The sequence below is a fragment of the Sprattus sprattus genome, assembly GCF_963457725.1.
Source record: "Sprattus sprattus genome assembly, chromosome: 13".
NCBI lineage: Eukaryota > Metazoa > Chordata > Actinopteri > Clupeiformes > Clupeidae > Sprattus > Sprattus sprattus.
Window position 1 is genome coordinate 2,982,518 of NC_137911.1, and position 144,179 is coordinate 3,126,696.

At 42.5% G+C, this 144,179-nt stretch overlaps 1 protein-coding gene across 1 annotated transcript; it reads left to right on the plus strand.

Moving 5' to 3' along the window:
• The first annotated feature begins 16,086 nt into the window (after nt 1-16,086).
• On the plus strand, nt 16,087-89,281 carry ift43 (intraflagellar transport 43 homolog (Chlamydomonas)). The gene is made up of 9 exons (XM_080849741.1): nt 16,087-16,213; nt 20,907-20,996; nt 33,772-33,842; nt 53,990-54,025; nt 56,585-56,631; nt 74,495-74,567; nt 75,022-75,097; nt 86,310-86,372; nt 89,044-89,281. Exons 1-9 carry the CDS (start codon nt 16,172-16,174, stop codon nt 89,152-89,154), a joined length of 609 nt encoding a protein of 202 aa, XP_080705867.1. The 5' UTR covers nt 16,087-16,171; the 3' UTR covers nt 89,155-89,281.
• The last annotated feature ends 54,898 nt before the right edge of the window (nt 89,282-144,179 follow it).

A 144,179-nucleotide genomic window follows, 5' to 3' on the forward strand; every position in this document is an offset into this window, starting at 1 on the left:
TTCACAAAAATATAGTTCTACTCGCTCCACAGACAACTTGTCAACTTAATAAGACACATGTGACTGTCTCTGACTGCAGAGTTTGTTAATGCGAGGAGGGATTGTGAATAGTGCAACACAGAGGTCAGCACCATCAGTGGACTCGTCTATTTGAAAACTAGCCTTTTGTGCCTTCTCAGACACATGCACGGTAGAAAGCATACGTTCGCTCTATGTGTTATTCTGAGTTTTTTGCAATATTCAATGTCTGTTCTGGTGTGCCGGGTGCTTGGTCTCCAGGTGCTTTGGCAACCTGGGCACCATGGCTGCATTAGCCAACGTCTCGCTGCAGACCAGGCAAGCATACTGGTGTGGGGGCAAGTTACCTCGCCACACCAAGTGATTAAGTGAACCCATACTGGAAGTACGAGTCGTTATAATCGTTTCTCTTTGCTGAATTCAAATCCGATGTCTGTTTCTGTGGAGGTGGATGCACTCTCTTTAGAAACGTATCCATTGCGCCTACCTGCACTCCTCCACCTGCTGTCAATACGGAATAACGAACAAAGTCAACGAAAGAACTGTTGACGTTACGCACTGAATCAACTGTAAACTGTAGCCTAATGTTTTTTGTGCTTCAAATACAATTTTAATTGATATAATAACAATACAATTTATTTTGAAATTGATATTATGTTTTATTTTTATGTCATTAAATGATCAAGCCTTGGGCCATTCCGCGGCACCCCTGAGCATGCGTCACGGCACCCCAGGGTGCCGCGGCATCCACTTTGAAAACCCCTGCTTTAGACAATGCACGTCTTCATTTAGAAATACTCTTTGAATTTTGACTTTGGCTTAAGTGACAGAGCGGCCAAGACATTTGTAAACAACATCCTCTGTACAAGGAGTCTGACAGCTATTCAGAAAGATTAAAAAACATGTCCTTGGATGTACTACAATGTATTTCAGAAAATTATAGTTTATGAGACAAGTAAATCACAGTGTGTTAGAAAACTGCTGAATAAAAACAGTAAATGTTACCATTCAGTTATTGCTCTTGCCTTTGAACCTCAAATATCAGAAAACCATGCAGATACAGAATGCTCCATAAGAATGCTGCCCTCTTAAAAGTAGAGTGTATATCTATGTACAGCCATGCTACCGGTAAGTTGATATGCTGAGCTGGCTTTTGTTTCAGCTCTTGCTGCATACATTAGAATTAGTGCAAAAGTCTTAGCCTCAAGGCCCTCACTGCTACATTATCTGAACAAACCCCACAGGCATGTCTGATTACATCAGCTGTTGTGTCACATCAGTAGTAGATTTCCCAAGGAGCTATCAGGGTCAGATATCTGTCATATGGAGAAATTAGTATGTTTATATCAAACAACATATTTCAGTAAATCAAACTAATAAGTAAAACCCTTTATGTGGATATGGGGTGCCCACACTTATCATGGGATACAAATTGCATTTTAAGCATATTGTTATGTCTGAAAGGATCAAAAATGATCTCTCCAGATACATGCATAGTACACTGAATGTAATAGTGGAGAACCCTGGTACTGCAGCTACTGCATGCAACAAAGGATAATTTAAGATCACTGTTACCCTCAAGTCTGTGAACATAAGGGTTTGTGCCAGTACTTTGAGCTTCACAGCTTCTCCCCTTGACATTTATGTGGTGCTAGTTTTGGGAATGCTATACCTGTAGATGCTTTTGAGTCAACAGCTCGTCAAGGCTTCCCTAAGTGAATGATGTATTGACAGTGTCACAGCCACCTCTCAGCACTTTCCCTTAGAATGTATTACTGGCAACAGACTCTTGCCAAAACATTAGTTATTATTAATTAATTCAAAACTGTATTAAAAATAGGGTGGTAAGATGCAAACAGACAAAATGAGGGACGAGTAATAGGTTTGTGAGGGACAATGATGCACATGTTACCAACGCTGAAAGGTAGCCTAAAACTTGGATATACTGTAATGCCAATCTAACTGAAGTCGATTCCACACCTGTGTGAAGTTGGCCCCCAGTCTCATTCAAAATATTAAAATAAAACTGCTGTTCGTTTGTGCTAGGTTTGTGCTGGTTTGTGCCGTAAAAATTATCGTTTGTGCTGGTAAGGATTTTGAGTTATTCAAAATTGCATTTTCTGGCATGTGACGTCACCCAGCCCCCCGTTCACGCCCAAATCTCATCAAAATAGTCCCAATCGTTAGTGCTACGTTTGTGCTGGTTTGTGCTGTCAAAAGAAATAGTTTTGCTATTATGGTTTCATAGATAATCCCGTTTGATTTTTCACACATGACGTCACACAGCCCCCCGTCCACCTTCAAATCGCGTCAAAATGGTCTCTATCGTTAGTGCTACGTTTGTGCTGGTTTGTGCAGTCAAAAGAAATATTTGTGCCACTATAGTTTAAAAGTTATTCCAGTTAGATTTTTCTCAAGTGACGTCACTCAGCCCCCGTCCATCGTCAAATCGCGTCAAAATGGTCTCTATGTTTAGTGCTACGTTAGTGCTGTTAAAAGAAATGTTTTTGATACTTTACTTTTTAAGTAATTAATAAAACTTTATTTTCCCTTCTTGTTATGACAAACAGACCACTTGTTATGCAACCAGCACCCCTAGAACGTTCAAATCGCGTCAAAATGGTCTCTATCGTTAGTGCTACGTTTGTGCTGGTTTGTGCAGTCAAAAGAAATGTTTGTGCAGTTTAAAATATTGTAGCGTAGCTGGGATGCCGCTACACGGCCAAGTGTTATTGTTATGCCGCGGTGTATGATGGGAGTCAAACATCGCAGCTGTTAGCCTAGCCGCAATGCTAGGTCTTGGTTATATGTTGTTGTTATATGCGTATCTATGTAAATACCCGATTGTAATGGTTCCTGTTGTGATTTGTGATGTATGTGAAGTGCCACCATGTTTGTGTAATAGATGTAATGTCGTTATGAATCCCTGAAGTTATTGTAATCTTTGTCTAAAGTTTGAAGTTCGAGACAGTAAAGAGTTTGGAACCTCATCTGTGACTCAGAGCATTCTTTACTTCGCCACATTGGTGTCAGAAGTTCGGATCGGACGAAGCCTGAAGGATGTACACGCCATGGGGAGCACCTGGAGGTGTCATCGAACCGAACTACTCGAGGACCACTCTACCAGCCTTCGGGATGGAGGAGTCACCGCTGGACGCACCACCGCGACGTCTCTTCGATGGAGCCAGCGGACTGCGGCAAAGGAGCGACGCCAAGGGAGACGACATCACCCTGCCCGCCTTGGATCGACTGCCCGCCCTGGAGCCGATCTACCCGGGACCACTGCAGGATAGGCAGCTCCCGATGCCGACGCTGGACGCCCAACCCGTCTACAACCCGGCGAGGCGAGCGACGACGAAGCTGCCCAAGTACCATGGAGAGGGACCGCTGGAGACCTAGAGGCTAGCCAACCGCTGCAGACGGGACGGAGAGAGCCTCGGGGCATTCGCCGCTGATCTGCGGTTCTACACCGGGAGCACATTCGTATGAACTTTCCCCGCTCCCTGGCTACAGCACTGGACGAAGCCGAGCGCGTCGAGCATGTCCTGTGCGTAACCAGACATCAGGTACGACAGGCAGACGCGGCGGTGGAGCTCGGCGAGGACGAAGTGGTGGAGGCGAGGCAAGCAGCGACGACTAACCCACGGCGATACCCCGGACGGAGCCCCGGTCAACAACAGCGGCGGCGAGACGACGGCTGCTATCGGTGTGGTGAGCCTGGTCATCTGGCCCGCCATTGCTTGGCACCAGCACCACGGCAGCCGTCTTTAAACTGCTGAAGGGTGGCCTAACGGGAGGATCGCCACCCTTGCCTATCATCATAGCCCCCTCCCCCGGTCAACAGAGACTAGGCCGTATTGGCCAAACACATGGGTTGTTTGTGGACATTGACATTGATGGCGTGCCCGTGCGGGCGTTGGTGGACACCGGGTCCACCATTTCAATCATCAGACCCGGTGTCCTACCCAACACCGACCAGCCCACACCACCGGGCTGGATGGCTACAACAACACGCATCACGACAGTGACTGGAGAACAAGCGTCGATGAAAGGGAGGAAGTTACTGACGGTCTCCATCGCTGGCCGCACAGTGCAACACTCATTCTGGCTGGCCAATATTCAGGACAACAGCATCATTGGCCTGGACTTATTGACTGTGTGGGGGGCTAATGTGAACTTGAAAGACTCTTTGCTTCACATAGGCAAGGTGACCGTGAGTCTGCGCGCTGTTGGGGAAGTAACAAAGACACGAAGCGCTGCAGCAGTTGGGGCTGTGCCGGCAGCAGGAATGTCATCAGCTGCCCGGCAAACGAAACACGGCAGTCCTCTCATAGGTCCGCTTCACAGGCAGCGCACTCCTTCCAGTCCGGGCTGGTCCCCGCCCCCTCCCACCGCCACAGCTGAGCTAGGCTCCAGAAGTACATCACGCCGGAAGCAAAACAAAGCGGTTCGCAGCTTCAGCGCTGCAACACCACAGCCGTCTCAAGAAACACAACAAGCCGTCAAAGACCTGTGTGCTCGTAGTGAGGGAGGGCTGCTGCCTGCCCAAAAGCTTTGCCTACAGCAACTTCTGCTGGGATTTATGGACATTTTCGCTGCACGGGACGAATAGTGTGTTGTCACAAGGTTGGTGCAGCACGACATTGACACAGGTAATGCTCGCCCGATTCGCCTTCGTCCCCGGTGATTGCCCCTAGCCAAACGGGAGGCAGCAGAGCAACAGATCGCAGAGATGGCAGCAGCTGGAGTCATCGAGCAGAGCAACAGATCGCAGAGATGGCAGCAGCTGGAGTCATCGAGCAGAGCAACAGTCCGTGGACGGCGCCGGCGGTCCTGGTGAGAAAGAAAGATCAGACATGGCGGTTCTGTGTCAATTACAGACGCCTCAATGATGTCACACGAAAAGACTCATACCCCTTGCCACGGATCGACGACGCGCTCGACGACATTGCCAGGTCGAAGTTCTTCAGCTCGCTGGACCTCCGAAGCGGCTATTGGAAGGTACACCTCACACCAGCGGCCCGCGCCAAGACGGCGTTTTCCATCGGGCAAGGACTATGGCAATTCCGAGTGTTACCCTTCGGATTGTGCAACGGGCCCGCCACCTTCGAGCGCTTAATGGAGAGAGCGCTCGAGGGTGTGCCACGGTAGCCTGGTGACACCAGCCTACGTATTTCCGCCTGATTTGATTTCAAGCCCATACGTAGTCTGGCCCAGGCCCGTCTAACATCGTTTCAGGGCTTCACCCTACAACCGCACCAATCAGCCAACAGTTCAGAGCTGTGACGCAAAACTCGCCTTGCCGAGGTGCATGTAGTACAGCGGAGTTTGTAGTTTACCAGCATTGTCTCAACTCTCAAGAACATCAGAAAATTTAAAGGAGAACAAGAGGATTGTCTTGTAAGTTTTATGATGGGAAAGGACGTCGTAGCTCTTCTCCCAACTGGCTTTGGGAAGAGTTTAATCTACCAGATGGCCCCGCTAGTAATGGAGAGACGGGAGACCGAATGCTTACCAAACGTTGCTGATTGGTTAAGGGAACTCCAATGATTTTAAACCTCAAGCTAAGCACCCGCCCATCTCGGAAACGAAAATGCATGGGGTTTTGCCAGACTGACTGATGGAAAGAAATGGCGTCACAGGCTGGTAATGGCCAGGCTAGTGCCACGGAGTCGCTGTGGGGTGTTTCTGGACGATTTACTATGCCATGCAGCGGACTTTGAGGGGGCTATGGCTAATCTGCAGGAAGTGTTCGCGGCCATCCGAACAGTGGGGCTGCGACAACACCCGCGGAAGTGCCATCTGTTCCGGAGGAAAACGGCTTTTCTCTGACACATCGTGAGTGAGGCCGGTGTGTCCACCTATCCGGGCAAAGTCGCTGCGGTGAGAGACTGGCCGACACCCCGCGACGTCGCTGAGCTGCGGAGCTTCCTGGGGCTGGCGTCCTACTACAGGCGCTTCGTCAAGGGCTTCGCAGAGATAGCTAGCCCACTACATCGGCTGACGCAGAAGGCTCAGCCCTTCGATTGGAGTGAGGGCTGCGCCACTTCTTTTGACAGGCCGGCGGGCTGCACTGGTCGAGGCACCGGTGTTAGCATTCCCTGACCCCACTCGCTCTTTCATCCTTGACACCAACGCCAGCGGCGTGGGTGTTGGGGCAGTGCTATCACAACACGGCGAGCACGGAGAGCAGGGGATCGGGGAACTACTTCGTCACGAGACGAGAGCTACTGGCGTTGGTGCTAGGAATTAAGCAGTTCCGGACTTACCTCTATGGTCAAAAGTTTCTCCTGCGCACTGACCATGCCGCCCTCACCTGGCTGTTGAACTTCCGCAAGCCAGAGGGGCAGCTAGCTCGTTGGCTAGAGACACTGCAAGACTATGACTTTGGCATCCAACATCGGGCTGCCAAACTGCACAGCAATGCGGACGCGCTGTCTCGGCGACCGTGTGCGGCAATGCAGTGCCGGCAGTGTGAGCGTCACGAGATAAAGAGCTCGGCGGCCGAGACAACACACCACCAGCATCCGGTAGAGGCGGAGGCGGAGGTCCGGGCAGCCAACGCCGCGGACAAAGCGCAGATCGCAGACGACGAGGGTGAGGTCTTCGACCATCAACAGCTGCAGCAGATGCAGGAGCAAGACCCTGTCCTCACCAGGCTCCGTTCTTGGGTGGGAGAGGGGCAGCGTCCACCATGGTCTGCTGTTTCCGCTCTGGATCTGGAGACCAAGACGCTGTACTGGCAGTGGCCCAACTTCACCATCAGAGAAGGGCTGCTGTATCCACCATCAGGTCAGCGCGAGACAGTACAGCTGCTGGTGCCTCCCTGTGTGCGTGGCCAGGTGCTACAGATGAACCACGGCGCGGTGGGGGTAGGACACTTCGGAATCTCAAAGACGCTACACCGACTCCGGTCACTTTTCTACTGGTCGGGTTGCGCCTCGACGCCGAGCAATACGTGCATTGCTGTGACGCCTGCAAAGCCAGGAAAGGGCCCGGGCGGCGGTCCCATGCCCCACTACAACGTTACCAGGGGCACCCATGGAACGTGTCGGCGTGGATTTCCTCGTACCGTTTCCAGTGACTGAGTGTAATAACCGCTACATCCTGGTGGCTATGGACTACTTCACCAAGTGGCCCGCGGCGGACGCAACTTCCGACCAGAGTGCAGCAACAATGGCGAAGTTCCTGGTTGACAAGATGTTCTCTCGTTTCGGCGCCCCGGAGGAACTGCACAGCGATCAGGGGAGGAACTTCGAGGCAGAGGTGTTCCAGGACATCTGCCGATTGCTGGGGGTGAAAAAGACACAAACAACCCCACTACACCCTCAGAGCGATGGACTGGTGGAAAGCTTTAACAAGACGCTGGCGGAGCAGTTGACCTTCACCGCCAATCGGCAGGCAGATAGGGACCTTCACATTCCCATGGTCCTGTGGGCGTACAGGAGCGCAGTCCAGGAGAGCACCGGATGCACACCCGCTTCCCTGATGAAACTACTACTACCGGCTGCGTGACCAGCTCGGCAAAGCGCATTAGCTCAACCGGGAGGCGCTGCACACGGCGGGTACACGTCAGAAGCGGGCCTACGACAACCGCTAGACTGGACAGAACTTTGCTGCGGGCGACAAAGTGTGGGTTTATTCCCTGCAGCGGAAAAGAGGTATTTGTCCAAAGTTGTCCAGCAAGTGGATAGGGCCACGTGTTGTGCTAGATAAACTTTCAGATGTTGTGTACTGTGTGCAGCTAACAGGGCGCAAAAGAACTGTGGTCCTCCACCGTGACCGCCTAGCACCCTACCGGCCCTTAGCTCGCATCAGTGGGGAAAAAGAGACTGTGGGGGAATCGTCCACTGGGACTGTAACATCTCCGCCTGCAACGAGGGCGCTAGTGAACCACTCAGGGCGTACCCTCAGGGCCCCTGCCCATCTTCAGGACTTTGTCATGCAGGCTGGGGTTTATGGGGACATGTAACCCGCCTGGAGGGGGCTATGTAGCGTAGCTGGGATGCCACTACGCGGCCTAGTGTTATTGTTATGCCGCGGTGTATAATGGGAGTCATACGTTGCATCTGTTAGCCTAGCCATAATGCTAGGTGTTGGTTATATCTTGTTGTTATATGTGTATATACAGCCGCGGAAAAAATTAAGAGACCACTTCAAAATTATCAGTTTCTCTGGTTTTACTATTTATTGGTATGTGTTAAAGTAAAATGTACATTTTTGTTTTATTCTATAACCTACTGGCAACATTCCTACCAAATTTCAAATAAAAATATTGTCATTTAGATCATTTATTTGCAGAAAAATGACAATTGGTCAAAATAGCAAAAAAGATGCAGTGTCTTCAGATCTCGAATAATGCAAAGAAAACAAGCTCATATTCATTTTTAAACTACACAATACTAATGCTTTAACTTAGGAAGAGTTCAGAAATCAATATTTGGTGGAATAACCTTGATTTAAAATCACAACTTTCATGTGTCTTGGCATGCTCTCCACCAGTCTTTCACATTGCCGTTGGGTGACTTTATGCTACTCCTGGCGCAAGAATTCAAGCAGCTCGGCTTCTTTTCATGGCTTGTGACCATCCATCTTCCTCTTGATCACATTTCACAGTTTTTTTTATGGGATTCAGGTCTCGAAATTGGGCTGGCCATGACAGGGTCCTGATCTGGTGATACTCCATCCACACCTTTACTGGCCTGGCTGTGTGGCATGGAGCATTGCCTTGCTGGAAAAAACACTTCTCAGAGTTGGGGAACATTGTCAGAGCAAAAGGAAGCAAGTTTTTCTTCCGGGACAACGTTGTACTTTGCCTGGCTGAGGTTTGTAAAAGACCATAAGGATTGAACCAAAGCGGACTGGAGGGTCTCCTAGTTCGTCTTCTCTGATGAGTCCAATTTTCAGCTTTGCCCAACACATGGTCGTCTGATGGTTAGACGGAGACCTGGAGAGGCCTACAAGCCACAGAGTCTTGCACCTACTGTGAAATTGGACTCATCAGAGAAGACGAACTAGGAGACCCTCCAGTCGGCTTTGGTTCAATCCTTATGGTCTTTTACAAACCTCAGCCAGGCAAAGTACAACGTTGTCCCGGAAGAAAAACTTGCTTCCTTTTGCTCTGACAATGTTCCCCAACTCTGAGAAGTGTTTTTTCCAGCAGGGCAATGCTCCATGCCACACAGCCAGGCCAGTAAAGGTGTGGATGGAGTATCACCAGATCAGGACCCTGTCATGGCCAGCCCAATTTCGAGACCTGAATCCCATAAAAAAAACTGTGAAATGTGATCAAGAGGAAGATGGATGGTCACAAGCCATGAAAAGAAGCCGAGCTGCTTGAATTCTTGCGCCAGGAGTAGCATAAAGTCACCCAACGGCAATGTGAAAGACTGGTGGAGAGCATGCCAAGACACATGAAAGTTGTGATTTTAAATCAAGGTTATTCCACCAAATATTGATTTCTGAACTCTTCCTAAGTTAAAGCATTAGTATTGTGTAGTTTAAAAATGAATATGAGCTTGTTTTCTTTGCATTATTCGAGATCTGAAGACACTGCATCTTTTTTGCTATTTTGACCAATTGTCATTTTTCTGCAAATAAATGATCTAAATGACAATATTTGTATTTGAAATTTGGTAGGAATGTTGCCAGTAGGTTATAGAATAAAACTAAAATGTACATTTTACTTTAACACATACCAATAAATAGTAAAACCAGAGAAACTGATAATTTTGAAGTGGTCTCTTAATTTTTTCCGCGGCTGTATGTAAATACCTGATTGTAATGGTTCCTGCTGTGATTTGTCATGTATGTGAAATGTCACCGTGTTTGTGTAAGAGATGTAATGTCGTTATAATTCCCTGAATTTATTGTAATCTTTGTCTGAGTTCAGTGTTCGAGAACAGTAAAGAGTTTGGAACATCATCTGTTGACTCAAAGCATTCTTTACTTCGCCACAATATGTTTATGGCAAGAACGGTGGAGCTGCGTTTTTTCTGGATAAAAAGCATTATAGCGTTTACATTTCTCAACCGATTTCACTGAGTCATCTTTATATTCAAGGGTTTATGATCGACGTCAAGTTCCCCTCAAAAAAATTGTCTCCATGTTATATCCTTAGCTCCAGCCTTGACGGTTCATTTTCTCGGTCTCCAAGCAGCTCTCATAATTTCCAAACAGCTTGAGGACTCTGTCGAATTCCGCAGAAACTTCCAATTAGCGGCAGGTTTTGACTGTGTGGGATCACAGTATACTACTGAGCTACTGGGTTGTTGTACCCCAGGAATAACCTGGTTGGCGCGCTTAGATCAGTTTAAAGGTGCTTTACCGTCAGCGAGATAAAGTCCATACAGTTCTTGCTTTTTGTTAAACAGTTCTCCATTTATTGTATCTTGTCCATAAAAATGCAAAGTAACGTCATGTTACTTTTTCCTACCTTTCGCGGTTTAGCGGTCAAAACCATTTGCAAAACACCTAACCACAACACTTGGCTTCCTACCTACCAAAAAGTACCTGTGTAATGCACAACAACACCCAGTGTACAAACAGGGGCATTACACGTTAAGCAACAATACATTTGGCTGTAGCAACCCATTTGGGTGCTACAATTATTATTAGGTAAAGAAGCAATATTTTGCAATTCCTATAGTGCATTGCAAAGCTGTATGGAAATTACCGGTAGCTCCGCTATTTTTCACAATCGACGTCGCCGATTTTGTCGACTTATCGTTGCAGCTCTATGCCGCACAGAGCCTGCGTGGCTGCTCTAACCTGTTCATGTAAATAATAATAATTTGCTGGCTGTTCATGCATGGTGATAGTGTGTCATATCCATATGGCAAAGGGAAAACCTCAGCAATCAATTTGATCTTGATTTGAGGATTTTTACAGATGTAGAAGCTGATGAGCATGAGTGGATGAAGGCAGGAATGGATTTCCTTGCTTGTCTCTACTATGGAAAGACTGTTGAAAGCCTCAGTTACTTGAGAGTCTTCCTCCAACAAGAGAATGTGCAGCGGAACACATCAGGCGTGCACGGCTGCAAGTCCTTCTGTGGAGAGCTGCTGACAAAAAAATACCTCCCGTGTGTACTGACGATGTATCCCTGTTTGGTTGGAAAACAGAGGATGGAATTCATGTGCCTGTTCATGGCAACACTGACATTGCCCCCAAAACAGTTCTACAGCTTGTTGCTTGTGGATGCAAGTCAGTGCCAGCATGCTCCAGGGCCTCTTGCAGCTGTCAGTCAGATGGACTACCATGCACCCCCCCATTGCAAAGGTGGTGAACAGTGTGCAAATCAAAATTTGAAGATGGCTATACTTTCAGTGGAGGATACTGATGACAGCGAGGGAGAAATGTCTGATTGAATTAATGTTTTTTGGAGGAGACATTTGATGACTGTGATGTGTACAAGGCCAGCCCGGCAAAATGTTCTGTAAGTTGCTTTCAGAAACTGTGAGAAAGTACTACTTTGATCCTTATAACTTTGTGTATATCATTAATTGTTGAGGGTTGAGACAATTTGTTAACATGAATTGTCTAAAAACAAAGATGCTCAGCCTTCCATTTCAGTGGTGTGACCTAACTGGACTTTACAGATATTCTGTTCTCTGGAGGGACTTCAAATCATTTTTAACATGTATTATTGACATATTTGATTTCTGTTTGAGAAGAGCTTTCATTTGATATCACACATGATGGGTTTATACAATAATGTACATGTAGTTATTTTTTTATGGTCAAAAAAGGGGGCGTGGTCTATTATGTCATTTTAAAGAAAATGCTCAAGGGTGCCGGAGCGGTACCCGTCAGATTCTGAGTCTACAACCCCTAAACTATCAATTTATGCAAAAAAATTGCATTAGTACCTTTTGTCACACCTATCCTGGGGTTCTACCTGACTATAAAAAAGTTCAAGTGAGGTAATTGGTTTGTACGGAAACGTATTGCTGCCACACAAAAAAGAAAAAAAGTCTCAGTATCAAGTAATTACGTGAAAGTTTCTTGTTTCAACAATATCTTTTTCACGTTTTAACATGATAAATATCATATTTATCACGTTATTTCATGATAAGGATATTTTCAAGTTATAACATGATAATGATATTTTCACGTTTTTACAAGATATTCATCATGTTATTACCTGAAATTACCACGTTATTTCACGATAATGAAACGAAACGAGAGGCAAGAATAGGCTGGTAGCTACTATGGGTGCTTTACACGAGTCAATCAAATTCTATTTTAAGCTGGGTTTAAGACATTGTGAGATTCTCCAGTTATTGAACACGGTGGATGATGACATCGTTATAAGTATGCGCACACTCAGGAGGATTTTAAAATGCCGGGGATTGTACTGATGGAGGAACGAATCCGACCCTCTTGAGGTAGCCTCATTCCTCGGGTACTCCACGGGTACTCCACGAACTTGCAGAAATTTGGAAAGTGGAGAATCCACATTCCGCGCCATGTCCACTGCCACTCTCTCCAAGTTCAACACTAGCTGCCCGCCCGTTGATTGCCTCGTGCAAAGGACCTAAAGTAGCTTCCAGCCTATTGCCTCTCGTTTCGTTTAGTGTCATTATCATGAAATAACGTGATCATTTCATGTAATAACATAATAAATATCTTGTAAAAACCTGAATATATCATTATCATGAAATAACATGATATTTTCATGTTATAACGTGAAAATATCATTATCATGAAATAACGTGATCATTTCATGTAATAACATGATATTTATCATGTTAAAACGTGAAAAAGATATTGTTAAAACAAGAAACTTACACGTAATTACTTGATACTGAGACCTTTTTTTTTTTTTAGTGTGGCAGCAATATGCTTCCTTAGGTTTGGGCGCAGGCCTCAGATCTTTTCATGATGTTTGATCAGTCACATTACGACAGGTTCATATCTGTTCATATCTGTGCAATTTGTTAAATTGCCTTGCAAATAAATGCTTTGCTACCTGATAAAGGCCAAATCCTTTCATGTGATGATTTTACCTGTCATTTATATTAGTTCACACAAACACTCCATCCATCTGTTCCTGTCCCGGCCCCTCTGTCAAATTTTAGAACCCATTGGCCCGCGAGTCAAAACGTTTGCCCACCCCTGGTTTAGTACCTAGATTCCTATGATCTTTGCAATATCGGCCTAACTGAAATAATCAAACCCAACTATTTGTTTTTCAATACTTACCTGCTGGTCACACGTGCGGCGCGTTAGAATGCGTTGATGCGTCAGGGTTAATTGATTCCCATTCACTTTGAATGGGGTGACGTCATCCTTTGCCGAACTAAAAGTTTGACTTTTTTTTTGTTAGATTTTTTTTTATTTACCGAGAAAAAGACACTGTACAATGTAAATGGATAAAAAAATAACCAAACCTGCAACCATAATTAGACAACTGCATTACTTACACTGTAACTTATTTTTATGTCAAACACCTTGTCTTTACAATTTGTTTTCTTAAACTGCACTGTTTTGCTTATCTTTAAAAAAAAATATATATATATATATTATTATAATTCTTATTTTTTTATATTATTACTTTTAATTATATAATTTTGTATTATTATTTCTTTCTTTTATTTCCATATCTCTCTGTCATGCCATGCCAAGGGACATCGGATGAAAAGTAGCCAACCAAGCTAATTCCGGTGCATTTACATTTTCTGGGAAATGTTTATCAATGTACACTGTCCCTTTTCAAATAAACGCATAAATAAAAAATAAATACAATAAAAACCCCTTTATTGTAACTGAAAAATATGTGTGATAGGATCTGCGAGTTGTATGAGCACCCTATCTAATAGTGATGCGCGGGTTACCCAATTACCCGCGGGCACCCGCGGGCCGGGTGGGTTGGGTAGCAGTTTTCTCTAAGTATCGCGGGTTCGGGTGGGGCGGGTCAAAATAGTCAAAACCCGCAACCCGGAACTTTTGGAATACATAAGTGAAATCGCAATTTTGCGTTAGCCTACAGAACTTATCAATTGCATACATTCCACTGTCACAAAGTTATTGCACTCAAAGCTCCCACTCCTGCTAGTCGTCTGAGTTCGGCTACATAACCTGGGTGTCCACCTCACATTTTATTCTATACTTTATATTTTGTAAAATTATGTTACCTTTTAGAATTGTATAGTTTAAGATACAGCTCCGGTTAGTTTATCCCAACACGCCATCCGTAGTTTTTGTTTGCATCGCCAAAACTTCTAGGAGGACTCCAATAATGGCTGACTTAATAAGAGAGAAGATTAAAAAAGGCGATGCAAAGGTTGTACGGAAAGCCGACCAAAAGAGCAAGGTGTGGGAAACATTTGGACAAGTCGTGCTGTCCGATGACACCATTGCAGACTACGTCATGTGTCTTCAATGTGAGGCGCTGTAAAAATATGATGGGCATAAAACAGGTAAAAAAACGCGCTAAGAGTCTAGTTAATCAGATTGTCATGTATCTGGGCTACATTGCCTTTGATAGTTTTGCCAGTTAGTGCGTGTGCATTGCCTGCGCTATGTGTCTGTTTGTGGGAACATCATAGATAGACATAGGCTATGTCTTCCATGCATTTGTTAACAGTTCTTCAATAAACAATTGCGTAAAGCTGTCGTTGTTGTTTGATGTAGACCTGCCGTTGAAGTTTCACAATAATGCGAATTTAGCGCAAATCCTTCTCATTTAGTTACGTGTTAAATTAGGCATAACCCTCAGCCCCAGGCTTTTTATTTTATTTGTTGTTATTATTATTTTTATTTTTTTGCGGGTCAAATTGGGCGGGTCGGGCGGGCCGCTTCAGAATTCCCCACGGGTCGGGCGGGGCGGTTTGGAAAATTTCTTGGGTCGGGTTGGGGCGGGTGTTAAAATAACGCCCTCTCGCGCATCACTACTATCTAATGTTAGCATGCTACTACTCACAGGGTAAACAGCTTGCTAGTGGCGTGTCAATCTCACTATAACATTTCTGGTATCAGCAGAACCCCACGCGCCAGACTCCTCCTCCGCCATCCGTTGGATCAACGCATTCGAACAAGTAGGTGTGAATGGTGTGTTACTTAAAAATATATTTTTGACAATACCAGTTAAACTAAAATACTAGGCTAATATGATGTAAGGACATGTGTCCCTATGTTGTGGTTTCAGCTCAACACAAAATATTTAATTTCACATAGGCTAACTAAAGGTTGTTGGTGCAAAGTAATTTTGAAAAACTGTAATTCCAATGGTTCTGAAACAAGTGATGATATACTGTATAAATACCAATGTGTAGTTTTAATGATAGCTGCACTAATACAGTCATGAACATACATTTTATAAACTACATGCAGCTTTGTTATGTGGGAATAATGCATTTATTCATAACTTATGTGAGAGCGATATAAATAATCATTCTTTTGAAAGATGACCATTTACTGCACACAAGGGCTCCCCCTCCTCACAAAAGCCAATTTAACCACAACTACCTAGTGCTGTCCGTTGCAGTGAAAGCTTTGGTATATTTTAAAAGTGCTTTTAACACTTTTGAGAAAATGTCACCCTTTTAATCATGATCAAATCATAATTAGTTAATTTACCTAAGGCCAACTCAATAGTCATAATTTTGGTATTGTTATTATTATTTTATTCATTAGTACCTTATATTGTTTCTTGATTTTCTTTTCATTGGGCTTATCTCTATTGCTGCCTTTTTAAATGTGTTTCTTAATCTGTTCCGTAATGGGGTTTGTTGTATGTTTTGTGAGACATTTTGGACAAAAGTGTCATTCATATAATAACACATTTAGCCTAGTTTATGGATATAAATGGAGACCTCTGCGATTGCTATGTTATAATAGACAAAGAAAATAAAAATGATGAGTAGTGATGCGTGAATGGGCATTCGCAGCTCATTTCTGATGTGTATTTGTCCTTGATTCCTCCATCCTCCTTGCATTCCTTCCTTGTTTCCTTCATTTTCATTAGAGGGAGGGACTAGGACGTAAGAAAGGAAGCATGGAAATAAGGACGTGATGATTGACACATGAGGGAAATGCGGATCACCCTCAGTTGTAGAGACGGTTGCTATGCTTGCTTAGGTCTGGGCGAAGAAAGCGGAGCTGTTTTTTGTTTTTTTTACGTTGTCCCGAGGTGGTTATCATCTTAAACATGGACGATAGACAACTTCGCGACGGCGAACATGCAAAGAATGTGAGTTCTATGATCAAGACAACTGCAGAACACATAGCTGAACTGCTAAAATTGTGTTGCCGTTTAGTTATAGTCCAAGCTGAACAGATAACTTCATGATTGCCCTGTTATCCTAGCTACCCCATACATATCGCTAGCTTGCTAACGTCAGTGAATTTAGCTAATTTAGCTGGCTAGTTAAGGTTTCATGATAAATGCATTCCTTAAATACATCCTCTACAAAACTATCTATACATAGCAGTCTAAATATGTTTGAAATGTTAAACTCATCTGCTAGCATAGATGGCTTATTTGAGGAATCGACACCTCTTGTTATGTGAACGTAATATTTAAGTAACGTTGCACTTAACTGATTTGAAAGGCTTGATTAGCGTTATGTCGGTAGTTTAAACTGTTAACGTTTGCAATTTTAGATAATGACTGTATCACACATTAACTTAGTCGAGGCAAGCTGACCGGTAGGTCTTCATTTAAGCAGCTGCGTTTTTGAACTAGCTGATAGGCTAAACGTTAATGTTAATAGATGGGCTTTCTACTGAGCTACTTGTTGATGATAACTACAGAAAAGCCATGCTTACTTGGGCCCGTTGGTAAATTGAATCTGATACTCTGAAAATGGCTTGTTATTGAGGCTCTGTAGCAAAATAACAAACAATGTAGCGCAACACAGCGTTACAACACAGCGTGACACAAATGAGACAACACTTCAAAGGTAGGGTCTGTGATTCTAATCCCATACATTCAGATTTACAAAAGGCCAGTGGACCACAGTGTGAATACAATAATAAAGAAAAAGATAATCTATATACGTATTAACTGAATAATTTTAAATATTCAAGCATGTATACCAACTTAAGTGGATGAAGTTGATAAAGGGTAGGCTAAATAAAACCACCGTATAAGATACCATACTGTAAAACTGTGACAAAAATGACATGCCGTCGAAGATACATAACACAAGGCTATTTATTGTGTTTAATAAAAGAACAAGCTATAGACATGTTCTATAGACCCTTTTATGACCTACGTCATAAACGTTAAGCGCAAACATTCTGGAGGCAAAAAAGCGGAAATTTTAGCCATAGTTAGTGACAGTGCAAGAGGATTTTGGAGAGATAAAGCTAAGGATTTCTTCGTCTCGGTTTTCTTCGTTAAAAAAAATGCCATCTTGTTGTGTTGTGGGATGCCAAAACAGGTCAACTAAAAAAAAAAGGTCTCAATTTCTACCGCATTCCTTCGGGGAAAAGACTGTTTAACGCAAACAGGCGTAGATTCTGGCTTCAAGCTATAAAACGAGTGGACTGGACTGAAGACATCATTAAAAATGCACGCATATGTGGGTCACATTTTATATCCGGTAAGTGAATTTGGTTTATGTTAGCTGATTTGAAATTGTGTAAGTTAAATCTGAGATAACTTAGTTGGCCAAAACAGCTCCCTAGATAGCTAATGTTATCCATATCTAACTTTAGCCTTGCAATTTTAGGTTAACTTAACGTTAACGATATCTAACCATTAACGTTAGCTAACCGTTAATGTTAGCTAGTTCATAGTACATTCATTTATTCATTTCATACAATTATACAATGCATACAATGATCGTGGGTTGAGTCTGTGCTTAATTTACTCGTAGGAGAAGCCTCAATTAACTACGAAAGCCCCGACATTGTCCCTTCGCCAGAGACCTGAAGCTAAATTGGAGAGGTAAGGCGTGTTTGCTCTTGATAAGTTAGCAGCCAACAGTGCCTGCAACCTAGAGCAGGTGATGTTAACTTATGGCATCAAAGCTAGCTATCCAAGGTAACATCGCCTGCTCTGTATTGCAAGCTTTGAGAGAAATGGCAGTCAGTAGTTACCTCTATTATGTGCAATCTAATCTTACAGATTTTCAAAGGAATAAACTGCTATCTGAGAGATCTGTTAAATCACCTTCCCTATTGACTACTGATCTTTGCCCTGGTGAGAACACACTTTTCAATTCAATCAAACATGTAAAATGTACTTGTGCTACTCATTATTTGTGTTTTACATGTGTTGTCAGTCAAACTTATAATTCCTGTCTTCACATTAATGTCTTACAGTTGAAGATGAGCCCCATTGGAAGAGGATGCCATGTGCCCAAAGAAAGATTATGAAAATCTGAGGCACATGTATGAACAGATTCAGGTTGAATATGTGAGCCTGCACCAAGAGTTTGGTGAAATCCAAAATGAAAACAAGAAGCTAATAGAAGAGCTTACCACTCAATCAGAAATAACAGTGTACAGTTTCTTTTTCTCACAGGAATAACTACTATAATCTTTGACTGGTTATTGAAAAAACTAAAAGGCAATGTAGAAAAGTTTACTGAAATACGTACCCTGGGAGATCACCTACTGATTGTGCTTATGAAACTTAGATTGGGTCTCACTAACACTGACATAGCATTTAGGTTTAAAGTATCGAACAGCACAATATCATGCATTTTGAGAACCTGGTTACCTTCTATGGCTAAAGTGTTGAAACCACTTATAAAATGGCCAAGTCAGACTGCTGTTTTAAAGAACATGCCCAAAAGTGCACAGAGATTTTTATAGACAGACCTAGTAACTTGACTGCCCAGGCCCAGACATGGTCTACATATAAACACCACAATACAGTAAAGTATTTAGTTGGCATTACACCCGCCGGGGCCATATCCTTTCTATCCCCAGGTTCGGGTGGCCGGGTGTCAGACAAGCAGATTACCAATCAATGGGATTTTTAGATCTTTTGGAGCCTACAGATGACATTTTAGCTGATAGGGGCTTTTTAATTAGAGAAGAGCTTGCCGCGTATGGTGCCACCCTGCTTATTCCAAATTTCACCGAAGGAAAAGGACAACTACCAGCTAATGAGGTTGACACATCAAGACAACTTTCACTTGTAAGAATTCACATAGAAAGAGTTATTGGCCGGTGGAAGAATTTTAAAATCTTACAATCGGTCATTCCAGTGTCACAAGTTGACCTCCTAGATGATATAGTGAATGTGTGTGGTGCCCTCACAAATCTCTGCAAGTCTGTTGTTTCCAAATGATATAAAATGAACTGTGTTTGCTGATAAATGTAATCCACAAATGATATTCAGACAAATAAATGACTATGTACTATACTTTCTTTATTAAATTAAAACTATTTGAACCTTGTCTTAAGCTCATGCTTTTTTTACCTCTTTCACTGCTTTCTTTAAATTTGCACACAGCCGTAGTGGAAGTGGCTGTCACATTGGACACAGTGAATCATTTTACCATAGTCTGGCTTTTCACACTGTATGCAGGCTTGTGTTGTTTTACATGCTCCTGATGTACAAGATGCCCTCCCTGTCCTCGCCATCCTAACATAGAGCTCAATCTTTAACAGCACTGCTGCAACAAGACCCTATAGCCTGCAATGTCAGATAAAAAAAAATGGTATAAGACAAAAACGAGTATACTAAATGTGGCTATCATAACAAATATAAGTTGTATTGTAGCATAAATAAGAGTTACAACGCTTTTTTTTTGTAAGATGCCAAATAGCCTGGAAAATGTTTGAAACCTCAAGAATAGGTTTGGGCTTGGACGTACAGGAGACTTAAAAGAGTGTAAATATTAGCTCATTCGCTAACATTACAGTTAACCGTGGTTGCAATGGTTATGTAGTTCCTACACGTAAACCTTGACGATGAAACGTTTATGATAAGGTCGACTTACTCTGCCATGCATGTGCAATTTAACGTGAAGCGGTAGCGTTGGTGGGTTTGTTGGTAAAAACACATGGTTTATACATTATTGTCTTTGTTCCTTGTCATTGGCTTGGTAGCACCTCAGATTTTAGGACGCAGAAATCATCATTGAGGTCGCAGTACTTAATATCCTGGAGTGGACATGCCCGCAGACAACGTAGTTATAGGCATCGAGTGACTTGAATGATCGTAATGTATCTTTTGTGTAAACACTGGGTTTTTCTATTAAGTATGTATAAATATCTGTCCATTTTGATGGGTCAACTATCCAATCCGTGATCGAATATGGATCGGGAAGTTGGATTCCATAACTTAATGTCAATTTATTAACGTAACTTCCGAGATCATTAGGATAAAGCGAACGCAGGTATGAACTTAAGCCATTTCTTTTGCCCCCAGAATGCGTGCGCAACCTAGAACGCTGAGCATTGTTTACCAACGGCGAAAGGGTCTATAGGAAAGGTATCCTTAAATGACTTCCTTTGTGATCTGGCGCTTTATAGAAAATAAAATGTAGCAATGTTAACTTGACCTTCCAGGGGGGGCGGGGGGGCGCCCCCCTTATACTATGGTAGGGGAAACACTGCTCGTTATACATAAAGAATAAAGAAAAAATATTTAAGATGTATTTGACTGTTATTTCTTGATGCTTGAAACTGCCTTTTTGTCTTTGAACCAACTGCTGCTTGCTATTTAAATGTAGTGGGAACCCTTTTTGACTTGTCTTCATGAGCCATGCTCTGTTTGTTTCTGAGACAATTAGGCAACCAAAACTCTGTTGCATTCTCAGCTGTGAGTTTGAGTATGGCCCATATTGTATTTAAGTGTGGCCCATTCCATTTTTTTATTAATTTGGTGAAGCTTTGATGTTTTGTCAGAAACTCCATGCTGGTCACAGAACATGAAACCTCAATTGTTTGGTCATGTCTGCTATCTCTTCTGTCTTTAGGCTGCTAAATCTGGTCGAAGAGCACGTCTTGCAGTCGACTCCTCAGACGAACAGCGACCTAGGAAGACGTCTTTTACTTCACCTGGAGAGGTGTGTTTACAGATGTTTCATGTATTGTTAGCAGTGTTGGGCACGTTACTTTGAAAAAGTAATTAGTTATAGTTACTAGTACTTATCCCAAAAAGTAACTCAGTTAACTAAGTTAACTAACTGAGTTACTCCACTATAAAAGTAACTAGTTACCAGTAAAAGTAACTATTGCGTTACTTTTGCGTTTCTCGCCCCCGTAACCCTCACCACCCGTCCCCCATCTTCTCGGTGTGTGTTTCAAAAGCCAGATGAATAGAGTGCACAACAACAAAGACAAGTACCTGCACAGAGTTTTGCATTTATTGCAACTCAACGTAAATTACATCGGATGAACATGCACTTTTCAAAATATTTTTTAAAAGAGAAATACACAATCTAAACAGAGGCTTTAAACTGAAGTGAAAATGTATATGGATTTCTTAAATCCAACTTAAAGTGCATGAATGCATCTGTTCAATTTGCATTTACGTGTGCAATCATTTATCCACCCAGCCAACCCAGTTGTCTCACCAACAGCAAAGACAGTCAACTGCACAAATTTTCACTTCATGCAACTCTAACTCAACAGAACTAGTACACAACGGATGGACAAAAAATGCTCCGATTTGTTTCTTAAAGAAAGTAAATTGCTTACAGGAGTGCAAATTGAACTGGAATTGTTCATGGGTTTGTTAAATCCAACTCTAAACATGCATTCCTCTCTCCATCCATCAACCCAGCCCAGTCATGTCAACATTTTAGCCCTTAAACCAGTGGTTGTATCGCAAGAGAAGCAGCTACTCAAACTTGAGGTCAGAGAGCCTGTTCCTTTTTGGTGTGAAGACCAGCTTCCCCAGGCTAAACAGTCTCTCTACCGGAGCACTGGATGGAGTGGCAGCATTATACTTCAGAGAAATTATCTTTATAAGAGGAAATCCATGAAGTGAGTCAATCCCTTGGGCTCCTGATTTCAAATAATCTGCCACTTGACTTTCCGCAGTAGCAGAAGTGTCGTCCTCATCATCAAAGGAGAAGAATGCATCCTCAACAGTTGAGCTGGTGCATGTGGGTGTGGTGGTGCTTGTACCTTTATGCTGGTCTTCACTTCCTTACACTTGCACGACACTTGCACGACGCTGTCCAGCACCTCTGCAAATCTTGTTTTTATTGCCTGAAATGACATAAAGCAAAGAACACATTACTGACAGTCTACAAATGCAAACTCTCTCTCTCTCTCTCTCTCTCTCTGTCTCTCTCTCTCTCACTCACACACTCTCACACACACACACACACACACACACACACACACACACACACACACACACACACACACACTGTGTACATGAGTACAATATATAATACATTATACACAAGTATACACATTTATTATAATTATACACATCTATACAATTATACACATTATACACAATTTTCACAATTAGACAGAAATGTAATTCTTACCTCCACAATTGCCTCTGGAAGGTCCACAAGTATTTGAAGCCCACTCTTCAGCTCAAGGGTTTTCATCATCAAGGTCCCCAGGGTAGGTAGCAGTGTGCCGAGGTAGCAGTTGTCCTCTCCTTGGAGGATATCTAGGGCGACTGTCAGTGGCTTCATTGCAATGCAATAGTCCTTAAGGAGTTGATGCTCTTTTTCTGTGGTTGCTTTCGAGCCAAACTTGGATGAGATGGTATTAAGGTCCACTATGGGAATCTCGCATCATAGAAAGAATTCCATCTGGTACTGCAAGGCACTATCAGCTTCTTTGCAACCACATCCTCTACTGTCTCTGCGGCCACTGTGGAACGGCTGTCCTTATTCCAGAAGGCTGTGCATTTTGCAGTTGCACTTCTGTAAACTGCCTTCTCTGGTCTGGAGAGAATCCACTTTTCTATGTCAGAACGGGACACAAGGTTCAGTGTATGTGATGCACACCTGTAGTGTGGTGGTAAATTAATCACATCATCTTCAACACGGGCTGGCAAAGGCAAAGGCAAATTTATTTATATAGCACATTTCGTACATTAAATGCAATTCAATGTGCTTTACAGAAATAAACATAGAATTTAAATTGAAACACAGTCAAAGAAACTTAAATAAAAATAAAAAACACAATGAAAATTGAAAGAAAATAAATAAATAAATAAAATATTAATATCAATAAATTGCAGGCTTTTGTTGACATAAATGGCAAGACATCATTTATGTCAACAAAAGTAACCTCGTCATCTTCCTCATCCACATCATCCTCCTCAACTGACTGATATCTCTTAAATGCCTTAACGAAATTTGAGCCATTGTCAGTGACAGTTGCCGTTATTTTGTGCGAAATGCCATAAGACGAGTGGATGTTGTCAAGTTCTGTGGCAATGCTCTCGTGTGTATGACGGCCCTTGAACCGTCGGCATGCCAGGGCAGCTTTTCTTTGCATGTTTGCTGGATGCATCCAGTGTGCAGTTACGCCTAGGTAGCTTTTGGTATGTGCTGTCCATATATCTGCAGTAGTAGCCAAGTATTCCAGTTGCTCGAATTCATTTTTTAGCTCAGCATTCATGTTAGCATATTCGATATCAATGTATTTCGAAAACGTCTTTCTACAGGGCGGACCGACGCCTACTTCATCTTGGGATTTTGCCTATCAACGCCCTGAAGGAGTCAGACTCCACTGTTGATATCGGAAGCATGTTTTCCACAACGTATCTCCCTATCAAGCCATAGAGCTCTGTCTGAGATATTTTCTGGGGAGCAGAGGCACTGAAGTCCAGCTTTTGTTGTTTGCTCGGGGAGGGTCCTTCCTTGTTAGCGGGTCCTTTGTCAACACTCGCCCCCCCTACTAGAACCACCTGTTTCTTGGGCCACTAATTTGGTTGAAGCGTGAGCCGTCGACAGGTGCTTAATTAAATTGGAGTTGCTAATACAAGACGTGGACAAATGTTTCGTTCCGCAACATAATGTGCACTCGACGTGCACATTTTTACCCTTGACTTCGATGAGTTTGAAATAATGCCGGTATTTCCATCTGGAAAAGGCTATTTTGCGGCTGGAGTCCTCCTCACTCTCCATCTCTCTCTGTGTGCCGTACGTAAACACCCGTCACTATGCATGCAGAAACACCCACCTACCCAACTTCTCTGATTGGCTGATGTATAGTGAGATTACCAATCTCATCCTCCCCTCTCTCATGACAAGGCGCGCACGAGTCCTATCATGAACTCAAAAAAGGTAAAATTAAAGTACAATTTTGCGACCTGAGTAACGTGCAGTAACGGGGTGTCGGCAATGGTCACTGCGTTATAGTTACAGTCAAAGTAATTAGTTAGATTACTCGTTACTGAAAAAAGAAACAGCGTTAGTTACGTTGGTCAACGCCGTTACTCCCATCACTGATTCAGGGTAGGAAATTTACGTATTTTTTAGGGGGCAATTTTTGCCCCCACTGACTGAAATCCGGGGGCATTTTTTTAAAATTGGGGGCACTTTTTGAGAAGTTGTGAAATAACATTTAACCTTTGTTCAAAATAATAAAATATTCATTAAGGCTTACAGTATATGAGTATTTGCCATCAACTGGCAATAAAAAGACTATTAGGCATCAGTCTACAGATTCAAAGTGTCAAAACAAAATCTAAAAGAAAAAAAAGATCTTCAAGCCATTGTTTTCCTTTGTTGATTGATAGTAAGAAGCTGAAAAATTGCATCCAGAAAGACTTTAGGCAGCTCTGTTGGTCGCAATGTAGAGTAGGGAAGGAGCAACGACAAAGCCACATTTCATTAAAATGACATGAACCACCATAGTCACATATCCATAGCTGAAATGATCGCTAACATTTAAGCAAATATCTCTATCTCTTTTTTGAACAAAAAACTAACAGAAAACATAAATCAGACAATCATTTTCAATTTTATTCTTATTTCTTTGTGGTTATTTATTGGTATTATAATTTGTTTTAAACAACTCTTAACAATTAGAACTTTTTCCTTTCTCATAACTTATTATATTTATTGATTTCTTTGTTGCCCTATAATCATGTTGTACCTACTTAGAACAGGAAATACGGAACGACATACAAAAACAAAACACATTAAAAAGGCTATATACATACATTAATTAAATTAAATTTACAAACAAAAAGCTCAGCAGAGCTGAGGGGAAAATGTAATTTCAGAAAATAAAAAGTACATATTAAGTTATATGTACAGTATAGAAAACAAACGTGTATACAAACATGAGTGGCTTAATTGTCAAATTGCACCAGTTAATTGTCGTCATCCTCGTCTGTGTTACTGTCAGCCATTGAAGAAGTTCCTGGTCTGACCTGCTGCCTTTTCCCGTAGGGTTTTATGTTTGGCCGCCTTGCTCTCTCCCCACTGCGGAACCATTTGTTGACAGCAGATTCTGCACATGCTGCAGCATTTGCATCATCTTCTTCTGGTCCCTCCAGTGAGATCAGCATAAGGTCTTCCACTGTGGCTGTGTTTAGATTTATCCGCCAGTCAGTTTTTACCCTATTCAGAAGTGAAAACGCCCTCTCTACCTTAGAGGTGGACATCGGCATTACTTGTATGACTTCAACTATGTGGAGTATGTTGGGGAACTCCTCAGACCACACCCTTAGGATATGTGCCCATAGTTCCTCCCACTTGAGACCTCTGTAATGCCTGTTTAAGACCTTCTTCAGACGGGTCCACTCTGCCATAACGCTATCTACGTCACAGCCGTTTTTCACCAGTATCTCTTTAAAATACTCTAGGAGCAGCAAGACCTCCTCGTTACCATACTCGGTAAGATCTTCAGGCCAGTGTTTAGGATCCAATTTACACATGGCCATGAGGATTGGCTCTGTTGGAAACCTCTCGTCAAGGCAGGCCACAATGGCATGGATCAGTGGCTCTCTGGAACGCTTAATTCTTTCCTCAGCATCTGCACAAGTGTCAAAGTTCTACACCTCTGTAGCTACCACACCTACACTCCACCTTCACTGCTCTCAGCTTTGGGCCATCACCTTTCGCCATGTCTTTCAGCACCTCTTTCGAAGTTTCAATAGCCTGCACAGCTGTGGGAAGAGAGATGCTGTCCTTTTGGAATTGGAGAGATAGATGGGATAACTCACCCAAAACATCAATGTAAAGACCAGTATGGAGGAGGAATTCACTGGACCTAACCTTCTTGAGCCATCCTCTCACTCTTGCAGCGTCTGCTTTCTTAATATCAGGTCGCTGATCACTTCCCACCTCACTTAGATGAGTGATGACCGCAGGGATGTTTGTCTCGAGAGCTTTAAGGGCTCTCCTGCGGTGATCAACCCATCTGGTCCCATCTACTCTAGTGGGTGTCAGGACAGACTCGTCTAGCAGTTCAGCCAGCTGGTCCAGCTCCCGTCGTCTTTTCCCTGACCCTCGATAGAATGAAGTATAGAAAGACAGGAACCCATCAATCTGAAAAATGAAAAGTCCCACAATGTTAATACTGTTTGCTTTAGGGTCCAGCAATGTTAATACATTTTATAATAGGTTTTTTATAGCAAATGTAAAAATATCACACAAACCTCTTGATTGAAGTAAGTTCCCTGGAAGGCATTCTTGCAGGCTAGCTCTAATCGATGAGCTAAACAATGAATGCCCATTAGCCATGGCATGTCATTCTTTAGCTTTGTGTAGATGCCCTGCCTGCATCCAAAGTTAACGCTGGCTCCATCTGCTCCGAATCCAACAAGATGATCGGTCCAGTTAGGGATACCCTTGGAGATTAGCAGTGACCGGATGCAATGCAGGATGCCGTCAGCTGTGCTGCTCTCAGTGTCCTCAATTCTATTAGGATGATAAAAACACACAGTGAAAAAAAATGTAACAAAACACAAGTGAGCCACTTCAGAGAAATCCTTGTACTGTATGTAGTAACTACCATTTAGATTAATTGATAAACAATAAACTTAAGCAATAGATAATTGATAATTGATGAGAGATAAGAGATCATAGATAATTACCCTAGAAATGCCATGCGAGGGACACCTTTATGCAGGAATTTCACATAAAGGACCTCCTTCTCCGCTGTTGACCTGTCTGTGCTCCCATCAACAAGGACACTGATGTATCTGGAAGCCAATACTTGATTGCTAACCTCAAGCTGTATTTGTTCAGCGAGGTACTGGGTAAAAACCCTTGCTTGTTTGGGGTTATTGTAGGCATCTCCCAAATCAACTCCATGCCTCTTCTCCAGATTGACAAGCGATGGATAATAAGCAAATGGCTTCTCATGTTTGGCAATATGGTACGCAATTTCAAAGAGCTTGACCATTTTGCAGAATGCTGTCTTCTGCATCTGATTGACAGCCTCCACAATTGGCTCTCTGTTGGTGAGCTGATTACGCCATGCTTCTGTAAAAACCAAAAATAGTATGTTACATGTGATAAGGGACTTAATCTAAACATTTAAACCTTGAAACCCCCCAGTCAACTGCAGTCTCAACTAATTGTATTTATGCAAATAGAGGATTGGGGAAAAAAAATCACTCACTGACTGCACTCTGTCAGACGTTAGCTAGCTTATTGGGGTAGCCCATTCAATTCAACAGAACTTTTTGGAACACTCTGAAGAGCTTATAACGCTAGCTAAATAACGTTAACTAGCTAAAGCTATTAAATAATTTCAAAATAAGTAATACGAGTTATCACTTACCATAGGCGATGACGTGTTGCTTGGTCGCCTGATGACGGAAGGCCACGTATTTCTTTGTATTCTCACACCCCTTTATAAAGTCAGCAGAAGCCTGTGCTGGATTAACTTTGACAGGTCGTTGTCCAAAAGTTCGACAAGCCTTGCAAAACATTTTAACCTTTTTGTCATCGTTGTCTTTCTCCACCCAAAGCCAATCAAGTTTCCATTTTTCAATGGTTGATGGGTGTGCACATTTATTCATCTTTTGAACTTGAGATATTGACGGAGACTGTTTTTGTTGGTCCTCATCATTTATCCTCACACTCGCGGCAGGTCTTATCAAGAAACGCTCCATTTTGTAATTGTAACAAATCACGGAAGTGTGGAATATTTGTTATGGTTTATTCACTTAACACTAGACACAACACAATACAAAATGGCACAGGCTTTATGCTCTGGCACACATAATCAGGAACAGGTTGCATCCCCGCGACACCCCTGGTCGAACTCAGTCCCCATAAAACGATGACATGCCATCTAGAACAGTTAAGGAACATTTGGATGAAACACAGTTGGGCGCTAGCGCACCACAAACAGAACATTATGCGCCCGCCGCACGGCATTATCGGAGCGACTATGCTGGCAAGCTACATAATGCAGTTTGTTAAGAACGTTCGGTTCTTCACGCAACAATCAGTTAAGGCGAAAATCTAAAACATTCTATGGCAACTGGACCGGGTCATATAAGCTACGATGTTTTTGTGACAATTTCATTAAATCATAATTTTTATTAGAGAAAATTATGGGGGCATTTTTTGCCCCTCTCCTTGTGATTTCAGGGGCAAAATGGTATTTCTTAGGGGCAGTTTTGCCCTTTGCCCTCGCTAATTTCCGACACTGCACTGATTGTAAGAGGTGTCTATTTACTCCAAATAAGTACATTTTTATGTTAATAAGGTATAGCATGGTATACATATATATCATTTAGCTTCTCTTCATCTCATCAATATCAGATGTTATTTTGAACCCATGATTTTCAGATCTCTGTAGGTCTTTATTGGTGCATCTATTGCCAGCCCTGTGATGGCGCTTGCCACTCCAGTCCCCAATCACCCATACACCTAAAGAATCATGCTAAATATCATTGGGAACAGTGGAGACTTAATGCAACCAACATCAAAACCGATTTGACAAATGGAAATGTTCAGAGATTCGTGTTGAGTCGATACGAGCACCAATTAATCTTAAGCGTGTAGCGCAGCGGGCATTATACAGAATACAATTCTTAGAACTTTCTCCCACTTTTTGTGTTGGCGTTGCAAGCTATTTTTAACCATGACAGTCGCGGTAGTCGGGAGCTATACTCCGCAATGTCACTCACAAGTGTCGGGGCATCAGACACAATTTAGTCGCCAGTCCAAAAATATACACGCCATTGGCGCTTGGCGGGTGCTAATTTCGAGCCCTGTGTGCAACCTACATTTGAACATCTATGCAAGTTTTGCATTGCTTACATCCTTTAGTTGCTGCTTTTGCAGAGCAAGTTGAGTGATATAGATTAAAAGTGTACTGGATTTGTGTTTGCATCAAGTTGAACCTATAAAAGTCGGTCAAATGGAGTGGATTCAATACCATGATGTGAAACTGGTGAGGACGCATAAAAACATAAGTGCCATAACTATTTCAGCCTATTGAATAGCCAGTTAATCAGAAACAGTGGCGGCAGGGGGGGGGGGGCGCAGTTGGGCGGCGCGGTTTAAATAGCACTCCACAATGAGAAGAAACAGGTTTTGAGTAGAACATTCTGTAAAGGACTGTATATATCTGCTTTCACTACATGACACTGCATGAGATGGTACATATGGGTGTGGTCTGCAATGGGAATAGGGACCAATCAGCACTGCACTGGATAACATCAACATGAATGATTGTTACACTATAACAATTACACATAACCAATACACATATCATAGTGGACATTACACTAAGTAGCATAGATCTCATTCGTATTATATTTATGTCTGTATGAACAGTATGAACTCGTCCTTATTATTACATAAGTCAATAGAAGAGAACTTATAAGAGAACATGCTAATGGATACTATTATGCTATAATTATGCTATTCGAAAATCGCTGCTAATAGCAATGTAAAGCCCACTTCAAACATTATAACTTCATGAAACACACTTTCTTTTATCAGGTACGCACACAATGCCTCACATACGTATTGAAACAATGATGATAGGAAAACTAGGCTACTAAAAGTATGTTTAACAACTTAACTATTACTGCCACTGAATTGGCTACGAATGAAATGTATCGATATTAGGGATGGGCATTCGATTAAATTGTCTTAATCGATCGTCGGGAGAATTAACGATCGATTTTCGATTAATCATTAAAAAAAATATATCAAAAATGCACTATTTAAAGGCTATATTAAAATGCAGTGAAAAAAGATAAAACACAGCGTGTTCCTCAATGAGATCTTTATTACAAGATTGACAACTCTTGTGGCAGTTAAACCGGATCCGTTTAATGGTTACACTTGAAAAAATATGCGCTGCTGTTCTCTTAAGCAGCGGCGCCGACAGCAAGAAGCCGGTGCTCATAAACACAACTTACTCGGTTAGCCTACCTAACAAAGAATTAGGCTAATTAACAAAGCTCCATTAAAACAACCAGTAACAGTATTATCGACCATTATCTAAGCCATTCAATTCACCGGTAAAGAGAATATTAATAGTTAAGCCCTAAACCTACAAGTCCAGGTGCTTAGAATAACAGCTGATAGTAAACGTCAACTTTAAAGATGATTCTTGAGCAGTGCCAATTTCAAGCTATGTCATTCCCCGAGTTTCTAACCAGAAACAATAATCCTGGAAGGTATTGAAAACTAGTAACTAACTGTTAAAGCACACATTTTTAAAACAACCAGTTAGCTAGCTTGGCTACCTTTTGGAATCCTTCAAGCCAAGTTCGCCAGCAATCCTAGGTTAGGTAGGGATGCTAACTTAGCCACGGTAAGCTAAGTGATGGAGGCTGGATGGCAAGCTACTTCCAACAGTGCTGATTAATATGGTAGGTTCCAAATGTTTAAAACTTTACTTAGTTGTGTACTGTTACTAACCATGGTCGGATGTGCGTTGTTCAAGTGGTACATCATTTGAGTTGTGGCCGAGTTGTACTTATACACAGCTTCGCAGTGTTGTCAATGAACTAAGTCATTTTTTTTTATCAAAATGGTCCCACGCTACACGCCGTGACCTCTTCATGTTTACTTTTGAAAGACACGGAAACTTGCAGGTAACTGAGTAGGCCTGTGGCTATTTTTCAAACATTGCCCTTGTTTGGTTACATTTTAATTGCTGCCACATAGCGAAATCCATTGCATTCCTTCAAGACTCACACTACGCAACAGAACGTGCATTAGTTTTATCGATGAAAAAATAATGTCATCGACGAAATTCTTAATGATCAATTAATCGATCGTCGATTAATTATGCCCATCCCTAATCGATATATAATCTTGACTGAGGGAGCTACACACGTTACGCCATTATTAACGGAGTCTTTCTTACAATATAACAAAACAAACGAAGCTTTATTTCAAGAACACACAGTGCTCAACACTATCCAATAACAACTATCAACTGTAACTTGACTGTGTAACTTGAAAACGCATTACTCACTGAACAGCTCCGGTTAGCATACAGGCTGGAGGAGTAACTCTCAGCTGACTGAGATTCTCCATATGTGATATTTATATGGGATGAGGGAATGACAAAAGGTCTCTGATTCGAGCAGTCCCGTCGCGTTTATATAAGAAACCCTGTCATTGCCTTGGGCAATGTCTCCACCCTCAGTTTGTAAGTCACTGATTAGTCAGTTATCAAATGCACCATAGGTACCAGTTTTGTTATCAGTAAAGGTTCAGAAAATGAAAAGAAGGATACAGAGATTTGTGCGTGTGTGTGTGTGTGTGAATGTGCGTGTGAATGAGACTGCGACTGAACATAATTTTTATGAGAAAAATGCTAAATTTGAAGAAAGAAAAAATGAGACACTGATTTAACAGATATCATATGCAATTGTAATTTTTTTTGGAGGAGTAACTCTCTGCTGACTGAGATTCTCCAGTAGATATGTGATATTTATATGGGATGAGGGAATGACAAAAGGTCTCTGATTCGAGCAGTCCCGTCGCGTTTATATAAGAAAAAATGAGACACTGATTTAACAGATATCATATGCAATTGTAATTTTTTTTTGGTTCCTGAAAAAAAAAAATGGTACGGTCTCCCGCACACATTTAACGCGTTAAAACAGTACATTTCTTATTTTAATTATTTATTTTATAATGTTTTTTTTTTCATCTCAAAATTGTAGGAGGGGCGGTGCCCTAGCGCCCTGTATTGACCGCGGCACCGCCACTGATCAGAAATCATGAATCTTGGCTGATTAGTAGCATGACAAGGTATAAAATCAGCAAGCAGTTGGGTTAAAAGTGTAGATTGTGCAGGTCATTTAATGTAACAGCATTGCAACGAGGAAAAACAATGGCATTTTGAGTTTCAGTTAGATCCAATTCATGATTATTTTTTATAAATATTGTGGTGACTAGCTTTGATAGTGGCCAGTGCTGTGCTGTTGATTACCCAACAGATAGGCTAGGTGGATAGCCTTGTTGACACCTTTACTGCTCACTTTAGCACTTGAGCAACAGACTGAAAAAGACCTCAAAATAGGGGCCTTAGTCTTTATTTTTCCTTGTATAAAAGAACATTTTATTGCCTGTGTATGAAATGAGCTATTGAAATAACTTTGCTGTTGTGTGTATGTTAAAGTAACACTATGGAGTTGCTGGAGCCGCCAGGAAGGGGGCTACTTTCTGCTGGAGTATTCAGTAACTTATCTGCTGTCTTGCTTTGTCTTATGTTGCACTTGCTTGATGTTTGACTGTGTTAAGAAAGTTGTTGACTCGCTAGTTTGTCATAAACAAAGTAAGCAAATGTCAAACAGTTTCGCTAAGTTTAACCCTTAGCAAGACATCTCGTTAGTGATGTTAGCAATAGGGCTGAACGATTAATTGCATTTGCGGTTTAATCGCGATATGATGAGACGCGATTTTCAAACCGCAACTTAAATAAAAAACACGATTTTTTTTTTTAGATGGAACATTTTGCACACAGTGATTAAAGCAGCATAACGGATCACTTGCTAATCACTAACGATATGCTAGTGGCTCAAACTAGCGAAATCTCTTTAAATGTGCTTACTTTGACACTTTGACCAACTTCTTAGTCAACAACTGTCCTAACACAGTCAAACATCAAGCAAGTGCAACACAAGACGGCAAATAAGCTACTTGCTAGTTCGGCAGACAGTAAAAACCAGACGGGCTTCAGGCACACCTACATAACGCAGTCATTTGCCTACGGACCCTGGTATGGCAATGGCACAGAGGCGATTCTCCATATTAAAAGTCATTGTAGCGCCCCAATTTTCAAAGCTGTTATTTTAAGGTAAAACTGCTTATCCTAACCCTAACCCTGAAGTACAATTACTGCATAAAGCCAATTTAAAAAGTGCATGCCTTGTGTTTGTACTTGACTTTGTTTAAATAACTTAAATGCACAGTGGCAAAGCCACCGATTTGTTTCTGTAATGAGCAGTTAAATACAAATAAATAATAAAATGTGGGAAAGAATATTTCACACTAAATATATCTAATATTGTGTCATATTTAAATCATTCAGTACGTTTTGTTGGAGAAAAAAAGAGAACATTTAAAAAAATCGCATATCGAATCGCAATCGCAATATTTTGGGGAAAAATCGCAATTAGATTATTTTCCCAAATCGTTCAGCCCTAGTTAGCAAGCTTGTTATAACACGCTTGGACATTGATGCTAGTAATAAGTGCTCCTGCGTTGGCTCCTTTGTAATGTTATTGTGATAGCTACATTGGCTAGTTTGCCAACAACTTTCCTAACACAGTCAAACATCAAGCAAATGCAAGACAGCAAACAGTTACTGAAAAGTCCAGCAGAAAGTAGCGCCCAACCTGGCGGCTCCAGAAACTCCATAGTGTTATTTTAACACAGTTGTTTATTTGTTTTGTGATTCACCTCTCCTCAGGGACCTCCTCCTAAACCCCTAAGACGTCAAGGAGGGTGGGCAGAAGAGACCAGTGCAACAATCCCATCTAAGTAAGCATATTTGTACTTGTTTACATTACAGCAAATTAACCTATTGCATACTGAGCTTACATTTAGGGCAAAATTCAACATATACATTTATGTTGTTATCGCAAAAATAATTTCCGGTCTGAACTAAGAGAAGTCCTAGTCCTGATGGGGCCAAACTGATGACTGGTTGGAAGCTTCCTAAAGAGCTGTGTTAGGGGTAGCCCCAAAGAGATAGGGGTGTTAGAATGAATATTGGACTGTGTCCTGGTTTGCCGAAGAGAGTGGGGAAAAATACTGGATGACAGAGATTCATTAAACATATTCAGCAGTATAAGTGAAACTTTGTCGAAAAACAACATGTTGAACTCGATAGGAAAGTCATCAGACCCTGAGCCTTGAGGCTATTTGTTGAAGTTCCAGCTCTCTGTTGTATTTTTTCTATTCTTATTGACAGAATTTATAGAACTCATCTAGTTTGGTGGGATGGCACTTTTGGACTATGGTTTTCAAACAGTGCCACAGATTCCCAGTAGGATATGGATCAGGGCTTTCATCCAGCCATTCTCGAACATCGTGGGATGTGTGTGCTCTCTCCATTCTCTTAACCATTCAAGAATATTCACTTTAGTGATTATGAGCAACTCCAGTGTGCTCAGGGAAATTGCCCGGCTGCAAGGTGAGACCTCCCTGAAGCAACCGGTTCTTTTGCAGTAGTATTTATATTCATCCGTTCTCTATTTCAGGGGTTCTCAAACATTTGCAAAGCCCCCCCAAACAATTTTACAGTACTTGAACACCAGAACTCATAGCCAGCAACCTAGCCAATATAACAACTGCCCAACCATAGATCTGGCGTCTTCTGGTGTCACAGAGCCACCCCCCGCCATACTCATGATGATACATGCCACTAGAGACAACAACAGACACACCTTAAGATACACCTCGACAAGATTTCACAAATCTCAGTTTTGCATGCATCTTCACTCCTTTCTTACCCACATAAACATGATAATGGTCATTTACCAGTATAGTCATGGTAATGGTCATATGTATTTACCAACATAGTCATGGTCAGGGCTCGAAATTAACTTTTTGCCTTACCAGCCAACATGGCTGGTAGATGAAAACATTTACCAGCCAATTATATTTTTTTACCAGCCAAAATTAAACTTGCCATTTCAGACCTACTCTGACATTGTTTGATACAAACAATCTTTACCTATGATTTTAATATCATCGCTAATCACTCTCAGAATGGATTTAAAGAAATCAACCAATATTGCCCAATTGGCTGGTGACAGCCGCAACACGTGCTGTATCATGCTGTACCTGGGAATCCATAAAGGCCCTCCTTCACGATACGTTAATTATTTAATTAACTTTTGCATGACCTTTTTTTTTAAAGCACATTCAAGAGTTGGCTATTAAAATGTACTTCAGATGAATTAATTTAACCTCATAAGAAGCGCTGCATAAGGTCTACCAGGCATGTGCACAGACATTTTGGGGTTCAGGTGCTAAAAAAAAAAAAAAGGGCACCCATCGCCAAAATTATTTTTGAAATTAAAAAAATATATAATACATAAAAAAAACTTTTATATTAGTAGGGTACCTGATTCTCCCTCATTTGATTGGCTTGTTGATGGCCTGATCCAAGTTAAAAGAGAGCGGCTACTCTGAGCTGCTTGTTGCTGCAGTTCCCTGTCCTTCTGCTTCTTGAGTCTGTCTTTTTTTTGCATTATGCTGCAAATTTTGTGAATGAGATAAATCAAAGTTGTGGATAATAATTTGACTGTTTTCTGAAGGTTAAAGCATAAGCAGCATTACACTAATTATGCTGTTCTCAACCTGTGTTTCCTCTTGGCAGGATTAGACAACTAGCTTACATTTCCCTTATTTTACTCTTTTTCACCCTCTGCAATAACTCATACAAGTTTGATGGTTGTAAAACAGGCAAAACGAAGAGATACATAAATATCACGTTAAACAATGCTGGACAAGTATAGCATGATACCGAGAGCTAGCATAGTTTACCTGCTATTTTCTAGCTGTGAATTCTCGTGACAGTTCTAAACATAAATTCAACATACTTTCGGAATTGTCTAAACGGCAACACAAAATATGCACTTTCAGACAAATAATGTCATTAAACATGACAAACGTCAGTAAACAGCTGGACAATGCTTTGAACTTAAGTTAGTTGTTTGTTTATTTTGTAGGAAACGTCGGACCAGTTATGTTTTCAGACATAATGTTTTCAGCGGCACTAATGCTGTTGTTAATTTATAACAAACAACGTCGGGGGATTGCAAAAACACCGTCATTACCTGTTTGTCTGATGCTGCAGGTCAGTGAAGAAGTAGGCTGCACCGGTATGGCCTGTCGCTCAGCACTAATGTGGGGGATGAGGAGGGAGGGGCGCGGCGGGGGCTTGTGAGCACCGGGAGCATAGGCATAGAATAGTATTCTATGTCTATACCGTGGAGCATGTTGGGGCGAAATTCTCACAAGAACTCAAATAAATGCCCCCTCAGATATCACCTCACATTTGGGGAAATTGATGACAGAGAGACTAATTTGTATTCTAAAAATATTGATGAATGAGAAAAAAAATCGGCCCCAGCAAAAAGGGCACTTGTTCTCAACCAGAGCACAAGGGCTGGTGCTTGAGCACCACTAGGTCTATCTGTGCACGTGCCTGAGGTCTACTAAAAAAAATAAAATAAAGCTAAATTAAGCTTTTAAATGACACCTATATGATAGATAAATATTGTCCAACTAACACTACAGCATAGATATTCAAAAGCTTATTATACTATAGTCTTACTGATTTGACAAAAAACCGCATTGAAAAAACAGAGGGAAGGCAAACAGTACCTCTGCTTCACTGAAGGGGGCGTGCGAGAGCCCACTGGTCGGCGATAAGCTTATTCAGCCATTGCTCTTCTACTACGATTACACTACCACCGTCAACGTATTTCAGCCACTGCCGTGGCTCCCCATTATTCGCAATGAGCCACCTACTGCAACATGCTCTTGGTGTAGCTGTAGCTGCTGTTGTGGCTGTTGTTTCTTCCTCCCTAGATGTTCTCTGCACCTTTGATTGAGGTGATGCAACGGCAATGAATTGGCACATTATTTTAGCTTTCGTTTAAAGGGATAGTTCGGGATTTTTGACATGAATCTGTATGGCATCCCCATCACCAGTGTCATGCAATCATGCTGAATTACCCCCGGCAGCGTCCTGTGAGCAGAGTTCTCGTCCAGTTTTGGTCAAGCCGAAAGTAGTCCGGCAGGTTTGCTAGACCCAGCAAAATAAAACGTTTCTCTTCCCAAAACATTATGTGTTCAAAAGAGTGATATATTTGCATCCCAAAAACATGGTAGTGGAAAAAGTCACACCTTGTTATCACTTGGCCCTATTTTCAGTACGCGCGATACCGCAACCTCACAGCTAGGGCCTACCTGTTTGATTCGCGAAAGTTGATTCGCGAAAGTTTGATTCGCCAAAGTTGCATGAGAGAAACGTCCGTCACAGGAAAACGATGAAAACTGAGACAACATTTGATAAAATTGACATAAAGCTGAGTTTAAAAAAATGGTGAAGGCTTGCGACTATCCAGGTTGTGGCAACAAAGATGATGGTGAATCGACTCTCAGTTTTCATCGTTTTCCTGTGACGGACGTTTCTCTCAGGCAACTTTGGCGAATCAAACTTTCGCGAATCAACTTTCGCGAATCATTTTGCTGGGTCTAGCAAACCTGCCGGACTACTTTCGGCTTGACCAAAACTGGACGAGAACTCTGCTCACAGGACGCTGCCGGGGGTAAGTCAGCGTGATTGCATGACACTGGTGATGGGGATGCCATACAGATTCATGTCAAAAATCCCGAACTATCCCTTTAACTGCGTTAACTTGCGTGTGGTCAACTAAGTCGGTTTCAACTTTTGATTCGCGCTCAAAATATTAGAACTTTATAAGCTCAAAGTATTAGAACTTTGTATTCGCTGGCAAAATATTAGAACATTGTATTCGCGTGCAAATTGTTATTGTTGTATTAAAATTCTAAGAACTTCGTGTTGGCGTTGCAAGTTATTTTTAATCATGACGCAATAGTCTGGAGATTTGCTCCGCAATGTCACTCGCCAAGTGGCGGAGCATCGGAGACAATTTAGTCGCCAGCCCAAAAATCTACACGCCATTGCCGCTTGGCGGGTGCCAATTTCGAGCCCTGGTCATGGTAATGGACATATTTATTTATCCACATAGTCATGGTAATGGTCATATTTATCCACATAGTGTTGGTAATGGTCATATGTATCTTTATTAGACGGCTCTTCAGAATGTTCCAAAAAGTACCGTTGATTTGAATGGGCCATCCCAACGTTCTACCCTACATTATTTCCTGATAACAGACCGCTGCGAAAGGATAATGACCGCTGTCATAGGCAACGGGATTTGAGCTTCTAATTCACCTCTTTCATATCATTCCGCAAGAAGTCCGGTCATTTTAACGTAACAGACTCATTGTAATTTGAAGTCAGCAAGTAATGGGTTGCTACGCAACACCTGAAACTTCAAAGTTCTATTTGCTTGAAGAACTATTTATTTCTTAACGGACTCATGAAACGACAACTAAATCATTAAAAAGAGGTATGTTGGAGGAATGTCTTCTATCGTTTTTGGCAAGTAACTGTATAATAAGCGGGATAATGTATTGTCCGTTGGTCATTATCCCCAAAAAAATCCCTTCTGGAAGAAACAACACCCTCTGCTGTGCGTCAGGGTGTTGTTCGCCCCGTCGGGATTTCTTTTTGGATAATGACCTCAGGACAATACATTATCCCTTACATCTACCCACAAAGTCATGGTAATGGTCATAATTATTTACTCACATAATCATGGTAATGGTCATATTTATCCACATAATCATGGTAATGGTCATATTTATCCACATAGTCATGGTTATGGTCATATTTACCCACATAGTCATGGTAATGGTCATATTTATCCACATAATCATGGTAATGGTCATATTTACCCACTTAGTCATGGTAATGGTCATATTTATCCACATAGTCAAGATAATGAATACACATGGGGACATAAATGAATATACGGATACTGTTTCCAGCTACATCCAACACTGCATTGATGATGTCGTTCCCAAGAAGGCTGTCTGGTCTTTCCCAAATCAGAAGCCCTGGGTTGATGCTGCGGTCCGGGCCAACCTGAGAGCCCGGTCTGCGGCCTTTAACTCCAGGGATCCTGATCAGTACAGGAAAGCCAGATACGACCTTTTGAAGGCCATCAAAACAGCAAAGAGGGCTTACAGAACTAAAGTGGAGTCCAGTTACCATGGCTCTGACCCCAGGCGCATGTGGAGTGGACTAAGAGCCATCACTGACTATAAAGGGGAGAGTTACAGTGAGACCCAGTCTTCTGTCCTACATCCAGACAAGCTGAATGCCTTTTACGCTCGCTTTGAGAGAGACAGTGACCCCCCTGCAGTGGAGTTACCTGAAGGCCTATCCAGTGGTGTGCCTACATTAACTGTAGCTGAGGTGAGGCTCTGCTTCAAAAAGATCAACCCTCGCAAGGCACCGGGCCCAGATGGCATATCAGGTAGGGCCCTCAGGGGTTGCACTGACCAGCTAGCAGGGGTCTTCAGCGACATCTTTAACCCCTCCCTCAGCATGTCTGTACTTCCCACCTGCTTCAAAAGGACCACCATCATCCCTGTGCACAAGAACACCAAGGCCATCTGCATGAATGACTATCGCCCTGTAGCACTGACCTCTGTCATAATGAAGTGCTTCGAGCGGCTAGTTAAATCCTTCATCTGCTCCTCACTGTCTCCCTCCCTGGACCCTATGCAGTTTGCATACCAGTCCAATAGGTCTACTGACGATGCCGTCGCCCTGACTATGCACACCGCCCTCTCCCACCTGGACAAAGGGAATACATACGTAAGAATGCTTTTCATTGACTATAGTTCCGCATTTAACACCATCATCCCCTCCAGACTCGTCTCCAAGCTCATAGACCTGGGACTAAGCACCTCCCTATGTAGGTGGATCTTTGACTTTCTGACGGGGAGGCCACAGGTGGTGAGAATCGGTGACAGCACCTCATCCACAGTAATCACCCATACAGGCACCCCCCAGGGCTGTGTGCTCAGCCCCCTCCTGTTCTCCTTGTTCACGCATGACTGTGCGGCTACGCACAGTTAAAATCTCATCGTGAAGTTTGCTGACGACACAACCATTGTGGGCCTCATCACTGACAATGACGAGGCAGCCTACAGAGAGGAGGTTGATACCCTGACAACATGGTGTCAGGTTAATAACCTCTCTCTTAACATCAGTAAAACTAAAGAGATGATTGTGGATTATAAGAGACGGCAGGAGGAAGAGCATGCGCCCCTATACATCAATAGATCTGTAGTCGGAAAGGTCAGTTGCTTCAGGTTCCTTGGGGTGAACATCAGCAGTGATCTCACCTGGTCTGTTCACGCGAACAAGGTGGTGAAAGCGGCCCGGAAACGCCTTTTCTTTCTCAGGAGGCTGAAGAAGTTTGGTATGGAATCAGTCATCCTCACTAACCTTTACAGGTGTACTATAGAGAGCATCCTGACTGGTTGCATCACAGTGTGGTACGGGAGCTGCACAGCCAAGGACCGTAAGGCCCTACGCAGTGTGGTCAGGTCTGTGGAGATAATCATAGGCAGGGAGCTCCCAGCCCTGCAGGACATCTTCCATACACAATGCATCAGGAAAGCTGGCAGGATCCTTAAAGACTGCTACCATCCATCCTATAAACTTTTTTCCCCTTTGCCATCTTGTAGGCGTTACTGAAGTATTCAATCTCGCACCTGTAGATTGGAGAGCAGTTTCTTTCCAAGGGCCATCAGGCTTTTAAATGGACAGTGATCAGGCTTTTAGCTAGGCATGCGTCCGAGCGTCTTTCGGACGCACTGTTCTAAAATAATAAAACATTGGACGCACTACTTCAAGGCAGACGCCCTACAGACGCCCTGAGTCTATCACAAAAGAAAATAATAACAGATTGAAATGAACAGATAGTTCACGTAGCACTAAACAGACACGTCTAATGCGTGAACATTAACGTTAACGGCAGTGTTGCCAGGTCCGCAGTTTTCCCGCGGGCTACTTTTGAAGTGTTGACGCGGGTTGAATTTTTTTTCCCGCTGGTTCAGGTAAACCTAATCCTAACCTAATTTATACCCAAATCCTACCAATGTGACTTCAGAACAGCACGTAAACACATGGACATGGGACAAGCTGAAATTATTTTAATTCAGTAAATACATAGCCTATTGTAACGTGCCGGCATAGTCGCCCCATAATGCCGTGCGGCGGGCGCATTCTTTCTGTTTGTAATGCACAGAGCTCAACAATGTTCCTTACTGTACTAATTGCATGACGTTGTTCTGTGTTGGGACTGCATTTACACAGGTGTGTGACGGAACACAGTCTGTTCGAGATAACTTGTAACAGGGCATAAACCCCGTGCCATTTTGAAATTGTGTTGCGTTTCGTGTAGAGCAATAAAAAGCCATATTACGCATCCGTGATTTGTAACACTATTTACACATGTATGAACTGTAAGTACATGATTTAAATATAGTGAAGCAACACGATGAGGTGTTTCAGTTGAAATAAGGTATTGCATTAACTACAGTAAATGCATATGAAGTAAAAACAGTACATTCATGTTGTCCAGGCACGACAATAATATGTCAAAACTCCGTCGCGGGGGAGGGGGCAGGTTCCCCGACGAAGTGTCATCTACTGCATCTTTTCCACAAACTCAAATCTGGTCACCCTATATTAGCATATAATACACGTAGCATATAAAAACATAAAAACATAGCTTATAACTGCTAAGTGTCTTGCACAAAATATATGAAAGATTAACTAAATTGAATATGTAATCACTAGTCAAGGAAGACTCTAGGACTAAGATATTCATAAAAAGTAAAACATTTTTTTTAAACTTCTTATTTGGGTCAGCCAAGTCTAACACTATGTGATTATCAACTGACCAGTAGCCCCCTGCATGTATACATACAAGATGTACATGGCAGTTCTGGCTTGAATTTCTTCTGTGTTGGTATGATTTTCAGTTTGTGTGGTACACTGATGTACATCATATGTGACAATTAAGCAACAATACTGCAACAGACACACCAAGAAATATTACCTGAATTCCACAAAATGTGCACCTCCAAATGCAGTAAAATAGCGTTTCAGGCAGTTAGGAAGCGCGCACTCCACCGCGTTGGGTTAAATGACAAAATGGACCCCCCCTAAAAAAATCCTAGCTAAAAGCCTGACAGTGATACACTCTTGCACCTTTCACTTTACATGTTACAGTTTTCCATTGTTTGCACTACAGTAATATTGCACTACCTGATACCAGGCGCATTTAATTTGTCTTTAGGTAAGTATAGGTATATTAGGTTAGTTTAGGTTACTTTATGTGTATTATATGTTTAGCAGATGGTATTGTATATTTATTTTGTAGATTTTGTAGATTTATTATATTTGTATTATTTGTGGAATTTATGTTCAGAGTACTTATATGTTATGTTATGTTATTTATAGTGCTGTCAAACGATTAAAATATTTAATCGCGATTAATCAAATTTTTGTCATAGTTAACTCAATGTATTAATTGCAAATTTGTATCTATTCTAAATGTCCCTTCAATCATTTTTTTTTATGCTCTTATCAACATGGAAAAGTGGATTGGCTTGCTTTATGCAATGTTTTATTTTATTGAAAAACATCATTGCCAAACAGGGCGGTACAAAATAAAATTATAAAATGCACATTTCAGATAAACAAGAACTCAGCCTGTAGTGCAGTTAAACCATGGCTTAATATTTTCTTTTTTTCAAGTTTGCTGTGAACATAGTCAGGCCTCTTATTTCAAAAACAATGAACTGTAACAGTTAGGTTACCAATAAAAGGTAAGCCTACTTCTTCTGTGCTTTCAGCAAGCTGCCTGTTGACATTTTCAGACAACAGTGAAGCTCGCTTTTTTTGCACAACACAACTTTTAAAGGTAAACTTTCTTTTCAGACGCTTTTCATCATCCATTTCACCATATCGCGCTCACCATTCACTCAAACGTAACTTTGGCCTACTACACAGTTTGGGAGAGCAAAAAGAACGTAAATCTAAAATGTTTTATTTTTTTTTTTTTTTTTTACAATGGGTTAATCGCGCGATAAAAAAAAAATATCGGCGTTAAAATGGGCTTGCGTTAACGCCGTTAATAATGCGTTAAACTGACAGCACTAGTTATTTATGTTGTGCTATGGTAGGTTGTTGTGCGGTGTCTTGTCCTAAGAATTTCAATGCCCAGTCTGACTCTGTGTATACGACAAATAAATACTTGAACTTGAACTTGAAATAATGTTCATATTTTTTCCTTCCCTTGTATGAATTTATCTGCTTGTTTCTGATTCTCTCTGTTTCTCCTTACTTCTTTTCTGTCCCCCCTTATAGCTCTGCTGGCTAGCCTTAGGCAGATGGGTCCCCCCTTTTTGAACTGGGTTCTGATCAAGGTTTCTTCCTGTCAAAAAGGGAGTTTTTCCTTGCCACCTTTGCCTATGTGCTTGTTTTAAGCCGGTTCAGATCCTCTAAACAATGTCAGTTGTTAAATAGCGCTAAATAAATGAATACAATTGAACTTTATGTTATCAATTGTCAATGTAAGGATTTATGGACAGGGTCTATGCCACAAGAAGGACATGATTGGACAAAAGCCTCTGTTTTGGCTCTTTGCTGACCATAAAACCTTCCCCCACATCTTAAGCAATATTCAGACATGCTTTAATGTGGACTTTCTTAAACACTGGCTTCACCCTCCCATAAAAGCCAGTTTTATGAAGAGCAATTGAGGTTGTGGACCATTACATGTGCACTCCAATTGACCCTTCGCTAAGCCACGCCCGAAAACCGCCCCAGGCCAATCGTAGTTTAGCAACGGTAACTAAGCGCGGAGGACCTTTTGGGCAAAGTGTAGATTCCGAAGCACTGTGCCTATGGGTTGAGCGAAGCCGACAGCCGATACCCAAAGAGTTTGGAGGGTGGGGTTGAATTTTTTCCATTCCCAAAACCCAATACTCAATATGAGAAATGCCGTGAGTGTATAAAGAAGTGTGGGATGCCCCAATCACAGCCGATTGTCTCAAAGATTACGAAGAACACTTACATTTGCTTACAACAAGCTAATGTTAGCAAGCGAGCTAACTCATCTCAGTATTGCTTGCATATAATAACGGTCCTTTGTTCACAATGCATATATTTTAACGTAAAATGAGACTATAAGATACATATCTACTGTGCGCGTTTGACATACTGTTGAATGTATTTTGGCACTTTGTTAAATGTCCAACATGAGGACAAGCTAATGTTAGAGCTAGCGGATAGTTAACTCATCTCAGTATTGCTTGCAAATGATTACAGTTCTTTGTTTAGAATGCGTACATTTTAACGAAAAATAAAATGGTAAGAGACAAGATGCAGGCTCGCTTTGACATACTGTTCAATATATTTTAGCTAGGGCTGGGCAAGTTAACGCGTTAATCTCGCGTTAATCCATCTGTCATTTAACGCCGACAATTATTTTAGCGCGCGTTAACGCAGTTTTTATTATTTATTTTATTATTCCAAAAGTCTGTTAATTTCAGGCTTTTATTTTGAAAAAGTTTGCCGGTGGCTGCTGTAAACCGGAAAAGAAAATATTTTGCGGTTAAAGACCTGAAACGTGTAGCCGAGTTTGGAGATTTTACATGGTGCTACTAATGCGGGTGCAACACACCACAATGGTAATCTCACTTAAACATATCGGGTAAACACATTAGAGTTAGGCTACTAATAGAGACACCACAGTAACGAATACAACCATTATCACACACTCACTAGTAGACTAACTAACATCCATGTTGCCAACTACACATTTTACACATAACATTCACACACGCAAGGCATTCTGGGAAGCACACACACGCCAATGTCGCAAATGCAGGGCTCCCTTTCATTCATTCAACGCTGCTTTACATGCAGTTAGCCAGTCAAAGTCCATGGCAATATGGATTCACTGGCGTTTTTTCTTTTCTTCCGCGGGTTGGGTCGGGTTTGGGTAATTATCAGTGCATATTTTTGCGGGCTGGGCGTTCAGATCTCCTCACGGGTTGGGGCGGGTGTAAAAAAAAAACCTGACCGGCGCCAGGGTAGAAGGGTTTCATCGATATAATGCACTGTAACTCCGAAGTAATTGTGGTTACCGAGTTTGCTGTTGGTTGAGTGAATCTGATTGAACTGTCAATCTTGCTCATAGCCTACTGTAGGACTTTACAAAGGGAAGAGCTATGCTAGAAAATAAAAACAATTCTTTACAATTATAAATAGCCTACAGAACTTCCTTCTATGTTTGCTGTTTCTGGTTTACGTAAATGTAATCACATTTTTGGTGCTTCACCACACTCTAACATGAATTCAGTGGCAATAAGCTTTAGTTTTGTGTTTGATACAATTGTTTAAGTTGAAATTAACACCAATTATTTATTTTATTTAACTGCTACTATATACAAATGCTGATGTTAAGTGTTTGTTTGCACAACCAATGTAATGGCACTTCAGTTCATATGGCAGTACATTTAATATATCGCTATACGCTACTTTTTAATTCATTTTTGGAATTTGCGTAGAAAAATGCGATTAATTGCGATTAATCAGGGAAATAATGCGATTAATCGCGATTAAAATTTGTAATCGTTGCCCAGCCCTAATTTTAGCATTTTGTTAAATGACGGCCGACACACAACTTCCCCAATCCGATTGCTGCTCTCCCGGTGTCTGTTCCTACGCGGGAGCATCAGGGGGGTTGCCGGAGGTTTCAATATGTATTTCCCCATTGTCTGACTTCGTGCAGATATCATGTATGTATCCCTCAAAAGCATACTGAAGCCCCTTTTGTCTCGTTCTTTCAGAGATCTCCCCTGAACTCCAGAAATTAGTAATTATCTCTCTGAGGACGTCAGATAACGGTACATACATCATTGAGATTGATATGCCAGGTACGAAAGCTTGTCCGGCATGGCAACAGTAGTTAAGGTGGGCAGGGCTTAGCGAATGGTCAATTCTGTCTACAGAACTTTTTAGATTTCTGTGGATGATGGCTTGACTCTGTTAACCTCCTTCATCAATTGTTTAGGTTTGAAGGACCTTCTGTTCTACAAAGCACCTTGGTGGTGTGATGCAACTTCCACTTTGTATTATTGATCTAGTTGTGCCCAATTGGACATCTAAGCCCTGAGACTTCTTCTTCCTTAAGCTGAAATACATTTGTCTGTTACATCAGTTATATGCATTTAAGTCTTGATTATTTTCTGTTGTTTCACAACCCTATACAGAGTGTTTTTTGTATCCAGATGGACTTTAACTTTAACCAACTATTGGTAGAACCTTTAAATGATCAGCCATTTTAAATAAGTGACGTTAGTATCGCTTATTAATTATCTGTCATGTGTCTAAATCGGGAACTCAAAGCCATGCAAGCAGAATATTTAAGTTCTGAATTAATTATGTAAGTAGACAAATACTGTAAGCATCTTTTGTAATTGAAAAAAATAAATTGATTGAATACCTTTGAAAGGCACTGTCTTGACAGAAAGTATTTTGAACAATGGAGAGTACAATACAGCACACACTAATGCCACAAATAAAGTAAACACAACCCGGGCAGTCTGAGCACCACCTTTTGCTCTAAAGACACCTCTGGGGGAGATATCCTCAGCAAACTCTTGCGGTGATGAGAAGTCCTCCATGGCCTTAAATTTGGAAAAATCACTCCTACTGCAGGATGTTCTATGTATCACAAGAGGGCAGTGTTTCCCAAGGTACAAATGGAAAATTATAGCCAAGCTGTGGGTACAATAGTCCTATATTTGCAATATCAACTGTCATGTCACATTACCTCAGATGATTAAATACATGACTTATAGTTTTACCAAACACTTGGCTTCTGTAACAGATGTGTGATCTTTAGTGAAATTGATTTATCTCACAGCAAAAATTGGTTTTATTATTTTGAAAGGTAATTCTCTTCAGTTGCCAATTCCGCTTGTGATCTATAGGTCTGTTGTGACTTTAGTCAAACCATTTACAGTTTTTTACAATTGCTAAAACACATTCTTGAAACAGTCACTCATTTTCTCTAAACTCTAAACACAAAACCTCATCTTCAAGCACTATTTACAAAACCTCTGAATCCTCTTGCAAAATGAAACTTTCGCCTCAAAACAGTTTTACCTGTGCTCAAAATCAAACACTCCTGTCAAATCATAAACAAAGTGTTCAAAATTATATACACTTTCAAGCAGTCAGTAAACATACACCAAAAAATAGAAAACACACTGTGCAAAACATATAGCTCAGGGAGAAGTACATTTTTTTTTACCTCAAAACAAATTTCATATTTATCTATCATTGACTTTTGATGAATGAAAACATGTTCTCTCGTAGTAGCTATACAAATGTATCAGAAATTACTACTTTGCTTTGCTCTAATTTGTGTTGGTTCTTTCTCCTTCTTGTACCCCTATAGTACTGTACCCTGCATCTCACTACTCACAACTCACTCTTGTTCTTTGTTGATATGAACCTGCAACCAGTCAAAATCTATTGAGCAATCAGTACTGTTACTGTACCATATAGAAAGCACAATGTTCAGGGCCATACAATTTGTTTACGTATTGTGCTTATACAACCTACAATGCACTGTAGGCCTGCTACAGTATACACTACCACTGTAAAAGGGACACAAATCAAAAGAAGTCAACGTGGTGTTTACTTGTCCTCCTCCCCTCACATTGTTTCTTCTATTCCTTCTCAGACTTTCTCCTTACCACCTTCAACAACCTGTTTGCTCCCTAAACTGGCTCATATTGGTTGTGTCACATCATTTGATACAAGTTAAATCAATTTTGAGTGGTTGTGTTCAATCAATGACATTTGTTCTCTATTTGTATTTGATTGTTGCCACTTGTGTTTACCAGTATGGATGACATGTGAATTAGAGTGCAGAATGTGTTTTAAGACTGATAATGTGTTTACAGTTTTGCTGAAAAGTCTAAGTGAGACCTGCAAATTGAGACTCCTCCTATGCCATGGTTTAGCAATCCATCGATGGTTACACCATGCCCCCTCAGACGCCAGAAAGTGTAGGAAGGGAGACAGGAGGTTCCAAATCATACTCAAAGGCTCTAAATATGTCGTTCCGCATATTTGCATGATATCAGTTCTCCAATGTACAAGTAATCTTGATTGCTGTCTGATTCTGAGTTTGGGAGAGAGAGAGAGAGAGAGAGAGAGAGAGAGGAAGGAAGGAAATGTGAAGGATATGAAGATCTTAAAAGACAACATTGATCCTAGTTTCTGAATGCCAAAGATCCCCTGGTGCAATAACACTCTTTGTGCTCAATCACTGCTTGTCCTTCGCCTTTAATCCCAGCACTGAAATCCCTGGATTTGGTGATCTGACATTCCTAATTGACATCAAATGATCTGTCAGTTTATTGATGAACCTTCTGAAGCCTGAAATATTATCCTGAACAACATTTTCCCCGCCCAATTTTTTATTATGTCTAAGGCTTAACCTAAGGAGGGCAAAACTGAGCATGTCACACGTCAAGGACAGTCAAAAGACCTTGTGTGACTAATTTTTGAGACAGGAATGGTTGAGAGATAGCTCAGAATAAGGCACAAATCAGGTGCCTGTAAGAGATAAGCATGCTCAAAGAATGTGAGCGCCATGCACGGATAATATTGGAAATAGATATAAAGTCCAGTAGCAGACTGCCCTTGTGATATTGGCTGTTGGTGGTGGACACACGTTTGTGATTCACAGATTCAGTTCGCTCACATACAGAAGTACTGAACTGTTTCATAGATTGACAATTGGAAATAGATTGGAAATTTTAGATGACTTCTATTCATCACATTCTTTCTATAGATGTATATATCTGAATTTGCATATTTTGAATAAGTGTGTTAATGTTGATAAGTATTAGTAGTTTTGATAGTTGTAAGTGCCAGGTCAGAATTTCAAACATGTTTTGATTGTGTCCAAAGGGGGGCGCTCATCCACAAGGATGCTGTACTTGTCCCAGAAGCCACCTTGCTTCTCAGTCTTACACCAACAGTATAAACAAGAACACACATTGAAATATTGTTACAGTTTTTTACAATTGCTAAAACACATTCTTGAAACAGTCACTCATTTTCTCTAAACTCTAAACATAAAACCTCATCTTCAAGCACTATTTACAAAACCTCTGAATCCTCTTGAAAAATGAAACTTTCGCCTCAAAACAGTTTTACCTGTGCTCGAAATCAAACACTGCTGTCAAATCATAAACAAAGTGTTCAAAATAGGGATGCAAATGATTAATCGACTTTAGATTAATTGTCGATTAAGAGGTTGCTCGATCAAAATGTATTAATCACGATTAATCGCTAGAGGGCGCTAGCGCGAGAGACCGGTTGAAAACATGTTCTCTGTGTAATGCGGTATTGAAATACAATAGTTCCACTAGCTCACTCAGTTACCATTTGAACACCGTGCATGCTTCTGTCCTGCATGGCACCACCAGTTCACCTGGTCAACCTAAAAATCACAGCTACACTGTATTATACCTTCTCTCGCTTACTGCCGCGAGTTGTGGCTTATAGTCTTAAAACTCAGGTTAGCTAATAGCTCGTTAGCGGGCTAGCTCACTGAGACTTCATAGAGTTAGCTACCTAGCTCGTTAGCGGGCTAGCTCACCTTGCTATGAATGTGAATATCTCTGTCTACTCCCGCGCTAACTTGTGCCCGCGAGTTTGGCTCATGAGAGTAAGTAAGTAAGAGTTGAGTTGGCTATTTAGCTTGATAGCGGACTAGCTCACTCAGGCTTAATGATTTGATACCTAGCTCGTTAGCGGGCTAGCTTACCTTTGCCTGATGGCTTGCCATTAAGAATGTAAAGTTACTCTATCGCTCACTACCGTGAGCGCGAGTTAAACTTCAGAGAGTTGTGTTGGCTACTAGCTTGTAATAGCCTAGATGCAGTTTCTTCATAATCTATAGGCTCAATAATATTCAGTTTGGCTCTATTTAATTTCTTCTATTCTTTTTTGTTTTATGTCTGTTTCAAATGCAAGAACTGAGCCAGTCCATAATTGATTTCTTTTTTTTTTTTAATTAATGAATGGATTTTGTTATACCATAAAAAAACTTTTCTGCTTTCTTTTCCTAATGCATAATTACTTGAAGAATGTATAATAGAATATAATAGAATTATAATAATAATAGGGCCTATTTTTGAAGGCCCTATTGAAGCACTGAAACTCAGGTGAAAAACGCCGCTTATCAATTAATCGAAAGTCGATCGATAAGATTATCAACTAATGATTAATGAATTCATCGATAATTTGCATCCCTAGTTCAAAATGATATACACTTTCAATCAGTCAGTAAACAATACACCAAAAAATAGAAAGCACACTGTTCAAAATACAGCCGCGGAAAAAATTAAGAGACCACTTCAAAATTATCAGTTTCTCTGGTTTTACTATTTATTGGTATGTGTTAAAGTAAAATGTACATTTTAGTTTTATTCTATAACCTACTGGCAACATTCCTACCAAATTTCAAATAAAAATATTGTCATTTAGATCATTTATTTGCAGAAAAATGACAATTGGTCAAAATAGCAAAAAAGATGCAGTGTCTTCAGATCTCGAATAATGCAAAGAAAACAAGCTCATATTCATTTTTAAACTACACAATACTAATGCTTTAACTTAGGAAGAGTTCAGAAATCAATATTTGGTGGAATAACCTTGATTTAAAATCACAACTTTCATGTGTCTTGGCATGCTCTCCACCAGTCTTTCACATTGCCGTTGGGTGACTTTATGCTACTCCTGGCGCAAGAATTCAAGCAGCTCGGCTTCTTTTCATGGCTTGTGACCATCCATCTTCCTCTTGATCACATTTCACAGTTTTTTTTATGGGATTCAGGTCTCGAAATTGGGCTTGCCATGACAGGGTCCTGATCTGGTGATACTCCATCCACACCTTTACTGGCCTGGCTGTGTGGCATGGACCATTGCCCTGCTGGAAAAAACACTTCTCAGAGTTGGGGAACATTGTCAGAGCATAAGGAAGCAAGTTTTTCTTCCGGGACAACGTTGTACTTTGCCTGGCTGAGGTTTGTAAAAGACCATAAGGATTGAACCAAAGCGGACTGGAGGGTCTCCTAGTTCGTCTTCTCTGATGAGTCCAATTTTCAGCTTTGCCCAACACATGGTCGTCTGATGGTTAGACGGAGATCTGGAGAGGCCTACAAGCCACAGAGTCTTGCACCTACTGTGAAATTGGACTCATCAGAGAAGACGAACTAGGAGACCCTCCAGTCGGCTTTGGTTCAATCCTTATGGTCTTTTACAAACCTCAGCCAGGCAAAGTACAACGTTGTCCCGGAAGAAAAACTTGCTTCCTTTTGCTCTGACAATGTTCCCCAACTCTGAGAAGTGTTTTTTCCAGCAGGGCAATGCTCCATGCCACACAGCCAGGCCAGTAAAGGTGTGGATGGAGTATCACCAGATCAGGACCCTGTCATGGCCAGCCCAATTTCGAGACCTGAATCCCATAAAAAAAACTCTGAAATGTGATCAAGAGGAAGATGGATGGTCACAAGCCATGAAAAGAAGCCGAGCTGCTTGAATTCTTGCGCCAGGAGTAGCATAAAGTCACCCAACGGCAATGTGAAAGGCTGGTGGAGAGCATGCCAAGACACATGAAAGTTGTGATTTTAAATCAAGGTTATTCCACCAAATATTGATTTCTGAACTCCTCCTAAGTTAAAGCATTAGTATTGTGTAGTTTAAAAATGAATACGAGCTTGTTTTCTTTGATTATTCGAGATCTGAAGACACTGCATCTTTTTTGCTATTTTGACCAATTGTCATTTTTCTGCAAATAAATGATCTAAATGACAATATTTTTATTTGAAATTTGGTAGGAATGTTGCCAGTAGGTTATAGAATAAAACAAAAATGTACATTTTACTTTAACACATACCAATAAATAGTAAAACCAGAGAAACTGATAATTTTGAAGTGGTCTCTTAATTTTTTCCGCGGCTGTATATAGTTCTCAGGGAGAAGTACATTTTTTTTTTTTTACCTCAAAACAAATTTCAGATTTATCTATTATTGACTTTTGATGAATGAAAACATGTTCTCTCTCATAGAAGCTATACAAATGTATCAGAAATTACTACTTTGCTTTGCTCTAATTTGTGTTGGTTCTTTCTCCTTCTTGTACCCCTATAGTACTGTACCCTGCATCTCACTACTCTCAACTCACTCTTGTTCTTCGTTGATATGAACCTGCAACCAGTCAAAATCTATTGAGCAATCAGTACTGTTACTGTACCAAATAGAAAGCACAATGTTCAGGGCCATACAACTTGTTTACGTTTTGTCCTTATGCAGCCTACAATGCACTGTAGGCCTACTACAATATACACTACCACAGTAAAAGGGACACAAATCAAAGGAGTCAACGTGGTGTTTACTTGTCCTCCTCTCCTCACATTGTTTCTTCCATTCATTCTCAGACTTTCTCCTTCCCACCTTCAACAATCTGTTTGCTCCCTAAACTGGCTCATATTGGTTGTGTCACATCATTTGATACAAGTTAAATCAATTTTGAGTGGTTGTGTTCAATCAATGACATTTGTTCTCTATTTGTATTTGAATGTTGCCACTTGTGTTTACCAGTATGGATGACATGTGAATTAGAGTGCAGAATGTGTTTTAAGACTGAGAATGTGTTAAGAGTTTTGCTGAAAAGTCTTAAGTGAGACCTGCAAATTGTGTTTTACCATGAGAAATAGTTTAAGGTATTGACAACAGACTGCCCAATTAGCTTCATGAGTTCAGGCAACTGAGAACTTTGTTCAGCCAGTGGGTTTTAGTGTTTTAGCAATTGTAAAAAACTGTAAAATGTGTTTCTAAACCTGATTGTTCAAATCCTTGATTGTGATTGGCTAAAAGCCGTTGTAAAATCCAGCATTACCTTACAATTTGACCTGATTACATTCCATATTACTGCGCAGCGAATGGCAAGGCATTCATATAGCGCATTTCATACCCAGTGTTCCATCTGGCTGTTGCGTTGCAACGATTTATTTAGGAACTATAATTTTTAGTGGCGGAAGAATGACGGTTTATCATTAAACTATTGTTTCTTAAATTGAATTGTCTTTATTTATGAAACCATATCAAATATGTGTAGTAACAGGTTTAGAAAAGCAATAAGCCCCGCGAGTCTGTGCTTTGCGCTGATTTTAGAACAGGTAAGGGGGTTTAACCGCACTCCGCTTCGCGTCGTGCCTAACAACTCCCCTTACCTGTTGTAAAATCAGCGCAAAGCACGGCCTCTTGGGGCTTATTGCTTAATTGCATGTCCATATGTTCGTGGTAAGTGTGAAAGGAGTGTAATTATATCAAATTCCAACTCTTTTTTTTTGCCATTCAGATTGATATGGCATGACAACACTCTGACTGGATCTATTGCCTTTTGTTGAGAATGTAATGGACTAATGTTAATCTATTTAGGGATGAGTATGAAAATGCAGATAGAGTAATTGAAACTAGCTTGACATGGATAAATATTCAATTACTCTGGGTTGTTTATTTTGCTACTTAGCAACCAACTTAAAACAAAACAAAATGGCAAAGAAAAAGGAAACATTTATTTTGTTTTAGTTTGGAATTATATCAATGTACAAAAATAACTTTAATATAGCTGATAAATATATGAAAATAATAGTATATCTTCTAATACATGTAAAACTTATAAGCAGGTCTACCACACATCTGAGATGATCATTTTATTATGTATAAAAGGTTTTTTTTTTCTATTTTTTTATATAGAAAGGGTGATAATATGCCTGTTCGAGAAATCCATGATAAATGGTACAGGGAGAATGATGTATTTATTAAGATTTGTTGTTTTGGCTGCTGCTTGGCATCCTTCCTAATATATTGTCTATATTGTCTGTTCTCTCCTCAGGTCTGGGAAAAGACAAGCCTCTGATGAAGTTGAGGAGTAAGTCCATCTCATTAAAATAAGTGTTCCTGTCAGCACATGCCAAGTATAGAACAAACAATATAACAAACTGAGGACAACTGGAATTCCTGAATGCCTTTTGCTTTTAGATGATATTGTCCTGATTGTTTTAACATTGTATTAGCTTGGAACTAATACTCACTGCCTCAAGACATGCTTTTAATTTGATTGAAAGAAGCAGACATGGTCTACTCAGGTGATGAAATGACTTTGGAGTTTGGGGTATAATATAAGAATAGATTGTGTATTATTACTAAGAGACAAGTATGTTGCAAACTGTAGTTAAAAAAAGATATTAAGGCCCTTTGTGTGTGTGTGTGTGTGTGTGTGTGTGTGTGTGTGTGATTTCTAGACTACATAGAGTCTTGCGGTTTCTTGAGTGCTTGGTTACACTCAAAAACAGATCAAGAGTATTCTGTCTGAACCTTTTTGGCATTTTGACTGGTCTGGCTCTCTTTTTTGTTGGTTTAATAAGGGGCAGTGTGTTGTTAAATTAGATCCTATTATGATTGTGTTGATAGCTGAAGTGTTGATAGTTTACTGTTAGGTAGCTAGAGGTAGAAAGTTTGGAGTGACACTGTTTCATTTGAAAGTGGCCTAGATCATGTATATGGATGAGATAGGTGTTAGTCTCAGGAAAGTTCCCACTCCCCACTATCAAAGGCAATGGGTTAAATGGGTGAAAGGAATTTCGATATCTTAATCCATTTTGATTATATGAGCCAAGCAGTTCTTTTTTTAATCAAAATGCCTAGGTACACAATATGTCTTGCATCTCAAGTACACATTGTTTACATTCACAAAATTACAGTTTTTTACGGCATTCGGTGGACGACCCCAAAGTTTCGTACAAATAGACAACTAAAAGTTGCTCATTTTCCAGGAACAAAATTTTAGAAAAATTTCAAATGTGTTACAGCTCTTAATGACATTTTCTAACTTTTTTCAATATCTCATGAACTGCTTGAGCTAAATACAGAAATGGGCATACTCCCACTATTTGCCTTTGTTTCCTAAAGTGCAATTGGTTGATTTGCAAAAAGGCCGTCAAAAAGTAGCTTATTTTTGACTGAGTGAATGGCCCACAATGAACTTCATTCATAATGGCACATAGAACCTATGTACCACAATGAAACAAATTGGCCATAGGGGGGCACTGTTATAAGCACATTTACATTTTGTATCATATCTGAACAAAGTTTCTTCTTTCCTCTGATTCCTTGTAATCCCTTAAATCAAATGGGCCTATCACTGTCAATTTCCACCTCCAACATTTCCCGTCATTTCAATTCCATAAAATGGGCAGAAAAACAAACTCGTCTACGGCACTGAGTCAGGAAAACAAACCCGCCTGAGGCAGGAAAACAAACCCGTCTGAGGCAGGAAAACAAACCCGTCGGAGGCACTGAAGCAGCGCAGTAGTCTTTATGCGGAAGAATTTGGGTGGCAGGAAATAATGCAGTGACAAAATAGATTAATGACATCATTCTAATGCCATTTGTGTGCCTGCATTCTTACGATTAACTGATTAAAACAAGGAAGACATGATGACAAGGCCACTCAAAGTGTGAACTCATCTCTAGATTGGCAAATGTATCATGGATTGTGAGGGAAGGCACAGCTTGAAATGACGCAGTGTTTGGCTAAGGTGTTGACTATAGTGTCTGATACTAGTACCAGATGCACACTCTCATCAGCAAGAGAAGACAAACAATGTAACATATCATACTCACCTCTATCAACTCAGTCTAGATGGAGAGCTTCTTTTTAAAGGCTGTGATTTTGTCATTAGTACCAGATGCACACTCTCATCAGCAAGAGAAGACAAACAATGTAACATATCATACTCACCTCTATCAACTCAGTCTAGATGGAGAGCTTCTTTTTAAAGGCTGTGATTTTGTCATTAGTACCAGATGCACACTCTCATCAGCAAGAGAAGACAAACAATGTAACATATCATACTCACCTCTATCAACTCAGTCTAGATGGAGAGCTTCTTTTTAAAGGCTGTGATTTTGTCATTTGCCATTAAAATGTCACACACTCTTCCCCTTAGTTGGTTCAAATGGTCCAGTATGTCAGACAGATACGCTAGTTTCATAACCCAGGCTTGATGTAGCAGATGTAGAGCAAGACTAGACTGGGTACAAGTTAAGAACGCCACCATCTCATGGCTCAGCTCATAGACTGTGCTCACCCAACACCTCAGAGCAATCACTAACTAGAAAGTGAATAACAAGTTTCTCCCCCATCAAGAATGAAGCAGAAAGCTAAAAGTAGAATGCAATTCAGTGAGTTCTGAAATGACTAGGGAACAAAGGGGACAGGTTTCGGAGGAAACACTCTACATCTGAACATTCTATAATCTTGAATAAAAGTTACTATATTAGGTACACGTTTCAGAAATGCTGAATAAGTGGCTATTTAACCAACTCCTCATATAATCACTCTTGTTCAAAATAGATGGCTGATTGACAACTCATTAGCCATAGTGCTTTACCCCCATCCAAACTCCTTTGCTTTGTTTTTCTACAGTCATCGCCTGAGGCCGCAAACACCACAGGAGTCAGACAGTGAAGGAGGTAAGGTCTACACCTCTGAGCCTATGCTCACCAGTATGTCCCATTTCCTGAGCTGAGCAGATCTCAGAAGTCATTCTCAGAAGCATTGTGTTTATTTAAGATACCATCACTCCTTATCAGAGGACTATAATATGCTCAACATTAGCTGGCTGGCTTTATTTATTTTCTTTATTTAGTCCAACAAAAACAGCATGCTATAAAAGTGAGTGACAACAACTAAATCAAATAGATTCTAGTGTTTTCTCTAGTGTGACTGGAAGCAAGTTTGACTCAGAGCAGCATAGTGCGATGTAGCAAATATTTATATATATAAATATTTACAATGCTCACATTAGCAAATAGATGTTGAATCTTGACTACAAATGTGAAACATAATTGATAATGATACAAATATTCAGCCCTAATGAACATGGGCGCACTCCAATCTGGCCGATTTACGACTGCTAGGTAGCGTTCTTAAAATCTGTTCTAAGTTCAGAACGAATCCCAAGTAAAATGCACTCCTAGGGAGGGATGGGCGGGTTATGGTATGGGAAGGGAGGGGGTTGTGGTGGGAGGGTGTCTTTTTGGGTGTTTTTTTATTTTTTGTTTGGTGTGTGATGATTTTTGTTTGTGAATGAAAAAGGGAACATGTTGTTGTCAATGGCCAATTTCACTGCTGTATGATGTGTTTCCCAATAAACATATTTGAAACATAAAATGAACGAAACCCAGATGAAAAAACTAATTTATGCCAGAATTGTCCTGGGACCTGTGGAGTTAAGGAGAAATGTCTTCATCTCAGCAATCACCTCAGGAGATGGCTTGGATTACCAAGGAGCCTGAGCAGCATTGCACTCTACGGGAACACCAACAAACTGCAACTGCCTTTCAAATCCTTGGAGGAGGAATTCAAGGTAACTAGAGCCAGAGAAGTGGTTCAGTACAGGGACTCAAGTGATCCGAAGGTGGCTAAGGCAGGGATCCAAGTGAGGACTGGCAGGAAATGGAGGGCAGAGGAAGCAGTTCAAGAGGCAGATGCAAGGCTGCGTCACAGGAGCCTGGTGGGAGTGGTCACACGAGGCCGAGCAGGGCTAGGATCCTTTCCAACTCCCCAAATGAACACCAGGGGGAAGGAAGGGCGACGACTTGTTCAGGAGGAGGTGAGAGCAGCAGTGGAGGAGACGAGAACCTGCAAGGCAGTGGGGATGAAGCAGCAGGGAGCTTGGACGAGGTGGGAGTATGTGGTCGAAAGGAAAGTGACCTGGGCTGAGCTTTGGAAAGCTGAGCCTCACCGCATCAAATTCCTCATCCAGGCAGTGTATGATGTGCTTCCAAGCCCATCAAACCTGCACATATGGGGCATAGCAGAGACACCAGCATGCCCACTTTGTTCCAAGCGAGGAACCCTGGAACATATCCTCAGTTGCTGTACAAGGGCACTTGGAGATGGTCGGTACAGGTGGAGGCATGACCAAGTCCTCAAGACCATTGCTGAAGCCATCAGCATAGGACTGGAGTGGGCAAAGCAGTTCCGACCCTCCAAGAAAACCATCGCCTTTGTCAGAGCTGGGGACAAGCCAACTCCTGCGAGAAGAACATCATCTGCAAGCATCCTGTCGTCTGCAAGAGACTGGCAGTTGTTGGTGGACCTTGAACACCAGCTGAAGTTCCCCAGCCATATTGCAGTCACCACCCTGCGCCCAGACATTGTCCTTGTGTCTGAGTCCACCAAGCAAGCAGTGCTGCTGGAGCTGACAGTCCCGTGGGAAGATCGCCTGGAAGAAGCTTTCGAGAGGAAGCTCTCCAAGTACGCAGGACTGGTCAGTGACTGCCAGCAGGCTGGCTGGAGAGCAAGGTGTTTCCCTGTGGAGGTTGGATGCAGAGGATTTGCAGCCCGTTCCTTGGCCAGAGCCTTCAGTAGTTTAGGTATCGAGGGTGAGAGAAAGAGGAGAGCCATCCGCAATACCACCGATGCGGCAGAGAGAGCCTCAAAATGGCTGTGGCTCAAAAGAGGGGAGCCATGGAGTCATGGTAGCTAGCTAGCCATCTGGACACAAGCTGGGGTCTGATCAGCCCCGGCTGGGTCACCTGGAGGAGGGCGTATGATGTTGAAAGACCCGAAACGTCCAATGATCCCAGGAACATCACTGAAGATGTGTCCAGATTAGGCATCAGTAGATGTATGTACACACTCTTCTTAACTTTTTCTTAACTGCGTTCGAGAATGAGGAGCAATGCATGGCTCGACATGGCTCAAACTTCACAGGTTATAGTTTATGATGGTTATGATGATATCCACATGCCCAAAGTGAATAGGACACCTTTCCTTTTTGCTTGGCGAGACATACATTAATTGATTCGACATTTCAACACATTGCGAGATTTAAAAAATCCCTTCGCATTTTAAAATCAGCAACATCTTGACATTATGTATTTAAAACATCTGACATATATCTCATGAATCAAGTCAAGTTGTAGAAAGTCAAATTGACACAAAATTCACAACACTGGTGAATCAAATCTCAATATATTTGAGCAGCTGGCTCAAATGAACGCAATATGTAGGCTATGGATGTATAGATATGTAGGTAAAAGCGGGGTTGCTACATTAGTTTAATGAAATCAGTCTCATAAAATGTAATAATCATTACATTTAGTATTTAATATTTTATAATTAAATTACTAAAATAATGAAAAGCTCTACTTCTACCACTATGCTACAGTCTGAGTATGGTATCACAATACTATCATACTACAATATCACTACAAAGTCTATAACACTACATGGAACAACCAGAGAAGTGAAGGCAATTGGAGTACTTGGTTGGCGGAAAATGGCTTTCAGTGGAATATTGGAACAACAACAGACAAGACAATTGTTTAACTCTAAATAAACAATTTATTAAAGGTAACAGACAGTTCTTAATGGCTAATACTAATCATATAAACAACTGAGTATAATAATGAAACAAGGCACGAAGTGGAGTTGGTATTACGGAGGAGGGGGCATGAGAGCCTGCTCGTCTGTGTGTGTGTGTGTGTGTGTGTGTGTGTGTGTGTGTGTGCGTGCGTGCGTGCGTGCGTGCGTGCAAAGTGATCTCTGTTAAAATTGTAAGGGTAACGGCCCTGCTGGCGGTTACCCTTCCCTTGGTAGGGCTGTTTCCGGCGTTGACCATTTCGTTTGTTCATGTCATTTCTAAGTTGACCATTGAACATCTGAGAACACACATCTTCCCTAAATGAGTGAATTGTTAATGCCATCAAACATACAGTGGCCTAAAAGCAGAGAAGTTTTGATTTCCACAACTACCAGGGTACTACCAATTGCAAAAGAAACAGTGGGATTATAACAGTGTGTGTAAGGATTTATGGATCCAATACAGTACAAAACAAGCTTGCTCAACTGTACGAATGTTTAACAAACATCAGAGTACTGCAAGATTGTTGAAGGTAATTTATCGAAATAAGCTATTAGCATGCTATTTGAGCCATGGTGTGTTTTATACAAAGGCTAATGTCAACTTTAATCATGTAAACAGTTGACACTAGCTTGCTTTCTAACAAACCCAGGATTGGTTGACTCTTATAGCCAATTCAATTTGACCTCCCATCTGACCCCAATCGAATCAGAAGGTGATACTGTATCTAATGACACACCCATTATTTTTGAGGTTACGCCCTCTTATTTCAAAATCCAATGGTTAAATCTAAATTCACATAAATCAATGGGTGTTCTGTAAATCTATTCCTTATTCATTTCATACAAAGAATATCCCAACACGTGAACTTTGCCTATAGCTGGCTTATATTTGAGCCACGTCTGCTACCTCAAATATTCTAGTAGCCTGAGGAGTTTGTCGAGTCTGTTTACCTTATAAAGTATATGCTTTATTTAAGTGTTAACTGTACATTCCACAAAACAGAAATGAAACAGCAAACAGTCACTTTGGTTTCCATTATATTCCTTTTCTTATTTTGCTGTAGGTTGTAGTTGCCTGGCATCCATTTATTGCATGACATCTCAACTTGAACTTCCCCCTCGCTTTTGAAATGGGTGAGGTTTACCGCCAGGAGGCATTTCGTGGGCGGGTTTTAGGCTAATACTGTGGGGCTCTCGTGCTTGAGGCCCCAGGCCATTAGCCCTAGCTTGCACTGGGCCCATTGTGGAATCATTCCCACTTACAGTGAAAACCATGCATTTATTAAGCGTTTATTTAGTGTTATGGTGTTGCATGACTTTTAATCTTCAGACACCCTTGCAGTTGGAATTGCAATCAATGACTTACCATGTTCTAGAAGGGCGAGGGCGGACCTCCTTCATTACATTACATTGATATCAGAGCCCTTGCTCCATTGATGTCCCATTTTTTGTTGTTTAATGTCAGAATGAGCTTATACAAACCTATCTACAAAGGTTCAAAGCTGCAATTGATGTTAAAGGTGCATCTACTAAATACTACATTGATGGAGATAGGAAGATTATATCACAGGAGAGGGACTCAAAAACAGAAGGCTCTGCCTCCTATTGTCAATTTTGGTACTCTTGAAATTACAAGAAGACATGCACTCTTGGAACGAAAGGCTCTTTATGGGCAGTTCATTCTTTGAGTTGATGCGGAGCTTAGCCATTTATGTTAGAATGAGTGTAGAGAGACAAGTACAGGTGAGGTATGTTCATATTCTTAGTTCTAGTGAGTGTGCGAGCTGCAGCATTTTGTATCACTTGCAGGCTCTTTAGTGAGTGTATAATCGGACAGAATCGCACTCCAGTAGTTGCAAGGTGGTGAATATGTGGATTTTTTTTTCTGCATCCTGACTGATGTGTAGATAAAAAGTCTTTGAAATCTGTTTGATGTGGGTTGCATGAGAGGTCTTGGTCAATAGTTACACATTTGGATGTTAGTGAAATGCCATCATGTGTGAGTAGCTGGCTGGATTCATAGTGTGTTATTTCAAAGAGTGATGGAGAAATAAAAGGATAGAGGAAGTGTTGCGAGAGACAGAGGCTGGATGGGGTTTTGTTGGAGGACTCCAGGCAACTAGAAGAGAAGGTGCAGGTCAAAATGCAGTTCAAAGCTTTTTTGATGCCATTGCACTAAGACTGTTCAATTTGATTAGGGGTCCAGTGGGGCTGTGAATGTGCTGAGTGTGTAGGTTTGGTGCTGAGAGGACACAGTGTCACATTGGGAGCTCATGAATATGAAGCAGAGCAGCTCACGAAGCCCTCTGAGAAACAGACAAGTCTTGTCAGTGGCTAAAAATGGATGATAGTTTTAATTGACTTGAAATAGAAAAAAAGCAGGAAGAAAGGTGAATGAGTTAACAGGTGACAGCTAACATCAGGCTATAACAACTTCTGGTATAAGGACTACATTTATAGATATTGAAGTCATTGTGCAGTTTTTTAACATGTTTTATTGATATTTGTTGATAATGGTCAAAATAGCTGAGGTAAACTGTGATGCATGGTACTCTCCACTGAAGTTGTTCTTTTCTGTTGTGTGGCTGTCAGTTAGATTACCCCTCAAACTTCAAATTTGAATAGAACCCACTACAGATAGCCAGCGCCCATCTCATCTTTGTCTAACATTGCATCGTATTGCCCCATGTATTGAGTAATGCAATGCAATGCTTTTGTACAGAAGGCACTTAGTGACACAGTTAATGCATGAAGGCCTAAATTATGGTAACAAAATGAATATAATTTTCCTTCAGGGCATCATCTTTCCTTCCCACAGATCTATCAGCAGTAGTGCTAGCTTGTTATTAGCTCCCTAGGTAAAGAATTAATTTTAATTTGTGTTTTCTGTTATTTATTTTATGTTGGAATGTAGGTAGGTATTGAGTTAAAACATTTTTGGCTTCACCTGACTTGGCTATACCAGAGCTGCCAACATACACGATTTTGGCGTAGCGGATACGATTTCCAGACTCCAATTACACTGCTACGCTTGACTTGATTATCCTACGCATTTCCCAACAAATCGATATCATTCTTGTAGCAGGCAGCCACGTGCATGGGTTGACATCCAACCAGCCCTAAAACTCACATATAAACTGTATTATGATTCGTCCCTTGCGCCGGCAACGCGCCAATAGGATTGGCCGTACTTTATTTTTTTAATGCTGTTTCCAATGCTGACCAGTGACTAGCGTTGAGGTTCGTGGCTGTTGAGGCACTGACTCTTTCCGTGTCAGATTTACAAATATATGAACCCAATACAGTAGCTTAAATCACCATTCAATTGGCTGCTTGCACATTGACAACTAGTTCGGTTATTTTTCATATTTCATATCAGCATTCTTTACACACACATAGGTAAGGTACATACAGTTGGCAGTTGCTAGCTTGTGGTGAACTCGTGTTAATATCTGTGGATATATGAACTTGTGAATATTACTTGTTTCATGCAAAGTTGCACAGGCACCCTGAGGGTTTCTACCAGTTCCCATTATAATTGTATAAGTTAAATCAAGGAGACTTTAACATCAGCTAGATAACTAGCCATCATTTCATGCAAATTAAACTCTTCCATTTAAATCATTGAAGGTCATTTAAAGTGTCCTTTGCTAGCTAGTTAGCTAGCATAGCAACTATTTAACCGTAGCAACCAGGAAACAACTTCAGCTGGAAGGTTAAATTCCTCAAATCAGCTCACCAATAAAAAGCAGTCTTGGGTTCAAAGTGATCACAACCACTTGTATGATGTTAAATTGCTTCATATAGATATTAAACAATCCTCAGATAAATAATGTGAAATCAACGGAGCAAGGGCTTACTCTGATAACAATGTAATGTTAGCGAATGAGGGGTGAGAAGCTCCCCCTTGCTAATATTTAGTCTCCGCTGTTCGTTCAAAGCCAGATATATTCTTGGGGTTCCAAATAGCAATGTGGCTTTGAATGTGAGCAGTCGATCGAGTTATCTTCTGTCCCGTATTTTGAAACAAACATTTTAGCTTCAGCATTGGTCTCCCATTATTTATCGCTTCACATTTCTATTGAAAGTCCCGGTAACACTTTCTATGAAGCCCAGCGTTATAAGGTCCTATAAGGACATTATAAGGGCCTTAATAATGACTTATAGCGATTGCTACAATGACTTATAGCTACTTTATAACTACGTATAATGTCTTCATGATGACTCATAATCACCTTTATGATACATTATATCAGTTCATTATGAATGGTTATAATTAAAGACGGAATAATGCATTATAAATATGTGACTGTCGGGTAACACTTGCTATGAAGCCTGCCTTTATAAGGTCCTATAAGGACATTAATGATGACGTTTAAAAGCAGCTATAAGTCATTGTAGCACTCTTTATAACTATGTTTAGCATCTCCACAATTACTCATATCCACTGCTCTGAAACGTTATGTCAGTTAATTATAAATGGTTATAATCTAAGATAAAATGATGCATTATAAATATGTGATCATAGGTTTGTGTGGGTAATCATGAATCCTATGAAGTACTGCATATATGAAGCACTATAAGAACATTCATAATAGCTTTAAAAACTAGTTGTCATTGTGGCACTCATTATACAGTAACTATGTATATAGGTCTTCACGGCACATCATAACCACCTTTGTGATATATTATGCATATTCATGAATGGTTATTAGTATGGTGACTAGGCTGCTATACAGACATAGAATATTATAAACTTTTAGAAGATCCTATGAGTGTACTTTGTCAGCTTTAAGTAAAGTGACAAAAGGGTAATGTTGTTTTAAACAGATATATGATTATTATAAGATAAGAGAAGAGAAGATAAGGCATTATGAACTTGTTAATAGTGCTGACTGTAAATACAACAGGATACAGATGAAAACCCTTTTATTTAAAACTTTCTGGAGGTGCTCAGACTTTATACAAAAACACATTGTAAAGATTTCGGGCTAAGACTTTTGAACTTCAGAGTTGCTGTTATTACTCCAAACCCAATGTCCCTACACAATAAATACTGATAGTTGCAGAAACAACAAAATATTAAAGTTGTCTACATAAAAGCATAACTTTGACACCGCGCGCTTTTGGACCAATTAAATCTGTTCATCAACCAGTCAAGCAAATATCGATGGTAATACAGCTTTCAGACCTGAGAGCACGCTCAAGAAGGTAGAAGACGTAGGACTGAGAAGGTAAGAATGAGTGCCACAATGACTTAACTAGTTTTTAAAGGTATTATGAATGTTCTTATAGTGCTTCATATATGCAGGCTTCATAGGATTCATGATTACCCACACAAACCTATGATCACATATTTATAATGCATCATTTTATCTTAGATTATAACCATTTATAATTAACTGACATAACGTTTCAGAGCAGTGGATATGAGTTTTTGTTTATTTGTTTATTTATTTGGATCCCCATTAGCTTCCATAGAATGGTTGCTAGTCTCCCTGGGGTCCGTCGTGAGTATACATGGATATAAAACACAGTGATACATAGAAAAATACATCAAATTGTAGCATTCACGTATCACAAAATATACATCAATCAATACATCATAAATATAATATAAACACGTTCTACACAAAATCACACAGATAAAAAGGATCTAACAAACACAATTACGCTTTTAATAGCTAATAAATTACTCAAGAATCTGTTCTAAGAATGACAAAAAGTGACGTCTTACTGACCTCTTAAAAGTTGTGCTATTCTCTATATTTCTTTTAACCAAGGGCAGCTTGTTCCAACTCAAAGAAGCTCTGAAGAGAACAGTTTTAAACATATAATTTGTACGTGGAGCCGGTGTCACTAAAAGACCATTGGAAACCTGACGCGTTGTATATGAATGGCTGAAGCCTGTGCGTAGCAACCTTTCACAAAAGAAATTAGGGGTCTTTTTCCATATCGCATTATGCATGAATCTTATAGTGTGGTAAGCACACTTAGCTTCTACAGTTAGCCATGAGCTTTCTGTGCATTTCCATGACATTTGATCGTGAGGAGCATTTAAGCACTAATCTGGCTGCTCTGTTTTGTGCAACTTGGAGCCTCAGTAGATGTTTTTTGGCAGCACTAGACCAGACAACTGGACAGTATTCCAAATGTGAAAGCGCAATAGACCTAACAACATCAGCCATGATGTTGGAAGAGACATAAGCAACACATTTTCTTGCACAGGCAACACCTTTACCCATTTTTATGACTATGTCATCGATATGATCTGACCAAGAAAGCAGATTATCTAATTTGACTCCTAACAACTTTGTTTTCGTGACCTGCTCTATAGGTATCTGATCAATTGTCAGAGTTAGTGGTGCAAGTGCATACCTATTTCCAAAGACAATGCTTTTGGTCTTAGAAATGTTCAACACTAATCTATTCATTCTTACCCAGTTTGTTATATTTTGCAGCTCAAGCATAAGGTTTTCTCTTAGCTCCACTAACGTGTTTGAAGAGGTGAAAAGAGTAGAGTCGTCCGCATACACAACTACATCAGCCTTACTAATAATGGATGGCAAGTCATTAATAAAAATTGAAAACAAAGGGGACCCAGGCAGCTACCTTGTGGAACACCACAGGAAACAGTTTTACTCTCCGAGAGACTACCGTTAAAAAATACTCTCTGTCTTCTACCAGAGAGGTAGCTTTTCATCCAGGAGAGAGCAAGGGGAGAAAAGCCATATTTTTCAAGTTTCAAAATTAAAATACGATGATCAATGACATCAAAAGCTGCTGTGAAATCCAAAAGCACTGCACCAATTAGTTTCCCAGCGTCCATTTGTGTTAGCCATTGGTCAGTCATATGCACTAGTGCTGTATTAGTGGAGTGTCCTGGTCTGTATGCATGCTGAGCATTTGTTAGTAAGGCATTTTCACTAAAGTAAGTCAAAATTTGGAGAAAGATAATCTTCTCAAATATTTTTGACAGTGCAGGGAGTAGACTAATGGGCCTGCTGTTAGAGCCAGTGAAAGCCGCCTTTGCATCCTTAGGTAAGGGTATAACTTTGGACTCTTTCCATAATTCTGGAAAAGTACCAGTAAGTATACACTTATTAAAAATAAGACATATCGGTCCACAAAGAGATCCAGCAGCCATTTTTAAAAATATTCCCTCAAGATTATCTATTCCTGAAGATGAATGTTCAGAAAGTGACATGAGCATTTTTTCCACTGTATCTTGATCCACTGTGTCCAATGAGAAATTACAAGATTTGCCACTCATAATGCTATGTGTGATATGCTGTGTTGGATCGCGGTCACATGATAGCATATTTGATCTTAACCTATCGACCTTTTCTGTGAAAAAGCCATTTAAGTGATTGGCTATCTCATAAGGCTTGGTGATGAAATGGCCCTGGCATTCAACATATTTTGGAGAATACTTTGACTTTCGACACATGATTTCATTCAATGTCCTCCATAGTTTTTTACTGTCATTTGTAGAGGTGCGAATTCTTTCTGTAAAATAATTCTTTTTCTTGATGTTGTTTAGTTTTGTAGCCTGGTTTCTCAACTTACAATAGCAACTTTTATCGGTCATATTCCCAGATTTTTGGGCAACCGCCTTGGCTTTGTCTCTTTGCAGCATCAGTGCTCGCAATTCGTTATCTATCCATAAGGCACTGCTGTTCTTGACTGACCTCTTCCTAAGTGGAGCATGCTTGTCTACCAGCTTCATTAGTTTATCCATAAATATTGTCAAAGCAGTGTTTGGATTATTCTCTTGACGCACATCAGACCATTGAAGAGCACTAACATCATTCACAAAAGATTCCACATTCATTCTCCTGATTGACCTTCGGTGTATAATTGCAACACCGGATTTAGGGATTTTACTCTTCCTTGTTAAGGCGATTAAATTGTGGTCACTACATCCCACAGACACTGATACAGCCTTTGAGCACAGTTTATGAATGTTAGTGAAAATGTGATCAATACAGGTTGAGTAATTGTGGAGATGCTAAACATAGTTATAAAGAGTGCTACAATGACTTATAGCTACTTTAAAAACGTCATCATTAATGTCCTTATAGGACCTTATAAAGGCAGGCTTCATAGCAAGTGTTACCCGACAGTCACATATTTATAATGCATTATTCCGTCTTTAATTATAACCATTCATAATGAACTGATATAATGAATCATAAAGGTGATTATGAGTCATCATGAAGACATTATACGTAGTTATAAAGTAGCTATAAGTCATCGTAGCAATCGCTATAAGTCATTATTAAGGCCCTTATAATGTCCTTATAGGGCCTTATAACGCTGGGCTTCATAGAAAGTGTTACCAAAGTCCCATTTTCAAGCTCTCGCACGCCCCCTTCATTGAGGCAATGATACTGTACTGCCTCTCCTCTGCTTTTTCACTGCGGTTTTATGTCAGATCAGCAAGTCTAAATAGCGACGGAAGAGGCACAGACGGAAGAGGCACAGCTCGTCGCTGCCTCTGTCAAGCTCTTCCGACGCTAAGACACAACGCTAAGACAGACAGACAGTGCATACAATCGGTTCTCTGTTTTTTCCTCTTTGTTTTCTCGCTTAGTCTAGTGAACAAACGTTTTGTTAGCACTTCGCCGTTACACGCGCACATAGCTTCGGCCTTGTCTTCAGAAGATTACATACCTGTGGAGTCGTCGTTTACCTCCCCGAATGCTGAGGTCTCCAGACTGAGATCGGAACTCCACTCCATCCAGATCCTCCTTGGCGATATCCTTCAGCGACAGTCCCTACTGCTCTGTGCCCAGCATCGTGGATCCGGCTCTACATGTCCCGTTCAGTGATGTATCGCTAGGCGGTCCACTCTCTACCTGGAAGGCTGTGGTGGGAAAGAGCGGCCGGGGGCGCTCACTTCCCCTGTTCGCTCCCGAAGGGGATGATTCCCCCATCCCTCTCGACAACTTCTTTGCGCCGCTCGAGATGCTCTCTGACACTGAGCCGGCGACAGAGGAACAAATCGCCCCGGAGATACAGCAAAAGCCCAGGGTCCCACCTGATGCGGGGATACATCGAGGACGGGGTTCGCCACCAACCTCGGAAGGCCTGTCTGGCTGCAATCCGGAGAAACCGCCTAGGGGAGGTCAGTCCCTTCCCGAAGTGCAGTCGTCGGCTGCCAGACCACCTAAGCCCGCTGTGCAACAAGTCGCTGCTCCCCTCCAAAGGACCAGAAAACGCTGCACATCCCCTTCACCACCTGGGCTGTATGGAAAGCGCCGTCGATGTCTTTCCCCGATCGGTACACCAAACTTTGGCCATGTTTCACCTGGTGGTCCATTGACTCCGCGTGAACCGGTCAACGCTGAAGCTAACCATCCAGCATCACCTGCGACTACTGATGACGTCATGCACCTGGGGTCCTCTTCTCAACTCTCTGACCCCGTGGTCACAGCTCCAGATAAGTCTGTTCCGCCCCCTAGCGACCCGGAGTCAGCACCTCACGTCTCACACCAACTCCCCAAAAACTTGTCTGTTCACTCATACAATGACATCTCAGCTCCTCAAATTCTCCTTCTTGGAGATTCTATAATTAGAGGAGTCAAACTCCCAGCTGGTGTAACATATTGCCTTAATGATGGTAAAGCTGCTGATTTTATCTCTCTCCTCCCCAAACTTATTGGTCTTCACCCCACTGTCACTATTGTGATTTTACATTTTGGGACAAATGATGTCATGGACAGATCCTCTGCAAAACTACACCAAGTAACCGAAGAACTGTGTCTTAAGGTTGAGTCACTAGGGAAACGGTGCCTTCTAGCCGGTCCCATTCCATCTCTCTTAAGGGGGTCTGAGTACTTTAGCTGTCTTTACGGTTTTCACCAATGGCTGCGCAATTTCTGCATAGCTGCTGGCTTTAATTTTATTAGTCATTTTGACTCCTCCTGGTCTAGAAAGGATTTATTTGATAATGACCTTTTTCATCCAAATAGGAATGGAGTCAGAAAATTAACTTTTAATTTCTTGAATTGTATTGCTTTTGGCTGTCTCTGACTTCATGCACAGCTTGACCCTCCACCAGCTCTTACTCTGTCTGTCCATGAACCATATGAAACTCCTGCTGGCATATCTGGTCCTCCCTTGGAATCAAAAATTCCCACACTGATCAGGCCTAGAAAAAATTGTGTGCCTTACACACCATAAGGCAAATAAAAGAAACCTCCGACCTGTATCACTTCTTCACCCCCCTGCCACCCACGCTATGCCACTCATGTCAACTGCCAAGATGGCCCTCCTAAATGTTAGGTCCCTCTCTAACAAGTCATTTTTAATTAATGATCTTATATCCAGTTTCTGTCTTGACTTCATGCTGCTAACTGAAACATGGCTAAACCCAGCCAACAGCAACTGTACTCTTATTGAAGCAACCCCCCCTAACTTTGACTTCATGCATGCCTCTAGAACTAACAAGAGAGGGGGTGGCATTGCCACCCTATTTAGAACATCCTTTCAGTGTAAGCCGTCGTCATTTGGCGATAAGGGCCCCCCTCAGATTTTGCTAGTGACCATATATAGACCTCCTAAACAGTCACTCACACTCTTTCTTGAGGAACTCAGTGATTTATTTTCCATTATCTGTATTGAGTTTGACTGCCTAATTATATGTGGTGATCTAAATATACATGCCGATATCTCAGAGAATAGCCATACTAAGGACTTTGCAACCTTACTTGACACTTTCACTCTAACTCAACATGTAACAGAACCCACACACTCCCTCGGTCATACTCTTGACCTAGTTATTACCAAGGGTCTCGCTGTCTCAATGGAGGTAAAGGATCTGGCCCTTTCAGATAATTTCTGCATATTCTTTGAAGTGACTATAGCTACTCAACCACAAAATAGTAGTATTACTTCAAAGAAACGTATCATCAACGACCACACTAGTACTCTCTTTAAACAGGCACTAGTATCTTCATCCTCTCAGTCACCTTTCTGCTCTCCTGAACAATCAACTGGGTCTGCTGATGCTCTGTTTGATTCTTTCAACTCAAGGATGACAAACATTATGGACAACATTGCTCCTATAAAACCTAAAACACTTAGAAATAAAAGCAGAACACCTTGGTTATCTAGTCCCTCCGTCAAATCCCTTAAAAGGGATTGTAGAAAGTCTGAAAGGAAATGGCGGAAATCAAAACTCCAGATAGACTGACATTTTTAGAGGAAGGCTGCGTGTATATAATGATGCAATCTGCAGGGCAAGACAGTCCTACTTCTCCAATATAATCAACCAGAATCTTAACAACTCTCGGGTGCTATTCTCCACTGTTGAAAAGCTGACATCTCCTCCATGTCAACTCCCCCTCGATCTGCATTCAGCAAAAGCATGTAATGACTTCGCCTCTTTCTTTACTGAAAAAATGTCTAGAATTAGGGCCAACATTTCTTCTCAAACATGTAGCAGTCATAACCTGGAACTCCCTCAAATATTCCAACCCACCTCAATGTCTGACTTCTCCTCTATTGACTCTGAAACTCTTCTTAAGACCATACATAACCTAAATTCCTCCACCTGTTTACTTGATACTCTCCCTACCAAATTCTTAAAAACTGTTTCTCATCTTTTATCATCTGATCTACTCCTGATCATAAACACTTCTCTGCAGTCAGGATCTTTTCCTAAGTTCTAAAAGATGGCCATTGTGAAACCCCTCCTTAAGAAGAGAAATATAGACACCTCAGTTCTTAATAACTACAGAACCATTTCCAACCTTCCTTTTATTGGAAAAATAATTGAGTGAGTTCCTGTCAAATAACCACTGCCTTGATCCTTTTCAATCTGGCTTTAGGTCATATCATAGCACAGAGACGGCTCTTATTAAAGTTTGAAATGATATTCGCCTTAACTCAGACTCACAAAGAGCATCAGTGCTAGTCTTACTTGACCTTAGCGCAGCGTTCGACACAGTGGACCATGCTATTCTTCTCCATAGACTGGAACACTGGGTTGGGCTATCAGGCACAGTTTTAAACTGGCTTAAGTCATATCTTGAAGATATAAGTTTCACTGTGACTATTGGTAACTGGTCCTCATCTTCCACTCCACTAACATGTGGTGTCCCCCAAGGGTCCATCCTGGGTCCTCTACTCTTTAATCTGTACATGCTGCCACTTGGACAGATTATTCGAAAGTACCAGATTTCATATCATAGTTATGCAGATGATACACAAATGTATCTATCTCTGTCACGCAATGACCCAACCCCACTTCAAGTCCTATATCAGTGTCTTGCAGATGTCGACATATGGATGTGTCAGAATTTTCTCCAGCTTAACAACGAGAAAACTGAAGTGATTTTATTTGGCAACAAAAAGGACAGGCTTCAACTAACGTCACTACTTTCAATCAAAGGACTACAGGTTAAGACCACTGTAAAAAACCTTGGAGTCCAAATTGACAGTGACCTCACTTTTAACAGCCATATCAAGTCAGTTTCTAAATCAGCTTTCTATCATTTAAAAAACATTTCAAAATTAAGAAATCTCATGAAAAAATCAGATCTGGAGAAGCTCATTCATGCCTTTATTTCTAGCAAGCTTGACTACTGTAACGGCCTACCCAAAAAAAATATCAGGCAGCTCCAGCTGATCCAAAATGCAGCTGCTAGGGTCCTTATGAAAGCTAAGAGGTCAGACCACATTACACCCCTACTAAAAACTTTACACTGGCTCCCTGTCAGTCAAAAAATTGATTTTAAAGTATTGTTGCTTGTTTTTAAATCACTAACTGGAATGGGGCCCACTTATCTTGTAGACCTCCTCCAATACCACACCCCCACTAGACCTCTTTGATCTCAAGACCAACTGTTTTTAACAAAACCAACTGTGAGAGCCAAAAGCGGTGAAGCTGCCTTTAGTTTTTATGCTACTCAGCTGTGGAACCAGCTGCCAATGTCAATTAGAACTGCACCCTCTATTGACAGTTTTAAAACCAGTATCAAGACCCATTTATTTTCTAGACTCATTTTCTGTTTTTCTGTTTTATATGCTCTCCCTTATGCATAACCCTTTATTCACTTTATTTATGTTTTTTATCTGATTTTATATATTTAAATTTTTTATATTTTGTCTTGTCTTCCTTTTATTATGTAAAACACTTCATTTTATTTGTGTAAAGCACTTTTGGTTGCCATTGGCATGAAATGTGCCATATAAATAAAAGTGCCTTGCCTTGTACACAAACGTGAAATACATGACATGGATAGAAAGGGCATATAATAAAAGTGTCTACAAATATAACAGTGGTAACAGACAATGAGAAAGCAAAAGGCATGCACTCAACCCAGTTTGTGAGGGATTGCGCAATCTGAAATGAGACGCAGCTCGTCGCTGCCTCACCTCGCGTGTCTCCTCTGTTTCACCAGGGCATGCGCAAATTCAGCGATTTTGATTATAAAAATGCTTAAAAATAATTTGAATAATACAGAAATTACATATATAGCACAGATCACTAGATAATATTAATATTTATTTTATGTTGACTAATGTTCAGTGCCTAGTGACCACTATCTGACAGTGTCAGTAATGTATTTGGTAATTCAGTAAGCTATTATTTCATGTGTTTGGGTAATAAAACACTTTTTTGTGTATGTCTGTGTATAATTGTGTACAACAGTACAGGGAAAAGAGGAAATTATAAACTCAAAATACTGCAGTTATTTTGCAGAAAAACATATCCCAATATGTCCTAGATTGCATCTCAGAGCACATGAAGTCTCTGGCTTTTGGACCCCCCGCCTAAAAAAAAATCGCCTCGCTCCACCCGGCTTGCTACTACTTTATAAAACACAATGTTGGCAGCTCTGCTATACAAGTAATACCACTTGTGATCTCAAGATCTGATTTCCTGCCATTGTATGACCAAGAATGCATTGGATAATGCATGCTTCTTTTCAAATTCCATACACCTACTTTTTGTGTATTGCTATGCAAATTTTCTTGAATGGTCACGTATCCATGTTTTTTGGGAGGGGAATCATTTTTCCATCTAATTTTCTCTGATTTCTCTAAAGTCTTAGTCCTTTTCTTCTTTTCACTCTTCTACTGTGTTGTCCTTCCCAGGGAGTGGCACCATGCTCTGTCCTGTTGCGTTTTGCCAATTAAAGCCGTTTCCCACTGTTCTGTGTTGCGGGCGGGCTGCTACCGGCCCCCCAACTCCTGCCAGGGCACGCCATGACTTTCGACCCCACACAGATGGGCCCACAGGCAGGCGCATGCTCTTGGAGCTTAGCCCACAGATGCTCAAAGTGGCAGAGTGGACATGCAGGTCAGCGCTCCAGCCACCAGAGGGATGGAGAAGAGAGCAGACGCTGACAGGGCCCGAATGCTGTAGTAGCAGGGGGTAGAGATGGTGGGGAGGCACGAGAGAGAAATAGGTGGGTGGAGGTTATATTTGTTTATTGTTTCAGGAAGGAAGAGAAGACCTAGTGATAGGACTATGGTGGGCCTGTGTGTTTGTGTGTGTGTGTGTGTGTGTGTGTGTGAGCGAGTGTTGGGTTGGGTGTCAATTTCTATGTATGGTTTGGCCAGAGCCCCACCAACACACATACACACACTCTCTCTCTCACACAGCAGGAAGAGCTGCCGCCTCTGCTGCTGAATATTCATGCCCGCCTGGCCACTATGACAGGAGGCAGCTCTGAGGAGCATGTCGGAGAGACAGAGGGAGGTGGAGGGGGCGGCATACGTGCAGAGGGAGTGAGGGATGATGGGAACTGAATGCAAATTTCCATGTTGCATAAAGCAAACATTACAAGCGTACACAATTGGACAAGCTCTGGAAGGTATAGACAGTGTTGTCCCGTCTGCACTGCTCCATCAGTGCTGGCTTCTGTGGATGACTTCCTGTCCTGTGTTACTTGGCTGTCTAGTCTGTTTCCTGAGGCTCATTGATGTAATTCTGCTGTGTTTCAGACATCCCTGTGATTCCAGATTTGGAGGAGGTTCAGGAGGAGGACCTCAGCATGCAGGTGGCTGCTCCCCCAAGGTGATCTGTTTACCCGCAGGCACTCGCGGGCGCATGCGCTCACACCCACCCACACACAAAGCATAATTGTCTTAGCTTAGTCCCAAATGTGTATAGTAAGGTGTGAGCCTTATAGGCAGCAAAGTAGGCAGCAAAGCCTGTTGCTGCTCAATTAATCATCGGTGCTTGTAAGTTGGGCGTGGTGTCCTGCCATGATTTACCCTGTTGTAATTAATAAGTCAGAAGACACAATCGTTTTTTTATGATTCTCACAAAATATGCTGATGTACGTATGTGCTCAGTTAATACATCAGAGTTGATATTTACTTTGTAAAGGGAAATGTACTTTCCCATACTAATTGGACATTCATTTGATTCACTGATGTTGATTAAATTCAGCCTTATATAGATATTCTTACTATTTAAACCTCAAGCCAGTTTATGAAATTCACCAGCTTCTCATTTGACTTCCCAGTATCCAAGTGAACAGAGTAATGACATACAGAGACCTCGACAATGACCTAATGAAGTACTCGACCTTCCAGACACTGGTAAGCCAACCTTTAATGCATCTTACGGGCACCTTGCCACTAGTGGCATAGGTAGAACATTTATTTTGGGCAGTGTTGGGAGTAACGCATTACTGTAATTCCACTACTTTTAGCGGTAAAGAGCATGTAACGAAGTATTATTTTAAATCAAGTAGCGCAGTTACAATTACTGAAATTGAAATTAGTTCGTTACCTGCGTTACTCTCTTTTGTGAAAAAAAATGAACACTTGCAGACAAGAACACAAGATAGGCCTACTTAAACTGCTTCTGATCTGATCTGCTTGCGCAACGAATGAGTATTTAACCCAGAGGTTCCGCTAGAAAAAATGTGACCGGCAGAGTTTTCATTTTCATTTCAAAGTGACCGGCAGAGTTTTCATTTTCTGGACATTTTAATTATTAGCCGGTCAAATATCTATTACTTTATCTGAATTAGCATATTGAAGAAAACTGACGACAGGCAAGTTTACAATGGAAAAAAATTCAATGAAGCTGCTTGCAGCTAGCTATCTAACTAGCGAATTAAGCTATTGCTAGGTATGACAACTAACTATGTAGTTGAGAGAACATCCCCAAACAGTTGTGGTTCATGACAACAAGTATTATTACAAATGTGCTAATGTTAAAATGTGAATGTTAATGTTACAGTCAAAATGTTAATGTTACGTCTGTAAAATTGCACGCTAGCTAGCGATAGCAAACGCCAACTAGTTACCAGGAGCTTAACATATTGTATCAATGTTGAGCGAAACCTGGCGATCTGATACAAGCCTTAACATTATGTCAGGATCACCATTTTACAAGCTATCGCTAAGTTATCGCTACAGTGACTGTGAAGTACTTTCAGCAACATGCACACACATCCCTTGAACATTAACGTTACTGGGATAGTAGCTATCTTGCTCCGTTACTGTAATGTTGCTCTAGATTGTCCATCCCAGCTAGCTACCTCTCCACAATCTCTCGCCAGAGAAGGAATACAAAATAAGAATAAAGAATCTTTGTAGGTAATTAGCTAGCCTCAACTAGTATATACAAATCTTACCCAGTGGTGAAAGAACATGACTAGTCTACAATGTTGTGCTGGTTGCATTTAATGAGGAGGTCGTGGGGTTTCTCATTTCTTGATTGAGACCTGTATGCTGTATGTCCCCTTCGTTGGTGATCTTAATATTTTGGATACATCCTTCCACTGCATTTTGCAGTCCCTTTTGCCTTGATCTATTCTAGAGGATATCACGGAGATATTACTCCAAAAAGAATCACTGACAGAAATAGCGCATGGTTGTTAAACCATTTAGTTAACCTTTTGTTAAATCACATATTCAATTATATGCTGCACCTCAAGGCACCTTTGTTTTCTCTTTAATTAGTGTTAATACTGTAGGCCACTTCACTTTTACGTCATTGGGCCTAATGTAGTAAAAAAACTGTTTAATGATTGAGACAGTTATTTAGTATTAAGTTAAGTGTTAAAAGGTACTTTTGTACTACTGCTTGATTTGAAGGCCTGTTGCCCTGTTGTTTAAAATAAATAGGTAAAAAAAAAAATATGTTTATTCTGTTTGACTGTTCAGTACTGTTCATATTCATTACATTACGCAGATATAAAAGTAACTTAAAAGTTACTTTCCCTAGTAACTAATTACTTTTGATATACAGTAACTGGTGAAGTAATTCAATTACCTTTAAAAGAAGTAGCTAGTAACTGTAACTAAGTACTCATTTTCAGTAACTTGCCCAACACTGATTTTGGGTAGTCCAATTGTAGGGGGTTAAGAAAATGGAACAGAGTAGTTAGAAGTAGAAAAAAGGACAATACTGCATTACAAGCTCAACTCAGAAAGCAGCAGAGCCGACTTTTTCCTCAGCAGGTGACAGCAGTCGACAAGTCGCCTCCATTCTATCCCAATGAGAGCGACACAAAGTCGTGTCCCGTGGGCATCCACCGTAAGAGGTTGCATACTACAGACATAACACAAGTCTTTTAATAGCTATGCATAAATGGCAAAAACAGGCACGATTTTTTTCCCTGGCAGATATCACATCACTTAACAGCGAGAATACATCTCAGTCAAAATCACTCCATTGTGCTTCCCCATATGCAAAAAATGGCTGATAAAGATTTTCCCTTTTTCGGTCTCCCGGCGATTTCACTTACCTGTGGTGAAAGGAGATTAGCCAAAAATTAGCAAAAACATAACCGATATCAATTAAGATCTATGTCAGAAGCCCTAAAACTTGTGATCCTCTGTCGTCAGCAGTTCTGGGCGGCAAAACCTCAAGTAAGAAAAAGGGATTGTTCACTGTTAAAAATTATGAACGACAAAACCCTCATTGGGGGGGGGAAATGAGTTCAGAAAAATTGGCTGAGAAAGTGTCATCTAGTGGTGAAGTTGCTGAATTGAAACCAGCTGAATACCCTTACTTTTACAAGCCTGTGTGAGTACCTGTAGTGGCTGTGAAATGCAACAAAGCGAAAAGCCTTATTTCAAGCAGTGTTTTGGTTTGTCTGTTCTGGGCTACTTTAGAAACATGGCCAGGCAAAATGGTGGACTCCCATCATTGACATGCCTGCTTATCCCCATGTAATGTGCCTTGTGCATTTTGAACTGCTTCTCGTGGATTCCACTTCTTACCTGTTTTCACTGTTGGAGTAGAGTTCTTGACTGCTGGGTCTGTGACAGTCATCCTGAGCCTTAGCACATAAACTCCTCCACCTAGCTGATCAAAATTCCTTTCCCATACAGTATTTACAAAATCTGGCCGAAGTCATTTCCTAACTGCCTTTTTCAAAAATGTCTCCACCTCTGAAATAGTAACATCCTACACAGGCAAAGGCCCAAACTACAAGCACAACAGTTTCAATTTACCCTATCAATCCATCCATTTAGCATACATGAGCCAATCAAGTTTAAAATGTTTAGGTACAGCAGTTAACTTGTGTCTCACCAGCGCGTTGTCTAATTTTCATGAGACCTCACACGTGCAATCCTTGCGACATTCTGTGGACATCCCCAAGTTTCTTACCAACTGATCACTAAGGGGCGCTTCGTGGGGGACAATGTATAGTCCACCGTTCAGTTTCACTGCGTGTTGGGATTCTGTTCATCCTGTTGGGATTTTTTTTTCTGATACTGACAGCGGACTATACATTGTGCTGCTTATTATTACTTGCCAAAGAAATACCTGTTTAATGATTTGTTGCCGTTTCTTGACTTTCCACCGTGAACATTCAATCGACATATAAATTGTTTTGTACACTGCAAAAAATGCTTTTCTAACCTAGTGTTATTACTCTTATATTGAGATGAAAAATCTAGTTGGTCTTGTTTCTAGCTAAATTGTACTTACCTAGTGCTTTCTTGGTAAGGTTATTTTTACCTATTTCAAGCAAATATTACTTATTTTAAGAAATCTTAACAAGCCAAATTTGCTTAACGCACTGGCAGCCAAATGTGCTTGTTTTAAGCAAAATCCTGCTTAAATATGTAATTATTTGTCTTAAATCTAGAGGGGCATTTTTTGCAGTGTACAGTCCTTGTTCATGATGTCATAAACCTACGTACCAACGGCAAAAATGGCCAAACGGTGGCACTACAACAAAGTTTACATTTTAGCCTATATCTCAAAACCCTAAATTAAAATGTAATTTTTCTTACGTTTTCAACAAGGAACTTTGATCAATCTGCATTTTCAAACTTTCTGAAAAAAATAAATGTATGAACTTGTCTTACACTGCAACTCAAATGAAATTTAGTACAAAGCATCTGCAGTGTTTCCCCTAGGTTCACCGCTTTGGGTGGGGGGGGGGGGGGGGGGGGGAATGGTTGCAGCCTAAAATTCCTGATTTCGCGGGAGCTTCCCACTTTTGGGGGGATAAGTCCCTACATAAAACCTATTATTTTTCCTGTGACCCAGCAAAACTAGGAGGGTCTGGGGGCATGCTCCCCCATAAGATTTTTTTGAAAATAACCTTTTAAATAGTGTCCTCTACTGGGTTTTAGGAAGAGAAATTAACACATTTAGATTTAAAATATGGCACAAATAAAAACATATTGAAGGCATCTGCTGAGATTTTGTTTTGGATGTGTGTGAAGCAGGAGCACCCTGACCTGGGAGAGAAAGCTTAAGCTCCTACCCTTTGCCTCCTCATATTTATGTGAGGCCTCCTTCTCTGCAATGACTGTGATCAAAACAAAGGAGAGAAACAGACTGTGCCTGGAGAAGAGCTTAATCAAAGCAGTTGCCTCCCTTTAAAAAAAAAAAAAGAAAAAAAACTTTTAAATAGTGTCCTCTAGTGGGTTTTAGGAAGAGAAATTAACATAGATTTAAAATATGGCACAAAAATAAATATCTTGAGGACATCTGCTGAGATAGGTGCTCATTATAGTTAATGTCCGATATCCTCTGTTCAATTTTCAAACTCTCCCTCATATATGACTTTTTTGATCGAGCAATATTCCATGACACCTGATACGATGCCAACGTGACCGTTTCAGAGTACTTTGTAAATTTCCCAAAAAAGCCGAGTCTGTTTCTCTGATTGACATATCAAAGTATGTACCTTGTGCTTGCCCAGCTCTGTGCCTTTAGGAACTCCTGGGCTATGTTAGCATTGTGTGTGGAGAGACTGCGCTCCAAGTTCAAGGCTTTAAAATGCGACAGTGATGTCTGCATATAAAGCAGAGGGGTTTTCCATTTCGCTCCGCAAATAATTCCTCGCATCAGGCAAAAACGTCCGATGTTCATCTTCATATTTCTGTTTAGCTTTACGCTTTGCTGGATCCATGGCATTCTTTCAGTAGCTATGGCTAGTCTGGCTAGTAACTCTCCCGTTCCGACCCCTATGCCCTAACCCCTGTAATACAGGGTCCTGTAGTACAGGGTCCTGACATCTACAGTGCACGCCCCATCGCTCAGGGGGTGCTTTATCAAATAGAACACCTGGTGGAAGTGACGGACGCAAATCCGCTCGCGATTCCCGGGAAAACTAAATAGCCAGCTATCTAGCATAACTGCCATGCAATTCTAATGGTAATGCTACCTAGCTTGGTATGCTAACTGTCGGTAGCCTATACATCGTGAAATCAACCAAAACACTGATGTCACTGGCTTTAATGTTAGTAGTACATTTAATATCAGTACCATTGTTAAACACTGTCCAATGACTGACATAGCCATCTGTCGTTTACTTAGATGGACCTTTTTCGGACTAGCCACAGGCACTGGGTGGGGGAATAGCCCGATAGCTTAGCATATCTGCCATGCAATTCTAATGGTAATGCTATCTAGCTTGGTATGCTAACTGTCGGTAGCCTATACATCGTGAAATCAACCAAAATACTGATGTCACTGGCTTTAATTTGATAATGGCATGTTAGTAATACATTTAATATCAGTACATTTGTTTAATTACTGCTGATATATACATTTACGGTCTGTAGCCTGGTGATCTACAGCCTCTGCCACGTTAGCCACTGTTAACCATCATGTCCGCCATTGTTTTCGTTATAAAATGAAAAGCTAGCTTTGGCTCCTCCTCTTCCGTACGTAGCCAAGATGATGGCCCCTTGGGGCGAGTAGTGACCATCAGATCACACTACATATTTCGACCGTTTTCAGGGGATGATACGGGCATTTTCAGTGCTCTGCATTCTGCTGATTTTGTCAGTGTGGCCCCCTAACCCCTGAAAGTCGGGGCTCGAAGGGCTCAAGGGGTCGATTCGGAACACAGTCTGAGACTGGGTGCGCACATTAGAATGTTTCATGTTTGGAACATTAACATTACTTGAAGACATCTCTCAAGATCGAGTGATGACAAAATATACATGAATAAATACCCCATTCAAATCGAACAGTATTTCCAAATATATTGCGTGCAAAATATGCATTTCAGATGTTTATTTTACAATACGAAAATTCTGTACAACAAGAGAAAAGTCAGTGAGCACTCGAGCTACCTTCAAACAGAAAGTAACGTGTGCGCATCGGGGTAGAACTCCGCCTTGCGCGATACAGAGAGCAGAGGACAATTGTAAAAGCGCGATCATCTAGCTATAGACCTGTTCTTTAGGAAAGGAATCCTTTAATGACTTCCGTTGTGATCTGGCGCTTTTATAGAAAATAAAATTGAGCAAAGTTAACTTGACCTTCCAGGGGGGGCGGGGGGTGCCGTTGGGGGGGCAGGGCGCCCCCCTTATACAATAGTAGGGGAAACACTGATATGCAGACCAATTTAACAAATGCATTTGAAGAAAAATTGATTCATAAAACCATTGTGTTTATTAAAGATAACATTTTGTCATGAACAACATGACATTAATTGGAACTGGCTTTGGAGCCGAAAGGGCTAAATAAGCCGCTCCGTATCATGCATTATCTTTCTTATTTATATTTTCATACTTCTATATTTTGCAGTTTTAGGCCAAAAATTACAGATAAAAGTATACTCAAACTTAAAACAAGCTAATTTGGCTGCCTGTGCAGCAAGTGAATTTTACGTTGATACGATGTCTTAAATAACACAGGCCACCCAAATGTCATTAAAACACATAAAATCTTCAAATAAGATCAAATTGAACAATTTAAATCAATACAATTACACCTATATAATTCAAATGAGCCTATCATCACTCAAAACTAGAGTACTTTCTTAGCATCAAACGACTTCAAATAAGGTTTTTTAGATTCTTGTTTTTAAGAGGCCAAACTTAGAAATGACTTCTCTAAGAAAAAAAAACACTTCTTTATTTACAAGGACCCAGGAAAGGCTTTAAACTAGTTTTTAACATCCCCTTTAAAATGTTCTGCTTCTGTGGTTAACAAAGGTGGTTAACTAAGAATTTGCTGTGAACGGGCAGAACAAAGGATCCAAAACAACATGAAGGCCATTGGTGAACCTATGGCAAGATAACAAACCTTATGATTGTAATAGTAATTAACAACAAACACCCTGCCTATTTATTATGGGATTGGTCCTAAGATGGGCTGAAAACATGTCCCTGTTGTGGATGGTGCCAGAGAGGACTCATGTCTGCAGCACAGAGGGGAGTGTCATAATGCACTCTGGATATGTGAGGTGAAAGGTGTAAAAACACGCCATGAGATAGATGTCACGCTTTCATAGATGTCCTCTTTTGGGACTGTCATCCCAGCCATGGCTCAAATGGCCGGCATGCAGTTGGTTTCACAGACATCCTGATCGGGCTGAAGAGTGGTGTCGCCTGAAGAAATGTGTTGGGGTCTTCTGCAGACGCAAACCTAAAAGAGAAAAACATAAGCCAGAATGTGAGGTCTATGGATGTGGGTTATAAGACACAAGCATACTGTCTGCCCTTTCCAGTTAGCACAGGAATAATTTGCCAAACAAAATTAGACTACTAGTAAATCCTTCACATTCACATTGATTTGGGTTGCCATGGTGACGGCGTGGCTGTGTCCAGACGCCGTCAGGGTCTCTATGTTTAGACTGTGCATTTTACCTATTTTTTTTTATATTTAATCTTTTTTACTGATGTGACTTTTAGTATGATCACATATGATCACCAAATGCTTTTAGAAATTAGGGATCAGTGCGGCATATTTTATGTTAGCACGTCTTTTGACAGCAAGTCAGCATTTCCAGCTGAGATTCTCCGACAAACTGACGGTCATAACAGTAATAGCGGTCAAAACACAGAGGGAGAAGAGGGGGTATCCGGGACAGACTGAGGAGGAAGGCAAACCATCCACCTTTGCCCAGTATTCTGCTAGCAAATGTCCAGTCTCTAGAGAATAAGATGGATGATATTAGAGCAAGGATTGCCTTCCAGCGTGACGTCAGAGATTGTAGCATTTTATGTTTTACCGAATCCTGGCTGTCCCCATCTATCCCGGATCACTCTGTTACACCCGCCCAGCATTTCTCCATCGCTCGCATGGATAGAACGGAAGAGTCCGGAAAGTCCAAGGGTGGAGGAGTTTGTTTCATGACTAACAACAAGTGGTGTGATCTGAGGAACATTACCGTTCTCTCCCAGGGCTGTACTCCCCATCAGGAACATCTGTCCATTATGTGCCGCCCCCACTATCTACCCCGTGAGTTCACCGCAATCATCACCACCGCGGTTTACATCCCCCCACAAGCCAACACAGATACTGCCATATCCGAGCTGCAGGAGGTGATAAACAAACAACAACATCGTCATCCGGCAGCTGCTATCATCGTTCTCTGTGATTTTCCCGGGGCCTGCCTGAATTTAAACAGCATATCCACTTCCTGACGCGAGGAGACAACACCTTGGATCACTGCTACACTCCGTTCAAGGACAGCTACAAGGCTATCCCCCTGCCTGCATTCGGAAAGTCCGATCACGTTGCCATCTTCCTTCTCCCTAAATACAAGCAAAAGATCCTTAACGAAGCTGTGGTGACTAAAGAAGTAAAACGTTGGACTGACCAATCAGAAGGCTTGCTGCAAGACACGCTTGACAACGCTGACTGGGAAATGTTCCGGGAGTCCTCCGACAACGTCAGTGAGTTTGCGGAAGTGGTCGGGAACTACATACACCTACTGGTAAATGACATTATACCATCAGTCAAAATAAAAGTTTTCCCAAACCAGAAGCCATGGGTAGATGGAACTGTCAGGGCAGCACTTTCAGCGCGTGCTGCTGCCTATAATGTTGGGATTACTACGGGGGACATGTTGGACTACAAAGTGGCTGCTTATGGCCTAAGGAAGGTCGTAAAAGCTGCAAAGTGCCGATATAAGGACAGAGTGGAAGCCGACTTCACCGCTGGTGACCCCACTAGTGTGTGGAAGGGCCTGCGAATAATGACAGACTTTAAGAACAAGGCCGGCTCGCTGTGTAGCTCTGACCCCTCCCTTGCTGATGAACTCAACACTTTCTTTGCACGGTTTGAGATGGAGAGTGAAGATCATAACTCAATGGCAGTCATGGCCGACATGTTTGGGAATAACACCAAACCCCCCTTCATAGTAAGTGAGAGTGATGTGAGGAGGGTGTTCAAAGGGGTAAATGGGAAAAAGGCTGCCGGGCCTGACCAGATCCCTGAAAGGGTCCTTAAATCCTGTGCTGACCAACTAGCTCCAGTGTACACCATGATCTTTAATACATCCCTGGCCCAAGCTGTCGTCCCATCTTGCTTTAAAAAGTCTATCATTGTACCGCTGCCCAAAAATAGTTAGCCATCATGTTTGAACGATTACCGTCCAGTGGCCCTGACCTCTGCAGTGATGAAATGTTTCGAAAGGCTGGTGAAAAATTACATCTGCACCTCCCTGCCAAACTCGTTCGACCCCCTCCAGTTTGCATACAAAGCAAACAGAAGCAGAGACGATGCCATCTCCAACCTGCTAAACGCCACTCTTACTCATCTGGATGGTGGGGGGGTAACTATGTGAGGATGCTGTTCATTGATTACAGTTCAGCTTTCAATACCATAGTCCCCCTCCGCCTGATCGACAAGATGAGGTCGCTGGGGATCAACACCCAACTGGGTGCTCAGCTTCCTTACTGACCGCCCCCAGGTGGTGAAAGTGGAGGGTGGTGTAACCTCTGGGCCGCTGACCCTCAACATCGGTTCCCACCAGGGCTGTGTTCTGAGCCCGCTGCTGTACAACATCTACACTTATGACTGCACAGCCTCCGGAAGTTCAACCTCCATCATTAAATTTGCAGACGACACTGTGGTGCTGGGTCTTATCTCTGATAACAACGAGCAGCCCTACCAGAACCAAGTGGCAGACCTGGCACGGTGGTGTCAGTCCAACAATTTGGCCCTAAATATAAAAAAGACAAAGGAAATGGTGGTGGACTTCCGGCGGAAGCAGGACAAGGGGTTCACCCCCCTCATCATCAACGGGGAGCCTGTGGAGAGGGTTCCTAGTTTTAAGTACCTGGGTGTGCACATCACTGAAGACCTAACCTGGACCCTCCACACACAACATGTGACAATGTCATCTAGGCAGCGACTGTACTTCCTCCGGAGGCTGAGGAAATTCAAGGTCTCCCCTTCCATCCTGAAGACCTTCTACTCCTCAGCGGTGGAGAGCGTCCTCACAGGATGCATCTCCGTCTGGTACGGAAGCTGTACCGCTCAAGACCAGGCCAACCTACAGAGGGTGGTGCGCTCAGCTGAGCGGACTATCAGAGCGTCCCTACCCAACGTGAAGGACATCTACCACAAGAGGGTGGAGTCGAGGGCAAAAAACATCAGGAGGGATGACACACACCCCAATGTCAGCCTCTTCACCCTGCTGCTGTCGGGTAGACGCCTACGAAGCCTTAACTCAAGGACTGAGAGACTTAAGAGAAGTTTTTATCCACAGGCAGTGAGACACTTGAATTCAAATTTTTAATTCAACACCTTATTTTTAAATTTGATTTTATTTACATTTTTTATTTTATCTAAATAAATTATCTAATTTATTTTATTTTATATTTTGATTTATTTTTGCACAGTGTGGAGCATTGACCCTTTAACATTTCACTTCAATTTATTGTATGTGACAAATAAAAACACTTGAACTTGAACTTGACTTAAATTACTTTAAATCAAAAGAATAACAGTAAAGGACGCCAAAGAAGGGAAAGCTCAATGACCGTGTCAGAAGATGAGGATAAAACCAAAATGTCATAATAAAGTCAAAGCTCAGAAGATGAAGACAAGAGGTCAGAATAAAGTCAAAGCTCAGAAGATCTAATCAAAAACAGAAAGCATCTTGGGGGGAAAAGACAAGGCAGAACATTTCAGGAATTCTGAACATAAAACAGGGCAGGAAAAAAACAAACAGGAGACAGAGAATATCCAAAGACTTGCAGAAAAACCAACACGGTATTTCCAGCATGCTGAATGACTGAAACTCAAGACCAAAGAAGGTGAAAGGTCGGAGCAAAAGCACATGGTCAACAAAACACAATGCACAACAACAGGCAGAGAGTCCTTGGCATCCTCTTGAGGCCAAACCGTGTTCCGACTCGTGACAGATGAATGCTCAGACGAAAAGTGTATAGTAAATATCCCAGGTTAGGTCTATTACCAAATGCTTTATTGGTGACAGTTATTCTAAATGGGTTTAAAGATGTGTGTTGATCCAACTTTGGTTTCATGCCTGCTCACCATTAGTTTCAGTCACACAGTTTATGGCATCCATTTAATGGAAATCCTTTGATTCAATGACATAAAACCTTGTGTTTGTAACAGGATGGGGATATTGACCTGAAGCTTCTCACTGAGGTTTTGGCTCCTGAGCAAGAGGTGCATGAGGTGAGTGGGATTTGAAGTTGCCCTGAGCTAGTAGTTTCTGGGACAGTAGGGCTGTGTGGTGGAAGTGTTTGTGTGTCTGTGGAGGGGCGGAGGAGTAATGATGAGTATTTCAGGTGTGAACTTATTCTCTTCAGTGCTTAATCGATCCTGGAACACTGAGAGGTCGATGTTCCGTTCGATCAGGGAGAGAAAAAAAGTCCCGAAATTTATAAAAAAAAATTACAGTGCTGGAGCACATTGGACAATGCCTAGGTGCTAGCTATTAAAACCTAACTAAACTGTTATCACAAACAAAATGTTATTTATTTACACTTACACTGCATGAAATGTGGGATTTACGACAGTTTTCTACCCTGTGTATTGCCGTAGAAGCCCACATTGGTGTGAAAGCCCCCCCACCCCTTCCCCTTGACCAGGCCTAGGCTTTGTCATGTTAATTGAATTGACCTGGATTGAAAACAACCCCCCCCCCAGTGACGGGGAGGCACCCCGTCACTGCTTCACTGATTTAAAAAACCTGAAAGTCACAGGTTCGATCCCCAAGTTGCTTAACGACTGTTAACAACTCTTAATGACTGTTATCAGAGTAAGCCTGACTCTGTATAATTACATGCCAGAAACGAATCTCAAGAACATTAAGGTGAAATAATAATATACAGCCGCGGAAAAAATTAAGAGACCACTTCAAAATTATCAGTTTCTCTGGTTGTACTATTTATTGGTATGTGTTAAAGTAAAATGTACATTTTAGTTTTATTCTATAACCTACTGGCAACATTCCTACCAAATTTCAAATAAAAATATTGTCATTTAGATAATTTATTTGCAGAAAATGACAATTGGTCAAAATAGCAAAAAAGAGTGTCTTCAGATCTCGAATAATGCAAAGAAAACAAGCTCATATTCATTTTTAAACTACACAATACTAATGCTTTAACTTAGGAAGAGTTCAGAAATCAATATTTGGTGGAAGAACCTTGATAAAGTCACCCTTAGGGTCTGACGGACTGACTGGTATGAAGAAATTCAACACATTTCATTGTCTTTTTTTCATTTCACCATTTTCCTCCTTGTTGCTAAGGTTCAAATAATAGTAATATTAGCTAACGTGACGTGCACAAAACTCCACATGCTTCAGGCACCACTGCATGAACTGAGTGGTAATGTTACGTCTCTTTTTTTACCAGATTTAAAATGCATCCAAAATAGGCAAACAAGTGTTTTACTTCATTGGGAGATAAAAGCATGAAGGATCAGATAATATTACCAGGGGCGTCGGCTAGACTGAGCCCAGAATCGTCTCCATCTAAACTCTTGGAAAAACATACTTCTAAATAGATTGTGTACTCACATTCTCTCTAGGGCTACACATTGCACCCACACACACACAAAACATTCACGTTTATGAAGATTGGAGAAGAAAGGAATGAGTTGGATTTGGTTTACAACAAAGGCTTCTTCCAAATACTGTTTACACGCATCTATTCTTATTGAGAATTACCAGTTGTCAAATGCGCTTCAATACGTTTAAATGCCCAAATCTTTAATTGATTTGGAAGGGCAGTCGAATGAAACAACTAATAAACATTGATATGATCATGGCACGCAAACCACTATTGCCTCACCCTGACCAAGAGTAATGTGTGCATCTGATTCATTTAGATTTAATGTTAATTTCCTAATCTGACATTTCGTTAGGGAGACAGACAACAGAACATATGATATCAGCTCTGTAACTGTTTTATGAGAACGTGGTAGCTATCGATTTATGACATGATCACAACATTTTAATTGGTCATAATTCTTGCGCCGAGTGTTATGACTGTTAGAAGGACTACCAGACTGATAAAATGTTTTAAAAAAAAACTTTTTGGATAGCCAACACACAACTAGGCAAGTTTATTATTCCTAGCCAAGGGGAGGCAGAATGCTAATGTTGGCTAACGATTTAGCAGTAGAGTGCACTGCTAATTCAGAACAGCTGCATATTGTGCTCTGCTCATGTCATGCTCACATAACATGGAACTCCTATAGACGTTTACACACCATGTTTTCCTGCCTCAGTATTAGAGAATGCTTGTGCTTCAGCTTCAATTTACTGGTAACAAATCTGTGTGCATCCATTTTCCCTTATACTGACTGTGTAAGCTAGTGTTTGACATAGCCCCATCAATTGAAGCAAGACCTGTCAGCCAATAGCATATGATTATTTGGATGTATTTTCCTGTAAACCCTCTCCTATTGGTCTTGCCCCTGTTCATTGAAGATGAAATACCACACTCAATGAATTGAGGATACTAAATGACAATGTCAGTAAAAGAAGACAGCTGTGTTAAGTTACAGTATGTAGTGACAAACAGCTCAAAGTGGAGAATTATTTAGGGCTAAAGAAATAATCTTTTGGGTTATAGCCCTGAATGCACAGGCCAGGTGACGCCCCTGAATAATTTACTGATTTTTATAGCACGCTTCAGTACAAATTATGCTATGGTTCTCTTCTACCATCTTTCCTCACTCTTGTTTTTTTTGTATGCTTCACCTTTCTATCTAGTCATTCTGTCAGTTTTTCTTACTCATGTCTCCATCTTGCTCAATCTGCCTCATCTCCCTTTCTTACTCCTTCTCATGCTGACTGTCCTTATCTAACTGCTCTCTTTCTTTACTTGACCAGGAGGATATCGGCTGGGAGTGGGATCATCTATTAACCGAGGTGTCCTCAGAGCTGCAGACAGAATGGGATCAAGGAGAGAGACAGGATTTGTATCCCATGCCTGTTGCATGAGAAGCCATGACTTTCAGACCAACAGAAACTGGGCCACTCATATCATTACAACTGCCTCTGATGGGATCTAGGCTTGAGCCCCAAAGGGCTCTGTTGCAGAACTAATCACATTATTTGAAATACTGAATAAATCCTTCTTGTAAGATAATAGTTTGGTTAGTTGTTTACCTTGGAGTTGTACTCTGAAATATATCTTTTTATACAAATAATATATTAGCTTTTCTAATGCTGAATTGAATTGCTGCTTGGGTTGTTACTAGTGCTGTCAAACGATTAAAATATTTAATCGCGATTAATCGCATTTTTGTCATAGTTAACCCAAAATGAATCGCGATCCGCTGCGCGTCGGGGTGTTGTTCGCCCCGTCGGGAATTATTTATGGAGAATGACCGAAGGACAATACATTATCCCGCTTATTATACGGTTACTAGCCAAAAACGACAGAAGACATTCCTCCAACATACCTCTTTTTAATGATTTAGTTGCCGTTTCATGAGTCCCGTTTAGAAATAAATAGTTCTTCAAGCAAATAGAACTTTGAAGTTTCAGGTGTTGCATAGCAACCCATTACTTGCTGACTTCAAATTACTGTCTACTGTTGCGTTAAAATGACTGGACTTCTGGCGGAATGATATGAAAGATTAGAAGTACAAAACCCGTTGCCAATGACAGCGGTCTTTATCTTTTCGCAGCGGTATGTTATCAGGAATTAATGTGACCTATGACGTAGGGATGGCCCATTCAAATCAACGGTACTTTTTGGAACATTCTGAAGAGCCGTATAATAATCAAAATGAATCGCCATCGCAAATTTGTATCTATTCTAAATGTCCCTTCAATTATTTTTTTTATCTTATCAACATGGAAAAGTGGATTGGCTTGCTTTATGCAATGTTTTATTTTATTGAAAAACAACATTGCCAAACAGGGCAGTACAAAATAAAATTATAAAGTGCACGTTTAAGATAAACAAGGACTCAGCCTATAGTTCAGTTAAACCATGGCTTAATATTTTTTTTTCAAGTTTGAAGTCAGGCCTCTTATTTCAAAAACAATGAACCGTAACAGTTAGGTTACCAATAAAAGGTAAGCCAACTACTTCTGTGCTTTCAACCAGCTGCCTGTTGACATTTTCAGACAACAGTGAAGCTCGCTTCTTTGCACAACACAACTTTTAGAGGTAAACTTTCTATTCAGAAGCTTTTTATCATCCATTTCGCCGTATCGCACTCATCATTCACTCATCATTTTTTTTTTTTTTTACAACGCGTTAATCGCGCGATAAAAAAATGAACGCCGTTACAATGGGTTTGCGTTAACGCCGTTAATAACGCTAAATAAACTGACAGCACTAGTTGTTACCTCTCCTATCACAAAATGAAGAAGTTTAAAGACCATGGATGCCATGGCGGTACATTCAGATGCCTCGCACAATCAACACTTTGGTATGAAAGTAGCCCCCACGAACAGGCAGGTTCATTATTCATTATTTTTTTTCATGTAATTCTATGTGGCTTTTCCATTACAAAGTTTCCTGAAATGCCCTAATAAACGATGATTATATTTTCCAAAATTTGTATGAGAGAATGAACTAGGACAGCAACTCATTAGAGAATTCCAGGGTTTTGTAGCAGGTAACTTATTGATTGAGTATTTCCTCCTTGGAACAATCAAAAACAAATAGTTAGGAAGACTACATTGATGAAACAGGTCTCAAAGTAGAAACTCAATGCAGCAAAAATGAAATACACAAAAGAAGTTATAAAAAAAGGATCACTGACACACAAGTTAGAAAACCTGTGATCATTGAAACTAAATTGAGCACACCTGTGGTTCTTGAGTCCAATCACTATACAGCTCTGGAAAAAATGTAGTTTTTTTATTATCAGTTTCTCTGTTTTTAATATTTATTGGTACGCGAATGTTAGGATCAATATCATATTGGGACATTGAGAGAAAGATCGTGTATTAGTCTAAACATCATTCCTTGTTTTGACAAATAACCTCATTGGGATTTTCCACGAACCAAAATCCTCCCATACTACAATGTGAATCATTCGCCCCGATAGATAGATCTTGCTTTACTATCAACGTCAACCCTTGCTGGAGGTCAGAAATCTCGGATTGCTCCAGATCCGGATCATCCTGAAATCTGAATGGGGATGTCCCAGGAGCAAGATCCACCTCTTCTGAAAATTTCAGAAAGATCCGCCCAGTAGTTTCTGAGAAATCTTGTCCACAGACAGACAAACGGACAAATAAATAAACTAGAATGCGTTTTGTGAACGAACTGCGAGAGTGTGCTTGCTCTGTTGCGGCCATCAAGCACAAGCAACTGCAGTGGCCTAGTGCGCATATGTTGTTGAGGGGCCTCACAGACTGATATCTGAGAACAAAATCTGTATAGTACTGTGTTTTCTGTGTTCAGTACAACGTTGAATGCAGGTTGTAGGATGAATCTGCCAGCCTTCCGCAGTGACACTGAATACACCTTTTTGTTTTCAACCAATATATTTTAGCAAGCAACCAAGCTCAACCATTATATTTTGGCTCCACTGACGTTTAGACATATGAGGGTATCTTTGTTGTTGTGTTTTTGTTTGTTTGTTTGCTTGTTTATTGTGAAAGGGTCTAGCTAGTCCTACGTTCCCGTACCAGCAGGTTCAAGAACAGCTTCATCCCTGCGGCTGTCACCCTGCTGAACTCTCTCTACAATGACAATAAAGTTGAATCTAATCTAATCTATCGATAGCTTGTATAATTTAGCTAACGTTAGCTACCTCATAGTTAGCTAACGTTAGCTAGCTAAACGTTTACCGAGGCTAGCGAATTGCCCAAATAGACAAGGCTATTCCAACCAGTCACATATTCATTTATTTTTTGCTTGATTAATGTTGTGCATAGCCTGTCCTATAGTCCATACTGCAATGAGTTTACTAGCTAGCTAGTATAACTTAGCTAGGATATGCTACCTCATAGTTAGCTAACGTTAGCTAGCTAAACGTTTACCGAGGCTAACGCTTCAATCGAAAATGATTAGCTAGCTATCCAAGCTAGCTGACACAACCTAAACACTCGACTGCCCCTTTGAAGTCAACTTAACGTTGGCTAATATATTCTAATAACTAGTTATCATTAACAGTTACTAGCTAATTTACCAAACTCCTTTCTTGTCTTAAATTGAGCAGTTGCTGGTGTGAGCTACAGTATCATGGGAGTTAGCAAAGCCATTTCTAGCTCTACTTCACAGTATTGCTGCCTAGTGTAATAAGTTAACGTAAAACATAAATGTTTATAAAGTATCAGACATAAACAGGATACAACACACCAGTTACCAATTGATATTATGTGTTTATATACCAAAATGTCAGTAAATCAAGATGCTGCTGCTGTTGGTCCCGTCAAAAACCATTCAAACAGGTTAAGAGCAGTGGGGTTTTTGAGAGCTACTTATACCAAGAGATCCTAGTTATATTCCTAGTTATACAGTTGAATGGAGAGGGAGAGAGACAAGAGGAGACTTCAAACCTTGGCGCAGGTGTCAGTGAAGCACAGGTGCAAGCTAGTTTTAATGACCCCATTATGATGTCATAATCCACAAAGTTCTGCCATGCAAGTCTATGGGGAAAAAAGGTGATAGAAAAAGAGGAATAAAAAAGGAGTGGCAAGGAGTACCGCCAAGAAAAGTCATAGCAGGTTGCACCGGATCGGGCCGGACGTTTCTGTGTTTGAATGGCGTCTACCTCGAACGGGCGAGGAGTAGTTAGCGTTACAAAAAACGGGGAGAATAAAGAAAACTTGACAACAACAATACTGTGCTTCCTTTCGGGCAATCACACTAATTAACGGAGCCGATCGCATAACCTCCTTGCTGGAGGTAACTATTGTCATTTAGAGCAGGGGTTTTCAACCGGGGGTCCGCGGCGGCATTGCGGGGGGTCCGCAACGTGCGCCTATGTTGATCAGTTTACCATTTTTTATTTTTTATAAATTTGCTTTGATATTTCAACACATTTTCAGATTACTCTTGAATATCAAGAAAAATATCTAAAATAAGAAAAAGGAGATTCACGCTGACAGAATGTAGCCTTGCACCTATCCAGCCAATGGTAGGCTGTGCTTTGTTGTTAATAGAGTGCGTTCCTAACGTCATGTCATTCACATATTATTCAGTCTCACGCAACAATCATCTGCAGTTAAGCATAGCCTACAAGTACTTTTGAAGTTTAGTCGAAAAAGTTATACTTTTGGTGAGCGATGGGATTCAGGTTCAGTTCAATTTGTTTATTTGTTAAAGAGGGACAGTGTACATTAATAAACATTAAAATGTAAATGCACCCAATTATAGCCAAAAGGCTAGTTTCCATTGGCAGTCCCCCTGCCAGAGTGAAAATGACATTTGAGTGAGTGAGGCATTGACGTATTAAACATAACTGACAAAAAAAATCAAAATAAAATAAAAAGCCAATATATACGTTCTGTCAGGGTTTGCTCGGGGATTGAACCCGAGCTGCTGGGTTTGGGGAACCAGCGCTTAACCCAGTGTGCTAAATTCAAACAAAGGTAATCTACAGCACAGAAATCGTTATTCCAAAAACTCAGAAGACAAGTCGCAGGGCAAAAAGGCCATAAACTAAAACGGTTACAAAACTGTAGCTCAGGCTGACCTGACAATAGCTACCTGTTGAAGGCTTCGAGAAGACAAAATCGGCCTGAGAACCGCAGCGTGCAAAAAGGCTTAAAACCTGGGCAAAGTGCGGGAGAGGGCTGCATGCCTTGTAGCATCAAACACAGTGGCACAAAGACACACTAACGACCCAACAAAGGGCAGGGAAACTAGCCAGGTATATAGCTCCTTGCTAATCAAGGGAAGTGGCATTGCATCACAGGTGAGGACACACAGAGGGAAACCAGCGAGGGCACACAATTTGGAACAGGTGGGGGCACACAATAGGAAACAGGTGAGTACACACAATGGGTAACAGGTGAGGGCACACAATCACAACAATGGCACATGGACACAAAACAAACATAGAAAGCACAAAAAGTCATTTTGCCACCAGATGCCGCCAAATTGTGGCAATGGCTGCCATGATCGAAGTTCTACTGCTTACCCAATAAAGATCATATTTTGGTTAGGTCTGGAGATTGGGCTGGCCATGACAGGGTCCTGATCTGGTGGTCCTTCATCCACACCTTCACTGACATGGCTGTGTTGTCCTGCTGGAAAAAACACTCATCAGAGTTGGGAAACATTGTCAGAGCAGAAGGAAGCAAGTTTTGTACCCTCTTTAAGAGTGAAATACAGATTGAATGGTTTAAGAGTTTTTTTTCTTTTAGGTGATCTTTGAGAGCCCACTATCCTCTCAGGGACTTTTTATAGTAATGTCGATAATTATTCATCAGGTCATTAGGATCCAGGACAGGCTTTTTTAGTGTTGCTCTGACAATAACAGTTTTTAATGAAATTGCAACTAGGCCAGTGGTAAGAGAAGTATTATATACTGAAGAATGTTATCAGAACAGATCTTTCTCATCTCATCCTCCGCGCTACTACACACATGACAATAATGTAGAAATGACAGCTAACTGGGGCTTGATCTTAACTTTTAAACACAGCAATAACAATTTGTGTATAGGTTTTGTTTACATGTAAGAAAAGGATTTATTATTAAGTGGAATATACTACTTTAAAAACTCAACAGAAATATTTACATTTGCCAATGCAACCAAGAGTCCCATAAAAATGACTCTGATCAGCTTGTGTTCAGCCAAAGCTGGGGCATCGCAGGCTGTGTTCTTAAAGCATCCTGTTAGCACTATGTTTTCAACCACATCTGTCCTCACCACTCACTCTGCACTTAAAACGAGGGAGTAGATAGGCGCTCTCATATCAGGTACATATCTATCACTACAGCTCCACATTTTGAAGTCTAATTAGCCTCTGCTATATTGCCTCAGGGCCATATGGAAGGCTGATATTGAGACGAGATAAGACGTATAACTGTCTGTCAGTGCTGAAATATATTAGAAAAATTATTATCTGTTTTCCATCTGGCAGTCAAGCTACTGCCTATATGGGAGTATAAAGCAGCCTGCTAAAACCCAGAGAGCACTACTTGACCCCCCTCCTCAAAGGCTGATGAGCATTTTTTAATAAAAATGATTTGCTTACAGCAGGGGTGTATTTTGCGTGCTACTTGCTGAAAAGTTAGTTCCACAGAGAACCACAAAGAAAACATGGATGATGGAACCGTTAAATCCATCTATCAACAAGCCCACAAATTATGGCATGCTTGCCAAGGCCAGTCAGGATCCCATTCTGGCTCAAACTCACATATCTACCTAGTAGTTTGCTTGTATTTCACAAGACACTAGCTCGGCTATCTCCATATACTCAAATACATTTGATAGCTCAGTCATTAAGAACAATTTGTTCTGTGTAGGTTTGCATCCTAATCTATGAAAAGCTGTAGGCATGAATATGATATATTATTATATGGCAACGACAGTACGAGCATTCTGATTGGCTAATGGGTAGTCATGCCAGCCGCGTATTGACGTTCTAGCCGGTCTGCGGTCTGATAAGTATTGTTATTGCACACCCCATCAATCTTAAAAATGAGTGATACCATGTACCAAGTACTAAACATTACATCCTTATATATCAACAGCCATGAGCATGTATTGATAGAATCAGGACTCCTATTATGAAATTATCTGAGAACAGGAAACCAGTTGAATGCCGTGACAGTTGAAGAATAAAGACTCAAGAATTCGCGAACATTTTGATATGGGGTAATACTTTATAGGACTTAGTACAGGTCAGTACAATTCAGAAGCAGCGAAAATGTGTTATTGAAAGTGATGATGAAGACTTGACTACTATAGTTTGAAAACCTTGTGTTTAACTGTAAATTAAAGCCATTTAAGCTGAGCCCTGTTGTCCGTTTTCTATTGATCATTGTAACTTGAAGTTAGCAAGTCATTGTTTACTAGGCAACACCTGAAACACTGTGTCGTGAGAAGACTTGAGAGCTGAACAAAACGACATGTTTTCTATTTACAATTACCATTTATTTTCAAAATGAAAAGAGCTTAAATGCCATATAATAAACAACTTACTAACCTCGACCGTTCGGTCATGCAGGTATATCAGACTTCGGCCCCGCCACATCAACCTTGCTATCGCTTGGTCAATACATTACGGCCTCTGTCTGATATTTACCTGCATGACCTCACTCTCGGCCAGTAAGTAGTTAATATTGCTATTTTGCACTTCTGGTTAGATGCTAAACTGCATTTCGTTGTCTCAGTACCTGTACTCTGTACAATGACAATAAAGTTGAATCTAATCTAATCTAATATAATGATCAGATGAACAATATGATCATATATTTTTAATACATAACTAAATATATCATAAAAAACTAAAGTAGCGTTCAAAAGTTTTACTGGGAAAATCACACTTTTTTCCCAATTCTAATAACCTAGAATTGATCAGAAATATAATATAGACATTGTTAATGTTGTAGTTTTTTCTCTATACACAGTTATTAATAATAATAATAACACATCACATTTATATAGCGCTTTTCACAGTTTTCAAAGACACTTAAAGAAATTCCTTGTGCGTTTTGTTGGGGACTTCCCGCAGTGGCCAAACCTCTCACTGTCACATGCAAGTACTAATACCCAACAACCTAGCCTAGGGCATTATAACAAAACAGGGTGCACGACAACCATCATACTGATACTTAACAATACTTAACATAAACAGCAATCATGCCTTTGTAAGCTTTTACTGGGGTTTTCAAGTGGGCACCTTTGCCAGTATTTTGTTGAATTAAGCCCACAACACCGTCACTGTAAAAAAAAAAATGTTTTTTTAAATCAGTTGAAAAATGATCAACTGATGAGTCAATGCCAAATTGGTGTTGGAAGAATTGGGGAAATGAGTGATTGTCAGGCTGAGATTGTGGAATCACAATTAAGAAAACTAAAGTTCCCATAAAACGGCCTTTAAAGGCTGCTTAGCAAGGCTAAGTTACCAATACGTAGATTACATAGTTATTGCTAGGTAGCTTGCTAGTTTTAACTTAGCCTTGTGAATTGTCGAGTAAAAAGGCAAATACTGGAACCTTGAAGAAACAAAACCAGGACAACAGAAATGTAATTTTCAGTAATGTTATAATTGTAATTGTAACTGACGTTAGTTATGATTTATTTTACCATAATGTTGCCTGCTATCTATGCAAACTTAATAGGCAGAAAACATGAAATAATACACGTCTGCGGGTAAATACAATAGCAAGTACGTTTTTTATAATTACAATGGGTAAAAAAATGCAGTTAAGAACTCCACTTACAAAGTTTTCTGGACAAATCTGGCATTTATGAAAGTTTTCTCATCTGGGATTCGTTCTTAATTTAGACCAGCATTTTAGAACGTTATATAGCAGTCATAAATCAGCCAGATTTTTCGTGAGGGCTGAATTTGTGAGAAATCGTTGTTGATTGTGTTCACATCAATTCTACAGACATCCTCGGATTTAAATAATTATAATAATAATAAATACGAGAATATTTGTATCATAAACAATTACGTTTCATATTTATAGTCATGTTTCTACGAGGCATCGTGATGTCCTTAAACAAATAAAAGGTTGGTCTTTCGAAGTCCGTTAGAAGATGTTTAAGAAGACAAGAAAAGGTTCGAGGATGAGGATGAAAAAAATGGTTACATGGTGTGACGTTATATAAAAATGTCCTCTGTAAATGTAAGTTACTTACCAAGCACAATGTGAATTATCCTTCCCTGTCACAGGTCCACCAACAGAAATGTTTCAACTGCCATGTCTTTTTGATGTTTAGCTTCAGTTGGTTACCCGTGTCGAAGAAATGTGAGAAAGCTTTTTTCAACTCCAAAAATCCAAATTAAACTTTGACAGGTTTTAATGACTCATGTGTGTGATGCCTGCCTGCCTCTTGCATCTTTTGCAATTAGAGGGGGTTCTCCCGAAATGTAATGTGTAATTTAAAAATTAAAAATAATAACTCAAAAATCGATACAGAAAATTCCTTTTAAAGCACAATACATTTGCCCCTATTTTTATGGACTTTTCTTACAGTGCATCAGAAGGCCCAACAGTGGTGCCTGGTGTCTCAGACCTGCCCCCTCCATACTCATGTTGGTTTAGGACACGTCAATTCATTGGACAGAACAGATACACCTCAAGATACACCTTGAAAAAGATTTCACATGCATATCTCTAATGTCAAAACGATGCACAGCCTAATATCTACACACCAATCTCATTATACTATGGCATGCCACAGCCTATCCAGAGTAAGAGGTGGGAGTGTTGGGGGGGGCGGTAACCCCCTCAGGAATATGAAACCGGGTCAGGGTAAGGGAAGGAATTGGAAACTAACTCAGGTTAGGATAAAGGAAGGGGACAGCCCCCGCAATTACAAATCCTGATTAGGGGAAGGGAAGAAACTGGGATCCTGGGGTCCGTTCGGCATAGAACTGAAGCTTAGTTAATCAATTGTCATTTTAGTATGTTAGGTTAATCTGGCTTAATGAGAACAGGATATACCGGTCTGCCGACGGCTGATCCACAACCTAATCATGTGGCTTAATGTCAACCAGGCTTAACTTGCGCGTGCCAGCCTACTTCAAAAGGCAGGAAAGGTTGATCACTAAAACCATGATTTTTTTGAACGGTACAATAGTCTAAACTCAAAGAAAAAGCTGCGAGAGCAATACAAGACTTGAGACTTTGATGCAGTGGGTAGAGCTCACGGTTTGTAGACTAAATGTAGATTGCTGACTAAATGTAAATGTATTTATAAGAAATACAATAAATCGAAGCAATGAAATTGTGTGTATGTCTCTCTTCTTATGATAAAATAATACATTTTATTTTTATATCACACTTTCACATACAAAGAGGTCTCAGGGTGCTTAACAAGGTCACAACAACAATAATGCAAGGTAATATGAGTGCAAAAATAGCAATTAAAACAGTGCATTCTAAAAACAATACAGAAAAGAAATAAAAACAGAAACCAGGACTTTAGGTGAAGGCAGATATAAATAGATGGGTTTTGAGGTGTGATTTAAAAGAAGTGAGGGAATCCAAAGCCCTAATGTTCTCCGGGAGCTTGTTCCAAAGTTGTGGCCCAGCGAGGAGAAGGCACGATCTCCCATTCTGGTCATATTTGTCCGGGGAACTGCAATTAGGTTTGCGTGTCCGGACCTAAGAGTCCTTGATGTGAGATGAGGGGTGAGGAGATCCTGGAGATAGGCTGGTGGTGTTTATGGCATTAGGAACTAGGAGTAGGACTTTTAAGACTATTCTCTGGTTGATTGGAAGCCAGTGGAAGGAGTGGAGGACTGGGGTGATGTGTTCAGATTTCCGTGTCTTGGTGAGAACCCGGGCAGCACTGTTTTGAACATACTGCAGCCTCTGAATGGTTTTTGCTGGTAAACCTGCCAGCAGAGAGTTGCAGTAGTCCAGACGGGAGCTGATAAATGTGTGCGCCAGCTTTTCTGCAGCATGTTTGGGAAGAGAGGGTCTCAGCTTTGAGATGTTTTTCAGGTGGTAAAATGAAGTTTGGCAGATGGATTTAATGTGTGTATCAAAGGACAATGAAGAGTCCAGACACCAAGTTCCTTATCGCAGGAATCTGCAATATAACAACGGGACTTGACCTAGTGTCATGGACTGGTTCGAAGAACTTATTCATTCACGCCGCTCGGCCGGGAGAAGTGCGCCACGCTCTGGCCCTGCCCTCACCGGAGCCTATAAATACCACGATGCGCTCTCCATCTTCCTTTTCAAAATCTTCGGATAAGATTTGGACAAGAATTTTCTCTACGCTTATAACTGGTCGTATACTACTTGTTTCTAATTTCCAACAGATTTAATACTCATTATGAGCTGGTGAGTTTCGGGTTATGTAACCTTCACTACCTCAAGAGTGCTACAAGTACGACTTGCTTTTAGAAAGTCAAGTTCACTGTCAGCAACGTGTTAGACTAGCTAGTCTCTGACTAGCCTGCTAGCGGGGTTTGCTAACCTCGTGTTGGTGATAGTGTGCTTAATATTTCTCTGTGTGCTTAATATTTCTCTTTTTTTAGCGCGATGACACAGCGACTGCAGTGCCAGCCGGGGAGCGGTCCCCGGTCGGGCTGGTCGCCTCCTCGTCCCCAGGCAGTTCAGTGCCTGGTGACCGCCCTGGTGCTGGAACCGGGCGGGGCTGCCTGTCCCCTTTCGCCTCGCCTGCCCACTTGGTCAGCCCAGACCCTGAGGTTGTGGAGTTACCCTCCGGATTTGCGGTTATCTCCGGTGGAAAATATGATTTTGGGCTGGAGACAGAGAGTCTGGTTGACTACTTTGATGCCTCTGGCGAGGAGGAGGAGGAGGAGGGGAGATGGATGTGGATGTGGCGCTACCACGGGCTAGCACGCCCCCGGTCACATCAAAAATGCTGGGTCAGCAGCTCCACGAGGTGGCGATGAGAGCGGCGCACGCTCTCAGTCTCCCTCTCCCTCCTCCGCCCAAGGGACGATCATCCCTGCTGGACGGGATGTTCTATGGTGGCCCTCCAGTGGTGGCACAGTGCACCCTCCCCGTCTTCGAGGAGGTGCACGAGGAGGTTAAGGCTACGTGCCCATCCCAGGCTTCGGGTGCTACATGAATGTAGACAAGGTGGAGGAGTTCGGCTACCTCTCTTTCCCTCCGGTTGAGGAGGCGGTTGCGGGCTACCTAGCCCCTTCCACCCCCACAATGCGCCTCTGTCATGGACCCCAGTTGCCCACTGGGGTGGCCAGGCATCAGGCGGCGCTGCCAGAGAAAGCCTATTTAGCGGCTGGGCAGGCGGCGTGTTCAACGAACTATCAGGCTAAGCTCCTGGCAGCGCTCGCAGCAGCGCTGGGGGAGGGCAACGAGACCGTAGTAGAGCTCCAGCGCTGTGCAGAAGAGGAGCGGGTTTAAGTCCCCCGCTCCTCCGGCAAAGATACAAGCCGGAGCTCGAGGGTGGAACAGACACCAGTTCCGCCCTGCGGCACAGCCGCAAGCGCAATCACAGCCACAGCCAGCGCACTCTGCACAGGGCGCTACCCACCAGGGACGGCGTGGCCGTGGCAGGGGCTACAACAAAAATCCTTCGTCCTGAGAGAGGGTCCTTGTCCACGGAGGGGAGAGTGGTGGATCCCTGGCCACCGAGGAAAACTTTGAGTCGCTCTCATGCACAGATCATGACAAGCACGGTAAAAGTATCCCAACAAGCAAACATTCAAAGGTTCATGTCATTCACCCTGCCCCTTCGGGGCCAGTCATAAGGCATGCTTGTGTAACTCCCCCCGCAACACAGCCCCAGCGTTTGCAAAACAATTTGTTTATTCAAACCATGTGGGGGCAGCCCCCAACCTCACCCCCCTCCTTATGCGGAACGGGGACAGGTTTAGGTTTAGAAAGATTAGCAATGAGATGGTTAGAACCCGACAGATTCAACCTGAAGCCCAGCCTAGCGGACTGTGCGGACGGTTGGCCGCATGTGCAGCACCACCATGGGTGCTGAGAACGATAACAGAGGGCTACGCACTACAATTCGCCCGACCCCCTCCGAGGTTCAGCGGTGTGATCCAATCAGTCGTGCCTCTGGAGCAGACGAGTTTCCTATTGGAAGAGATAAGCTCACTGCTCAAGAAAGGAGCTATAACAGTGGTCCCTCCCGAGGAGGCGAACGCTTGGGTATACAGCCGATATTTTCTCATCCCAAAGAAGGATGGGAATTATCGACCCATACTAGATCTACGCACATTGAACAAAGCATTAAAAAGGTCGAAGTTCAGAATGCTGACACGAAAGCTCATTCAATGCATACAGCCAAACGATTGGTTCGTCTCGATAGATCTCAATGATGCATATTTCCATATACCGATTTGCCGCAGACATCAGAGGTTTCTGAGGTTCGCGTTCAAAGGAACAGCATACCAATTTCGTGCCCTCCCGTTCGGCCTGTCTTTAGCCCCGATAGGCCGTAAGGTGAACACGGTTTTCGTTTCAGCCCGTTCCACTCACTGGCATCTACACAATCTTTAGCTTATAAAAAAGAACGAGTCGTGGTTAGTTACCAAAAAAAAGTTTGTCGCTGATTTTCCAGTCGATTGTCTATATGGCTTTGTTTTATGCAGAACTAGAGACTTCAGAGCGTAATAAGATTTTTGTCGGGAGCCGTGCCACGGTTCGACACGTGATCATGCTACACCAATGAGAAGGCTGCATTTGTCAACAGAATGGAAAAATGGCGGCTCCCGTGTGGTTAGAAACATCGTTAAAGATAGAGGAAAACATCCGAACATCCTCAAAAGTGGGCTAAATTAATTCTAATTAGTGCTGTATACATAGCCGCGTCCAAGAATAAAAATGAGGCAAATATACGATAATGTTATTTTTATGTTAAGTCATTTACATCAAGTTTGACATACATGGGAATACACATTACTGACGATCTTACATGGACTGTGAACACCCACCGAAGAAATCAAGGCAAAGACTGTACTTCCTACATCAGCTGAGGAAGTTCAGCACCATCAGCTGTGTGTCCTGACAGCATCACTTGGTATGGGAACTGTACAGCCTGTGACTGCAGCACCGAATCATCAGAGCATCTCTCCATATTCTGCAGGAGACCTACAAGAAAAGACCTACCTACCAGCGCCCAAGGTATTGTAAAGGATTCTTAACATCCTGACCATGGACTTTTCAAAACACTGAGGTCAGGCAAACGTCTCTGTTGCTACAAGACCAGAACAGAGAGACTGAGGAGGAGCTTCTTTCCTCAAGCATTCCTTATCCTGAACACACACAATGACTATAAAACATCACACACTGCTCTTTAAACTCCATCTTGTTATTTATGAAAAATATTTCTTGATCTTTCTTTCTTCACACTCGCACAGAAAAAACTGTAGTATTTTTATGTATGTGACAAATAAACCTCCATGTATCAATAAAAGGCAGTAATTGTAAATACCAATGACCATCTGTTTGTTCATTCATTCATTCATTCTTCCACAAATGAAAACAACACTAATGAACCATAAAAACACTCTTTATGAAACATGAAATATGATATATAAAACTGTACAAAACTGAATAAGAAATAACAGATTAGGGACACTCAGTTCTCACTGTTAGTGTCAGTGTCAGGACAGTTATCTTCCAGTTCCTCAGATTCTTTTGTGTTGGCACAACTACAGCAACGACATAGGTCAACTACATGCAACACAATCCTGCAGAAAAACACACAGGCACCTTTGCAGCCACAGTGTATCACATGCAAAACACTGTCAGGGGCCGGATTTCTAGTCATCCAGGTGACGTGCAAGTTCCCATCCTCTATTTGCCAACCATATCCAGCAGGTGATAGAGCACTTATATTATGTTTGAGACAGGACCTCATTATTGCAGCCTGGTAGTTTGCCCTTTTGCAGTGCTGATGGAGGGCATCAGTGGTAGGGGGAATGGATAATTCTGGCAAGGCTGATGATGTCATACAGAAAGCCTTGAACCTAGCTTTATTTACATTATCAGCAGCCGACTGATCATATAAGTGGCATACATACTGGCAAAGAAATGCAAATGTTAACTGCTCCAAGTTAAAGTTAGTACCTAAACTTTTAAAAGCCTTTAGGTACTCATCTTTCTCACATGCAACAGAAAATGTCTTTCTTTTTCCTTTGCCATAAAAGTCACTGGTGGAGTCACACCCAGAGAATGTTTGAATTCCGATCAAGGCTGAACACACACTGGTTCCAAGAGCTGATGACACCTTGGTAATGTCAATGATACATGTCCTGTTGCCAGTCCCTGTGAAAACATATAAAGTGCATGGCAAATCTGTCTGCACACTTACAGCAATGACTGCCACATCTGTAGATGCCAGACAGTGTAGCGGGTTGAAACGAAAACAGGGTTCACCTTACAGTAGGGATGAGAACCTTTACGATTTTAACGATTCCGGTTCCTTATCGATTCCTGTTTATCGATTCGATTCCTTATCGATTCTCTTATCGATTCTTATTGGGTAAGGGGTGAAAAAAGAGCACAAACGGGTTTTTTACATTAATGTTCTTTATATAAATTTCTAGAATGCTGCACACATCATAAACAGAATGTTTACATAAATAACCAAAAACTTTTATTAAAAAACAGACATTCTTGCCACTAAATATAAAACAACAATATTTAAATGCATATGTGGTGAGAGTGTCAACTCTAAAGCTATACATTGACATTGCAGAGCACTGTTGATTGCTATTTCACTCATCTATACTGTATAGATGAGTGTATGAGTGAATGAGTGAAATAGCAAACAACCCCTATACAACCCTTCCTCTGCTACCTACTGATCTTTCTTTTCCAGAGAGCAGATATACCTCAGGAAATGTCTCTTAATTGTTGGAACATTACAATGCATCCAGGTTTAGTTTAAGTTAGTCCAATCTAAACCCCTCCCTCATTGCACTCTTGAGATAAACTAAATCTGGCAATAAAATGGCACTAACAAAATCGTTGAATTGTCTGATCTGACATGAAGCCCTTGTTATTGAGTAAACTGAAGGACTGTATTTTCTTGTAGGTTGCTTGGTTGTATGGCTAATCGCGAACTATTATGCTTAACGCTTCTAATAGCAATGTAGAACCCACTACAAACACAATAACGTACTGAAACATACTTACTTGTATCATGCACACAATGCCTCACATACGTATTTGAACAAAGATGATTCGCAAACTAGGCACTCAGTATATTTAAAATGTAACTATTGCTGCCACTGAATTGAAAGAGAAACGTATCCATATCTAGGGAGCTGCACGCGTTGCTAGGCAACGCCATTATTAACGGAGTCTTTTGCGTTTCATTCCTGACTTACCAAGCCAAGGTAAAGTCCTCAAAATGTTTTATCATAACGGTGTTACTCGTGTGTTATCAGCAAACTTTCTAGAACCAACAGAGGGGAGGCAAGCACTGCCTCTGCCTCAAGCCAACGGCTGAACATAGAAGATTCTACAGCTAAGCTAGCCTACGTTATATGACAATGTCCAACATCGCCCATTCTGTTAAGCAATTAAATGCTAAGTTTAGTTATGGTTAACACGACAACGCAAACGTTTGCTGATAACACACGAGTAACACCGTTATGATAAAACATTTTGAGGAGTTTACCTTGGTAAGTTAGGGATGAAGCGCCGTCGTTAGTTAGTCAAAAACATGACAATCTTGTAATTTAATACCATGTTGTGTGCTCAAGTGCTTATTCATAGTAGATGTACCTCCTCCCTTTGACGAAATACATGTTTTACAGACGTTACAAGTGACCATGTTTGCATTTGTTCGAGTGAAATAAAGCCACACTTTAGATCGCTTCTGTCTAGTTGCCATTTCTGCTGCGGTCTGATTTTTTAAAGGGTTCGCGCATGCGCAAACGGCACAGAGGTCCGTTTACAGACCCGGTTTTGAATTTGGCTAACGATTCCAAAGATTCGGCTCATTAGGAACCGGTTCTAAACAAGAACCGGGTTTCGGTTCCCATCCCTACCTTACAGCCTATATGAGGATGTGCATGTGTGTGAGTGTGAGTGTGCACACACTGGGCACCTTCACGAGGCTTCTCTCCAGTCTTCTCTTCCACACAAACACACACACACACACACACACACACACACACACACACACAGAGTTGAAGACCTTGTAAATGTTTTCCCACATAGTATGTTGTTGCATATGAAAATTCCAGTGAAAATGCCTTTACATATTGTAAACATATAAAAGGTCAGGCACATTTATGTGGACCTTCCCTGCCATGTACTATCAGGTGACGTTTTAAAGACCCAGCTTGTTTAGAAGTTTTTCCACATTGGCATGAGTATCAACATATGCATTTGAGAAGGGCAAACTTCACACTTCAGAATTCAAGCATTTACGTGGCTTTTCTTCACTGTGCAACCGCTGATGGCATTTCAGACTTGATGTCCTAGTGCAGTGTTTCTCAACCACTGGGCCGTTGCACTTATCATCCTTATTACTACTCAGTGGCGGTCCGTGCATTTCACGACTGGGCCTTCAGCGATGTCCTACACGATGTTAAACTGAGTGAATCCACCTCCTAATACTATCATTATGACGCCATGGCTCTCGAACCATTATATTTATACAGAAAGGCAGTATAAGTGAGCATTGCATCACCTTAACATAGTCGAGTACAACAGACTTTATTAATATTTCCGGAGCATTTAAAATCAATACACCCGTATTAACAATACATTAAGAGTAGTAAACTCTCAGTTATATGATCGCTTGGATATTATTGTCACAACTTAAAAATAAAAGGCGATTTTCAGGGATTAGTCTACAAAGTTTTATTAAGTCCACCGAAAGTAGCCTATGAGAGCTTAAACAAGTTTGTCCACTAAACATCGCATTGTCCCACCTGCAAAGCAGTTTCATTAAACTTCCCATCCTCACGATATCCAGTTTTTCTTGAAAGTTCCGTCTTGAAAATGGCGTTGTAATTGTATCAAAAACTGGAATTATCAAGTTGGTGTAAACTAGTTTATTTGAGTTGGTTAATGTAATTATATTTAGTCTTACCAATTGAAACAACTAGCATAATAAGCATTGAAACCGATGTACGTCGTTTTCACATTAGCCAGCTAAACTGAGCACTGAAGCACTGCACCGGTCTGCCTCAGTATCCAATCAAAGGACGTTTACGTGTCACGTTCAACGCGAGGAAAGAAATCTTCCGGGCCTTCTAGAAGGCCCAGTGTCGCCAACTCGAAATCTGATTGGTTGTCACAACTGTCTGTTTCAGTTCATTCAACTTAAATGAACTGAAACAGCCAGTTGTGAAAACCAATCAGATGTACACGGGCCTTCAATGTGAATTCTGAAGGCCTCAGGGAAGAATTCTGTTCTCGGGGAAGGTTTCTCGGAGCGTGGCAACACATGATAGCTGAAATATGATTGGATGAAAGCTCTAACATGGAAGCTGGAAGCTATGAAATGAAGATAATGGACTATGGGGAATAATTGAATACATATTTATGAAAAGAAAATATTAAAATTAAATGTATTTATTACATTTATTTTCTGATGATGTTTAGGCCAGCAGAGAAGGCCTTGAAGGCCCTGACGGACCACCACTGTTACTACTGTATTTTGTGCTGTGTCTTATTGATATAATGTATTTAACCCTTATTCAATGTTAATCACAATTACAAACAAGGGTCTGACAGGGCTTACAATTAGGTGTGAGTGCTCCAGATCAATGAGGAAAAGTCAACCCCCTCGCTGGATTTCTAAAGTTGGGATGATTATTGTATTTCTGTAAGTGTGTGTGTGTGTGTGGGAGAGAGAGAATCTGGGAGTGGAGCTGTAATGTTATAGGGGAATGAGGGTTTATTGTTGTGAATGAAATCTCACCTGTGTGTATGTGTCGATGTGGAGTGAAATGTGTGTGTAGCCTACTGTATGTGGGTGTGTTTGTATGTGGAGTGTGTGTGTGGTTGTTGCCACCTTAAGTTTTTGCCCATTTTCTTAAATCCATAGTGTCAGAGTTAGTTAAACTCGCAGGCAAACATAGTTTTTGCAGGGGCAGTGAACCAGCTCAAGGATCACCTTTGGAGCTGGTGGAAGTGACATCCAGAGTCATAATTATTGTCTTTGTTCATCTGTCAGACGATGTCCTCATTTCTTTGTGATTTCTAAGAAATGCTCATGACTTCTTACAATGTTGCATGGAATTGTTTGTGTATCATCTAAGCCTATGATTTCTCATAGTTAAGATCACCTCAGCTGACGTAGGAAGTACAGTCTTTGCCTTGATTTCTTCGGTGTGCTGGGTGTTCACAGTCCATGTAAGATCGTCAGTAATGTGTATGCCCATGTATGTCAAACTTGATCTAAATGACTTAACATAAAAATAACATTATCGTATATTTGCCTCTTTGTTCTTCGTGGACGCGGCTATGTATACAGCACTAATTAGAATTAATTTAGCCCAATTTTGAGGATGTTCAAGTGTTTTCCTCTATCTTTAACGATGTTTCTAACCACACGGAAGCCGCCATTTTTCCATTCTGTTGACAAATGCAGCCTTCTCATTGGTGTAGCATGATCAAGTGTCGAACCGTGGCACGGCTACCGACAAAAATCTTATTACGCTCTGAAGTCTCTAGTTCTGCATAAAACAAAGCCATATAGACAATCGACTGGAAAATCAGCGACAAACTTTTTTTTGGTAACTAACCACGACTCGGCTAAAGATTGTGTAGATGCCAGTGAGTGGAACGGGATTCATTTTCTAAAGGACTTTTCGTGCTTCACCTTGCGGCCTACGAGGGTGTTCACAAAATGCGTGGACGCAGCAGTCGCTCCGTTAAGGCAGCGAGGAATATGTATCCTCACTTATCTAGACGACTGGCTGATATGCGCACGATCAAAGTCAGCGGTGGAGCAGGACTGCCATCTAGTGGTGGCACACCTGCATCGACTAGGCTTTGTCATAAACAGAGAAAAAAGTGCTTTGGTCCCCCAATAGCGCGCCCCGTTTCTACGCATGGTACTGGATTCCATCTCAATGAAGGTGTCTCTGTCCCCAGCACAATAAGGGCCATTCAATCATGCGCTCACCAGTTCAGCCAGGGGCGGACGGTGACGTCTCTCTGCTGTCAAAGGCTACTAGGGATGATGGCGTCCGCCGCGGTTGCGTAACCCCAAGGGCTATTACGCATGCGGCTGTTTCAAATATGGTACCTCTCCATGAAGCTCAGCTCCACCAGAGACAGGTACCGCAAGCTGACAGTGAACGCCAGATGCATGAAGGCGCTGGCGATCTGGAAATCACCCCGGTTCTTCGCCACAGCAGGCTCGATGGGCGTGGTGACGCACCGTGTCGTGGTGACCACAGACGCCTCCATAACAGGGTGGGGAGTGGTCTGCGAAGAGAGATCAGTGAACGGCCTCTGGACTGCAGAGCAGGCCAAGTCACACATCAATGTGTTAGAGCTACAAACAGTGTTTTTAGCCCTGCAGCATTTTCTACCCAGATTAGATAGTTATCATATACTGGTGAGAACAGACAACACTTCCGCTATGGCATATATAAACCGCCAGGGAGGTGTGCCTTCTCAGTCACTGTATGAATGGGCGAATCGCCTGCTCTTATGGGCAGCGGCGCATTTTCCCTCAGTCAGGGCGGTACACATACCAGCCAAGCTCAACTACGGACCAGACCTACTATCGAGGGGCAACCCTCGGGCGACGGACTGGGCTCTGCACCCTCAGGTAATAGAACAGATATGGCAATGCTTTTACAAAGCGGAGGTGGATCTGTTTGCCAACAGAGAGAACACCTGTTGCCCCCTAAGGTTCTCACTGGGGGGCAACAGTCCCCCGTTGGGCGTGGACACGCTGAGCCACCAGTGGCCGAACATGCGTCTGTATGCTTTTCCCCCGATCCCGCTTCTCCCACCGCTGTTAGGCAGAATAGCGGTCGATGGCAAGGAATTATTATTAGTGGCCCCCCACTGGCCCAGTCACCCGTGGTTGGCGGACCTAATCAGAATGTCTGTGCAGCCATCATGGGAACTACCTCTGAGGAGGGATCTCCTAACGCAGGCGCACAGGTCGATCTGGCATCCTCAGCCAGAGCTGTGGTGACTCGGTGGTGGCAACGATACAGAGTGCGCGGGCAGCTTCGACCCGATCGCTGTATACGTTAAAGTGGCGTAGGTTCGAGAAGTGGTGTGTTGAGCGTCAACAGGACCCTATCAACTGCGCACTGGGCGTCATTCTAGAATTTCTCCAGCAGTTTTTTGATGAGGGGAAGGCGGCTTCCACTCTCAAGGTCTACCTGGCAGCCATCTCCGCCTGCCACGCAGGAATTAATAATAAATCCCCGGGCTGTCACCCATTAGCGTCACCCTTTATGGCAGGCGTGAGACGTCTCAGAGTGCCGGACCGACACCTGATACCGTCATGGGATTTACTGATTGTATTGCGTGCGCTGACAGGGCCTCCATTCGAGCCCCTGGAGACAGCGGACATAAAATATGTTTCATTGAAAACGGCGCTGTTGTTGGCATTGGTGTCAGCAAAACGCGTTAGTGACATGCAAGCCCTGTCTGTCAGTCCATCGTGCCTTTAGTTCTCGATAGCTGGGGACAAGGTAGTGATGAGACCGAATGCTGCATACACACCCAAGGTGGTAACAACCCCGTTCCGCAATCAGGTGATTGAGCTGGTAGTGTTCTCGCCTCCCCCGTTTGCGTCAGCAGAGGAGGAGCGCTTGAATACATTGTGCCCGGTGCGCGCCCTTCGTGGCTGCCTAGAGCGCACCAAAACGTTCCGACGGTCAGATCAGCTGTTTGTATGCTTCGGGGTGCAGGCAAAAGGCAGACCTCTATCTAAACCCAGCCTATACCGGTGGATAGCGGAGGCTATAGTGTTGTCTTATACAAGTTTGTCTCTTGACCCCCCCGCTAAGCTTCGTGCGCATTCGACGCGGGGGGTCTCCTCTTCCTGGGCCTTGTTAAAAGGCGTGTCAGTGGAAGATATATGCAAGGCAGCAAGCTGGAGCTCTCACCACACTTTCATTAGGTTCTATATGTTAGATATGACGCAGCCTAGTTTCTTGCAAGGCGTTCTGCGGGCCAGCAATGCTGTACCGCCAGAGCCTGAGGAGGATTAGAATGAGATACTCGTTCATCGGTTCTATGTGGTAGAATGCATGAACGAGGTACTAAACGTAAACATGTTTAATTAAACATAGGTTAATCTGCCTCTGCTTGTCACGACGCAACGAACCGACCAAGGGTCGAATCTATGGACAAGGGGATAGTGATTCCCTCAACATATGTGCACGGTGAAGTGCTAGTAAGGGTTCACAAGCACAAATAAGGCCCTATGAACGTTCACCACCAGCTGCTGTATGAACCTCTGTGAGGGCAAAGCATAATAAAGTTGGGGTGATATGGCAATCACTGTATTTACACGCGCTAATGGAAACTGTCCAGTTGTTATATCGCAGATTCCTGCGATAAGGAACGTCTCGGTTACTTACGTAACCTCTGTTCCTTAAGCACGGAACAAGATATAACAATAGTTGCATCATGCAGTGTTTTTTCTTGTTTGGGTGGGTGTTTCAACGCTCAGATTTTGATCCAAGGAAGATGGAGAGGCGCGCCGTGGTATTTATAGGCTCCGGTGGGGGCGGGGCCAGAGTGCGGCACACTTCTCCCTGCCTAGCGGCGTGAATGAATAAGTTCTTCGAACCAGTCCATGACACTAGGTCAAGTCCCGTTGTTATATCTTGTTCCGTGCTTAAGGAACAGAAGTTACGTAAGTAACCGAGACGGTTTGTGACGAGTGAGGAGAGAGGGGTGGGGTGACCATTTATGGTGATTTGGGTGATACCGGCCTTTTTTGTTTGATGGGGCGTGCCAATAAGAATGGCTTCAGACTTGCCACCATTTAGCTGTAGTGAATTGTTGCTCATCCAGTGCTGGATGTCAACCAGGCATTTGGTAGTCTGTGATAGTGCCAGGTGTTTGTCGGGTGAAGTTCGGATGTATATTTGTGTCTCATCTGCATAGGAGTGAAATGGGATGTTATGACCTCGAAGTATGTTTCCCAGGGGTAGTATGTAAATTAAGAAAAGCAGGGGCCCCAGGACTGACCCCTGGGTGACACCGGAGGTAATGCACCTAATGCTGGAGGTGATATTGCCAAGGGCAACATATTCCTGCCGTCCTGTGAGATAGGAATAAAAGAAGTCCAGGGCAGTGCCTGTAATTCCCACCTCCTGGAGGCGCCGAAACAATATATTATGGTCAACTGTATGAAAAGCAGCGCTTAGATCCAGCAGGACTAGTAGGCTGGGTGAGCCAGAGTCTGATGACATTAGGAGGTCATTAACCACCCTCACCAGAGCAGTTTCGGTGCTATGGGAAGGTCTGAAACCAGACTGGAAGGATTCAAAAAGCTGGTGGGAGTGGAGATGGTTATGCAGTTGGAGGGAGACAACCTTTTCCAGGACCTTTGCTAGGAAGGGGAGGTTTGAGATGGTACGGTAGTTCGAGAGGTCCTCAGGGTCCAGATTGTGCCTTTAAGCACAGGTTTGATGGCTGCCAGTTTGAGGGAGGGGGCTACTTCACCAGTAGATAGGGACCTGTTTATTATGTGGGTTGCAGTGGGGACAATGGCTGTGAGGCACGCTTTCAATAGAGATGTGGGGATGGGATCCAAAGAGCTGGTGGAGGAGTTCATTTTTAAAACAATGCTGGAGAGCTCAGCTTGGGTGACCTCAGCAAAATGATCAAGGGCTAGGCCATCACAGGGGGCAAGATCCGAGGGAAGATCAGGTTGGTCGGGGGTGATGTTTCGCCTGATGTAATCGACCTTTGATTTGACAAAGTCCATGAAGCTGTTGCAGTCATCAGAGGAGGGAGTATTGGTGGAGGAGCTGCAAGGTTTGAGCATCTGATTTATAGTGGAGAACAGGTGCCTTGGGTTTTTATGGCCAGAGTCAATGAGAGTAGAGTAGTATGATGCCCTGGTAGCTCTAAGAGCAGAGGAATATACTTTCTGATGTTCTCTGAAGTACAGCTTGTGGAAAGTTAAGCCTGTTCGCCTAAATCTAAACTCAATTTTTTGACCCTCCGACTTAAGGGCTCTGAGATGGTCAGTGAACCAGGGAGCTGAGCGCTGGAAGAACACCTGCCGCGTTCTTTTAGGGGCAACCCTGTCTAGGCCATCTTGAAGAGTGTGGTTGTAGCGGTGTACATTCTCTTTAAGTGAGAGTGCAGGATCAGGCTCAGTCAGGGCAGAGGAGAGAGCGTTAGATAGCAGGGCATGGTCAATGTCCTTGATCTTACAGAAAGTGATGGAGCGCTTGCTGCTTGGGGCAGGTGGTGTAACAATAGTGTCCAGTAGTACCACACTGTGGTCAGATATGTCTAGCTTCAGGACATGGGTGTAATGGCAAGATCAAGGGTGTGGCCGTGTTTATGGGTAGGTCCTTGTACATGCTGAGTGAGCGGGAGGCAATCAAGGAGGTCGAGGAAGTCAACGGCAAGCGGGCACTTGGGGGCATCTACATGGATATTGAAATCACCAAGTACCTCCATCCTGGAAAAGGTGGGGCACAGGGTTGTGAGGAGATTTGAGAAGTCTGATATAAAAGTAGGGTAAGCTCTGGGTGGTCTATAAATAGAAACAATTATCATAGGTTGAGGGGTGAGGCTTCTGGCAGCTAAGCATTCAAAAGATGGGGAAACAGGGACCTGCAGTTCAACAAGGCCGAAAGTGTCCCGATAAAACACTGCCAGCCCCCCACCACGACCAGAGTTGTGTGCTTTTTCGATGTATTTATAGCCTGCAGGAGCCGCCTCATTTAAGGTGAGATAGTCACCACTGCGATGCCAGGTTTCACTAAGACATAAAATGTCAATGTCATGATCAAAAATAACCCTAACCCAGAAATATCTATCCAACTATTTGCCTTTAACACCATCACAACAAGGCCCTCCTTGCCACCCAACTATAATAAAAGTGATTTCCTTACATATTAAGAAGACTGAACTGAGGGGTCAATGTTAACAGAATTTGCCCTCACGGAGACTCGTGCATTACCCAGTAATGATATAGTTATAAAGAAAGTAAACTGATATATAAAACTGCACAAACACACTGCTATAGGAACTTGATCCCATCAGGGAATCCAAGGAAGAGAATGTATTCACGCATACATCACGTTAATATAGACAACAGTCACGTGATCACATTTACCTATATTATTGGCTGTCAGTTGAGGGCATACAGATTACATGTACATTAACACCCCCACTTGCACTCACATTGAAAGCATACATGAAATACATCAAAAACACATTAACCAAACATGAATCTGTCAAACTTATGCGACTGGAATTTAGTTGCAGGCTTTGTCATAACATCTGCATACATTCCATCAGTTGGGCAATATTCCAAACATATCTTACCATCATTAACACTTGACCGAACAAAATGGTATTTGATATCAACATGTTTGCACCTTTGCCTGGACACTGGGTTCTTGGCTAAAGCAATTGCACCCTGATTATCCCCATACACTTTAGGTGGTGCACTTTCATAACCATCAATCCCTTCAAGCAATTGTGTCAAATATATACATGTCACGTCCGTGCCTTGTCGCCGCTCCTCTAGAGGGCGACGTCTTCCTTAGAATACTTTTTCATTCACCTTTCACCCACACCGGGCTCTGGGGGTTCACCCGCGGTGTTTTCAACTTCCTTTAATCACTTGGTGTCCCTCCACCTGCACTCCGTAATGAGTAACAGTGAGTACACGGTAGCGATCTCTCTGAGCCTTTTGGATAACTGACGTGAGTGTGGTAACTTTGTTTCTCTTTAGGTGCGAGCTATCTCCCTGCTGACGTGGGCTAAGCTAGCCTAGTAGCAACCTAGCTACGGGATTACTGTGCGGTTTTGTGCTAACGGCACTTACTTTAAGTTTCGGTTTCTATTTTTGGATTATTGTTTTTCCGTTGTGGATTCTATCGTGTGCCTACCGTCTCGGACTTAAAGACGTGAACTATACTACATCCTGTGGGAATTACAGAGCTGTGCAGCACACAGTAAACAAACAATAACTTTTCCTTTTTCCATTGTGGATTTACCCTGGATCTTATGTGGATTATATTGCCGAGGGGAATATACCTTTATACTGTGTCTTTCTTTTGCCTTTGTACAAAGACTGAGCTTGTTGAGCATTAAACTGTTGTATCTCTCTCCTGCTGTCTGCGCTTGTGCTTAAAACCAAGACCTGATAGCATGACGGAGTCAAACCCAAGCACAGCAGTATTGCAGGAATTTAGAGATGCCATATCTCAGCTGGGGGTTTTGATAAATGACCATGGGCCTCGGCTGATTCGTGTAGAAAAAGCAGTGCAGGAGCTTACCACCACTGTGCAGGCTTTATGTGCACGGCCTCCACCGGGGCCACCAGCTCCACAGCCTAGCCACGGGGCGAGCTCCAGCACTCAGGCTGCTCCAGCAGTTCCTCCTGCCTCTCTCAAAGTCACTCTCTCTGCCCCACAGCCGTTCTCTGGGGGGCCTAACGCTTGTCGTGGCTTTGTGCTTCAGTGCAACCAGGTGTTTCGACCCCAGGCACATCTCTTCCCCACCGAAGAGGCAAGAGTGGGCTACATCATCTCCCGTCTCTTGGGACCAGCCTTAGAGTGGGCAACCGCAGTCTCCGAGCGGCAACTGCCTGCGGTGAATGACAGCCAGCTGTTCCTGGAGCGTTTGAGTCTGGTATTCGACACTGAGCAGACCCAGGATCAGGCAGCGCAACGCATCCTCATCCTCAACCAGGGCAACCGTTCTGTCGCCCAATATGCGGTGGAGTTCCGCACGGTGGCAGTCCGGAGTGGCTGGGAGGATCAAGCCTTGCGTCCTGCTTTCTACCGAGGTCTGCAGGCGTCCGTGAAGGATGAACTGGTCAACCGGGACTGGGGCAACACGCTAGACGAGCTGATCAGCCTAGCGATCCACCTGGATGCTCGCGTCCAGGAACGGCGCCTGGACCGCCGTGAGACTCGGGCACTGATGACGGCCTTCCTACCCCGGCCGACTGCGTCAGGTTCAACCCCGGCACCGACCCTGCCCTCTGCCGAGCCTATGGAGCTCGGTCGCTTCCGCCTGAGCCGCGACGAACGCAGCCGCCGCCTCCAAAGGGGCCTTTGTATGTACTGCGGATCCGCAGGTCATCAACGGCAGCATTGCCCAGACCTCCAGGGAAAAGAGGACACTCGTCAGGGGGTCCAGGGCCCCTGGTGAGTGGAAGCGCTGAGACTCCTGGTGCTGCCAACTGCCTTTCCATCCCCATTCGCCTCGGTCACATAGGCAAGAGCTCGCCTATAGTGTGCCTTTCAGCATTGGTGGACTCCGGCGCTGCAGTGAACCTAATTGACATCACCCTGGCTAAACAACTGGGAATTCCAACCACCCCAGTGGCCATTCCGCAGCCAGTTCAGGCCTTGGATGGTCGCCCCTTAGGTTCCGGGCAGCTCGACCGGGTAACGGCGCCTCTTATCATGTCCACACAGGATGGCCACCAGGAAACCATCCACTTCTGGCTCACCACCACTCAGCAGGACCCGGTGGTGCTGGGCTACCCTTGGCTAGCGGTCCACGAACCCCAGTTTTCATGGGCAACCAGCTCGTTACTCCACTGGGGCACCACCTGCACAACGGCGGGCCACCTTCCAGTCCACACACCTGCCGCCTCCTCAATCGCCCGCGTCTCCACGCCGGAATCCCCTGCCAGAACTTCATTGCCATTCTCCTCCACATTGTCTTCTGTTCGATCGGCGGGCGCTCATCAGACTGTAAATATCTTGGCTCCTCCTACCAAGACTGACCTCGCTCAGGTCCCGTCCGTCTATCACGACCTCGAGGAGGTATTCAATAAACAAAGGGCGACCACTCTCCCCCCTCATCGGCCGTATGACTGTGCGGTCGACCTGTTACCTGGAACCTCTCCCCCTAGAGGGCGTCTCTACCCTCTTTCTGTCCCGGAGACCCAGGCTATGAACAACTACATACAAGAGGCGCTGCGCCTTGGGCTGATTCGCCCTTCTTCGTCTCCGGCTGCAGCGCCCTTCTTTTTTGTCAGCAAGAAGGACGGTGGACTGAGACCGTGTATTGACTATCGTGGACTCAACACCATCACACGAAAGAACAAATACCCGTTGCCTCTCATGTCGACCGCTTTCGAACGCCTCCAGGGAGCCACGGTGTTCACTAAGTTGGATCTTAGAAACGCCTACCACCTTGTGCGCATTCGCCCTGGGGATGAATGGAAGACCGCCTTCATAACACCCAGCGGCCACTATGAATATCTGGTCATGCCGTTTGGCCTATCAAACAGCCCCGGGGTCTTTCAGGCCCTGATCAACGATGTCTTACGTGAGTTCCTGGAGATCTTCGTGTTCGTGTATCTAGACGACATCCTGATCTTTTCCAAGACTCTTCAAGATCACGTAGGTCACGTTCGAGCGGTCCTGAAAGCCCTGTTATGAAACAGTTTGTTCTGCAAGATGGAGAAGTGCGAATTCCACTCCACCTCTACTACCTTCCTGGGATTCGTCGTGGGGCCCCAAGGTCTGTCTATGGACGCTGATAAGGTCCAAGTCATCAAGGACTGGCCAGTACCTACCACCATAAAGAAGGTCCAGAGCTTCCTGGGGTTCGCCAACTTTTATCGACGTTTTATTCGAAATTATAGCACCTTGGTTTCTCCCATCATATCACTGCTTCGGGGAGGACCCCGGCGGCTAGTCTGGACTGAGGCCGCTCAAAGGACGTTCGAGGACCTCAAACAGAGGTTTTGTTCGGCGCCCATTCTCACGCTCCCAGACCCATCCAAGCCCTTTGTGGTGGAGGTGGACGCATCAGACTCTGGAGTGGGGGGCATACTCTCTCAACGGGCAGTGGAGGACGGCAAGCTTCACCCATGTGCCTTCTTTTCCAGGGCCCTCTCCCCTGCGGAGCGTAATTATGATGTGGGCAACAGGGAGCTACTGGCCATCAAATTAGCCGTAGAGGAATGGAGGCACTGGTTAGAGGGTGCAGCGGACCCCTTCCTCATCTACACGGACCACAAAAACCTGGAGTATATCAGGCAGTCCAAGCGACTCAACCCCAGGCAGGCTCGCTGGGCTCTGTTTTTTAGTCGTTTTAATTATGTGGTCACTTACCGGCCGGGCTCCAAGAACGGGAAGGCCGACGCCTTGTCCAGACTCCACACGGCTGAGGCAGAGCCAGTAGCTCAGGAACCCATCATACCTCCCTCACGGGTTGTGGCCTCTGTACGATGCCTCCTGGAGGAAGAGGTTCGTCAGGCAAAATTAGCGACCCCCGCTCCGCCAGAGACTCCTCAGGGCCTGCTGTTCGTGCCTGCGTGTTGTCGCACCAAGACCTTAGAATGGGCACATTCCTCACAGTTGGCCGGCCATCCAGGAATCCGACGCACCCAGGAGCTACTCCGGAGACGGTTCTGGTGGCCGAAGAGTCGTCAAGAGGTGGCAGAATATGTGGCAGCCTGCATGGTGTGCATGGCTGCAAAGCCGGACAACTGCAGACCAGCAGGACTCCTGCAACCCCTCCCCATTCCACGCCGCCCGTGGATGCACATTTCCTTGGATTTCATCACAGGGCTCCCCCCGTCACAAGGGAATACCGCTATACTCGTGGTGGTAGACCGCTTTTCCAAGGCCGCCAGGTTCATCGCCTTGGCTAGACTCCCCACTGCCAAACAGACTGCAGAAGCCCTGGTGAGGGAAATTGTGCGTTATCATGGACCCCCTGAAGATTTGGTAAGCGACCGGGGGCCTCAGTTCGTGGCCCGCTTCTAGAAGGCCTTCTGGAGTCATATGGGAGCCTCGGTTAGTCTATCTTCGGGGTACCACCCCCAGTCAAATGGGCAAACAGAGCGGATAAATCAGGGGCTAGAGATATACCTCCGGTGCTACACGTCCAAAGATCCCGCCAAGTGGTGCCAGAATCTTCTGTGGGCCGAGATTGCCCACAACCAGCAGTGGAGCGCATCGACAGGGACCTCTCCCTTTGAAATCATGTGGGGCTACCCTCCACACTTGTTCCCTGCCTCTCTGGACAGGGGGGATGTTCCGGCAGCACGCAGCTCGGTGGCCCACCTTCGCAGCCGCTGGCAGCAGGCTCGTCGAGCGTTACTCCAGTCGCAAGGACAGATGAAGCAACAGGCAGACCGGCGCCGACGACCAGGTTCAACACTCCGGGCAGGCCAGAGAGTCTGGCTGTCCACCAAGGGCCTGGCTCTGAAGGGGGAGACCCGGAAACTAGCTCCACGATACATGGGTCCTTTCCGTATCCTCCGGAGGATTTCCCGAACGGCTTTCCTTTTGGAATTACCGCGCTCTTTACAAATTCATCCGGTCTTCCATCGATCAACTCTACGCCCAGCCACCTCTTCCCCCCTGTGCCCGGCCCCACCAGCACCACCACCACCTAAGGTCATCGCCGGGGGTCCCACATACACCGTGCAGCGGCTACTGGATAAGCGCAAGGTCGGGAGGTCCACCCAGTATCTAGTGGACTGGGAAGGGTATGGTCCGGAGGAGCGCAGCTGGGTTCCAGCCAAGTTCATTTTGGACAAAGCACTTATCCGACAGCTACAGGACACTCTCCCTGGGCCGTCAGGGGTCGGCCTTCGAAGGGGGGGGTCCTGTCACGTCCGTGCCTTGTCGCCGCTCCTCTAGAGGGCGACGTCTTCCTTAGAATACTTTTTCATTCACCTTTCACCCACACCGGGCTCTGGGGGTTCACCCGCGGTGTTTTCAACTTCCTATTTAATCACTTGGTGTCCCTCCACCTGCACTCCGTCATAAGTAACAGTGAGTACACGGTAGCGATCTCTCTGAGCCTTTTGGATAACTGACGTGAGTGTGGTAACTTTGTTTCTCTTTAGGTGCGAGCTAGCTCCCTGCTGACGTGGGCTAAGCTAGCCTAGTAGCAACCTAGCTACGGGATTACTGTGCGGTTTTGTGCTAACGGCACTTACTTTAAGTTTCGGTTTCTATTTTTGGATTATTGTTTTTCCGTTGTGGATTCTATCGTGTGCCTACCGTCTCGGACTTAAAGACGTGAACTGTACTACATCCTGTGGGAATTACAGAGCTGTGCAGCACACAGTAAACAAACAATAACTTTTCCTTTTTCCATTGTGGATTTACCCTGGATCTTATGTGGATTATATTGCCGAGGGGAATATACCTTTATACTGTGTCTTTCTTTTGCCTTTGTACAAAGACTGAGCTTGTTGAGCATTAAACTGTTGTATCTCTCTCCTGCTGTCTGCGCTTGTGCTTAAAACCAAGACCTGATAATACACTTCTGTACTGTTGCGGCTAATGCCATGTACTCTGCTTTGCAAGTCGACAGTGCGACAGTAGGCTGCTTCTTAGATCTCTTTGAAATTAGAGGTCCATTCTTATTAAGACTTACACAATAACCCGTTGTGCTTCTCCTATCGGACTTGTCAGATGCCCAGTCTGCATAACTGTATGCTTGTATCCGCAGTTCTTTGTCACTGTCACATTTCCTGTAACACAATTCTTTGTCACTAGTACTCTTCAGGTATCGCAACACATGTTTCACAGTAACCCATTGCTGTTCTGTAGGTTCACTAAAGTACTGTGACAGTTTACTCACTGTTAAACTCAGATCTGGTAGGTAGATCAAACTACCAACAATTTCTCTGTACTCCCTTGCATCACACATTTTTTTCTGCATCATCAGAGTAATCCAACTTTTGTTCACAAGGTGTGGCTCTGGGTTTACAATCTTGCATGTTGTACCTTTCCAGCATTTTCTCAACATATCCCTTCTTTGACATTTTCACACATCCATCGCACTGGTTAAAGTCGATACCTAGGAAATGTTTCAATTGACCCAAATCTTTCATTTTAAATTTCGCTGAGAGCATCTCTTTCACCACTTTCAGTGCATTTTCATCACTGGCAGCTATAATCACATCATCAACCCAAATGATCGTGATCACCTTCTCAGTTTCTTTCTCTCTCGTGTAGACACAATGGTCTGCTGGATTTTGTTCAAACTCATTCTCAATCAGGTATTCATGTAACATTTTATTCCAATTTCTACCTGATTGTTTCAATCCATACAGTGACTTTTTCAGTTTGCACAACACTTTTTTATTTTCATTGGATCTCACTTTATAACCTTCAGGTTGTTCTATGTAAATCTCCCAATCTATCGGTGCATGTAAGTACGCTGTTTTAACGTCCATCTGATGGAGTATCAGGTTTTCCTGTGCCGCTTTCTGCATTAACACTCTTACACTAGTCAAGTTCGCAGTAGGAGAGAATGTCTCCTCATAATCAATGCCCATCTTTTGACTGTATGCCTTAGCTACATAACGTGCTTTGCATTTCGCTGATCCATCCACATCACTCTTAATTGCATACACCCATCTACCCCCCACTGCATCCTTTCCCACAGGTAAGTTGGTCAGGGTAAATGTGTCATTCTCCCTCAGAGATTGCGTTTCATCATCCATAGCACTAATCCACTGTTTTGATTCGTTGGAGGTCACTGCTTCCCTGTATGTTTGGGGTACATTACACACAAGTCTGTAACAGTAATCTACACTCATCTGAGCTGTGTCTTGTTTTTCAGCAGTGACAGTGTCACTAAAGTAACCTGGTTTCTTCCTCTCTTTAGGAGGGTTTCTCTTATGTGACTCTTTTGTCGATCTGGACCGCCTCGTCTTGGTCACTCACTTCAGGCTTAGGACTTGGTACTGGACTCTTGTGCTCAGTGTGTTCTGCACTCACCTCAGTATCATGTCTGTCTCTGTCAGCCCTATTCAGCACCTCAAAATCATCGTCCTCTAGAGTCACATCAGTCTGTGTCTGCTGTTCTGCTCTGGTCTTGGACACAAACTTCACCAATCTGTGCTTCTGCACTTTTCCACTGTCTGGGAAGTAAACCATCTAAGCTGGGCTATTCTTGTCATACCCAACAAAAATCCCTTGCTCGCACCTCGAATCAAGTTTTCTTTTGTCCTGCTTGTAGGCAAAACACGTCGACCCAAACTTTTGCATCCTAGAAATGTTAGGTTGTTTTCCTGTTAGCAAAAAATAAGGTGTCTGTTTTGTGCGGTTGCTATAGCACCTGTTCCTCACTATAGCTGCTGTCTGTACTGCATAAGTCCACAAAAACTTTGGCAGCTCACTCTCTATGAGCATACACCTGGCCATGTCAAATAAAGTTCTCCAATTTCGCTCTGCTGTACCATTCTGGTGGGGTGAATATAGAGCTGATGTCTCGTGCCTAATTCCATTTCTGCTGAGCAATGCCTGGTACTCTCTCCCCATTTTTTGTCAACCTTCCCCTTAATTTCCATCCCTTCAACAACATTTGGCAACTTTTGCACATCATTATAATTACAATGGCCTAAAATCTCGTGCCATGTCTGTAAATCATAACACCCATTGCAGTAATCATCACACTCACCATTTACGGTCTGTAAGTAAAACAGTCTGTCACGTTCATGAATGTGAAACCTTGCACCATCACTGTCCTGTAGCACTGAGCGCTTGTCCTTGAAGATCAAAGTCTCTCCGCTCGCTGTTGCTGCCTTCACAGAGAAGATGTCCTGCGGATAAGAAGGAATGTGCAGTTCTTGTTTCAGCGTTGCGGCGCTGCCCTCCGCTGTCAACCAAGCACACCTCCGCATCTCCTCTGTGCGCCGCGATTCCGTTGCTCCTCGTGCCGTCAGCCAACTCAACAAAGTGTGTCTCTGGCTGGAAACTGTGGTCAAATCTCTTGAATTTGGCTATATCTGTGATTATATGCGAAGTCGCTCCTGTGTCCACCTGGCTCCGCTTCTGTGTCGCTGGTCCAAAATGCGTAGGACTTGTTGCATGTACCGTCCGAAGCTTGTCGCGCATAATCTCGCCACTGTTTCTTCCTGCAGTTGCCGTCCCGATGTGTGTTGCTTTCACAGTGACTGCAGTTTGCGTGAAAAGGCCCTCGCCATATGCTCCTTCTGTCCACACTTGAAGCACACGATGTCAGCATTCACTTCGGTGCCTTGGTCTCTTGCGTTCGCGGGTCTCGCACATTCCTGAGTGTGCGTCTTCATCACGTTATCTTCGGTGGCTGTAGAGCTCATTTTCTCAGTGTCCTCATAGCTCCGTAGTTTTGTTTTAAATTCCGTAAAAGACATGGTCTCATCACTTTGAGTGATGTGAACGGTAAATGGCTTAAATGATTCAGGCAGTCCTTTCAAAATCATTGCCATGAGTAGTCCATCACTCAACGTTTCTTTAGCGTTTCTCAAAGCTGTGATAATAAAGGCTAACTATTCTTGGCTTACCTTTGCCAGTATAATAGTCTCTTAACATTTTCCAACAACATCACCAGTGACAAACTCTTATCGTCTAGGAACTGGATTAGCTCTGCATAGGCTTCAGCGTTCATTGTCTCATCCCATTCTGAACTTCCCTCGTCAGGCTCTTCCAGAATTGTGTCTTTTAATTTCTGTAGTCTCATATGTCCTAAGAACTTGGTTTCCCATAACTCATAGTTCTTCTTATCACCATCAAAGACAAGCTGAGACCAAAGGCTGCTACTGCTGTTCGATCCGTCCATCCTGCTAATCATCTTTATACTAGCGCGCACATGGACCTTACTATTTCGCCTAATTTCTTTTACCAAAACTTGGGTATTCCTGGGCCCATAACCTGTTAACAGAATCTGCCCTCACGGAGACTCGTGCATTACCCAGTAATGATATAGTTATAAAGAAAGTAAACGGATATATAAAACTGCACAGACACACTGCTATAGGAACTTGATCCGATCAGGGAATCCAAGGAAGATAATTTATTCACGCATACATCACGTTTATATCACATTTACCTATATTATTGGCTGTCAGTTGAGGGCATACAGATTACATGTACATTAACAGTCAACATTGGCATATGGTCATGTTGGTCTTCACACACACAAATAACGTTAATAAATAAAATAGGTGTAAAAGGCCCATTTTCTACCAATTCAATTCAATTTTATTTGTAAAGCGCCATAACAATACAATTGCCTCTAGGCGCTTAACAGAGCCCAGAGCCTAAACCCCCTTAGTGCATGCACAACGGCAACAGGGGCAAGGAAAAACTCCCTGTTAGGCAGGAAGAAACCTTAAGCAGAACCACGGCACATAAGGGGGGACCCATCTGCTTGAGGTCGGCCGGGTGGAGACAGGAAGGTGGGACGGGGGGAAAGGGGGAATGGGGAAGGGTTGTGTGGCAGAAGGGGAAAGGAAGCAACAGGGGTTATACACAGCCAGCATTTAGTCACTGGACATAATAAGTATACAGACATCTGGTGGTAAATACATGATACAGGCAAGACCAGATTTACTGTGCCAATAGGGATACTGTTAGAGGGGTAGGGGATGTAGGGACGAAGAAACATTTCAGTGGTGGCAATAATGTATATTGTATATAAATGCTAGCATAGGGTATTGGGTAGAGTAGATGTACGGCAATGCAGTGGCGGTGGGTGCGATTGGCCGAGGGTTCAGCTGTCCATGTGCGTAGATGCGGAGTGGTGGGGGTGAGGAGCGATAGTTCCACTTCCATCAGCGATTGGAACATGCCTGGCTCCGGGGAGGCAGTGGACCTTGCAGGGGCCGCTTGTTGAAGGGGGGATGTGGACATCTCGGACCATGGAGCTGCCGATGACCAGAGTGGTGGTTGTCACATCCAGCGGGAGAAGTCGTCGAGGGGATGATGACTGTGTTGAGGGCCCAGGATGAGGAGCAGGGCGGCGTGGGCGATGCTGGTGTTGCTCTGGAGCCGGTCTGCAGGGGCGTTTCGGGGCGGGCTGAGGAGGGGAGTCATCAGGCCCAGGGGGCTCCTCCTGATCCATCTAACAAACAGGAAAAGACGATTCAATCTGCAGGTCTGTCAGTCGGGAATCAGCACAAACAAACACACAGGTGAAACATTTCACCAACCAGGGACATGTCACCTGTGTGTCGGTTTGCCTGTTGCATGTTGCGGTACTTAGATATGTTTAGTTTTACTGGCATTGAGCATTTTGTTTTCTGTTGTGTTCTGTTTGCCGGGGCCGTACATGCATCCACTCGGCAAACAGGAAACACATATGATACCAACATCACACTATGATTCAACGGCAGCTAGACAACAGTCACGTGATCACATTTACCTATATTATTGGCTGTCAGTTGAGGGCATACAGATTACATGTACATTAACAGTCAACATTGGCATATGGTCATGTTGGTCTTCACACACACAAATAACGTTAATAAATAAAATAGGTGTAAAAGGCCCATTTTCTACCAACATCACACTATGATTCAATGGCAGCTAATGTTAGCTAATACTACATTATCATGTTTAAAAGACTAATTCATCAGTTGAAACCCCTTAAAGGAAGTAATAAACTTGGCTTTTTCTGGACAAATTGAGTATCTGGAGCATCCACAGTTGTGGATTTTATTATGGTCTTAACATGGTTCGGAAAGAAAAAGCTTTGTTCCGAAACACATTAGTGTATTATTAATCTAAGAAATTATGGCTATTCCATGCAAAATAAATTGCCAAGAAACTTAGTATATCTTATAAAAGGTGTACATCACCTCCTTCACAGAATAGTGTACACCGGTCCTAACCAGCTTGCTTACTTCAAAAGGGGGTGGTGTGTTGTTGTTGTCGTTGGTGGAGTTGGGGGATTGGTGTTAACAGTGGGCCTTACACGCCCAAGGTCTGACAACTTGATCCACAGCTATTCAAATTTAAAACAATGCTGATACATTATTCACCTTGAGTAATCTAACGGATATGTTACAAATTACCAATGTTGGGCAAGTTACTAAAAATAAGTAATTAGTTACAGTTACTAGTTTTTTTACAAACCGATACGAGTACGAGTATTTTTATTTGTGTACTTGCTGATACCGAGTACCGATACCGAAATTTCTTAGATTTGGTCTCCATGAAAGTACAATTCATCTGGAGGCAGATATTATTTTATCCTCTGCAGATTATGTCAAGCCTATAGAACAAATTTAACAGAAGGCTATCCTAAGCCAAAAATAAACAGAGCTTTCTGGTTTTAACAAAAAAAAAAGTAATTAGTTACTAGGGAAAGTAACTTTTAAGTTACTTTTATGTCTGCTTTTTAAATGTAATGAATATGAACAGTACTGAACAGTCAAACGTAATACTGAACAGTCAAACACATTACACATATTTTTTTTGACCTATTTATTTTAATCAACAGGGCAACAGGCCTTCAAATCAAGCAGTAGTACAGAAGTCCCTTTTAACACTCAACTTAATACAAAATAACTGTCTCAGTCATTTAACAGTGTTTTTTTTTTTTTTACCACAGTAGGCCCAATGAAATGAAAGTGATTGGCCTACAGTATTAACACTAATTAAAAGAGAAATCAAAGGTGCCTTGAGGTGCAGCATATAATTTAATATGTGTTTTACCAAAATGTTAACAAAATGGTTTAACAAACATGCGCTATATCTGTCAGTGATACTTTTTGAAGTAATATCTCTGCGTTGTCCTCTATCAAGGCAAAAGGGACTGCAAAATCCTGTGGAAGGATGTATCCAAAATATTAAGATCAACAACGAAGGGGACACAACAATAATCGAAGCAAAAACATACAGGTCTCAATCAAAAAATGAGAAACCCCCAGAACCAGCACAACATTGTAGACTAGTCATGTTATTTCACCACTAGGTAAGATCTATGATAGTTAAGGCTAGCTAATAAGCTACAAAGATTCTGGCGACAATCTAGATAGCAGTACAGTAATGTGGTCCAAGATAGCTGCTATCCCAGTAACGTTATTGTTCAAGGGATGTGTGTGCAAAATGTTGCTGAAAGTATTTCAAAGTCACTGTAGCGATAACTTGCTTGTAAAATGACGGTCTTGATGTAATGCAATGCTTTGTATCAGATCGGCAGGTTTTGTTGAACATTGATACACAGTATGTTAAGCTCCTGGTAACTAGTTGGCGTTTGCCATAGCCAGCTAGTAGGGGTGTAAATCTCTCATGACAAAAACGATTCGATTCGTATCTCGATACATGGGCACGATACGATTGAAGAAAAGATGCATGTTGATAAAAAACGATTCAGTACGATTCGATTCGATAATATTTCGATTAGCCGTTCAATTATTGAAAACACTAAGTCAGACATCCCAATCTGCAAAAAAATCATTTCAGGGAGGTATTCCCCCCCTAGGCCTACATATTTCTGTTGTGGTCCCTAAAAGCATAATATCATTCTATAGGCTTTAGTCCTATGAAATTCTTTGTTAATTATGTTTAAATGTGTAGATTACTTATACTATTTATTATATGCTGCTAATACTTTCCTATTTATGTAAACTGCTTTTATTTGTATTCCATTGCAACTTTAAACAAGTCTAAGGAGCTTGTTGTTTTCATGTAGCCCTGGCAACTAGCTGGCATGAATAATATGCACATTAAATGAAACTTCAACATGTCTATTACAGTAATTTAACCCACCATGGGCAATGCTGAAATCACAGATAGTTCAGCGTGCAAGACGGTCACTGTGATTTACTTTTATAAGACAGGGGTACACCTTTGTATAGTCTGTTGTAAATTGTCTTTTATTTTCTTTTTAGGGGGCACTCTCCCTGTGCCATGGTGCCCCTGTTCCTAGGTACACTGAACTGATTAATTCGGTTCGGGAGAGGAGATAAAAGACCGCCCTCACTGAAAATTGATTGGTTGACTTACCGAAACCGGCCAATCAGGATGCTCCTGAGGCACACACGCACACTGCCTTGTCACACACACACGCACAGTCTCTAGGTCCCTCTCCCTCTCTGTCGTGCGCGCGCTACACAAATTCTAACGCGGTTTGGAGCATGTCTGTCTCATGTGTGTGGTCTTGTTCGCTCGCTCTTGATTCCGAGAGATTTTAAGTAATTTGCTGGCATCAGGGAGCCGTTATCAATATGTGGGAGACTCCCGGAACTTCCGGGATACTTGGGATGTCTGCACTGCCATTTGCACTGTTCATACAGTGCTTATATTAAATGTTAGGACATCATGATGGCTCGGTCTCGGAATCATAACTATAAATGTTAAACATAATTGTTAAGGATACAAATATTCTCCTCTTTATTATTTTATAATTATTTAAATCCGAGGATGTCTGTAGAAACACGGAATCAACAACGATAAACTTCCTTGGCTGAAGTAGCAAGCATAGCATCGACCATTGAAAATGAATAGTGTAGCTAGCATAGCATTGTTGAGAGTTGTAATCTGTCATTCTCTCCAGGTTCTCTCAGGCGTTAATAGTGAGAATACAGCCTGATTGGTTTATGCTATGCGGGCTTTGGCCAATGACAAGCTGTCATTGTTCTGACTGAGATAAAAATGCAACAGGCCAGCGAGTGTTTTGTGTTTAAAAAAAAAACGGAGGGACAAACGCTTGTGAACCGATTCATAACTTTTAAATCGGGCAAAGACCGGTTGATGACATTTTATAACCGATACGGGACATCACGCATCGATGTAGTCGTATCTTACACGCTAAAAACGGATATCGATACGTATCGGTTATTTTTTACACCCCTACTAGCTAGGGTGCAATTTACAGACAGTAACATTAACATTTTGACTGTAACATTAACGTTTTGAATTTAACATTAACACATTTGTAATAATACTAGTTGTCATGAACCATAACTGTTTGGGGATGCTTTCTCAACTAGATAGTTAGTTATCACACCTAGCAATAGCTTAGTTCGCTAGTTAGATAGCTAGCTGCAAGCAGCTTCATTTATTTTTTTCCCATTGTAAACTTAGGCAAATAAACATGTTGCATTCTATATGACCTGATTATGTCATTCTTTTAGATAGCCTGTCGTCAGTTTTTTAGGCTAATTTAGAACCAGTAATATATATTTGACCGGCAACACGTTTTTCTAGTAGTGGAATTACAGTAATTTTGTAACACTGCGCTCCCAACACTGCAAATTACAATTTAGGACATTCCATAATCTGTAGTGGAATACATTACAGTGTACATATTATATGAAATGTATAAAAACAAACTGGATGGAAGGTGATTGAAATAAAAATATAGACAGTCAAATCTAAGTTCAGGTGAGGATCACACAAAAGAAACTTGGTGAGGTGCAGAACAAATGAAAAGATGCTGAAGCAGTGGTCAGTAGAGGACATGAAAAGATGCTGGAGGAGTGGTCAGTAGAGGACATGTGATGATCTGGGGGTGCTTTGGTGCTGTTAAAGTATAGAATGAAAACAGAGCTAAAGGAATCTTTCACAAGGAAGGTTTCCATTTGACTATAACTCTATTGCCATTCATAGCTTGTGGACGACACTCGACTGGAGCCATTTAATTCTAGAACAAGACAGTGACCCAATGCATCGCTCCAAATTATGCAAGATTTATACATAGAGGAAGCTGTCGATCCAATTTACCTGCTGCAAATACAGAGTTGTTTGATGTAAGCAAATGTTCAAGCACATAATTGTAATTTCAAGCAGAAATCATACATAATCAAATATATATAACAGTTTAAACAATTGTAAGAGTGTCCCCCAACTGTGTCTTGTGTACTGTAAATCAATGAGTTCATCAATATGTTGACATGTGCACATTGCTCAACTAAAGGGGTGTCAGAAAGCATGATCCATTTGCCAATGACAGCATGACAGACAGAAAACAGTCTGATGGAGCTAGATGAAGTGAGAAAGAAGAGAGAGGTCACTTTCAGAGACTGGGCAGCAGCACATGCCAAGCACCACTCTCCAGTAATCCCCACTAATACTGTGAAGTTTAGGCCAGACATCTGAAAAGGGTCAGTTACCCATGATCACAGGGCCATAATCTGAATGGGCTGCCCACACCACATACCCCACAAGAAACTGTGGTCCCGCGCCAGCAGAGGGGTGGTGAGTAAGGCCATCCCTGAGAGAGACAGCTAGAGGTTGTCTGTACATGGATGGGCACTTCACAGCTCGGCAGGGGAGGGAGGAAGGGCTATCACAGCAGCTGCTCAGGACATATGGACAGAATTAATTAAGGGATGGCTAAATATGCCAATATGGAGGTAAAGTGAAAGAGTAAGGAAGAAGGTGAGTTTTCCAAAAGGAAATGTTTTGAATAAAAAGAGGGCCACAGAGACAACGATAGCATTCATAAGTTTTACTTTGGTATGTATTTCAAATCAAAAGGCATAGCTTGATCAATGTATTTATTGTAATTGTTTAAAGCAGCACTACGTTTTTGGTCAAAATTACCGTCGTAACTACCGAGAAGGCATGAAAAATCCTTACAAACAACAACAACCACAGCACAGTTGGCATTCATAAAAGGCTTTCTAGCATTCTAACCCATGTCTTTTAGTGATATAGTTGGTAAAAGCTTTTTTGCCATTTTCGCTGGATGGTCTCACCCAGAGCTGAAGTGTTTGGCCTTGGCGGCAAGTTGGTACAGCAGGGGTGTTTATCTGTCCTTCACATGACTGTACCATAAATAAACATTTGAAGTTGATCCCAGTACTAATTACCTATATAAATATGCTTCAAAAGGTGGCAAATTGTTGCAAATTGTTGCCCTTTAAGGAGTGGTCTTCCTTACATGGCAGTTCTAATATGGCACTAATAGCACATACAGACAAACTTACTGCCTTTTATAGGTGACATTTTAACATTGTCTTTGAAAACATCAGTAGCTTCAGTAACGACTTAGCTGTTGTCAAAAACTTAATATATGTGTTTCTAAACAAAAACAAACAAACAAAACATATTTTCTCATTTTTTTGAGTATCTATTTTATTTCTAGATTGAACCTTAAGTTTCCTTTGTGTCTAAATACATGGCCTAAATGCAGTCCGCCTGTTTCCTCTGCCCTCACTGAATCCCTTGAATATAAATAGAAGCTTGGTTCACAGCATTCTGAGAGGGTAACAGAGAGGGAGCATGGGCCGAGAGATAGAATAAGGATTAAAGGAGCAGTCCACAATTCTTTTGGTTCAGTGAATTGCTCCTTATGGACACTCAGGGCCTGATTTACTAACAGGATTGCACCCATTTCAGGCGTAAAATAGCGGGTGTAAACATGAAACAGTATTTACAAAGGAGGCGCATTTGAGTAGAAGCGCATATTACCGCTGTGTGGGTTTGAGCCGCAAAGAGGTGAGAGGGTATAAGGAAACGTGGGTGTGTGCCGCAAAGAGAGGCGTTAAGTGCGCCTAATTATGTATTCCGTGGTATTTACTAAAACTGCCTGGCGAGCGTGCGTCTCTAATTTGCGGGATAATTCTCCGCCTCATAAAAGCACGTCTTAACCAGGAAGCGCTATTTTGATCTAGTCTGAAAACTTCGATATGGCAGCAGCAAAGACACAGACAAGACAACGCGCAGAAAGATTTTTTTCAACACTAATAACACTTTTCCAGTCAAGCGAACCAGACATCATTAGACGGTACAGGTTAACCAGCCACGCCACTACAATTACTGAACCTGATCAGAGACGACATCGAACCTGCCACCCGGCGATCACATTCCATTCCATCAATTGTTAAACTCCTGGCCACATTGCAAATATTGGCCTCCGGATCATATCAAACAGTTATAGCATCAGCAGTTGGTATATCTCTGCCTTCACTCAGCCAAATATTCACCCAGGTACTCGACGCATTGCTACGGCGCACTGGTCATTATATACATTTCCCCACTACGATAGCTGAAATTAGAGACATCAAACAGGGTTTTTTTCAAATTGCAAACTTTCCGAACGTAATTGGAGCCATTGATTGCACCCACATCCAAACAGCCCCACCTTCAATCCACGAACACATTTACCGAAACAGAAAGCACACATATTCAATGAATGTCCAGGTCATATGTGATGCCAACATGACCATAACTAACGTGGTAGCCAAATACCCTGGATCTGTCCATGACAGTTTTATCTTCCAGAATAGTGCCATCTATCCAAGATTGAGCAACAAGGATTTTGGAGAGGCCTGGCTACTTGGTAAATGTATTTGTTTCAGTGGGGATATATTGTAGTGAACCCATGTCCCTTGTAGAAATTATTAATCTCGCCATGTACACATCTATATTGTTATATTAGACAGTTTATTAATGCCACCCAATAGCATATTCTTTATGATCCTGTTCTTTTAAACATCTCGCTGTAGGTGATGGCGGGTATCCCCAACATCCATGGATAATGACTTCTATACCCAACCCAGCATCAGCAGCAGAACAACAATATAACGCGCGCACATTGAATCAAGGGCAGTGATTGAGTGAACGTTTGGTGTCAAGAAAAGCCGGATGCGGAAGTGTATTCCTTCCTTGTGAAAGGTTAATGTTTGCTGTTACTTCGCAAAATATATCTATCTCCTCTTCGCTGAACCTTCGTTTTCTCTTCCCCAAATCACCCATGGTGGCAGTAACATGCAGGCGATTTCTCCCCTCCTTTAGCGGCGCGCTAATTAACACTAGATGGCGGAGTAAGGCGCTGATTTGCCCAACGCGGATCTGGTTTGATAAATACCACGGAAAATGAGGAAAAACACTGTGCGGTAATTTGTGCTTTGGCAAAGATTAAGCTACGGTCGCAATGTTAGTAAATCAGGCCCTCAGTGTTTGCACAAAAAAAACCTCCAAAGTTTGTACATATTGTTGGCTCTGTAAATGGGAAACAAAAATAGTTTCTTGAACAGTGCCAAAACAAATCTGAGCCAATCAACACGGTGCTTCAGAAGCATTGAAGGGAGGGTGTAATTTGACTGGTTGTTGAGCTCTAATATAAACAACCTTTAACGTAACCGAATCACAGACTGCATCTTTAAGTGCTGCCGGTGTTATGAGCTAATTTTTAAAGAAGAGGAATTGCATTTGTCTGTGCTTAAACATTTAAGAATAAACATGAAGTGACTTACAAAACATTGGAAAAAAACATAATGAAAATAAGTATCAAAAAGTAAATAATAATAATAAAACTAATAATGATACCAAAACTATTTTTATAGACATTATAATTATGCTGTAAACAAATTAACTAATTAGACAGATGATAAAAGGTGAGTTTTAAAACGCTTGAGTATACCAAGGATGTCGCTGGAGCAGACAGCACCAAGAACGTCATTCCACCACAGAAGTACCATCATCGAAAGAGACTTGATTTTCATCTCTTGCTGCTGAGAAAAGGCAAAGACAACAGACGCTCATGAAGGGAGAGCAGTGGTGGGGGAGAGGAGAAAGAGATGGAAAAGAGCTGAATCGAGGCATTTCAATAGGCTTGTGCTGATCCTACAGGCAAGAGAGATTCAAATGTAATTCTAGCAGCTACAGGGAGCCTTATTCTGGATCATCTGCAATGGTCTCACTACACATTCAGGCAGGTCCGTTAAATTGCATTGCAATAGTCTAGTTTAGAGATACCCAGGGCCTGCACAAGAAGTCAAGTAGCATATTGTGGGAGATGATCTTCAGAATAGTATAGTATTCCAGTGTGAACCAACAGGACCACGAGACAGAAGCTACATGTTCAGTTTTAGGTGGGGTCAGTGAAGATGAACCATGATGATGGATGTTCATATTTTGTGGGATAGCCAGATTGGCTGGGAATACCAGGAGCTCCTTATTGAAAGTGAAAGTTCACCTAGCCAAGTTCCATTACACAGCAATCTTGCATTTCCCAATCAAGACACAAATATCGCGGTTGATACTGTATATCCAGGGATAGATGAGTCATTAGCTACCAGTGAATATTGCTGGCCAGGTCCAGATTTAGATTGAGATGTGTTGCAAGGAAATAGCACCAGATTCGATAGCACCAGTGTCAAGGCTGCCTGGCTCAAAGCAGCCCTGACATAAAATGGGTAGACCACACCGCAGCGTTCAATAATAAATAAGGTTTAATTACATATAGGTGAAAAACATCAGTATAGTGAGTTAAAAGGAAAAGGTCTTGCAATGTGTCTAGGAGTAATGAAGTATCAAACACAAGTGAAAACCGCAGAGGGAGCAGCTGGCGGTCAGGGGGCTCTTCCTAGGTTCTCCTCAGCGGACCAAGCCACAGACTGCCATCAATGGCAAACCGTGGCCTTTTATAGACCGGCCCATTATGTCCTAGGCACCACCCCTGCACTCAGCACACTGCAGGAGAGACAGACAGGCAACAAGACATAGCACAGAGGGGCGGAGCCCTAGGCCAGATCAGTAGGGTCCTAACAACCAGCTTTCATCAATAATCTCCCCTACAGCTGGACTTCTACTCAGTGAGGAGAGTGGCAGGGAAAAACCCCATTCCTATTTGTCCAGTATTCCTAACAGGGACGTGCACAGGAATTTTGAACGGCAGTTGCTATGCCCCAGGAAAAAGGGGCAACACGTACATTTTTGTCACAGACGCTGCCACGGCCCCGTCCCCTGGACGCATATTTTGCCTATATCATTTTAAACTCTCACTAAACGCCACTGCCACGCCCCCGTCCCATGGGGCCATATTTCGCGATTATTTTATCTAAGCATACATGAATTTCTGCAGCCGTAATACTATTTAAATATGTATATATATTTCTCTGAAGGGGCAACTTCAGTCGAGCAACCTTAGCCCCCTCCTGTGCATGTCCCTGATGCCTAATATAAACAACACTGCCAGCTTCACTGGCTTCTTGTTGCCTAGGGAACTGACTGTATGTAATTCGGTTGTTGATATTTGAGCTGAATAGCTAATCCAATCACAGCGTCCCTTCTGTGCTTCTGAAACACTGTTGAATTTGACAAAAATTCAAAAATAGAATTGCGACTCCTTTTAAGGAGTTAAATCATACTCTTCTGCATTATTAGTGTGCTTGCCCGAAGGGAAGCACAGTATTGTTCTTCATAAGTTTTCTTTCTTTATTAGTGTGCTTGCCCGAAGGGAAGCACAGTATTGTTCTTCGTAAGTTTTCTTTATTCTCCCCGTTTTTCTTGCAGCTAACTACGCCTCGCCCGATTGAGATAGAGACGCCGTTCAAACACCGAAACGTCCGGCCCGATCCGGTGCAACCTGCTATATCTTTTCGTGGCGGTACTCCTTGCCACTCCTTTTTTATTCCTCTTTTTCCATCACCAAGAGCGTAAGTATCACCAAGAGCGTAGAAATTCTATCATTCAATAAATAAAGAGCCAACCAGTGACTCCAACCACAAATTAATAACTTCAAAGTTGATGGAGGCTATCTACTATATTTTGAGTTTGTGGAACTTCGATTTCATAACTAAAATATTATTGTAATAATTTCTGTAACATTTATTGCAGTGAATTGATACGGGTTGTCTTAACACTATCACATTCTAAATGGCAAGCCCAGGGGTTTGTAAAAATGTAGAAAAACATCGTTTGGGTTTTTTTCCGATACCAGTACTAAACTGATACTATTAAAACGATACTGGTGCCTAAACGGTGCCAGAACCGATACTTTTTTTTTTAATTTTTTTTTTAATTTAAGACATTAAAGGCTTATTTATTGCCAAGGCAAATAGTTTTCTTCAAATACAATATATTAACTGTTTAAGGTATACTATGAATAAAAATCAATACAAAACACTTGGCTTCAAACCTTTTAACTTCAAACTATGAACAACATATTAACCTTTAACAACTGTTTACAGTATACTTAAATAAATATAAATAAATACAAAACACACTCTGTACACACACTTCACACTTTAGTAATTATTTTTGCAGAAATATGAGCATGTTTGCCTTCAGAGTAAAAAAAATATTATTTTGTTTGCATTTATTTAAACCCACTGGTTTCGTGAATGTGTACTGCCCCTTTAAGAGTTTATGTTCAGGGCCTCTTTCCTTCTCCCCCCCAGTTTACACGCAATTTTGTTGTTGCATATGCTGCACGTCGCGTTGTTTGAATCTTTTTGTGAGAAATACAGCCATACTTTTGATCGTTTACCTTTCGGCATTTTCTCCGTTAGATTGATGGCTAGCTCTGTTTGTGCTTGCTCTGTGCAAGGCTGCCTGCTCTTCGCTGTCATTAGACTGTTGCAATGTTATTGTAGCGTCCGAGTTAGTGCTCTCTTAAGAACTCACATTGAGAAGGAATATCTTTGGATGAGGCGGTAGCTCTCCGTTTAATAAAGCGTATCCAACTTCTGCTTAGAACAACCACACTTTTCTTGAAACCGAAACCACACACAAGTCAACCCATTACCATGGCAACTCCTCAACACAAATCCCCGTTTCCACTAGTCCAATATGGAATGCTACATTATCACCAATGAGCGTGAGCGACACAGGCGAGAGTCTACATTGGGAGATGGAGCAGTTTTATATGTGCCTCACGAAATCTGTTAGCAACCCAAAAAACTATACAGATCGTACTCAGAAAGATCTATGCCACTAACGTTACTTCTCGTTAGCTATCGCTAGTTTTGTTAAATAATTAATTTTTTAATAAAACAAATAAATTAAAAAAAATCTGCTCAGGCACTGAAAGGAAGCACCGAAATCTGCGTTGCATTTCGGTCCGGGTAGGTACCGGTTGTATGGAACCGGTGCCGTATTGGTACCAGTTCTCGGTCCCCAACCCTACTTATAGGTGGTGGGCAGAAGCCTTGTATCTGTTCAACTTTGCTATTTAATTTAGGACTACCTGAATTTCTAAAGTTAGGGTGATTATATAATTTGTAACGATAAACCAGTTTTTGGCAGGACAATTTCCTGTGCATTTTGTCATAACCATAGTGTATAAGTTTGTTAAACTCGCCGGCAAACGCAGTTGCCTACTTAATCAGTCGAACCAATAACAAGATATTATAGTTGCGTAAGAAAATTATTACCAATCAGATGCAGCCATATTGACACTCGTTTCACCGATTACTCAGCTGTTGACATTTCACTGCTGCGTTGCTATATAAACTACAATACTTCCTCCACCACTAATGAATGCCCATTGCCCACTGAGGTACGATTCAAACCAACTGTGTGCTTTCCCCAAAATTCCCAGTTAGGATAGTGTAGAGAGGAGGATATCATGGCTCACTGTGCTGCTGACAAGTAGTTGATAGTAGTCCGAATTGATGACTGAGCAGAGGTATTTGCTACTCTCAATTTTTCAGTCACTGATAAAGGTGCAGTTTCAATATAATTACACCTCCTAAAACCTTCCCTTTACACGCCTGTGCGAGTACCTACGGTGGCGGACACATGCTCAAGTCAGTGTTTTAGTGTCTATTCTGGGCTACTGTACAGTAGAAACCATACAAAACGTTAAAACATAAACAGTGATGCCAACTCGTACGAATTGATCCGTACGAAAATGTGGTGGGAATACGGCGATACAATTATGATGACTAATTCATACGAATTTAGGGTCAACTTGCTATATTATTTTATGAATAGAATATTTGCGGTAACTCGAGAAATAAACAAAAATGTGTCATGATTTGGCCTCCTGCTTACCAACGCGGAGGGCGCCATTCATGTTTACATTGACCGACGTGATACACTTGAGCTGGTTGGTCGATATTATAGCTGCAGCGATACGGAAACCAATAGGGAAGTTTGGTTCATTTGAATCTATTTAAGTGCGCACGAGCGATTGGGAATGTGTTTAATCGCTGAATGAAGACTATTTACTTTTGACGTTGATGGATAAAGTTCCCTATCGCAGTGGACTGCGATGTAACATATGGGACACTGTTATGGACCAATCGAAGCACTATCTATTCATGCCGGAAGGCCGAATTGCGACGAATCACCGTCCTGAGCCCACCCCCTCAGGTACCCTTAAATAGGGGGTGACTACGACGCTCTTCCTCTTTCGCCTCTTCGCTCTAGAAGCTAAAGACCGTCAGTACTTCTACACGCTCAGCGTATTCCTGTTTCTTGTGTGCTTTTTACTCTTCAAGTTGGTGAGTTGTCGGATTTAATTCCCTTACTAGTTCTGAGTGCTACAAGGATATTCAACGCTTTAAGCAAAGCTGCTGTCTAGCTGGTGACCACGCTCGTCTTCGACTTGCCGTCTCACCGCTGCTTGCAACGTGCTACGTTGATATAGCTTTCTTTGCTAATCTGTGTTTCATTTCAGATAAAGATGTTCAAGCCCTACCAGGACTGTGGGCATCCCCGTAACAAGAGGGACCAACATCGCCGTTGTGTGCTCTGAGCACATGCTGAGGCGGCGTTGTCTGGGGATATCCCTGCCACGTGTGCGCTCTCTGCTGCCATGACGACGGCACGAGTCACGAGGCACCTTCCTTTCTGGGAGAGAAAGGATCTCAACGCAAGGGTGCAGCCCGCACTGTCCAAGGAGGTGTCCCCGGTCGGGCGGTGCTCCCCTCACCTCATGAGCAGTGGTGGATCAGGTGTCCGCCGTCGGGCGGTCGCTAGGTCCTCTTGCTCATCTCCGGCGCGCTCGCTTGCACCAGTCGCGGTGACTGCAGAGGCAGCTGAGCCGCTGACCAAGCTCGACGTCCAGTTCGAGGAGCTGGACGTCGACTTGGAGCGAGAGAGTCTGTTGGACGACTCGTTCGAGCACGTCTCGGACGGGGAGGACACAGACATGGTTCTGGGTGACGCGCCGCGGGCTTCACAGCCTGCGGCGCTCTCCCGGACCCTGGGCCACAGGCTACACGAGGTAGCAAGGAGGGCGGCGAGCCGGCTTGGTCTCCCCCTCCCTCCCCCACCCAGCGTGCGTACTGCATTGCTGGACGGGGAGTATTATGGTGGCCCACCCGCTCAAGCTCCCTCGTCGATCCCCTTCTTCGAGGAGGTTCACGAGGAGCTGGAAACCTCATGGGCTGCGCCCTACTCAGGGCACGCTCCGGTTTCGGGTTTTGCGGCGTACCTCCAGCTGGACCGTGCTAAGGAGAGGGGCTACCTCTCCTTCCCGCAAGTGGAGGACACCGTGGCAGGTTATCTCTCGCCTGCTTCCCCTACGATGCGCCTCGCCAGAAACCCGTGCTACCCACGAAGTCTGCAAGACACATGGCGGTTCTGGCCGAGAAGGCTTATCTAGCTGCGGGGCAGTCGGCGTGTTCCACAAACACGTCAGCGCTGCTTCAGCGCTACCAAGCCAACTCCTCACGGAGCTCGCTGCACGTTTGGGGGACGACGAGACCGTGGAGGAGCTGCGCAGGGCGACTGACCCTTCCCTCCGGCTCACCAGGGGCTTGTCGCAAGGGCTGGGGCGAGTCATGGGGGCCTCTGTGGCAACGCAGACGTAGCGGACTTAATCAGAATGTCAGTGCAGCCTCCGTGGGAGCTCCCTCTGCGCAGAGATCTCCTCTCTCAAGCTCATGGGATGGTCTGGCACCCCAAGCCAGAGCTGTGGCAGCTCAGGGACTGGCACCTAAAAAGGAACAGGCTCTTAACTTCAGGCCTGTCGGACTCAGTGGTGAATACTATACAGAGCGCTCGGGCAACGTCTACCCGATCTCTGTATACGCTCAAGTGGCGCATGTTCGAGCGATGGTGCGCTGCACGCAGTGATGGGCAGTAGCGTCGCTACTTGTAGCGACGCTACTAGCTTAACTACATTTGCCAGTAGCTTGGCGGTAGCGTCGCTATTTATAAAACCAAGTAACTTTTCAGTAGCTAAGCTCTTTTATTGATCAAGTAGCGAAGTAGCGTCCTCGAAAGCTATTTTCTCCTGCACATTTCGCTTCCCTGCAGCCATCAAACACACACAAATTAAGAAGACAGGATGTTTATGTGTGTCACGGGGTGACATTCAATGGGGGAGGAACCAACACGCCCGGGAATTAGGGTCTTAGGGGAGCACTAATACAGTGGCCCACTGAGCATAGCCGGGTGCTAGTTTGGCAAACTAGCTGCAGCTGTAAGGCAGGGAAATTCTCCGCTAGTCATTAGCTAACCATGCGAGTGGAGTACTTTTAAGCCACAGGTTACCAGCAGCAAAGGGCGGACAACACACACGCTAACGGTGGACCTGCACTCTACTGCTTCTAAAGACACCGCCTGTTGGTCCCTGCTCTGACTGTCGTACACCCACCTGCCTTACGCACATTATTACCCTGCACAGCCAGATCGTGGAGCTTACTGGCCGTTCTGTTCAGTTTCACTGTGGACATGAGTTCCCTGTGTTGGGTTATTACTGAGTGACCGTTTAAAGTGACATTTCACATTGAGTGCTGTGTTTGAAGTGTTTCCACAAATTGTCTGCATCCTGGACTTAACCAGGCTGTTTAGTAACATTACAGGGAAACCAACCATCAAGTAGCCTACATGGAATTGAGTTGTATTATTGTCATTTTATTTTTCGTTTCAGCCCCTGTCTCTGTAAAGCGCCTTGAGACAAATGTATTGTTCTGGAGCTATATAAATCAAATTGAATTGAATTTATAAATTATTTTAAAAGTAAAATTAGTTGATTTTAAAATGCATTGACTTGGCTTGTTTAACTGAAAAGTAGCTACTAATGTATGTTTTTGTAACTTAGCTTGCTACATTTTCATGAGGGGTAGCTTCTGTGTAGTGAAGCTGAATTTATTGTAGAGTAGCTTGTAGCTTAGCTCACTACACATATCAAGTAGCTTGCCCATCACTGGCTGCACGTCAGCACGACCCTATTGACTGCGATCTGGGCAATCATCCTAGAATTCTTACAGCAATTATTTGATGAGGGGAAGGCGGCTTCTACTATCAAAGTATACTTAGCAGCCATACTGGCATTAATGGCAAATCTTCCGGTAACCGCCCATTGGCTTCGTGCTTTATGGCTGGGGTAAGGCGTCTTAGAGTGCCTGTCAGGCATCTTTTACCCTCTTGGGATTTGCTAGTTGTGTTACGGGCACTCACGGGTCCCCCGTTCGAGCCCTTGGAAATGAAGTTGGTGTCTTTAAAGACCGCACTGCTCCTGGCACTGGTGTCAGCGAAGCGCGTCGGTGACATGAAAGTGCTGTCTGTCAGCATTCAGTTTTCTATTGCCGGGGACAAGGTGGTATTGCGGCCTAACGCAGCATAAACACCTTAGGTAGTGACAACTCTGTTCCGTAACCAGGTCATTGAGTTGGCTGTATTCTCGCCCCCTCCTTTCGCATCAGCGGAGGAGGAGCGTTTGCATAAGCTCTGTCCGGTGCGCACTCTGCGCACTTATGTGGAGCGCACCAGTATGTTCAGGCAATCTGATCAGTTATTTGTGTGCTTTGGTGCAAACGCAAAAGGCAAACCTCTGGCAAAGTCGAGCCTCTCCCGTTGGCCTCAAGCCATCACTTTGTCTTATACAAGTTTGTCGTTGGTGCCCCCGGAGAAGCTCTGTGCGCATTCTACTCGTGGGGTTTCATCATCCTGGGCCCTGTTCAAGGGAATTTCAGTTGATGATATCTGCAAGGCAGCAAGCTGGAGCTCTCGCCACACCTTTATTAATTATGATATGTTGGATGTGGCAGAGCCTGGGTTCCTGCAGAGTGTATTGCAGGCGAGTGATCTGTGATCCTCTGTGGCCTGTGAATATGCTACATTATGTGTTAACCCCTCTCCCCAGCAGGGTATTTTTTCACAATTTCAGCGTATTTTGCACAGTTTCATTTAAAACTTGAATAACTATTGTTCTACACATTGCACAAACAGACATCCTATCTGAGACTAGGCACAGAGACACATTACAACGTACACATTTGAACATAGTGCAGAGCTTGCACAGCACGCATCTTCTCCTTGCCTTGGATGCACATATGAGTTCTGGGTAGCATTCTAGTGGCTCCGGCTCTGGTTCTGGCTCTGGCTCTGGTTGAGCCTCTCTCCCAACTTTAGCCAACTGTTCCAACAGAGCTAACCTGAAGCTCTTCTGGTTGAGGGGCTGTTGATTCTTCGCCTCTGCCATCTCCTTGTGGCTAATGTAGCTGTTCAGCACTGCAATATCTACAAAGTGCAGAAACAGCTTCAAATACCACCGGTTTGTCTTCCGGGTCACGGAGAAGTACTTGATCAGGGCATCAGAAAGGTAACTCCATTGTAACTCCATTTCGTGGGCTTGTCCTTCATGTACTGTTTCATCCCGATCCTTGCTTTTGTGGCTACCATGCGCTCATCAACAGCCAGGTTCTTGTGTGGGTGGTAGTTTGCTCTGCAGGCCGTGAGGATGTCTTCCTGAAGAGGCTTCAGGCGGAAAAGGCGATCAAACCCAGGCTGGCCACGGAGCTGGTCATTCACCTCATCAGCAGCTGGGTCACTTATGTGAAGATATGCAGTGATGGCCTCATACCTGTAGCCTGGCATGACAGTAGGAGGAAAGTGGAAGTTGAAAGCGGGATCCTTCCTCCACAGGTCCCTTGCAGCAGTCACCCTGACCACGCCAAGATACAACACAAGGCTCAGGTAGTGGTACAGCTCATCTGGCGTCACGTCTGTCCACCGCCTCTTTGCACCCTGCACAAGCTCCTGGGCAGCATATGCATTGGTGTTGGTGCACAGAGTCTGAATGGCACGGGGTGTGAAATACAGCTTGAAGATTTCCAGGGGGCTGTATGACTTCAGGAAATCCAGCTGCGGTCCAGGCGTCCTCTTAGGGCAGAATGGAAACTGTGGGGGGCACACATCCTCCTGAGCACCATCATGCCATCTGTCCACCAGTGGGGCAGGGGTGCTCCTCTTTGAAGGAGGCAGGGATGATGTGGGTGCACTCCTTTTGACTGCTGTCTTCACACTCCTTCTGGCCTTTTTCTGCCTTGGCGCTGGAGGGCATGAGGGCCCTGGCTGGTCTGATGGGACATCATCTTCAGGCAGCGATGGCGTGGGTGCTTTCCTCTTCACTGCTTTCTTCACATGCCTTCTGGCCCTTGTCTGCCTTGGCGCTGGAGGGGGGCATGAGGGCCCTGGCCGGTCTGAAGGGACATCATCTTCAGGGACATCTCTGGAAAAAAGACAAATATTCCAAAATGTTACACAAACATCCCAGCAATACAGCAAAACCAACTGTAGATTACTGAGTATGGATAACTAAACAACTTCAGACAACATGGCAGCTATTGCTTCAGGTGTTAATTTTGCAATTGATGAGGGTACTCTGTGATTGGGGGCTGAGAACAGCAGACAAAGGAGGCTGGGGTATGCCTGAACAGGTGCTAATGCAGGTGTCAGCAACACAAAGAGAGTTCATATCTAGGTGTATGGGTCAGATAATACGAAGTGATGATGAGGGTACTCTAATGTGGGGAGGGCTGAGAACAGCAGACAAAGGAGGCTGGGGGCTAGGGTAACAGGTGCTAATAGTGCTGAGAGTGCATCTAGATGTATGAGAAAATGTCCGCCGTTTCGGGAATATAAACATTCTCAGTATATATCTATACTCACAGAAGAATTACTTATCATTACAGCCAATTACAACAGGAAAACATTTTTATAAAGCAACCAATGCGTGCTGAAAATAATACAGCCACCTTTTCTTAGCTAACGTTAGAGCAGCCATCTAACGTGAGACAAATAGCAGCCTTTGGCAGATAATAACATTCCGCCTTTTCAGAACAAATACATACTCGATATATCTCGGTACATATACAAACATTTATATATATATATATAAACATATCATATATTTCTATAATCGGGAAGAATTACTAATATTAACAACCAATTGCAACAGTTTATCATTTATCCATATAAAGCAACCAACGCGCGCTGAAAATAATCTATCAACTTTCACGTAACTAACGTAAGAGCAGCCTTTACTGCTCAATTTACTCAGATAATACATGGTAATATTATGGTGGAAAGATACAGACATGTGTGCTCTTAGTATTTGTATATAATTCACAACCACAAATGAAGATTTTTACTTACATGTCCAGGACACGATCAATTCGCTCATTCAAAGCGTCTTCATCCGAAGAATCTAAGCTCGCGCCGTCTGAGAAATGATCCCTGTCCCTAGTTTGAGAAACTTCTTCTTCGTCTTCGTCTTCACTGTTTAACAGGATCTCCAAGACTTCTTGACGTGTGTATGTCTTCATGTCTTCAGCAGTTGTAATACGAACACAAGTAGTACAGAAAATTGCCACATGTAGAGTCGCTTCGCAGTTGTTGATGTCACAGCTGTATCACGCGCAATGGTCGCGCCTCATGACGCACAAGCCATAAATCATGGTCAGAGCGATTACGCATGATCCAATCAGGCTTCTACATTACTCAAAGACAGACAATAGGCGTATCATTGTAAACCTGAGAATGTGCACTATTGGATAAAATAGTTGTCAATCACTTTGTAATGCCTGGATGGGCGGAAGAACCGTTTTTGTAAATGGTACACCTTTACATCAATGTTGTACTTTAC

Excerpts from the sequence above, each read along its gene's own strand:
- ift43 (XM_080849741.1), top strand. The coding sequence starts at position 16,172 with ATGGACGATAGACAACTTCGCGACGGCGAACATGCAAAGAAT. Across the intron at positions 16,214-20,906 it reads ACGGCGAACATGCAAAGAAT|GCTGCTAAATCTGGTCGAAG; the intron begins GTGAGTTCTATG and ends TTCTGTCTTTAG. Across the intron at positions 33,843-53,989 it reads AGTGCAACAATCCCATCTAA|GTCTGGGAAAAGACAAGCCT; the intron begins GTAAGCATATTT and ends TTCTCTCCTCAG.